Genomic DNA, 101392 nt, shown 5'->3' with positions numbered 1-101392 from the left:
ATAATACTATCTGAATACATAAATGATCTGAAAACAGCTCTATTCTTTTACTTACATTACCTTTACGTGTTATAATAATCATTATGGATTATTTAAAATGTGTTTATGAAAAACAGTGATACATATTTTATTGATAAATCAGATAACAATGATTTTATACATCATAATGATCATGAAAGTTCTAGATAAATTAAAAAAACCGGCTTAAGCAAATACAAACATGTTAGAATGTTTTAAAAATGAGTAATTCCCTTAAAAAATGTGTATATAATGTTTATATGAATTTTAATTGAATTTAGGGTAGACCAGGTGGTAAATTGCATGGCTTAAAACTTGCTGGTTTTTCAAACACCAGGCTGTTTCATAGTGACATACTGAAAATAGAAGGATGTAAAAACAGATTAATATATTAATAATTAAAAACTATAATTTCTAAAATTAAATGATGCTGGGCGCAACTGCCTTTTAAATGGGTAACTCCATAATTTAGCATTTAGTAGTGGCTAATGATTAAAAGTCAATGTTATTAAAAATGCTGTATCAAAAAAAAGTTCAGTACTTAAGACTTACTTTTGTGCATTATGATTCTGTAACTGAAGAGCTAATAAAATATAGCATGACTAATTTAAAAAGGCTTTGATATGAAATAAATATGATAGCTGAATCTGAAAGACACTAGGACAAAACAAAAAAGGTTACCTTTTAAAATATATTACAGACAGAACATTAATAAACAATCTAGACAAACACATACATACAAAAAATTTCTGAATAAAAGTACTAATGATATTAGTCTTCTGAAATTATTATCTTTAGATCAATGGTAGACAAAAAAAAAAAAATGCAATAATTTTTCAAATATATTAAATAGATGTAGTTTTTATCTTTTCCAAAGTTTTATGAAAAATATAAATAAATAAAAAACTCAGCATTATTTTATAATAAAAATCTTGACTTTTTTTTAATAGTTATTTATAATTTTATATACACTCTTAAGAGTTTTCCCATAACCTTTAAAAATAATAAAAAGTACTACTATTACGATGATGAAGTAAATGTTAAAACCATAAAAAGTATGGCATTTTATTGATATGATGTTATAATTTTTATGCTTGATGTACATGCAATAATTATTCTTTATTAATGTTAAACAAATACAATTCTATCTTTCTTTCTTATATCTGAAGTGCAATCTGTAAATATTTTTTCAATTTTTTTGAACACGACTGCAGCTGGTAATGCAGCATTAACAGGATAATGTATCCCTGGAAAAAAAAACACATAATTACATTAAGTAAAAATAAAACATTTAACATCAATAGATTACAAAAAGTTTTGATTATTAATGGCTGCTAAAGCATGTAGGTGAAGTATTGATAATATTTTGGCAATTACATTGTTAAGCGGGTTACTCTTTTTATATGATCATATATGTACAGCATATTTAAAGTATGAACATTTTATTTTTGTAAATTATTTTGGGTGTTAAATGGATCAAAAATATCAAATATTTTAGTTTTAAAATTATCCAACTAATAATGATAAATATTAAAGGTATTTATTAGCAATATAAACATTTTTAAATGAAAAATCAATGCAAGTTTAATAAGTATAGCATCTTCAAAAATTTCTGATCATTGTTTAGAATGTTATTAATTTTAAATCAATTTCTTCAGACAGTCATTGATGAAATAATAGCAAATAAATAATTACTTTATTTCTACTTGAAGTAAATATATATGGGATTTTTCTTTAAAAAAACCCTACTGTAGTGTGCTACAACTTCTAATTTATTGATTTAAGGATATTAAAATCTCTCAAACTCGATTATAATTATCCATGATGACCACATGGCAGATGATGATAGTATGAAATATGCCAAGTTTAACTGGAATTTGAACCCATAATATGTGAAATGAATTAAAGATAAAACAATCTAATTAATAATTAGAAAGTAGTTCTTTTTTACACAGGTTATGTAAAAAGTGACTGCATTATTTTTTTTATTAGAATAAAAATGCAAAATTAATTTCATATATTAATAAATCAAACTGATAAATAAACTGGAACCATTAAATGGGGAAATTAATTAATATGAAAATTATTCCTTTTTTTTTTTGTTATTAATTACAAAGATTATAAATATTAATACTACTAAGAAAAAAAAGAAAATACAGCATTGACAAATAAGTTAAATGCATGATTGTTTCCCTGCTTCTACTGTTGCAAACTTAACTATTAGGCTTTAGTACTATTAAAAATATTTTAAGTAAACGTGAAAAAGGCCATAAAAACAGTAGTATCCATTTAAATGTCCAACCATGGTGACTTCTATATACGGCATGAAAAAGCATGTTAAAAATTAACTAATATTCCAACATGGAGACAAAAGAAAAAATTACAATTTCATTCGGCATTTTTCTCATTTTAATAGTTTAAAATTTGAAACTTAACTGCTTTATGATATGCTAATACAATACAATTCTTTCCTGACATTTTTCAATGATATATTTTCTTTAATTTAAAAGATTCTATTCTGTAAAAATTGAACAAAGCAAAGTAAAATTAATGGATTCATTAAATATTATACGCTAATCATGTTTTCCCCCAAATGATAAGTATCTAGTAAACTCTAACTGTTTAAAAACTTGTAATTTTCAATAGAAAACTTGTTAAAATAATAAAGTTGGAAATGGCTAATATCCAATAGATTCAAAAAGTCACAAAAAAAAAAAAAATAGGACTATAATACAAGCACAGGACTGGATAACATTTTTATTTTCCATAGGCATGTTTTGTATGTTCTTGTTTGTTACATTGTTAATAAAAATCTAAATTTATAAAAATTATTTACGTTGAAAATTATCTGTTTTTCCTTTCTACAGTTTAATTATAAAACACTAAATGATAATTTTTCCACTAGGTAACAAAAAGAAATGAAAATTAAAAAAGTCGCTTATTAAAATTATCCACTGCATTCTTCATTTACATATAAAAGAATATGTAAAGAATTTATATGTGAATTAAAAAATGCAAGCTTTAATTTAATCAATATTATTAATTTTTTAACTTAAATTAAATTAAAAGAAATAAGTTTGAAGGAAAGATATTTAGTTTATTGATGATTTATAAAAAAAACTTTGTTTCATGGATTAACTATTGTAGTATACGAATGCTGTATTTTGAATATTTAAATGTGAATTAAGAATTGGAAGCTTTTAATAAATTTTATTTATGTTTTATATTACATTAAATTAAAACAAATAGGTTTGAAGGAAAAATATTTAGTTTATCAATGGTTGTAAAAAACTTTGTTTCATAGATTAACTATCAATACAATGCTGTATTTTGAATTAAAAAATGCAAGCTTTCATTTAATCAATTTTATTTATTTTTTTATTTTAAATTAAATTAACCGTAATAATTTCAGAGTGACTGAAATTAATACTCACATATTACAATTTGTAAAGGAATTTGAGAGGTAACAAAATGACAAAGAAAATAATTTTTAACAATTAACAAAAACAGTTGTTATTAGGTCAGTTAGAAGAAATTACTTAATTTTATTAGTAAATAGAGTTATCAGTATGAAAGCAGTAGTGAGAAACCTTTAATTGAAATGTATTAACTTGAAGATGGAATGAGTGGAAAAACTACTGAAAAATTTAATTCTAAATTAAACAAATAATTTTATACTTATAACTATGCTTTTTCCTCCTAATAAAATAAGTGTAACATTTCTTCAATGTAAGATCAACATTTCCTCTATCACTACGGGGACCATCATCTTAATGCACTCTTAATATACTTTGCTGTTTTATTTAAATAACTAAATCTATATATCTATAGACATCAGCTTCATAATTTCTTATGTATTTAAGTAGTAAATTAAACTACCATGTATCATGTTAAGCCTAAAATAAACAAAATAATGGCAGCACTGAAGATGCAACTAAAAGAATTATTTCATTTTGTACAAATGGTAGAATAGTAAAATTATAAGCAAACAAAAAAATTCTGTAAAGAACGGAATAAAGAGATCATTTTAAAGGATTGTAAGAAAATTTCATCAAATAGAAAAAACCAACGAAAATCTTTTTTTGTAAAAAAAATACATCACACAATAAAATAAAATTATCAAAAGAAACATTAAAAAAAATATATATATAAATAAAACATAAACATAAATAAGTGATGGTACATGTGTATATAAACTGAAAGGAGACAAGTAAGATTGTAAAGGGCTCCAGCTCAAATTGTTAAAAAAACTACTACTACTACTACTACTACAACGACGAAAAATGGTTAATAAGAGATGTATAAAATGAAGGAACTTAAGAATTATAAGTTTTATCAGACTATTGTACTTCAAAATATAATGATTCACTGTTTAATTAACCACACAATAAATATTTAAATAGAATATAAAATTGTTTACTATAAATTTAGTTTTAAGGAAAATAAATAATAATTTTAACATAAAGGAATATGTTACTGAAGACTTGAACCAAGACCAGAGAGATATAATACATTGTTGTTATCAATCAATCAGGTATAAGTGTAAAGAGATATATTTTGTATACAAGCTAGGGTTCTTCACCCCCTTAACTGCTAGCAGCAAACTTAAACTAAAACCCTTGCTCCATTGGCAGTAATAATAATTTAACCTTCAACTGTAAGCATTATAATTAGTGACACATCAAATGCTTTCTAAAGCGCTATAGTTTACAATACATAAACAGTTGTTACAGATAAATCAACTACACAATGTGTTGGTCTAGATAGATTGCTTTCTAAATCGTTATAATTTACAACATATTAACAGCTGTTACATATAAATCAACTACACAACATGTTGATCTACTATATGGATTGTTGTATATAAATGGATTGCTGTCATTTAAAACTCTATTTAAATCATAACATAACTGTCTATCAGTAACTTGTGTAAAATGTATAAACGTAAGTTTTTTTTACTGCCATACTGCCATCAGCTGTATGTTGTAGTCATATCTTATTTTTCTTGTTTGACAATGTTTTTTTTTTTTTTGCATAACCTATAAAATAGATGAATTGTATATGTCTACTAAAATTGTGAATTGTTATACAAAAGTAGGGTGTATAATTTGGACAATATCAGGAGTAAATTTTTCTGATGATGTTTAGCTGCATTACATATTACTGTTGGCACTGGCACTGATGACACTAAATTTATAGTTCCCTGATGCTAAAGAAGTAAAAGGTATAAGTAACAATGATTATGAAAATTATAATTGCAGCTGAAAAACCCTCAACTGGTCCAACCTTAATGAATTTGAGTACTCCTGACAGGACCCAAGTTGGATGTAGTGTAAAATGTTTAAATTAGAGATCCAAGAATAAAAAATTCCTTTTGATGAATAATAAACGTACTGAATCCTTTATCTATTTCTTAATAATTTTATTTGGAAATTGCATATTTAGTATCAGGTGGAATGAAAAGATTTTCCTGGTAAAAAAAATTACAAAGATGTTACAATTGCAGACATGAGAATAAGTATTGCGCTAGTAATTATTATGGACCTTATTAGACTATATCAGTAATTAATATTAGACCTTATTAGGAGAAATATTGTAGACTGGGAATCAAAGTACATCACATTATTTCTTTTCATCAACAGATTTCACTTCATCACGATAATGTTTCATGTAGGCTCTACATCATTGATTTCCAAAGTGCTCCAGGTAAACCCCCAGGGGTCCACGGGAGACTTGACGGGGGTCTACATTGGCATGACAAAAAAATGGGGGTTCACGAAAATTCATCTGGTTTCGATAGTGAAGAACTAAAATGTTGGCTTGACTTTGCGTATCAATCTAGGCAGATAATGTTTTGAGAAGCTCAGCGACTGTTACTTGTAAAAACTTGCATATTCCATATTCAGTACAACGAACGTGTCGAGATTTGCAAAGAGCCGCCGCCGCCGTCCACAACGCTTGTTCAGACCAAAGGGATGAAATACGACTTGTGGTGTGTGTGCTAGCAATCTTGCATGAACTTGTTTGATTCTTCACTAATATAAATACGATTGCCAAACGTTACTCATTTGTTTCCGGAATTTTGAAAAGAGAAGTAAAGTGAATAGATGTTAGCGTTTGCCAGTGTCGGAAAAAGTAGTAAGTACTTACCTGCTTTTTTGTTACACTTAATTTTATTTAATTTACTTATTTGACAATTTATTGTACTACACGTCAGTAAATAAAAAATGCACAAATTACAAAAAATAGGTAGGTACAAAAGGCGAGGCTTATTCCTAAAAGAAATCTCTTCCATCCCACCTGCGATAAAGATATATTTATGTTGTAATAAGTATATTTGTAATGTTTGCATGTAGTACGTACATACTAAAAATTACTGAACTGCACAGAGTCATTATTAGAGACTTCCCTAAAAGAACAGAGAGCTGAGAAAGGTTGAACTTTTTGTCCCTACTTTATTAGTAATATTTTTTTACCGACTGTGAGGTGGTTCAATAATAATTATATACATTTATACAACGTGTTACAGAATAAGGGTTACAACCGGGAAATGTTGCAACAAACATTTTTTTTTATAAATTAATAAAAAATCAGTAAAAAGTGGTCAAATCACAATATTGAAACGTTGCGCGCAGCGCGGTCATAGCAGCAGGGGCTACGCTACCTACGCGACATCACAATATTGTAATGTGACCACTTTTTACTGTCTCCATTTAAGGATTTATTAATTTTTGGTATAAAATTTTTTTCAGATATATAAAAAAAAACTATTGGAATCGACTTAAAAACTGATCCTGAACATACCATTTCCCGGTTGTAACCCTTATTCTGTAACACGTTGTATATTTTCATAAATTGTACCTGTCTCTACATATAAATGATTAAAATCGCAGAGTTGCGATATCAAAATATTGATTATTTAAAAGTATTTTCTATAGAATTTACAGAAATATATCAAAATATAATTAATGAAAAAATGTTTTACATCACATTAAAATCGGTTCAGCCATTTTCATAAAACTTTATTATGAATCTTACCGATTTATTGCTTTTAATAATTGGAATCAGTTTGCCGCTGGTACTTTATTTCATTGCAATAATTAATTAATCCTATTCTGTTAAAATAGTCATATCTTGTTAAGTAAGACCGCCTTGAGATTACTAAAACAAAGTTTTTTTTTTATTTACCGGTAGGTAACTGATACGAAACATGGCTGAATCTAAGAAGAAATGTCGACTGTACAGTGTTGATTATTTAAAATTTGGATTTCTTCAAAGGCAGACAAGTGATTGCCTATATGCCTTTTGTGCAGCAAAATTTTGAGCAATGACTCTATGAGACCATCGAAGCTCGAAGATCATCTAAGAAGGTGTCATCCTGATAAAATAGGTAAAGATTTGAAATATTTTCAAACATTGAAGGAAAAATATGAAAAGAGACCTACCATGCACAGTATGTTTGCTTCAACATCTAAAAGTAACGATGATGGCTTGCGGAAATCGTACAATATTTCATTACTTATAGCGAAATCTGGAAAACCGCACCACACCATTGGAGAACAGTTAATTTTACCCACTGTTGAAGAGGTTTTAAAAACTGTTCTGCACAAATCTCCATTTGACATACTCAAAAGAATTCCTTTGAGTAACAACACTGTACAAAGACGTATTGATGAAATGAGCTCTGATATTGAAAGTTTCTTGTGTAATTATCTGCAAACAACTCATTTTTCTATTCAACTGGTCGAGTCAACTTTACCTGGTAATGAAGCATTATTATTGGCATATGTTCGATTTGTTATGGACGAAAAAATTCATGAAGAGCTACTATTCGTGAAAACTTTGGAGACAGACACTAAAGGTGAATCAATATTTAATGTCCTGAGTGATTTTTTTAAAGAAAAATCAATTCCATTCACAAACGTCATTTCGGTGGCAACAGATGGAGCCCCTGCCATGGTCAGGCGATATTGTGGGTTTATAATTCATCTTAAAAGAATTATACCAGAGGTAACTGCAATTCACTGTGTCATCCACTGACAACACCTAGTAACGAAAAATCTGAGTGATAGATTGCACCAATCGCTTCAACTTGTAATTAATGCTGTTAACAAGATAAGAAGCAATGCATTGAATACACATTTATTTGCCCAATTGTGCGATGAAAATGATGAAGACTTCCAACGATTGCTCTTACATACTGAAGTACGCTAGTTGTCGAAAAGTGCATGTTTAACAAGATTTTACTCACTTTTTGAATCAGTTTTAGAGTTTCTGGAAGATAAAGATTCAGATTTAAAAGAAAACCTGATCACTTTGAAAGCTGACATCGCGTATTTGACAGATTTGTTCAAAAAATTTAATGACATTAACTAACAATTACAAGGGGACAGTCTCAATTTAATAAAAACAAAGGGTGTAATTTCAGCTTTTCTTGGAAAATTGAAATTTATGAAGCAAAATATTAGTCGGCGCGTATTTTCCCAGTTTTCAAACTTGTCACAGGTAGAATGCGATGATGAGGGTATTCAGACATACGTTCAACATTTAATTGCCCTGCATGAAGACTTCAAAATCAGATTTGAAGATATTCTGACGATGGAAATACCACCATGGATCATAAATCCATTTGATGAAACGGAAGTGGAGAATGTGACATTACAAGAGGAGCTACTCGAGCTTAGCACTAATGAGGAGCTGAAGGTGAAATTTAAAAGAGGGTATTATCAAACATTTTGGCTGCAGGCAGAAATACCAGAAAAATATCCTGGACTGTGGGGAATTGCGAGAAAGCTTTTGATAGCATTTTCCTCGTCATATCTTGTCAAAAAAAGTTTTAGTGCCGTTACAAACCTTTTATCAAAAAAAAGGAGCAGATTCAATATCACAGAATGAGGAGATTTTCGCTTATTCCTAACAAAACTGAAGCCAAATATTGATAATTTGCTGTCAATCCATTAAGTACATCCCTCCCATTAAAATTGTAACTATTTTGTGATTGTCATTGTAAAAGTTACATTACGATATTAATGTTTAATTTTAATTATATTACGACAATTTTATTATATTACATTGCAAAATGATAACAATAATAATTAATAGTGTAATGATTACATATTTGAATAAATGCAACACAAAAAAATATACTATTTTCCTTTTGCTTTTTACCACTCTGAATGGGAAGTTTTCTAAATAAAATAAGTGAGAATTGATTGCTTTCTTGTGCTGTGAGTAGATGTCAAAAATCTAAAGTTGGATGGAAGCATTTCTTTTGATTGGCCAACTTTACTTTTTTGACATCCACTCACAGCACAGTCAATCAAAAATTAACCAATCAATTCTCACTTTTTTTTCGGAAGCTGTTAGTTTGTGGAACTCAGCCGTAACGCAAATTTTCATAGTTAGATCTAATCTTCACATTTTCCGTCGACTGGAAATGTGGTAGAAATGTAGCTGCAGGGGGTCCACCGTAACCAGCAAAATTTTGAAAGTGGTCTATGAGAAAAATAAGTTTGGGAACCTCTGCTCTACATGATCAATTTTTAGAGGGCAGACATGCTAAGATCCCTAGTACAATATTAAGAGATTATGGTTAACATGTTCAAACAGTGTAATATACTTAAAAAAAAAAACTTATCAATTAATGAATGTATCATTTGGCATGAAAATGAATGTTGATTTATACAATGCCCAATGTAAAGCATGGAAAGTTTGCAATAAAAGTATTTGATGGTGTGACAGCAACAGCAGCTACATAGTGAATTGTTTTACATAATGCAGAATATGAAAAAAATGTAGATTACAGATAAGAAATATTATTGATGGATGATTTTTATATGACTTTGCCAACTGACACAATTACGAGGGTTATTTTTTTCAAGGTCTGATCGGTCACGAAATTAAAACCACAGTGAAAATAAAAAAATTTTAATTTGTAACAAGTACTTACATAGTTGCACTATTTCTCTATATAGTGACCACTCCAATTTAGACATTTGTCATAGCCTTTCCAATACTTTCCAATACCCTCGTCATAGAACAGAGCCGCCTGTGTTTTCAGCCATGTTTCTACGCTGGTCTGCAGCTCGATGTCTGTGCCAAAATGTTGTCTTCCTAGCCAGCATGTGAGCAAAGAGGTGAAAATCAGATGGAGCCAAGTCCGGGCTGTATGGTGGGTGATCAAACACTTCCCAACGAAAACGCTGCAGGAGCTTCTTTGTTACAGCTGCAGTGTGCGACCACGCATTGTCATGGAGAAAGACAATGCCTGATGACAACATTCCTCTCTGCTTATTCTGAATTGCCCTTCATAGACATTGAAGAGTGACGCAGTATGGGGCTGGGCTGCAGTGATGGTCGTGCCACGTTCCATGAATTCCACCAAGAGAACTCCATTCCGGTCCCAGAACACAGTAGCCATACACTTTCTGTTGGAGAAAGTTTGCTTGAACTTCTTTGGTTTACTGGGAGATGAGAATGCATCCACTGTTTGGATTGTTCTTTTGTTTCTTCACTTTCGAAATGGACCCATGTCTCGTCCCCTGTGATAATTTTGTTCAAAAAATCTTCTCCTTCATTGTGGTAGCGCTGGAGAAACGTTAGCGAGGCGTCCATTCTCATTTTTTTGTGATGATCGGACAGCATCTTGGGAACCCATCTCGCACACAGTTTGCGGTACTGAAGTCTCTCACTCACAATGGTGTAGACAGCTGACCTTGAAATTTCAGGAAATGAAACGGAAATGGTGAACCGACGATTTTCTCGAATTGCCTCAACTACTCGCTCAACGAGATCATCAGTTGATACTCGCTTCCTTCCCTGACCACCTGCATCATGCAATCTGCACGTCCTGCTTTAAAGTTCCTGCACCATTGTCGTACTTTGCTGTCACTCACTGAAGTTTCACTATACACATTACTTATTCGTCTATGAATTTCATCTGCATTACACCCCTCAGCCTGAAGAAATCGAATTACCGCATGCACTTCACACACTTGTCGAGAGATGCTGTTGTAGACATGTTTACATGCTAGCTGCGTGTTCAGAACTAAACGAAGTGACGCGGCGTGATTGAAGGCTATACCAGAGACGCTGCGCAACACATATGTGCAAAGGTTCATCCAATTTTTGTGTTGGTTTTATTTCACTACCGATCAGACCTTGAAAAAAATAACCCTCGTATATAAAAAACACGCTTTTATTTTGACACTGGTCACTATAGGACCATATAGCTTCTGGCTAATTTATTAGCTCTCCACTACTCCATTCTTTCACTATGTTGCTTCCTTCTTTCTTCCAAACTCTTTAGATTAGCGCATTCTTTCTTCTCCTTTTGGGTCCCTATGAATTGTAAGATATATTTCTAAGCAACCTTCTGTCTTTTAAATCCTTAATATTTATGTTTGATACCCTTAGGTCCTCTTTAACTTGTTTGCATCATTTAACCACTTGTCAAAATCTCTTTGTAATCTCGGTTAGCGCATGGCATTTTCACATGCTACAAAATTGTAATTTCATCTCATCCTCTGAAGTAATAGCTAACAATGGTCCTGGAGACTAAAAAAAAAAATATAACTCCTGGTAAAGTTCATTTTTCCTTAATTTCCAACCATCGTCAGTTTTTCTGGGATCTAGGATTTTCCTTACTATGTCTTTTATCAAGTTCCAGTTTATCTATGTCCCCTTGGTTCAGAGTTACACATTCTGCTGGGTGTAAAACTCCTGGTCGAATTATTGTTGTGTAGTACCTGATCTTGCTCATCCTTGAGATCTGTTTCTTATTATACATGTCCTTCGTTAGGCCATAGCTTTTTAGAATCCTATTAATCCTGACAATTTTTGCTTCCTTGTCAATTCCATTTGGTTGGATAACTTCACCCAAGTACTTTGTCTTGTCTTCTTAATTCTTCCGAGCGCTGTCTATAACAGTTTTGATGAGTTCTTAATATTTGTCATATACGCTGTTTTTGTATAGAAATTTGTAAGCTTGCCATTTTAACCATTTCGCATGGAACATTCAGTATTTCTTCTGTTGTTTCTATATCTTTTGCCAAGAGGGTGAGATCATGTGCAAAGACTAGACAATCAATATTTAGATTCTCCATCACATATCCCACTTTGACTTACTTCAAGCTTTTATCTTGCCAAGATGTCCTCCATTCTCTTATGACTTTTTCTATGACTACACTAAAGAAAAGAGACAGTCCGCCACTTCTGCTTGACTCAAAAAGGATGAGCTATTTCCCTTTTAAATTTAATCTTGGACTTTGTATCTGTGAGAGTCTGCTTGATGAGGTTTATTAGTTTTGGGTCTGTCCCAAATTCTTTAAGAATGTTAAACAATGTTTTCCCATCAACTGAATCATAGGCCTTTTTAAAGCCTATGAAAGTGATCATTATTCTCCTGCTTGTCAAATTGTATTTCCTCATGACAGTTTTCAGTCTAAAAATTCTGCTCTAGAAAGGGAAATCTGCTCTAGATTTCCCTTTCCTTTTTTTTTTTGGTTTGTTTTACCTCTGGGTCCGCAGTCAAGCAATTCAATCCGCAGAGAATGAGATGAATGTTTTGTAGCATGTGTGAAAAATGCCATGCCTGACTGGGATTCGAATCCAGGACCTCTGGGTGAAAGACCGGGACGCTAACACTCGTGCCACAGATTTCCCTTTTCTGAATTCACCTTGATACTCTGCAATTTGTGGATCAATTTATTCTTTTAATTTGTCAAGGATAACTTTAGAAAAAAATTTTGTACATTAAGTAACAGAAGAGATATTATTCCTCAATAATTGTTGATCCCTGTTTTGTACCCTTTTTTGTGAAGTGGATGAGTTAGAGCTGCTTTTCACTCATCTGCGAGTTCTTTTTCTGAAATCTCTGTAAGCACTTATGTAGTGAACAGATTGTATTCTCATTTGCATATTTCCACTATGATGGAGTCTTTACCGCATGGTTTGTTATTTTTGAGGCTTTGTATTACGCTTTTAATTTCTTCCAGAACTGGTGGTACTGACTCTGGAAACCATTGTTCTGGTTCTACTTCTAGGAATCTTTTCTCTGGTTCTTCGCAATTGAATAGTTCCCAAAAATATTCTGCCAGGATTTCACAGTTCTCTTTGTTGTTAGTTGCCCTCTCTTTCTCTGGCCTTTTTAAAGCAGAGACTTGGAGGAGTGTTTGGTTACTTGTGCTTAAAGATTCTAAACAGCACATATTATATTATGCATTAAAAGAAACTTCTAGTAGTGTTTGCGCTCATACGTCACTCTAGTAGTGGGGGTATGCACGCTAGACTGCTGTGTCTTCAGTTCTCGCGCAATATCAGCCGTGTAAGCAACTCGCCCGTCTAGCGGCATTATTAACAATCTTATATCTTATTTGTTTTATTCTATGTAACTTATTCTCATTCACTCAAGTCTTATATGACATGTATAAATTCGTATTCTAATCTATTTACAGTCCACCTATTGTTTTATTAAATATCATTCTTGACTGAATTATGAGCATTGTTTCTTTATTTCACGCTATTCAAATTGTGAAACATCCATATTTAGTCAAACAAGTAGCACTATCAAACAAAAAACAAAAGTTTAGAGTTGAACGAAGCATCTGCTACTGTCAGAATAAAATTCTTTTGGTTGGAAAATAACATCACTAAACCTGTACACACTTATGACAACTGGGTGCAGCGCTGAAGGTAAAACCATTCAAAACATGAGTCAAACTAGTCCTGATCAAAAAAAAAAAAAAAAAAAAAATGGGCAGAGACAAATATCTATACCATACATTACTTAACGGAACAATTTATAAGTTCTGGAAAGAGATTTTCAGATTTGTTGATGCATGCAAACCATTGCTAACATCAAATCTTTTAACTAGCATTGTTGAGGACCAGGTCCAATGCAATCATGAAAAACAGTTACTCAAATTTGCTCAGACAAAAAGAAAAATGTTGTGTGTGGTTTATGTGAATGATCCCATCATAAAAAAGGAGACTATTATAGTTTACCACAGTATAAATATGGGATTTATCCTTTTGGTATATATTTATCCAAATATTTATAGTAAAATTTATTTTTCAAAAAAATTGAGCAATAAAGATACCCACAAATATAAGTATAAGAAACAAGTATATTAACAAATTTTGTATGTATTAGTTTTTCTTTAATATAATTATTTTTACTGTTACTAACATACTGTGTATATTAGACAAAAACTGTAAAGAGATATTTTGCGCAATCTATTACGTTGGAATAGCTGGTATAAACAGATAAATACTGTACGTTCTTTATCAGAATAAAATATAGACGTAGCTGAATAAACTGATATAAGATAAAATATCTTTGCTGTTTTAATTAGCTCTTTTGTGATTTTTAAAAAGCAATTGTGTTGATATTATGATAAAATACTGCATTTTTATGATAAAAGTTCCTAGCACTTACACAAAGATACATAACAATACTAGGGCTAAAGAAAATAACTTTGCTTACATAGAATTTCTTTCCAAATAAAATTTTTAAGTACATTTCAATGGTTTTTAAATTTGATTCCCCATCTTGTTACCTTATGCTGCTGATGGTGGGCCAGCCCCCAGGAAAATCAAAGTGGCAAAAACAACAGTTTTACTCTGTCTGTGAACAGATAGATTACTGATTTATTAATGGATTATTTTGCCATTAGGGGTACTATAATGCAACATAGTATTAGCAGTCTATGGTGTACAGTTTCTGATAATGAGACATAATTTTTATTTACAGTTGTAATGATTGGTACAATAGTGAACTGTACTGTAATTGGTAAGCTAACTTTCAGTAAAATGTTGAATGTGAATAAGAAATAACTTAAAAAAAAAAAACATATATTGGTGATTTTTTTATTAAGTAGTTGCATCTTTCATAAAAGAGTTGACAATAGTAGGTTCAGTATTATAAAATAATAATGTCATATCATTTCACTACTGAGGAATACACACATATTCAATTCATTGGTGGTTATGGGTAATGAACATAAGCTGTCAAGGAATATTGTAGCAATTTCCTAACTGAAGGATTCTAATAGATAGATCATAGATAAATACTCATATACAACTATGGGAAGAGATCACTTACAATAACATCAGTATGGGAAAGAAGTGATCATAAAAAGGTTTTATCATTGATGTAGAGAATTCCAACTACTAATACTCAAAGTTTATCTATGAAATTCTAAATTCCACATATTGGTATAAGACAAACACGCACAATGAAGGTGCGTATATATTTGTTAACCTTAACACCTTGAAGAAGGTCATTATAATTAGTAACTGAATTATCGTCAATGAACGGAAATATGTTATCCTCAAACCTTAACAAACAAGGCAGTGTACATATGTGATAACATAATTGATAAAAGCAACACAAATTTTCATAATATAGTTCAATGGAATTAATTTCTGATATTCTTTAAATAACCGTTTGGTGTAGTAAAATAACGGGCATTGTTCTTATGTATTATGTTATTATCAGTTAAAGATTCACAGGGAATGAATGGTTACCTAAATTTTCCTCAAAGTGAGTTACTACAACTTAAAGAGGTTCTCTCAAATAACACAAACATGAATATTTCCAACTTGATAGAGCATCAGCTCGTTCTTATTGCTCTGCTGTTCATCTGAACAGAACATTTCCCAAATGGTAGACTGGCAAACACAACCAGTCAAATCACCAAATAGGAATACTCTAGATTTCTTTCTGTGGTGACATGAGAAAACATTTGTACACGCTTTGTAGTCAGCAATGTTTCTAAATCACCCAAATGTGTTTTTGTTTTTTCTATATTTTCATTTTTAAGTGATCATGCCTAAAATCCAGAACAATCAGCTGCCATTCTATGAATTTAACTGCTACTTCAAAAGTTGAAATTGGATAATTTCAAAAATGAAATTCTTTACTGACATTTTTGGCACTTAATAACTCACAAATTAATGAAAAATAAAAATTATTTATACTTCTTAAAATGATGAATTAAAACAAAATCAGGTGATCATAAAACTTGTAAAAGTTATGAATAAAAAGTGTCTGAATTATAGGGTATCATTTCAGAAATCGGACTTCACATTACTGGAATCTTTTCCTATAAAAGATTAAAAAAAATTTTGTTTCTAAAGCTTAATTAATATAAATAGCAATATGAATGAATTCCACACACACACACACACACACACACACACACACACACACACACACACACACACACACACACACACACACACACACACACACACACACACACACACACACACACACACACTTTTAGAGTATTTTCAGGATTTGAGTCAAACAAACTGTAACTTAGGTATGCCATATTTATCAATTAGATTTACATTTTAAAGTCAGATAGTGTTAAAAATCTCTTATACACACATTTATGGTTATCTTTTCAATATATATAATCACAATAAAGTGCAATTTCTGATCAAATAAAGAATACAGCCTCAAAACAGTATTATTAGCTATACTACCAAGAAAAGCCATTGGGTGTACCAAGATATCCTTTCTACAAACTACTTGAACATACAGAAATGTTAACTGTTCTTAAATATAATTAACACTAATTATTTTAATATATTTTTTCTTACTAAACAACATTAATATTGCACAATTAGAAAAACAAGGTAATATATAATTACCATAATTTCTGTAGTTATCATCAAAAAGATTTAATTCTCAAGAATAAAGAAAACAAGTTAATATAACTCAATTTTTTCACTGGGTGGATGATAGCTTTAAAAGACAAGGTTACTGTTTCTTGATGGATATTATAATAGTTTTATTTGAGTAGATTACAGAATTAATTCTATGAATCCATCTAGTCGTTTCGATTCACACATGGCTGTTTGTTAATTAATAATGATGCAGTGAAAGTTGAATATTCAAGCATAAATATTTAGTTCTTAGGCATATTGTCTGGAGACTGATATCTCATTAGGATTATGTTGGTCACAAAATTATTCACTTATCATCAGTAGGAACAAGTACTTGCATACAAAGTGTGGAAATTAAATAATGAGACTAATGCTGCTGTAAAAGAACTGAGCATGTGTGAAATTTGTATGACTGACAGCTGTGTAGCGTGAAGCCTTCTCTTTCGATTGCTGCCACTTGTTTCTGTAGACATATTAGTCTGTCCGTGGTCTTTGTTTGGATAACATCTGTTTTTTTTGTTTTGCTGAAAAAATGATAAGTGTTTTATTAGAGCAAAGAATTGTCATGAAATTACATATGAAACTTGGAAAAACCGCTACTGAAAAAAATACTTTATTAAAAAAGTATATGGCAATGAATGTTTATCACATGCGGGGGTTTATGAGTGGTTTAAGCATTTCCAAGATGGCCGAAAAGATGTTGAAAATGATGTACGCCTGGGTCACCCTTCCACGTCAAAAACAGATAAAAATATTGAAAAAATTGGTAATCTGATCTGATATGACTGTCGGTGAACTATTCATGTGATTGCTGAAACTGTAGGAATCGACAAAAAGTACTTAAGGCAAATTTTACATAACAACTTTAACATGCAAAAAGTGGGTTCTTCATCAGCAAAATGCACCGGCTCATACTGCATTGGCTGTCAAGACGTTTCTGGCCAAGTATAACATCTTAGTGTTAGACCATCCACTTTATTCACTTGATCTGGCACCATGTGACTTTTTATCTGTTCCCCAAGGTCAAATCTACATTAAAAGGAACAAGATTTCAGACCACTGAAGTTATGAAAGAAAAAGTGGCACATGCTATGAAAGAGCTCACAGAAGAAGACTTCCAACAATGTTTCAAACAATGGAAAATTCGCATGAAGTGTTGTAGGGATAGAGGAGGGGTGTATACTAAAAGGGATAATAACTAAATATGTGTACATTTAGAATAAAATATTTTACAGCATTAGTCTTGTTTTTTAATAGCCACACCTCATATACAAAGTTTTATTTAAAATAAGACTATACAGTCCCTTTTTTGGACTACCTGCAAAATGAACATAAAAACTTTCCTAACCTAAAACAGCCTTTCTCAGTGTTATTTTGATTGTTTTTATGTGCTTGATGTTCCAGAAACATTCATGAAAGGAAAATAAAATCAATAATGAGCTACATAATGAACAATCAAACTGTAACCACTTACCTCGTTTACTATAATAATCAACAAGTGGTTTTGTATATTTATGATATGACTGTAATCTATTTTTTAATATACTTTCATTATCATCACTTCTACGTACCAATGGTTCACCAGTAAACTAAAACAAAAATAAACCAGGAATTAATATTTTATTTTCAAGTGATTTTAAAAATCATCTTTCAGTTAATTATCTAAAACCAACTCAGGCCAGTTAAAATTTATAACCTAACAGAAGAATCCCAACTGACCTAGCTCTAATGAGTACCAAATATTTATTGATGAGGAAAGCAATTGGGTATTGTGCTATCCTAACACTCCTTCATGAAACATTTGCTGTAAAAAAGAATCGCATACCTTTCACTAGGAAAGTTATAGAAATCTCTGATTTCCCTGTGGCTGCTCCACAGGGTTATTCAACTTTGATTCAGTAAACAATTTTAACATAATTATTAATATAACAAATAAGTATAAAAAAATATCTTTAGATCTGAAAAGTTACAAAAGGCATTCAAATTGCTTATTCTGTAATTTGTGATTAATGAAAAAACAACTGAATGAACAGTAAATTTTTCTGTTTTTTCCTGGAAAAATAACATTAAAAGATACTAAAACATACTAAATAAATAATAATGTGAACATGGTTGGTAAAGGGCTTTGATTTACAGTAAAATGTGCAATTAAATTAGAAATCATCTGTTTTTAAGAGAAAGGGTGATAAAGAACTCCACCAGCAAAATTAAAGCTTATCAATCAAAAATTAAATAACAGTATTAGTAGGAGTACCAAACTTTCACTAGCATAAAAGAACAATAAAGGAAAATGAACAAATGGTTGATGAAGATTTAAGACCTCTCACTGGGTATTGTTATAGAAAACACTAAAAAACAAAACAAAAATAAATTTCTTAATAATGATTTATTGAACAATATTAACATTATTTTTTTATGGTAGAAGCACCTTCCTGTGCATATTTTTTGCTTCAGGGCTGTAAATTAGGCACATTCAACTAAAATATGATGAAATGATAGAATTTCATAATAAAAATTGCATACTGTTGCTTTCTCATCCCTGCATTTTTAGGCTGTGTTGCTTGTAATACATAAGGCTTTAATATCACACAAATATAATATCAAAAGAAGGTAGGTGTCTTGAGTTAATATTGATAACACTGAAAAACAATAATAAGAGATGGATATAACACACTACTAGTATGTGATGACAGGCTGGGCAGAGCCTTGTTAAAATAGCCTCCACAAATAGTTCTGGTGTATACATACTACTGTGCCAAACAAATAAGTGTGTTTACTAATAATACATGAAAAACCATCAGAATTTAACAGCTTGGATCAATTTATGTTTAAATTTCAGGAATGAGTTTATTAGTTATATAAATTTTGGCTGGAACATAAAGGATTAGTTATGGCATTAATGTGTAATAATTAAAGTTTATTAACAATTTCCCCAATGGGAAATGTGGACAGGAAAGTAAGATAATTCTTGATATTTGGGAGATTATATAGCTAATATTTGGAAAGCTCTTTTTCCAAAAGTAGATTCCTGGAGTTCCTGTCTAGCATCAAAAGGACAATTTAATGTATTTGGTTGTGTTTTCTTTTTATGTGGCCCTATTCCTATTGTACGTATTATAAAATCTTGTAAGTTTTATCTTTTGAAATTAATGTATGAATAATGTTCTTATCTCTATTTTTTTAAAATAATTTATGTTCATATAAAAACAAACATTTACATATGTGTTTATGAAAGTATGTATAGAGATGCAAACATAATCATTTGCTTACCATATTTTTCAAAGTTATAGAAGTTTTTAAAATGTTTTAGTTGAAACAGAAACTGAAAAAAAGGACATCAATAAAAAATAGAGTGTAGCAGTAGTATGAAGTACTTCCATATTATAAATTAAATTACTTTTATTGAATTACACATAACACATACAATCTTTTGTAGAACATTCCTACTTATAAATACATACATATGGCAAAAATAAACATTATGTATTCTAAAACTTAATTTATAAACACTTCTTTAATTTTCTTAGTAACTAACAACCTACTGTATTATACGTCCAAATTAGAAACTAATTTAATGAATTTAGTTCTAAAAGGAAGTGCAGAGGGTAATAAATGGAAAAGGAAGAAAGTTAAACGATATAACTGAAAATACAAAAAAAAGGAAGTATTTTGAGACTAAATGTACAGAACAGCCAGAAAAAATTCATAGAGATATCCATCAAAGCAAAAATTTTTTATTTAATTTTTTGAAGGGTGAACAACTGGGTGGTTCATTACTTTTAAGCATTTCAACTGCACTATTGATTAACTACAATGGAATTTTCATCTAACATTTTTTAAAAAAGGATAACGGAACAAATATTTCATTACTTATTTTAAGCCACTAAACATATTTGGTATAGTACATTTGGTTACAGAGTCCCTCTCAATTTTATTATTCATATAGTTAATGCATTTAGTACAAAACTTTCCCGATCAGTATGAATGATAATGAGGAATTTTTTTTTGATGCTATTTAATAAATGTAATGTTGAATACCTTCATCTCTTGTTCACCATTGCATACTTTAAAAATAATGTATCTATTGCTTTTTCACATCAACACATCTTACCAACTTTTGCAGTTTATCATAGTTCCTTCCATTTAAAAAACGACATTTTTTTTTAGTGTAACATGCACATTTTTCTTTCTAACTACAACCCAATTTTTCCATTTAATGAATGGCTATAAGATCTTTCTTTACATACAATTAACTGTTCATCAATGAACAAACTTCAAAACTATCAAAGTTTGTGATCGGTTTTTTATTTTTCCAGTATTTATTCAGAATTAGAAGTGATGATTCTATTTAGCTGAAAGTTACGCAATTGTTTGCTTTGTTTTAGGATGAACAGATACACATAGTGTTGCAGCAGTATAAATGTATTTTTTTAATCCTCTTCTTGCATGAGTTTGAATAAATTGTAAATTCACTGATGGAAATGTTCACTTAAAATTTTACTAGTTGCATCTTTTCAGACATTAATTCAGTCATGTTGGTAACATTTTAATTACTTTAAAGTAATGCTAAAAAATAAAGTAACTAATATTATATGCAATAAATACAATTTGCAACCTCACATGTTAAACACAGATATGTTAATAATTAATTATTCTTTAATAATCATATATGTGTAAGATGCTAAGATACACTAATTATTTGAAATTACAAAACTGTAGCTTATATACTATTAAAACTAGGAGACATGAATCTGCAGGGAATGAGTGTTGTTTCAGCTAATTTATAATAGTATACACACATGGTCTAAATTGAATCCTATTGAAACAGGTCAAAATTTAAACACTATTCAACAATAAACAAGCATGAAAATTCAAAAGAATATTAGAAAAACTAACAAAATGAGGCAAGATTAACTTAAAAGATTATTCTTACATCTTAATGTTTCAATTACAATAATTTTAGAAAACATTAACGGAATCAAGTTTTTATAACAAAATTACTCAGCACAATATGATTGGAAAATTATTTCTCTAGACTGTTTAGTTTGCTCTTCAGTCAAAGGCACCCATAAAAATTGTGAGACCCTCCAACCTTATCCTTCTTAAGGTTTATGGTTGTCTAAGACTCCTGTAAATTGTTTATCTAATAAATTTAAAAAAAACGTTTAAGAGTTAAAATTGGATGAGTTATTTGGTTTCCAGATAATAAAACTGATTATCCAGGTTCATTTTTAAAAAGTGATTTAAAGTTTAAAATTAAAATATTTTTTGATTTTGGTTTCAAATATGCTTTAAGCAATCCCACTTATTTTTCTACAGGGCTGGACAGACCACACTTCTAGTGTAAATAGCTTTTAATTCTTTTGCAGATAATCCCTGGGGTTCTGACACAAATTATCAGTCTTTCCTTGATGTTGTTTCAACAGATATATTTCTTACAGTGGTAAAAAATATTGCATTTAGGTTTTAATAGTGTGCTTTAAGTAATAAGCTGAAAATATATAACATCTTGTTGGCAAAATGTTACTTGCAGTTAAAGTTGTACTTACTGGATAATCTTCATTTTTGAAAGAATTAGTCAACTTTGCAATGACTTTTTATGATTATGTACAAACCAACCTCACACTCTAGAAAACTTCAACACTAAATAAATAATCCCCAGTATGTTAATTATATAAGTTACATCACAAAAAATGTGTATACATTTCAAACAAATGATAATAATGGTTTCTGTAATGATAAATCTCAGATATAGTCTTCACAGGACAAAAAAAAGAACTAAATTAATTTTTTATCCAAATTACATGCTTAATTAATTACATTTTCTTACAAGTAAATATTGAAAGAAAATAGTCTAGAATTAATGAAGGCGGTTGGGAGATCTTAAGGTTTTATGTAAAAGTAAAATGACTGAGACAGTTGATTTAAAAAATGATAGGCTGAAATATTAATAAAAATTGAAATTAATATCTATCAAATAAAAATTGTTAGTGTAGTGTACTGTTAGTGTTAATCAATTTTAAAATGATGAATTTAGAAATCACATTAAACTTCAAGTTTAACTCTCTTAAAAACAAAAAGAATCATTATGGGTTCCAGAGATACAGCTGGAAAGAGCTGTCCTTGACAGAATTTCTCAAATTATTAGAAGTAAATTTTTAATTGATTAATTATGGAAGTGGCTAAATTTGACAAAGTATTTTTTTCCATGTTTTACCAGGATGTAAGTTTAAGCATAGTTGAAAATGTACTGAAAAAATATTACCTTTTAGTTGAAAACAGATTTCAGAAATGAAATCAAATTACAATGATTAAAAAAAGCGACTGTGTAACAAAAATAAAACCACTTAAGATTTTATCATTATTATGAAGCAACCTGTTAAGTTTTTAAACTTATCAATTAAAAAATAGAATCATGCTAAGATTAAACTTGATGTGCTATGTTCATTATTTAACATAGTGAATTATTAAAACTTAATACTCACTTTTTTGATAATTGAATGAATGACATGTTTTGTTTATAGATCTCAGTATTTTTACTTTATTCTTTATAATGATAACAGCTACATATAAGCAACAAAAATATGAACAGTGCTTTAGGAGAAGCAGTTAAATAGAAGTAAATCCACTTTATTATCGAGACCAGAACCAATATTAAAACTTGTAATATACAAAGTACGACACATATATTACATACAATATGTTTTTAATTTGAAGTGTTCGTTCAATATATTAGTTAAAAATCACTGGAGCTTATTTCTTTTATACATAAGAGTTTTTCTTTTACAAAGTAATCATATAAACTAATACATCTTAGTATGAATAATATTAAGTTTACATTTTTAGGATAGCTCAGAACAAAACTATTCTGTATTAATATATTTACAGCTGAATCTTGGCAAGTTTTGCATCTTAAATAACAGTATAATGTATAACCAACATAAAAGAAGATGTGAGGTAAATAATCATAATAATAATGTCTTAGAAAATAAATATTTTGATACAGATGAAATGCATACACATGCTCTTATAATATTATAAGGAATAACTAAAAGCCCCATTAGTGTTTAAAGTGTTAGCAGTCTCAGAATAATAAAAAAAATCAAAATTAAATTATTATAGACACAATGATAAAAAAAAATTACAGATTTAAAGTCAGCTTCCATCTTTCTCAAAAATAACTGAAAATGTATTAAGTCAGAATCTCATCTAAATTAATGCACTAAATCCTAAAATAATAAGTTCGAAAGGGATATCTACAAAAAGTGAATAGTTATTTAAAAAAAAAAAATTGAATAATTTCACTTTTTTATGATCAAAATTCATAAATTATCTTTTGTTGCATTTTATTCTGTTATTTACAGTTTTTACTCTTAGTTTATTTTTTAACTACTGTATATAAAATTAAGTCTGATTCCTAATTTATGGAATATCCACTTTCTTCACAATCTATACAGATACTGTACGGTCACAGATTATCAAAATTAGACATCTTGTATTTGAATAAACTTCTCAACTTTAGCCATTTTTCATTTACGAGGTATATTTCCTTGAATGTGCAGTAAGTTGAATTGTGAACAATATTTGTAACCCTCCTTCTTGGAAGTTTGGTAAGCAAGTATGGCAGATGCAGTCTTTGCAATTCAGTGAATAATAAATATCAGTAGAAGCATTCAATTTAGTTCTGAAAAACAATCAAGAAAAAAGGTAACTCAATAGTTTTAATGAAATTTCCTCTTAAAGTTATAAAAAAATATATCAAACTACACAAAATAGCATTGATTTGAATCACAGAATTTTAACAAAGAATAGAACTTATCAGTACAAGATAACTACAGTTAAGTGATATTTACAAAAAAATGTAAATGAACTACATATTTTTATAGCTTTTATCAACATTTTATGGGTTACATGGATGGTATATTTTATCTATAATTTTTTTTTTACTCAAAATTTAAACTGATAGTTTTAAAATTTTTTAAAGTTACGATCACTTTTTTCAGACTCTGAAATGTGTCAAACAATGCATGTTCATAATAACATATTGTAAAAGAATAACAGCAGGAGCTAATTATAACATCATGAAAATCAAGTAATAAATCCAAAATCTATTAAAATAAATTTCAGGCTGTTATAATGTAAAGATAAAACTGACAATTTTTATTAAGAATATAATGTCCTCCTTTATATAGAAAAAGGGGCACTAAGAAAGGATTTTAACACTGTAATACGTTATATTTATAGTAGAATAAATACAGTCCATAAGTAGAAGTTCAAATTTTACTATTATATCACTGTGATTAATTTAAATAATATTTTCCTCAACCTTTTTTTTTATATTCTCCACTATTCTTCTGTTATTTATTGACTAAATATGAAAAAAATGTAAAAAAATATAATAGATTATCATATGCAAGTAAAAAACAATAAAATTTAGTAAAATTAAAACAAAAAAGGAAATGAAAATGTCCAAGATACTGGAAATAATCTGATACATAGAAATCTGCATTACATACATAGTTGAGAATAATTTTTTATGACTTAACCAAAAAGTTAAGTCATAAAAATATAATTTAAGTCATAAGTTACATAATGACATGAAATTTTGCTAATATGATAAAGAAGAAAAGAAAAAATCTGAGAATAATCTTCTGAAATTTTATTTACTGTAAACTGTGTAAACAACATAGAAGTCTAAAAGGCATATATGAAAAATGTAATAAAAATTAGGTACTTTTTTCACAGACATGGTGTGATTCAGTAATTTGTAACATGTTACTTGGCAAAAATGTTGCTGGCAAAAAATATAATACACAAATCATTCATTTCTTTTTTTATAAGAACTGAAACAGCCTATCCTTCAATGACCTATTAGGTTAAGATTGTGTGGTGTATATTTTTATATGATAAAAAACCTCATGTAGTGTAATTTATTAGTTTATTCAAGACAAAAAAAGTTTTGCATTGCAATGAAATAATGGTAATAAATAGTTAATTATTTAGACTACAAATGCTGCAAAATGAACTTCTTTAGTACTTGAAGGAGAATCTGAATTGCTTGTATACATTCATGTTAAATAAATATGAAAAAAAAAGTTGTGCAATTGTTTTATTAGGAGTTTCATCAAAGGTAAATACTTACCTAAATAGAGTATTTGTTTTGTATTTTATGCTGAATATCACTTGTCATGGTTTAATTCATAATTTTTATTTTAATATCATAAGATAAAACATACATGCAAGGCTACAAAATATGTTGTACCTTATTATTACAGAAATAGTATTCTAAGACTTACATTGCCTAAAATTCTTTCTGGAGGATCTATCATACCTGTAAGAGATAAGATGAAAGTCGAATTATATATCTAATACTATTATATATCAAAGTTAGTTCAATTTATATGAAATTTTATTTAAGAATACAAATTAAACTATTCTGAGAAAGGGCTATTTTAAAGAAGATTTGGCTCTTTATAATTGGATTTGTATTCTATTTAAAAGGGTAAAATTCTGTTTTTAAAATTTAAAATTATTAAAATAGAATTTTGTACAATTTTAACTACTTCTTCACACTATTCACCATTGCAAAAAAAGCTTCCCACCTTTAACTGAATTGCAGGAGAATTTTCAAAAGTAATTATGTTTTGAAAAATAAAAAGATAAAATTGAGATGCTTTAACATTTCAAGATCAAGATACTAAATCAAAAGCAGCAAACATAATAAAATATGTAAAATATTATTTATAAATTCTAGTTAGTTTAAATTATTATTTTTGCTCTTGGAAAAGACCAATATTTTTTTAACTTAAAATATGTTAAAATCACTTACAATATTTCTATAATTACTTGTTTAAAGAAAACTTTAGACAATGTACTTAACTCACCTTTTACTCCTTACATACAGGAAGCTTTATCATTCTTCAATTTGCTGGAAGAATTAGTCTTCTTTACTTTAGTTGTCAAAACACTTCACTTGTACCAATGGTTCAGCTGATATTGTCAGAAATATACAATAATCTACTGATAATTAAAATTTGTTAATTAAATAGTAAGAAAATTTCACACTGTAAAGTACAAAATTAAAATACTGCACGATAATAATAAAATTTAAATAAAGGAGTTTTAACATTCAAGCAGGCTATTAAATAGCAAAAATTCAATGATTTAAATTAGCATGAAGATATGTTAAAGATGTTTAATATATTGATAATCATAAAGTAAATTTAATGAGAAATATTATAAAAATGATACTGAGAAAAAATAAAAACTCATTTAAAGAAAATTCATTAGTATACTGCTGCTGATACAAGACAGAACTAAATTTTATTCAACATTAGTGATCTACACTATCTTGCCAATGCTCTTAATAACTGTCATTAACTCTTTTTTTAAAAAAAAAAACTTAAATAATTTTTAATTAAAAATGTTTTGCAGCACTGAAGAATTTCCTTCTGATGTCAAGAAGTAGTTTAGTTAACTGTATGGAGTTCAACTTCTGAATTGCCTTATACTCAGCACTGAATAATCAGAGGTGGTATATAAAAAGTGATTAATGCACATAAATTATTTTGATAGACCAATTTTCATGTACCTCATTTATGAGTAAAGTAAAATGTTAATTACTTCAACGTAAAGCTATATATACAAGCAATATATTACAAACAGCAATTATAAAAAGCAATATATTACAAACAGAAAACAAAATAAACTGGGGTGTATGAACTAGTTTTTATGGAATAGTGGACAGTTATTCAAAAGTGTGTTTATTATAAACATGATGATTGAACCATTGTCCTTCACTATATAACTAAAGATAAGATATATACCTTAAAATATTCACTGAAAAATTCAACTCTCAATCATGAGATACTGGTGTGGAAGTTTCCAAGCATTCAGAAACACAGATCCATAATGTAACATACAAGCATGTCAAAATAAAGCAAATGTATGGGTAGCCCATTCCAGCACATACAACTGTTAAAATGCGGCAGCAGCACTTTCAACAGTTGAAAAAAAAAAATTGGTTTTGTCTAGAAAAAAAACGTTTTCAGTATTATGCAGCTGTAAGCAGTTGCACACTACATCCCTATTTTCCACTGAGGCCAGGATATTTTTTTTTTTTTACAAGAAAGAATGAGATAGACTACAAAACCAAAAGAAACTTAATAACTGGGATCAAGAAGTTGGGATATACCTAATTAAGGGAAAAATTAGAAGGCAAATTTATCAATAAATAAATAACCAACCCATAACAAAAAAAGAAATAAAAGAATTTAAAAAAATAAAAATGAAGCTTAAAGAGTAGATATTAGAAAGTGCTTGTGGGTAAAAAACTACTCATTATCATAAGATTAACTGTTAATAATTGATTCTAGAATCAATGGATAATGTAGAATGTATAAAAAATAATGAAGATGAAAACTGTATAGGGTCTAAACAAAAACTTTTATTCCTCTTTCATGACTTTATTGATTTAGATAAACATTCTTAAAGTGCATTTTGAACTCTACTGTCAGCCAGTTTTGGATTGTTTTTGTTTGTTCTAAATTTATAAAGGTAATTTAAGATAATCCTTCTTTTATGTAAAAATATATCAGATTGTGTTTTATTTTAATTACATACTTATACATTTAAAAACTATCCAAAGTTATTCAAATGTGGACAGATCCTATAAATCATTGACATAATATTTAAAAGTAATAATAGAGGCAAAATGAATATAAACACTGTGTATGTAATATTATTTTGCACAAGAGAATAAATCATCCCATTATTGATAATTAAGTTTGTGATTTCTTACATCATCAGTCATTGGTTTTTTTGGTGGATGAAATTCTTCATGATATGAGCGACCACTCGCTGGATGTATTAGACGACCTGTTATTCGTTTAATCAACAAACTGTCTTCTATACAGAATTCAACAACTGCATCAAGACTCTGCTTCCTCTTCTCTAATAGATTGTCAAGCTGCAAGAAAATAAAATTAAAATTATTTTATAACAAACCAGCAATAATGGTGTGCACAAATGATCATAGAGATTGGATGTTGAAAACTAGATTATGTTTACGTTACATAATCCTTAATCACTTAATAAAAAAAAAAAAACCATTTAAACTATATAATTCTGAGATATTAAAGAGCAATGATATAAAAAAAAATATTTAAAAAATCTCAAACAAGTTTCCAGAAAATTATTAATTAATTTTCAAATCCTGGTTTTCCTAGTCATACCAGGATAACCTTTTGATTTTAGTTATGCTGTAAATAATGTAACATTTTTTTCTTGGATTTTTTTGAGTGAGCAGCCCTGAGTTTATTATTACACTATATGATATTTAATGTCTTCATGTACCTCAACACTACACAACAATTACAAAAAAATGTATAAGTTATTGTACCTATAACTTATTAACTTGTTTTATAAGTTAATAAGTTATAGGTACATATTACATTTAAAAAAAACACTTTTAAATGTTGAAGTCAAAAATTACCAAAGATTATCTGATCAAATTTACATAATATTAAAACAGTGCAGAACAATGAATAAATATTACCTGGGCTTCAAACAAATTAATACAGTTAGACAAAAACATGATCTAGACAGCATGATTAGATGTGCGATACATCTGCCTCACTGGAATTCTTATTACTCTAGCAGTTTTTCTCAAGATGGATAATGGATGGTTCCCCATAATCTCCATTAACTACACAAAACAATCAATAATATGAGGTAATAACAGGGGAGAACTTCTAATTGTTTACTAATGGCTTTTATTTATTGGCTTTAGTAACTGTTCTGTAATAATTCTACATTTTGGTAAAAATATATACATATGTAATTTTATAGGAACGCTAAGGATATTTAATGGAAATCCTTTAAAGAAAGATTAAAAAAATCTTTCTTAAACAATTCATTATTTAATTTCTACTCCTAAAATTTTTTAACTATCTTAAGTGAGAATATGAGCTAAAAAATGGTCAAGATTAATACGTGAGAATGAATGTGAGATCAAAAACAATCATTGGATGTGATTAGTGACTGTGACAATGCTAAAATAGTAACTGATAGCATTAAGTGAATACAGTTGTTTTCCATAAATTTTAAGTGATGTTAATTGCTAAGTTCATTTACCGTCAATAAATTCCCACAATATGCTATGGAAATGTTTAACTTTGATGATCTATGGAAACCAGATTTTATCTTCTGGGCTGAACTCCCACTGGCTTTAATCTATCAGTTGGAAGTGGTTGGCATAGTAACAACTGAACTAGTCTCAGGTTTGATCCTTGACAAGGGTTTGGCATTCTTTCATCCATCAATTCAGCTATTTCATCTTTCTCTTAAGAATAACATGTTCCACAAAAGCATAAATTAAAAAAAATCTTTCTTTGTACTCTTCAATTTTCAGGATAATATTCTGAGGTGCTCTAGATGTTGTAGAAACTTTATAAGGGCACCACCTTACCTGGGACCCACCAAACCATATAGACTTCATTCCTCTATATAAGGTACATGCCTAAATGTTAGCACAATAATAGTGAATAATTCAAGTTAAATATAATTTCTAATTAAGTAATGTTTATTATCAAATGAAAATGGTGTCTTGAATGGTAATAGTTAGGTAATATTTAAAAGATACAATTTTTTCAAACAATTTTCAAGCTATTTCTTATTTTCCATAATGGCCAGTTGTCAAAGTACTACAAGGGGTTGAATATTTTTCTTTTTAATGAATATTGCCTAAATAATATTATTTTTGTGCACTGGTGAACGACTGTTATAAGTTACGATGTCAAGATCAAGCCTAAACTTTTAGTACACTGGTATAAACAGTGACATAAGAAAATGACAGATGCTATTTTGGTATACTGAATTAACAAGATAAAAATAATTTAACTTATACCGCCAAGCTAACTGCAAGTGTGATTTAAGAATGTCAAGATTATGCAGGTTTTGTTATGTCATTCTTAATTCTATCAACCTAAACCTAACAACAGTTCAAAGCAAACATATATAATTCCATATTAAGATTTAGAAGTGTATACCTTTCCAACACAATTTAATAAATTTTATTTAGCAACAAAAGAGAAACCGTAATTCAGGCAATGCAAATTAAAATTACTGTATTCATACGAAGGTGTACTAGTGATTTTCAGTTTTTTATTATCTTACCAGTGTAACAAGTATAACCAATACTAGTACTAATTTTTCTAATATTATTTTCAGTATTTTATGCTAAACATTAAAATACCTACTTAAAATGCACAAGACAAGATTACAAGTCACTGCCTATTGAAACATGGAACCTGGAGTAATGCATTAAAATTCTTTATTTAAAGCAGACTCACTATAGTTTACCTGTCCATCAACTCCATTTCTTTAACCGAAAAAATATGAGTGTATTGTACTTAATAAAATAGCTAGCTGGCCTATCGAAGCTATTCCACAGCTGAAAATCAATTTCACTTCCAGCATGATGGCAGTTTAGAACAGTATGGCACAGTAGTAAGTGATAAAATCTTTAGAGAGAAAATGATTGAACAATTGGTCTACAGAATAGAAATCACCTGGGTCACATCACAGTATGATGAACCTTTTTCTTTTGGGATGTTGCAAAAAATAAAACACTAGAAGAGTTAAAAAAGGCAATTTGAATAAATACAGATCTTACATCTTTTGTCAAAATCTGTCTTATTATTTTACAATACATTCAGTAATATTTTAATCCAAAAAGGAACAACTTGAAAAGAAATGTTAATTCAGGCAACCCAAATGTAACTTTCATTTAATGGGAAAGTGGTATATTAAAATAAATAGTATTCTGACTTCTCAGATGAGGAGAGTTAAAAGAAAAAGTATTAACATTTTTTAAATACATAAAAACTCTGGTTTTCATGAGCATGTGTAGTTTAACCTTTTTGAGAGTAACATAAATATGTAAATCCTAATTCATGCTCAGACTAGACTTATTAAAGTTACTCTTCTTTATGTAGTCATTCTCTATATGATTTATCACATCAAAATCACTAGGAATGAATATTATTTTAATTCAAATAAAATTTAAAACTATTTATTTTAAATAAATTTTAAAACATAATTTTTATTATAAACAAAATTAGGCTTTTCTTTAAACAAAACTAAGGAGTTGTCAATTATTATACTTTGAAAGGGCAAACAACATTTGAGACTTTTTTTTCAATTTATCTAATAATTCTTGAATTTTGAAAAGATGGAAGCCGGGTGGGTTGATCCAGCATATTAAGAATGTTCAAATATCAATCTCTAACCATCATTTCAGAAAATACTGGGGAATGCAACAGCCTGTCTGTTGACCAGCACTCTTTTATAGAATTTTTCTTATTTCTTGGCATAAGCATGATCAAACTCAAAACTCAAAAATGTATAAAGTTAATCTATGTTGGCTGGTGTCCATCACTGTAAATTTGAATAAGCAAGATCAGTTGGTTCAGAGGCTTGGGTATAATATGTGTTTGTATCATTCAGTATATGTTCAATAATTTCAGATGTTATTAGAACTTAAACGAGTAAAAATAAATCCTGGACATGAATCGACCATGTTTACTAACAGAGTTCAACAAAACTTACAAAACCTTGTTTTAGAACGTTGGTAACATGATTTTATTCTTCCTATTTCCTGCTGTTAGCTACAATTTGTCGATAATGTAAATATTTCATTTTAAAGCCATTTAAGTGCAGCAAATGTTGGTGAAAGACCTATATTAGTCGCGCTAACATAATGATAGTACTCAAATGATAAAGTTCTAAAACGAGTTTATGTGACTAGTTTGTGCGAACAGTTTACTACAGTTGCCTAAGTGGGATGCCAGTCCTGAAAAGGTTAAGTAGCAAGATTTCAATGTTAAAAAATATACAAAATAATAATAAATGAAAATAATAGAAACCACCAAAACACAGTAAATAGTAAGGTATTAATTCCAAGAATTGATTTTTGCAGGAGTCCGAATCCTCAATTGTTATTAAATTCTATAATTACATTAAAACATATTTAATTATAATTTGCTAATTTGTCAAAAATACTTTTTTGAAAATCTTTAAGTTTATTATGGATGAATACGCAAATTCTGCTGACCAGTACTGGAATGATGGAATATTTAAAATGTTGTGTCTATTGTCATTACTGCAACTGTTACATTATACTTTTATTATGTTTTTAAACCTCTGTTGGTCAAGGAGCGAGTGCAGCACTCACTTTAATTATTGATTTGTTGTAAAAACCTGACTTTTTGTTTCTATTTGTCCCATCTCCTCAGTAGCTGTCAGTTAGGATGTAAGGAGGGGGATGATAATGTACGCATTAATCCACATCAATCTTCAGTCGATTCAGTACCTCTGAGTTGAACATTAGAGCATGTCAGTGAGCGCAGCACTCACCCATTGACCACCAATGTTACTCTTTTTCAGTCTTTAGTTACTTTTGTTCTTTGAGTAAATTAAGTGTTGTCATATTTTACTTTTTCTGGTGGGATAACATGTACCAAAATTGGCAAATAGTGAAGTGGTTAGAAGAAGAGATGTCCAGTGATGGTAATAAAGGTATTGACTCTTGATTCTGAAAATGATTATGTGACTATCAAAATGAAATGATGACAATAAAAGTGAACAATCTGCAGAGGAAGATAATGATTTAGCCAATCATGAACAAGATTATAATAGGTTGTGACAAAGTAACTGTTTGGAAAATCCATGCACCAGCCATAAATCAATGTAGATTGCTAAGAAATATTGTTATTCACCCACTGGGAGGACTGCCTGCCCTCGCGGAGCAGTACATCCCGATGCCTGAAGTAACTTTGGGGTTACTCGCAGTTTACTATCAGTGCATTGTCTTTTTTGTAAAATAATCATAAATGACAGAAGGCCATCACAGGTTATTAAATGCACTGGAGATGTCCAGGAAATATTCCTTCTTACTAGCTCTTATCACACTCATCATGCAGAGTATGGCGTCCTTGATACTCTTTCTGGGATGAAACCCATACTGATTTTCCATCAATAAGCTTTGTGAGATCAGCCTCTCATTTATACGCAGGTACAGAACCTTTTCAAAGACCTTACCAGTAACCAGCAATGTCACGGGCCTATACAACAAAGTAACAATGGGATCCTTGTCGCCTCCTTTAAACAATAATTTAAAAATACCCTTCTTCCAGCATACTGGGCAGTCCTTGTGCTCCACCTGCAGACGGTATGTAGTTTTTCCAGCTTCACTCTCAGGCAGTAAATCATCAATTTGCATAAGATGTCATATACGTCTAAAATTACGCAAAACCAGGTTGAGAGGGCAGACAGAAGAACGTCCTTATGTCATTAGTGTCCCAGTACCCTATAGATGACTTCCTAGGGACCCTTGTTCCCCTGCTCATGCACAAAGAATACCGGGAATCCCTCTTTGCTGTCCGAACTTTGTGAAAATATCAAGATCTATGATCTCTGTATTCAGACACAAGAACTGCCTGCCATTCTGGATCACCCTCATGTTGAGAAGCTCTCTGCAAATGACTGACAGCCTGTTTCAAAGCTGACAATTCCCTGCTTCACCATGGAGCAAGTCTCTCTTGACCAGAATTGCAGGGAATTGAATTTTTGGTGGAGTCAATAAAGACCGCTGACAGACTTACTGCCAGGTCCTCCAGACTTTGATCCAAAACTCGAAGCCTGGCTGAAAGAAAATCAAAAAAAGTTTTTCCAGTCTGCATGCCTGTGCAGAAAACAAAACTCCTGAACCAGAACATTACATTGGTAGCGCTCACTCAAACCATCAGCAATCTCATAAAGAATCAATAGATGAACGCTTGAACAATCAATTACCTTCCAGTTACAAGCATTGGCAGGGAAATACCTACCAACGGTAACATCGATGTTCACTCCTCCAAACAACTGTTGCCCATCTACATTACCTGTGTAGGTGGGCAACTCCCCAGGTACTTTAAATACCTGATGATTAGGCTGGGCTAAGAAGCCCTCTACTAATTCACTGCCATCATCGATGAAACCACTATGCCACAAACGTGACTTTGCATTCACATATGCACCAACAAGGATTGGACTAGTACCAGGGAATCAAAGGATCCCCGACCTCAAGATGACGATCAGCAGGATCTCTATACTGAAAATATGAACTTGCAACACACAGATGCAAGTTCAGAATATCCACATGGACCACAACATGATGATTATTTGAGAGCTGTCAAATGAAGACACAATCAACCTCTTTTCTGCACAAACAGTAGCCATAATATCTGAAGAAAAATAAAACTCTTCCAACGAGAAAAACCTGGTAGTTCACCAGATACAATGCATGTATGATGATAGATTTGTGTATGTATGAATTTAAAGGAACTGGTGACCTCATGAAACCTGCGGTGGTGATGTTTTATAATTGCACAAAAGGGGGGGGGGGGAGAGAGGTTGATGTAGTTGACGGCATGAAACAAGAATATTCGACAGCAAGAGTAAGTTTCCGATGGCTTCTTCATATCCTTTTTTCACTGCTCAACATTGATGGGATTAACACCCAAATTATTCTAAATTGTAACAATGGAGAAAAGTTGTCATGAAGAAAGTTTCTGAAGATTCTTACTCTTGATAAGCCCACTAGAGCTAATCTAACGGTCTTCAGAACTATTTAAGATTGAACATTAAAAGATTCCTTGGTATGGAACCTTGGAAGATCAGAGACCACAGCCTGTTTTGAATAGAGATGGAGTCAAATGTGAATTTTGCCCTAAAAAGAAAAACAGGTTCACCACAGCTTAATGTGCAAAATATGTAGTACTATGGTGTGCACACAAAAATAAAGTGTGTATATTGCAGTGGAAACACTGAAATGGAACAAGAGTGAGAAATAATTAAAGTAGTATGCATTTTTAATATATCATGTTTCTTTATGAAATTCCTAACAGTATAAGCTAACCTAAAAAAAATTAATTTTTATGTTTAAAAATATAGCTATGCAAATATTTTACTGATATATTTTTTTATTTTTGTCAAAACAATAAAATATCGTGGGTGCTCCCCCATGTGACTATGGAGAGGATCGACCAACGGCGGGTTAAATCATCATGTTCGAATGTGATTTGGTGGTTTAGGTTTATCATTTTATATTTTTGTTTATATTTATAAATGTAATATTTCTTGAGTATATTAATTTTTTTTATCATTATTACAAACTTCCAAAATCTCTACATTATTTTTGCTATCAGTAAGTAATAGCACCTATTTTTTTGTATGCTATGTAATATTCAGTAAATTTTTAAAAAATAATCTGTTGGTTTTACTAATATAAATATTATTATTACATTTGTTGCATTTAATTTTGTATATTCCTCTTAAATACTCTTTATCATTTTTATTGTTATTTTTTTAAATATTTTATAATGTGATTATTTGGTTTATATGATTTTTTATATTTATTTTTATAATATATGTTAGTAATTTTTTCTATTATTTCATTTGTGCAATTGTATTTTTGGTAAACGCTATTATTAATCTTAGTTTTATTTTCCTGGTGCTGTATTTTTGTATAATAATCACAGTATTTTTTATTCTGCTTTTTTTTATGAATTTTTACTGTAATTTTATCATCAACACCATTAAACATTGCTACTTGTTTTATTTAATCTATTTGTTTTTGAGTTAATTTTTACTGTTTTTTTAATGAATAGCTCTCTAAATATCATGTTTTTGACACTGTGCCAAATTTTTAATTTTTTTGTGCCCAAGGTGATTAGAATGTAAATCTCCTAAAATATTTTTTATATATCTTTAAATTAATTTGTTTAAATATATTTAGAATATATCTTCAAAATATGTTTTGTTGTGAGTTTTCTATAAACTGATGTTTCTACTATATTGTTTATTTTGATTTCAGTAACTAAAAACTGTATTTTTCTGGTTATTTTCTATTTTGTATGTAAATTTTAAATTGTTATTCTAATTGTTAAGTTTATTTAAAATGTTCATTATTCAGAGTTGGATTTATATGACTAAAATATCATCTACAAATGTTATCCACGATAATATCTGGTGTATATTTAATATAACATGAACGATTTTAATTTTCAAAATTTTGTGTAAATATTTCAGATGTAATGGTACATATAGGTGATCCTATTGGTAAGTCTTCTGTGTGAATAACAATTTTTCTCATACTCAAAGTAATTTTGAAGACAAATTACTTTTGTATTGCAATTTTGTAAACATGAAATATAAAAGCGTATAAATCAAATATCACATTATAAAATATTTAAAAAATAAAAATAATAGAGGATTTAAGTGGAATATACACAATTAAATGCAATGAATGAAATATTTATATTTGTAAAACCAACAATCATTTTAAAAAAAAATTACAAAACATTTCATAACTTAAAAAAACAGAAAAAATAGATATATCTAATATAACTGACCATTCTTTAGAATGCAAACATGGAAAACTGTAAAAATAATTTAGAGATTTTTAAAATTAGTAATAATGATAAAAAACTGAATACCCTTGAGAAATATTGCATTTATAGATATAAACAAAAATATAAAATAAAAAAAAAAAATTAAATAGACTTTTATTGAATGAATGAAGAATTACAAAAACGCACCAAAATATTTCATGATTTGGAAATTATTAAATTAAAATATAAATTGTTTGGAAAGATTCTGAAATATAAATATATTTAAAGATGTGCTGAAAAAAAAGAAAAATAATTTCCCTTGCATATTAAATCAACAATATATATTTATTTAAAAAAAAAATAATCTCTGATTAAATTCAAATAACATTCTATATTGATAATGATGCTTTATAAATCTGTTTTATATTCACATTAGAGAATGTACTTTTATGTGAATATTTATTTATAAGATCTCTCAGCTATATTTAATCATAATAATGCATTTGAATGAATTTATTAATTAACAAAAATTCCTTTAAATTATATATCACCAATAATAAAAGTGTGGGCCTTCATTGTATTACATAGTAAATTATTAATTAAATGACTATAAAATATAATGTAATACAATGAAGGCCCACACTTTTATTATTGGTGATATATAATTTAAAGGAATTTTTGTTAATTAATAAATTCATTCAAATGCATTATTATGATTGAGAGATGTAGCTGAGAGATCTTATAAATAAATATTCACATAAAAGTACATTCTCTAATGTGAATAGAAAACAGATTTATAAATCTTTTTCAATATTAAATGTTATTTGAATTTAATCAAACAGTTTATTATAAACAATTCTTCTTGATTTAATATGAAAGTGAAATTATTTTTCTTTTCTTGGTGCATCTTTAAATATATTTGAATTGGAAAATTTTTCCAAATAATTTATACATCAATTCAATAATTTGCAAAAAGTGACATTTTGATACTCTTTTTGTAAATTTTTCATTAGTTAAATAAAAGCATATTAAAATGTTTTTTTTTTTTTTTTTTATTTTATACTTTTTAGTGTAAATTAGACTAAGAAACACTACTGTCACAATTAGACAATGTATTATTATGAAACTTCTCGGACACAATCTTAGGGAAATGTATTAATTGATTAATACATTTTAAATGTATTAATTTATTGATACATTAATTAAATGTAACAATTTTAAATGATTATGTAACTCTACAAAATTGTATACAATCGTAGATGGATTTCTTCTGAAATATAATGTTGTAGTAAAATGAATAACCAACTCAAACACATTTGTGCATAAATCTAAGAGCAGTGATTCACTGATTTTAATTGACAGTGGTCCTTATATAACCCACCTTCACCATTATAGGTTGTTCATTTTTTTGTGTAGCAGAAAGCACGTATGACTGGCACTCTGTGTTGAAATCTTTTGTACACATGTGCAGTTGTTTGAATTTCTGTTATTTGCAAACAACGTATTTTCTATGAAAATATATTCTTTAGTTTTGAATTATTTTTTTATCACAATGCAATGTCATTTGCAATAAGCATGGGTGCAAAATTTTAACCTTCTATCTCATTTGGAAGTAGTCTGACAAAATTCTGACCGTTCTGCCATGCGACAGTGCACAGAGCAAGTTAAATAAAAGTGTATTATGATGAACCGCCAAACATTTGAAGATGATTTAATTAAAAACATAATAAAAATACAGTCTAACAGTTGGCAATAATTCTTTGTTCTATTGATAGGATAAAGGAACAGCAGGATGATAGACAAATAGAACAAAGGAAAATACATTTTAAATATTACATCATTCTAGCATTGGACAGCAAAATTTGCATATTCGTCATAATAAATTTCAAAATTCTTAAAAAGAAAGCAATTTTGACAAATTATAATTAAATATGTTTTAATGTAATTAGAATTTAATATGGTAGTTTAAGTTATGAATTATTTGCATAATATATGTATAAATAGATTCATTATGAAAGAGTTAAAAAATTATAACATTTTTTTAAATTAAGATCAGACTGTTTCATTTTATTAATTGATAAAATTGAGAAATAACATAATTATTAAAAAACAAAAAACCCGATTATTAATTATTCACATCTACCTAGAATAATTATCAGAAACAAACAAAAAATTAGTTAAACAAGTTTTTCTTTCTTCTCTTACAGGCATTTTTTCAGGGTATAGTTAGTCAGTGATGTGAAATTTAATATTACTTCTATGGGATGGGCAGGAAGTAACTTTACACTGTAATAAAACTTACTTTATCAAGCTCTACTGCTGCCAATTCTCACTGCAACTGGAAAAGATAGGGAGGATAAGCTGTGGTGAGGATCGTCTGGTGTGTTCATTCATGGTGGGATGATCTTAGTCAAAGTAGACTACGGAACGATCAAGGCAGATACGAGTGCTGCATTCACTATTGAAGAACATTTGTTGACTTGTGTGTGGGCCCAAAAATGTTCATACACTGGTAAAATATTGGAGAACATTGACAATGAAAGACCATATGTGGAAGGACTTGAAAGTTAAATGTTTTCGTCCAGCATCAGTTAATTAGGTAAGTAACAATGATCAAAATGTTTATGCATGTCAGTTATTGCTTTAACACTATCAGAGAACAAATGATAAAACAACATCATGTTCTCAGACAATCGTGCGATTTATCAAAGCTCTTGTAAGTGAAATGGTTTTTTTCTGGATGAAAGACAATCCTCACTTTTTTGAGGAAATCGAACATCTGCCTCATGTTATGATTTGAGTTGGGATGACTATTGAACATTTCCTCGATCCTTATTTTTTTGATGACGCAGTAAATCAAGACAGTTATTTGAGAATGACTGAGAAGTGGTTGCGTTCAGAATTAACAGCAAAAGGGATCGCTGACATACATTTCAGCAAGATAGTGCTTCAGTGCTTTTTGCTTTGAATGTTCACAGATGTCTCAATGAAATTTTTCTGAATCACTGGTTCTCATTTGTGGATCAGAAGAGTTACCAGCTCCATTGTCTTGGGAGAAAGAAGCCTTGACCTCACTGCACTTGACAATGCACTCTGGGGTTTTGTAAAAGAATAGATCCGAAAATGCAGATAAGTTAACAATGAGCAGCTCCAAGATGCTGCTTGGTTACCATTTGAAATGATTACCTTGAACATGCTGTTGCGGATGAAGAACTGGACATGAAGGGGCATACGGCTGTGCTTTGAATACGGTGGAACCCACATAAACATTTTAGATTCATAGAAGGTAAGCTACATCTATCCCAATAATTTCATATCTAGTGTAAAGGAACTTTCCTCCCATCCTGTACCTTTTATGTTGTATTAAGGTGCCTTTTAGTCTTAACAAGGTGGAGGACATTAAAGTCAGCATTTCATATAGCCTACACAGGTACTGGACTACAACATAAAATGTAGAAGTAATATTTCATTTTACATCACTTATTGTATCCTGAAAAATGCCTATAAGAAAAGAAAGAAAAGCTTGTTTAATTATTTTTTGTTTGTTTTTCAAAATTATTCTAGGTAGATGTGTACAATTAGGAGTCATGGATTTTTTTTAATGCTTATTTTATTTGATGCTTTTTTGTTGTTCCATAACATTACCATTCAAGATACTAATCATTTATATACGATACTGGTATTATTTTTATTTTTGAAACAGGCTACTTAAATAGAAATTTGAATGTTAGTGTACATGCATGTGCTAGCTGCAATGCATTCCTGCTTCCTTTTGCTAAGCACTTTTTCATTTACATCTAGAGAAAGATAAATTTTTCAAAAAAAAATATCACAAGATGTAAAAAATGTTCCTTTTTTATTGTATAATGGAATACCTCCATTAAAATTTGGAAATAATGCAATTTTTTAATTTTATTCCCCAATGTAACCTCCCTCCCCTCCGTTTTTGATAAGACAATTTAAGATAACCTATGTTATTTCCAGATCAAAAACCTGTTACAACCCAAAAGTTGGTTATATCTGTGAAACTATAGAAGGGTACAAACATATATAACAATTAACCTTTGTGGTCAGATGGCCAGTATCGCTGGCCACAGCCCGCTCTGTCAGTTCAGAATATTTATGGTACTATTAGCAGTGCTCACAGCTCAAACGGCCAGCAGGACTGGCTGCTAACCTGTCATTGTTGGCGTGGCTGCCATCTTGACTGCTCTGCCACACCAGCTTGGAATTGTTTTTCATTCATTCCTAAATATTTAAATAGGGCATTTAATTTTTAAAAAAACAACGCCAATATTTTATTTTTTATTGACACACAAAAAACAGCTTAACATAATTTTGATTAATTTTTACTTTACTGAATATAACATAATAAAATAATAAAAAATTGTCCAACACATTTGTTTAACTTGCTACCTAGATCATGGTTTATTTTTCAAAGCATTTGCCAATGTGTAGTCAAGGATGTTTCTGACAGGTCTTGCAAAAAAATTTGCTTAGTTTTCTTTCTACTCCAGGTTTTCTGTCATTGCAAACAGTGCAGAAAAGACTGCGCTGGGAAACTTAAAAAAAAGATCGGGAAATGTAATACATAATTAGTTAAAAGGCTGTCCAATAGGTTACAGTACTAACCACAGAAAGAGAAATATACTGTTTCTATAGCAATATGTTTTGAGTGGCCAGTACTACTGGCCATTTGGATGTACAAGGGATTATTTTAACCTGGCCATCCGAGCTGTGAGGAATGAGACTGTGCAAACGATTCTGACTTGACAGGTAAAATGGCTACGGCCAGTACTACAGGCTACCTGACCCCAGTGGACAATTTTAAATACATCATTCAACTGCAAAGAGTTAAATACATTATCACTTACCTATGTATATAGTTGAGTAAAAACAATTTTTAAACAATTAGAATATATTTATAATTTAATAATAAAATAAAAAAATAAATAAAAATATACATACAAAGATGAAGTACCTACAAATTATTTCCTTTTGATTCAAATTCTATTGACAAAAAGTGAATAATGTATTCAAGTTTTACTAATGCTCTTATGTACAATGTACAAGACAGAAAAAGTAAAAACCAAATTGCTGTCTGAATTTTTAAAATTAAAAAAGAAATTTTATGAGTATAAACCAGAAATTATGAACACCTTTTTTAAAAATCTTAACAGTAGAAGGAACACATGGTCCAAATCAATGACATCATATAAATTATATAATGGTTAAGCAGAGCTTTTGAAAATAACCTAGAAGGCTAAAATAGAATGATGTGATATTCAATTTTAATAAATATGGATACTTCAAAAGCCAGGAAATTACTTTAAAAAAAATTCAAATGAAAAAATGGATATGAATTAAAAAAAGTTAATAATTAAGTAGAGATATTATAAAGTAAGAAGGAGAAGGTAGAAAACTAACATACCTAGAAATATATTAAAACTTATAAATAAACACAATACATAAAAATTAAAAAGATGAAGTCAACAAATCTAAATGATATACAAGTAATTGAATTAATAAGATGTGCAAAGTAATAAAAGAAGACTGGTTGAAGAAGAGATGTAACGAGGTAGAAAAAAATATGATTACTGGAAAGGTAGATGTAATACACAGAAAAAAAATTTGAGAAAATTAACCAAAGTGACGTGAATGAAAAAAACTGTTACAGATATAAGAAAGAGTTAATAGATGGCAGGAATATATAGGACTACATAGAAGAGGAAACTATAACTCCAACTACTAGAGCAGGAAAAAGGATTTGATATGAAGATTTTGGAAGGCATGTTAGAATATAACCAACTTGGAGACATACTATTTGCACGAGTAGAACTTTAAATGAAACCAAAAGATCTCCAATTAATATACTGGCTACAATGTAAACTACTAATCAAATCTATATTGCAAACCAGAACATCTTTTTCTTTGCAAAGTTATTTTTAAGAATTCATTCAATTAAAAAGAGTAAAAACATGATATAAGAATTTATGAAGGCAACTTTATTGTGTATTTTCTACAAGGATTAGGCCAAACTGGCCTGTTACGGTGTCCACCTTTTCTTTGATCAATTTATATCTCTTCTTCCTCTTGGTGCATAATACCAAGTCTCCAAAGGCAGCAGAGACATTAAAATAATACGTTAAGTCCACTCTACTTACGTCATTTAATAATTATATCACTTCATTTCACTTGTCATTTCATAATAGAACACATGAAAAGTTCTTCCAAGATAACTTCACTTCTTGTATGGTTTATTGTTTTTCTATTATATTCTCCTCCAAATGTTGCATTTCATTACTTAGTTTAGCTCTTGCTTATTTTGAAATTGATTCTCCCTTAAGCAAAGAATATATCAGCAAATTGTAAATTTTATGGCCTTGCACTGACTCCACTTTTAGAATTTTCTTCTAGTTCTTTTTACTGGTTCTTCCAAAAACAAACTAAAAAGTACGAGGCAGGCTAATTATTATTATCTCAATCCTTTTCGTATTAAACATTTTGAAAACACTGCCTAACTATTATGAAGTCCTACCAAACATCAGCACAAAAAATACATATAAATTGTTGTACTGAAACAATATCATTCTATTCTATGACAAAATAATTTTTTTTTCAAAACTACTTTAACATTTTTTTTTTATCAAATAGAAATGATCTTCTTAATAATAATGGAAATAGGGTAGCATGTGAAAGTAATCTGTTAACATAATTATTATTTGTACAAAATTAATTTGACACAACAAAAATAGATGAAAAAGGTGTCACTTAACCTTCTCTGCTTGGGTTACAGTTCTAGGGAATCCATCAAGAAGAAATCCATTCTCACACTCAGGATTATCAAGATTTTTATTTACTAAATCAACAACTACATCATCGCTAACCAACTGACCTGTAACACAAACAAACTTAATGAACATCACTTCAAAAGTTGAATAAAAAATGGATTAGTATTTGAAACTGTTACACAAAGTAGGGCCACAGTTGTAGATATTGCATGTACACAGTTCTGGACATGACTGCAAGAGCTTAGTAAAGAAAAAAGAAAATAAAACTAATAATTAGACGTTTTTGTTTAAGATAGACTGTCCTTTGAATGATGCTTTAAGAGGAAATAAAAACAGATAGATGACTAACCATTTAATATTTCTTTAAGGTGCAAATGATAGCAAGGATAAACACATTCATGCCTGCTGTAAAGCTGTTTCAAAACTATGCAGTTAAATTCTAGACGTGATAGTTATTTTTTCACTTCTTGAAAAAAATAACGGAAAAGGGTTTCTGCTAATTCTTTGTGTTCACAGTTTGTCTATAATTTTAGGTGGAAATTCATAACATAAATAAATATGATTAGAATTATTCTAATGAAACTTAATAGACATTTATATACTTTCATTTTTTAAAAAAAATATGCTTATGCTTTCAAATATTGTCAGTGGGCTGTCATTTTTTAAATCAACAAATTTCTTAATTTTTAATTTGTCTTATTATGTTTTTGAACATACAGTTATAGAAACTTTTTTCTTTACTTTTGCAATTGGCAATCACTTCCTGTAATTTGACTATGTAATTTATTTATACTACATATAAATAAAACTCACAATGTTCAAGTTATAGTGCTTTTGTAACTTTTTTAGCATAAAATTACTTAAATGATTCAATAATTCTGACAACCTCCAACTTGAATCAGTTCTAATCTAATTAATTATTACCATCATGTGTAACACAGTTTAAGAATTATTTGTTTAATAAATATAACAACATAACGGAGATATTAAAATAATAAATTGATGCATTTCTTAAATTAGATTAAGCGATTAAAAAAAAATTTAAGTTTGAGAAAAATTACTCTCTGTGAGATTTCAATGAATCTTCAATAAAATTAAAAGTTCTGAATTTAATGAAAATGATCTAAATTATATGTGTAGCACTGAAAAAATTATATGGTGTCAATGGTGAATATGACCAATGCATAAATGAAGTTATAAAAAGGAAACAATATGATTTTTCACACATCCTAAAAAATGAATGCAGGATTAAGAATTGATATAAATTAAATAAAATCTGTCAGCAATACTAGTAAATTATGTGAAGTATGAATTAGCTTGAATCACTCAACACTTCTGTAGAAAAGACAAAATTAGTGTTACAAATGAAAACAATTGAAAAGAGTAACTGTATTCTTTTTGGAAAAAAAGGTCTAAATTTTTTAAGAATCTCACAGTACAATGCGCATATTAATGATAAATAGGGAATTTATTTGAAATAAAGAAAAGACATAAACAAATCATTCAAAGTAAATAGCTTTAAAGATGAGAAATAGATGACATCTTTGACATTTTTAAGTACAGCAGATGGGTTACTGCTGTTGCAATTCCATATTAGTAATATTAACTGACTGCTCTGTTCTGGATGGAATTTGTATAACAAGCTTTGTGTGTGATTAATGAACTATACCTCAAAATCAGTATTTGAAAGCAGAACCATTTTATGCATGTCTAACATTATCCACCACATCCTCCACAGAACCCACTATCATCAAATTAATTGAACCTTGATGACTTATGTGGCCTACAAAATGACTTTAATCTCATAAGATTCTATAAAAAATATTTCTCTTTTTTCTAATCAATAATGAAGACCTCAAGTAGAACATTATCAAACTACTTTTCGTTTTGAAATCTTTGCTTAACCATCTGTTTAAACCATCAGTTTCTGTTATCTTCCTGTATTTATTGTCCACACTAGTATATTTATTTTTATAATTTTTGAAAAAAGGTGTTCACAATTACCAGGATATACTGTGAGTTCATTATTCAGGATATACTAAAGAAAAAGAGGAGGAAATATCAATCAACTAATAAAACTGTAATTTCTAATCAAAGATAGACTAACTGCGGGCATCCGCAGTTAGAAAATCTGAGAAACAGGTCAGCCCCTGACCTGTTTCTTGGATTTTGCACTGATATGAATTAGCTTTAAATTAATAGAATAAGTAATTAAAATTAGGTGCTTGTGAAAACCAAGTTTAACCAAAAATGTAAAATCAAGAGAAAAAAATCAGAATTTTCATTGTGGCTTAGAAATCTTTATTGGCAGAGATTTAAATTATTGTAGTAACATTGATAATGTTGGCAACTTATATACAGAATGATTCAAGAGGAAAGAGAAATAATTTGACAACTGATTTTACAGCTTCAAATAAGGAAAAAAGTTCATACAAACATTATGTCCAAAAAGGAAATAATTATTGAGCTACTGCTAGAGATATCTTGCCTTAATTTTCGTTATCCTGGTGAGTACAGGTCATACTTAAACTTTTAAGGCATTGTAAAAGGGGTAAACTTTGATGGTTTCCTATGCTTTCTTATCTGAAAATCAAATAAAACAGATTCCAGAACTGTACCTTCCTTAGTTTTCATGATATCTCACATAAAACAGAAAAATTTGGTGATGAAAAACATATTTTTTTTTTTAGGTTTGAAGTACAATAACTTTTTAATGATAATAAATACATTTTATTATCAAAATTTGTAGAGAATTTAATTCTAAGAAAATTTATATAATTAAATCTACAAAAAAAGAACCAAAAGAACAAAACTTAACTGAAAAATGTTATGAATTTGTAAAAATTAAAAACAGTGTTTTTAGTACAATAAATTTACTTTTGAAAAATTAGGTTGGCAACACTAAATGCCAATGATGGACTGGTTCAAAATGATTGATGTTCAATGATTGGATGTTACTTCAAAATGTCAATGATGGATTTTTAAATATTTATTATAAAGTAAATTCAAAATATTTTAATTTTTCAAAGGTCTAAATTTATTGTATTAAAAACACCTGTTTTTAATTTTTATAAATTCATAACATTTTTCTGTTGTTTTGTTTTTAATAATAAAAGTTGATTTTTTTTTTGTCTTTTATTGGCTTTACTACATCAATTTTCACGGAATTTATTTATTTATGAATTTATTAGTCAATAACAAAGTTATTGTACCTCAAATCTAAAAGAACATGTTTTTTCTGTTTTTCATCACTGAATTTTTCTGTTTTACACTGGATATTATGAAAACCATGGGAACAATTTTGGAATCTGTTTTACTTGATCAAGTCAAAAATCAAAAGAAACCATCAAGTTCATCCCTTATATAATGCCTTAAAAATTTCAGTGTGACCTCATTTCACCAGGAGGGTGGAACTGAAATCCAAACCAACATTTGCTAGCTGTAACTTGATAACAAAGTGTTTTCGGACATATGGTTATATGAATTTTTTCCCTTAAAAGTTCTAGAATCAGTTTTTAAATTATTTCTCTTTCCTTCTGAATCACCTGTATATAAATAAATAAATATATACACACACAACACACATATACAACACTTTAGAATGCGGGATAATTTTCTTTTTCTGTATATGAATTGTATTTTATTAACCTTTTTTTAAATCTAATTAACAAGTATCAAGGTAAGTATACAACAAACATAATATAAATTTTTTATTAATCATATTAAATAGTAATTAAATTATACTCTGTTCAAAAGCCCATCAACAATCTCATTTTTTTAATTCTAGCCCACACTTCCCAACTGGTTTCCCTTCCTGTCCTAGTATGGTATTACAGCTTTCCTTATAATCAAATTCTCATCTCCTTTAACATTATCTTCTTCTTCATATACCTTTTCTATCTGTAAGTCTTCTACTTAAGAGACATATATGTCTGCATTACACTTATAAGCTTGAACTTTCAATTTAAATTGAATAAATTAATTATCTTATAGTACTGCTTGTTATACACAACTCTGTGCATTATATATTTATTTATTATTAGGCCTAATTTAATATTTTCATAATTTAATATTAAATTTAAAAAATGTAAAATAAAAATGTTTTTTAATGTGAAAGTGTAAATTATTCCATACTTCCTAGAATAGAAATCCTGCTTACCTTTCTGTCATATGTTGTTAATTCCTATTACATCTAACTTTTACATATTGATTTATTGCTTTAAATAGTATACAATAACAGTTTCATAACTACGGTTCAATGGTAGAGGTCAAAATCTGGTGATGGGCGGTCGCCAGTGCCAATACTCACAGTTTATAGCTCTAGAAGCTGTTATCCTGAGCTAATTGTAGTGAATTGTAGGTTAAATTATGTAAAGATGTCTAATAAACGATCGTGCAAGTGCAGAATTCGAGACTATTAATAGTTATGTTTTTAGTAAACGAGGTGGACCGACATGTTAATGCATTAAACTAGTTTAATTCGGTTAATAAATTTTAAAGTAGTAGTATTTTAGTATAGAATACATATAAGAAGTGTTTTTTTTTTTTTTGTGAAAATGTACATAGAGATAAGTTTAAACTTAAATAAGTGGAAAAAGAAAGTTGGTAGGTTAAGTAATATAGTAGTACTGACAGTTTTGGTGCACTTTAGTTAGTAACATAGTAGCTCGGTCCACTTGTGATATACGAGGTGCGACAATAAAGTAATGAGACTGATTTTTCCTTGCAAGATGTGGCAATCCTGCAGCTTGCGTAGGCACACCATCTTTGACCTTGGTCTATAAGCTACTTCTAGTCCAAGCGGCACATTGATACAACTGTTCAGTCGTGAATTGTGCTGTAATAAGTGAACACGTGTTTGTGTCTCTCATCACAGAAATGAAACCGCAAAATATTGCGCAACGTTATGCCGTTTCTTTTTGCGTTAAATTGGGTGAAAACGCGACGACAACTTATGGTAAGCTTCAGAAGGCTTTTGGAGAGGAGTTTATGTCAAGAGCTCAAGTTTTTTGGTGGCATAAAACTTTTAGTGAAGGCAGAACGAATGTTGAAGATGAAGACCGCAGTGGACGACCATCAACCTCATGGACAGATGTCAACTTGACCAGGGTGTGTGAAATCGAACGATCTGATCGAAGATTATCCGTGAAAATGATTGCAGAAGAACTCAACATCAATCGAGAAACGGTTCGTCTAATATTAACTGAAGATCTTGGTATGAGAAAGATTTGTGCAAAAATGGCCCCCAAAAATCTCACACAACAACAGTGAGAAACACGGAAAAATGTGGCAGCCGATCTGTTAGAGCAAACGGAAATCAATCCAGATTTGTTGAGCCGTGTTATCACTGGTGATGAAGGTTGGTTTTTTCAATACGATCCAGAGACAAAACGCCAAAGTTCGCAATGGTGCTCAAAGGGATCACCCAGACCAAAAAAAGCTCGCATGTCAAAGTCAAAAGTGAAATGCATGCTTGTGTGCTTCTTTGATTCCAAGGGAATTGTTCATAAAGGGTGGGTGCCTCCTGGACAAACAGTTAACCAATATTTCTACAAAGAAATTTTAGAAAGACTTCGTTGGGAAAAATTATATACTGTAAAAATAACCACAGCAAAAATAGCAAAGTTTGCAGCTCTTTCGTGGTATGTTCACGAACAGTTTATTTTAATTTGATGTAATTAAATTTAACATCCTCCTTAAAGTCCCACTGTATTCCTCAACATTGTGAGGGGGTGAATTATGGAGGTCATAGCTCACAGGCCAATTACAGGGGCACGGGGAAAGATCTGGCAACCCACTCTGCTATTCTTTCCAAGAAAATTCTATGGAAGCTACTTCAACAATTTCATATATGGTATGGATTAGTAGGACTCCCAGGCCACGAAGTTCTGAACAAGCAACTTGGTAAGGGCATCAGTTTTCCACCAGTACCCATTTGGGTTTGATGTCACTAGAATTTGCCAACATATGCCAACACATAGAGGTGAAGAACAAGTTCGAGCTGCTTAATACTGATGAGAAGCTACCTGAGCAGTAATGACAAGAATTCCAATCTGTCATAGAAGCTGCTCTAGAACACATACCATACAAAAAGTGGGAAAAAAGATCCAAATGGTTGACACCCGACACCATTAAAATTGCTAAAAAATGAAAAGCAACAAAAGCTGTTGGCAATAGAGATGAATTCAAAATGCTGATTTTCAATGTTCTACTAGACAAGACAAGGAAGCATATTGGGAACAAAGTTGTAAGTAATAATACATCTCAGTCACCAGCTATAAATGCCCCACATGAATTGGAACCATCAATATTAGAAGAAGTGATCTGGGCTCTGAAACAGCTTCCAAATAACAAGGCTCCTGGCAAGACACTATTCCGGTAGAACTGCTCAGACCTATTCCACCAGCAGTAATCACAGCATTATGTCACAAGATCTGGGAAACTGGCACATGGACAACTGATTGGAAAAGGTCTGTTTACATCCCATTACTAAAGAAAGGTGACAGGTATCTGCTCAAACTACCAGACTATAGCCTTGATCTCTCATGCAAATAAGGTCTTACTGAAGGCCATCCAGAATCGTTTCAAATCGACCATTGATGCTTAGCTATCGAATGTACAAGCTAGCTGGTTTTTGACGTGGTCGTGGCACCCATGACCACATTGTGAATTTGTGTTGGATTTTGGGCAAGACCCATGAATATCAAACGGCCATCTATCTATGCTTTGTTGACAATTCCAATGCATTTGATTGTGTTGATCACAAGAAGCTGTGGGATGCCTTGCATGAACTGGGAGTGCCATCACACATAACTCACCTCATCAGATCATTATATACCAACCAGGAGACCACAGTTCGAACAGTATAAGAAGACACTGATTGGTTCAAAGGTAGCCAAGGAGTCAGACAGGACTGCACCTCATCGCCCTTTTTCTTCAATATTTATGCAGAGATAATTATGCAGAAGTTAAACTTGGAAGAATCTAAGATCGAAGTCAAAACTGGAGGTTGCAACATCAATAATCTCAGTTACGCAAATGACACAATGCTTCCAGCTGAATCAAGAGCATGATAAAGAACATGAACATGAAAAATGAGATAAATAGCCATTTATACAAATTCTTCATATTTAGATTTATCTCTTTTTTCTTTTTAAACAATTTCTTCCATGTATAACTGTGGAGTTTAGCAGCAATAGTGTGCTGTAGTAGTAAAACACTATGTGACAGTATAACTTAAGTATTAAATCAGAATGAGGTGTACGTTGGTACTGCACTTCTTTCTTTACTATGCAGAATAAAGAGGAAATATTAACCAAAAAAGTGCTCCCTTCACTATGTTAAGACAGGGTCTGGCTATTTAATAAACACCAATACTGTCAGAAATTGACCAGTGCTAATTATAAACTGACCAGTCCTAACTGTATCTCAGTTGTTTTATGTCCATCATAGCCTTAAAATAAAGACTGGGACTGATAATAGTGTAAAGAAAAAAGTATCAGGATTCCAAATCAATAATAAAAAAAAAGAAGAACTACGGGTAATTAAATGTAAAATAAAACTTCAACAATTATCAGATGGTCAAAATCTGGCCATCATTCCACTGATGTCCAGTGACATCCACTGATGTTTAAAATATATATTCTTTAAATTTTATTATCTAATCAAATTTAAAGAATATATATTCTGACACTAAAATATTCAACTAACAGCAAGAAACAGAAGATATTCAACTAGGTGAGTAAATATTTCCATTCCAAAACCTAAAGTCATTTCCCAGAAGGAAAACATTTTAATGACTTTTGAGAGCAATTAATAGATAAAATTTATATCTGTATTGCTCTAGTAAAATTGGAGAGTGTTTCCCAAGACAGTTCACTGGTTTGTGATTCACTGTTCTCAAACTCAGCTAACACAGAATGTTTTACAGTGAAATCAAGAATTAGCCAAGAAAGAAAGATTTGGTTTTGGTAGGCTTTTTATGTGGTCGGTCGGATATCTACAGAGATTTAAAATGGAAATTTTTATAATTATATGACTGACTGAAGTAAAATCTCAAAAATCAAAAAATTATGATCATACTAGTCTTTCATTCCCATTTCATAGAAACTATGCATTTCCAGCATATTTTATAAAATAAATATGATATATATTAAAATCAGGAGTTGAGTATATGAAGTAACCATAAACTATATATTTTCACAGCCTGAAATATTTATAGAGTATTAGGTGAAGAGTCACTAGAATACTTAATTGGTATATTTTACGTCAAAAAGAATAAATGGAACACTGTTATGATTTTTGTACTGAAAAGTGAAACAACTGATTTATTGTTTACATCTTTACAATTCTGGACTATAACAAACCATGTAAATAACAGATAAATATTAGCAATCTTATCATGAAGTATGATTTGAATGTTGGGTTCTTACATTTCTAAACTAGGCATGGTCTACTGAGGTGAACATACTGATGTTTATTCTATGAAATGGATAATAGATTTGTCATAAACAGACAGATAATAGATAAAAAACACGATATTAAACACTTCACTGGATATGAAGAATTTCAATAATTTATAACTGCAAGTAGTAACTCATTTTTTATTTTTTTATTTATTAAAACTGTGAGTAAAGGATAATGTCTGCATAAATGAAAATATTAGTTTCCAATACTTTCCCAACTATTCTCTAACTGAGGGGCCACCCACACAATACTTTTCCAAGGATTAAAATGCGAGGATGATTGATAATATCAGTATATTTATTACATATCAAACTCACAAGAAATTTTATCTTCATACAATATTTAAAATAATGATAAAAAAGCTATTTCAGAACTGTAGTTTTTACCGACAACATACATAATAAAGCATGATTACATACATAAAAAGCATGAAATTAGATAAAAAACTATCTATTTTTTAGATGTAATACAAAACTTATTAACAAATAATTGTCTGGTACACTAAAATTCAGATACATCAAATTATAATATTAAAGAAAAAAAAAACAGAGAAATTATAACTGTAAACGTAATTTACCATACCAGATTCCATAAATTTTTTTAACTTGACTCCAAGCTCTGAACCAGAACTTACTTCGGCTCTGAGCATATCACCAGTTGAAAGATGGCAAACACAAAACCTATCCTTCAGCAATGGAGCCTGAAAAAAATAAACATAAATATAAGAACAGGTAGTAACATATATGAGGTCTGTATATAGAGTAATGAGACTAGTTTTTTTTGGTAGCCAAAGTGGCAACACTGTAAATTTACTAGTAATCATAGGGTTATATCAACAGCTGATTTATATTAGGTATTAATATTTTTAGTCTATTGTTGCCACGTGAGACGTAAACAAACTTTTTGGTGAAACAAGTTTCTGTTGTGCGTTATAAAAATGAGTGATACTAATTATGAGCAACGTAGTGCAATCAAGTTTTGTGTTAAACTGTGAGAATACTACTGAAACTTTTTCAAAATTGAAAAGGGTAATGGAGATGACGCTCTATCACAAGCCCAAATTTTCAGATGGTTTAAAACATTTTCAGATGGCTGGGAATCAGTTGCAGACGATCCATGCGCTGGAAGACTGTTAACGTCAAATTGACGACAATGTTGAGCAAATCAGAAACTTGATATGGTATGACCGGCGATTAACTATCAGAACAATTAAATTTGAACTATACCACAGTACACTAAATTTTAACAAATAAATTAGACATGAAGAATGTTGGTACAAAATTGGTCTCAAAAAACCACACTGTTAAACAGAAAAACAACAGGGTGGCGGCAGTGTGCTGCGATCTTCTAGGGCGAATTGAAACTGATCTTGATTTTCTAAAAAAATGTTATTACTGGTGATGAATCTTGGATATTTGAGTACAACCCAGAAACAAAATGCCAGAGCAAGGAATGGCACACTTCAAACTCACCACATCCCAAAAAAGCAAAAATGAGCAAATCAAAAATCAAAACCATGCTAATTTGTTTCTTTGATAGTAATGGCATTGTCCATGTTGTTTTTGCCTACGTGACAGACTGTAAATCAATATGTTTACCAAGAAATTTTTGAGAGACTGCAGAAAAGAGTTGCTCGCATGAGACCAGCCATCAAAGACAACTAGATGCTGCATCATGACAATGCACCTTGTCACACTGCACTCTCGATTAATGAGTTTTTGGCAAAGAAAAACATTCCTGTAGTTTCTCAACTACCTTATTTACCTGACTTGAATCCCTGCGACGTTTTCCTGTTGTCGACTTTAAAAAAGCACCTCACAGGCAACATTTTGGAACAGTAGAAAAAATTAAAAAAAAATGTAACTGACCAACAGAAGGATATTCCGATTTCTGAGTTACAACACTACTATGAAGAGTGGGAAAACCATTTGAAGCATTGTGTGGCTTCCCAAGGGAAATATTTCAAAGGTGATAAGGAGTCGATGTATAATTGAATTGTAAATAAAAAATTTTTCTGAACCAGTCTCATTATTTTATTTAAAGACCTTGTATCTTATCTTCAACATGTTCAGTATTGTTTCAATTAAGAATAAATCCAATATTAGCACTGATGATCATCACAGGCGCAACATAGACTGTAAGTTTTCATAACATTTACTCTTGCAAGAATACATAATTAAGGAACATTTAATGTTTTTTTTTTTTATTCGAGCTAAGAACATTAAAATTTATGGTAAGATGGCTGAAATACTGATGATAATGATTCTGATTTACCATAATACAGCATTACCTTAAATGCACATTTAAGATAATTTAAGATGTGGTTATATGCAGATGTTTGTAAATGATATGACTCTAAAAACGCTTTTATATTATCATCCCCTTGATGCTAATGCCTCTTCCATTAGCATCAGAGGTAGGTATCAATATGACTTTTTTCCCCTGTTTAGCCTCCGGTAACTACCGTTTAGATAATTCTTCAGGATGAATGAGGATGATATGTATGAGTGTAAATGAAGTGTAGTCTTGTACATTCTCAGTTAGACCATTCCTGAGATGTGTAGTTAATTGAAACCCAACCCCCAACGAACACCGATATGCACGATCTAGTATTCAAATCCATGTAAACATAACTGGCTTGAACGCTGGAACTCTCTACTTCCAAATCAGCTGATTTGGGAAGAGGCGTTCACCACTAGACCAACCCGGTGGGTTAGGTATCAATATGACTGGTAAATTCTTCATGAACTTGATCCAATATATTGTTTATTCAAAATACAGCTGTAATACCTGGGTTTTATTTGTTGAGATGCAATATGAAGGATTAAATTTACACTTCATAAAAATTGTATTTTTGAATTCATAAATGATATTAATTAATTTATAAATAACAAACAACAAAATTAGTTATTTGACAATTGAATGTACTTTCAGGAGTGGAAATGTAGGAACTGTATTTTTTTAAATAGTAATAGTAAATATTTAGGTGCAATGTTGACAAAAGGGTCATTTCAAGTTAATCAAAAAGGCCCACAACCTGACCAACTGGGATGATTTTCATGAAATTTGGAATTTGAATATCTATCTATCTGTTGATAAAGTTATGAGCAAATATTGAATTTCAGATCTATATCACAAACTGTTTTGTTTTTAGAGCCCTTCAATTTTGCTGGAAAATGATAAATTTTGACTTGTGGCAGTAGTGTTAGGTCTACATAATGTTCTTATTTATTAAGGTAGAATGATAAACTTGGTACCATTTTAAAGCTTATTTGATGGTCTTTCATATGGTATAAAACAAACCTATATTTACATAAATTCTGATTTCAAGATAATCTTTGACCTTGAATTTCAAAAAAAACAAGTCTTCATAAAAATATATGTTATTCATCATTATACTATGAAGCAGTTGAGAAAATTTGAAACTTGGACTACTTTGGGATCAGGAGATAAAAAATAAAATATGTATCAATGTTTTTAGCAAAATTTACTTTTTTAAAAATTTCTAATTAGTTTTATAACAAGACTGCAATGAATAAGTCAAAATGAGGTTGAAAATCATTACACTTTCTGCTTAAAAGTGAAATTAAGTTAATAATTTTTAGTAAAACAATAAATCTCACATATTTTTAAAGATCTAAACTCAAGTGTAAAACATAATTATGTATAAAATATAATTCTTAAGACTCAATTCTCCTAATATAAATACAGCTACAATAATATAAATAATAATTATATGACTAATAATTAAAATATAATATTGACATCCTTTAATTATTTAGTTATGATTTGGACATTTTGACTGTCTTAAAATCTTACACAATATAAAATAAAAAGTAAGGAAAAATCAATAAAAATTTCAAATTAATGTTTTATACATTCTTAAATTAGCTGTTATTTTAAATAAATATTTTAATTTATATTAATTTTAACAATAGTCTGATAAAATACATCAACAGCACTTATGAACTGAATAATACTAATGTAGTGATTAATTTTTCAAAGTAATGTTTCTTAATAAATAATTTTTTATAATAATGACTTTATAAATTAATCTGATATTTTCATTGGCATTCAATTATTGCTACTTAAAAATTATGCCAATCACATTACTATTAAGTTAAATTTTAAAAGTGTGTATGTGCTTATTTGAAATACCTGATTATTTCACTGTTACTTTTTCAATTGCCTGAGCAGTTTCCTTTTCATACAATGTTTATGTACAACTAATAGCAGTTTTCGGATAAACTTTCGTTAGTACTTCCTGTCAAGGAAATATCAGAATACAGTGGTACCTTGAGATACGAATGTTTTGAGATACAACATGAAATATTCTAAAATTTATACCTCGACATACAACGAAAAATTTGAGATACGAATTTGCTATGTGCGATAATTGCATAGGTGATCCCTAGATGGCAGAGGGTTCGCTCAGCTTTCCTCCTGCCACTTCTGCCTGCTATGTTGAGACCAGAGTCCTCTGTATGGGCGCCACGACGTGTTATTCGCTTTGTTTGTGCCTGTTTTTCGTGTCATTTTGGATAGTATATATACTGTACTCTGCACATTTTGTTATTTTAACCATGGATCCCAAAGTTAAAGACAAAACTGGTGAAAAGAAAAAGCCTAAGAAAATGATCTCAATGGAAGCGAAACATGAAATTATTGCAAAGCATGAGCGTGGTGTTCGTATAATCGACTTGGCAAATGAGTATGGCCGCAATCCTTCTACAATATCCACGATCATCAAGCAGAAGGAAGCGATAAAGAAGCTGCAACCTTCCAAAGGCGTCACCATTATTTCAAAGCTACAAACTAATATACATGATGAGATGGAACAGCTACTTTTATTATGGATTAAGGAGAAGCAATTGGCAGGTGACTCTGTTTCTGAAGCGATTATTTGTGAGAAGGCTGGCGCCATCTTCCAAGACCTCAAGCGTGATGTAACCGAGATGGAGGAAGAATCATCGCAAGGCGGTGAGGGGTTCAAAGCTAGTCGTGGCTGGTTTGACAATTTTAAGAAACGAAGTGACATTCTTTCAGTTATTCGTCATGGAGAAGCATCTAGTGCAGATATTAAGGCGGCTGAAAATTTCATTACGGTTTTTGAAAAACTCATTAGTGAAGAAGGATACCTACCGCAACAAGTGTTCAATTGTGACAAAACAGGGTTATTTTGGAAAAAAATGCCTAGGCGCACGTTTATCAAGGCTGAAGAAAAGTCTACCCGGCTACAAGGCTATAAAAGATAGGCAAACGCTATTGGGGACTTCAAAATAAAACCGTTGTTAGTCTACCACTCGGAAAACCCAAGGGCCTTCAAAGCTTATAAAGTTATGAAAGAAAAATTATAAGTTCTGTGATGTGCAAACAGTAAAGCATGGGTGACCCGTCAGTTTTTTGAGTGGATGAACATAGTTTTTGGGCCTTCAGTGAAAAAATACTTAATCGATAATGGTCTACCGCTTAAGTGTGTCCTTCTGTTGGATAATGCTCCCGCTCACCCTCCTGGCCTTGAGGATGACCTTTTAGATGAATTTAAATTTATTAAAATTGTCTATCTGCCACCCAATACAACGTCTACCCTTCAGCCCATGGATCAACAAGTTATCTCCAATTTTAAGAAACTTTTCACGAAGCATCTTTTCAAGCGTTGCTTCGAAGTTACCGAAAATACGAACCTAACATTGAGGGAGTTTTGGAAGAATCATTACAACATTGTGATCTGTGTTAAGCTTATAGATATTGCCTGGCAAGATGTTACCAAAAGAACATTGAACTCAGCTTGGAGAAAATTATGGCCAGATGTTGTTTTAAAACGAGAGGGATTTGAACCTATTGAGGAGGAGATCGTATCCATTGGTCGCTCCATGGGCCTAGAGGTAGACGAGGCAGATGTTGCTGATCTCATTGAGGAGTATGCTGAAGAACTCACGATGGAGGAGCTGAAGGAGTTACAGAAGATTTCCCACTAGGGTGTAATGATGGAACTCAGCAGTGAGGAGGAGGTCGAGCCGGAGGAGAAACTTATTTCACGTGAAATTAGTGATATCCTTGGCAAGTGGCAGGAAGTGTCTGATTTTGTGGAAAAAAGACACCCAGAGAAATTGTCTACAGGGAGAGCGAGTGCCTTATTTGATGATAGGTGTCTCACATTCTTTCGTAACATTTTAAAAAGAAGGCAGAAACAGACCTCTCTTGATCGTTGCCTTGTGAAGGTCTCACGCAGTGAAAGTCAGGAAAGTGAGGCCAAAAAGGCCCTGACGTTAAAGTGATGATTAATAAACATTATGTGTGTTATTACTCGTTTATTTATATACAAATTGTGTATATTATATGTAATTTAACTGTATTTTGGGTTAGTTTCATATCGCTAGAACGCATTAATATATATTACATTATTTTAAATGGGACAAATTGCTATGAGATAAGATTTTTTTGCCATACGACGATGATCACACAACGAATTAAATTCGTATCTCAAGATACCACTGTACTGTACTAGAAAAACATAAGGAGATGGACGAGGGTGAAGAAAACTTATTTCTACTTCTGTCAATTCACTTGTAGATAATACACAAGCCAACCACCAAGCACGATAATAAGTGTTACAAAACCTTTTATATCAGAAATTTCAGGAAACCAACTTTTGTTTCACGCAAAACCTTGTTCATATTCTTCATTTTCAGAAATAATTTTTGTTTTAAGAGATCCTTTCCTGACAAAAGCATGTGTAACTTTTGAGTATCTGGGATCACCACCACTTTTACTAAACAAGGTGTTAAATACTTTTCTTTCTGATATTCTTCTTTAAAACAAATATGAAATTCATATTTTTAATATTTGACCGAGCCCAATAACAAAGCTGAGTGACTGTTTTTATTTGATTTTGGTATGGGCATTGTAAACTTGCTTTTGATGCTAGTTTTTTAAGAGTACTACCAAGACCATCATATCACGCACTCTTGCCATGTGATGTGGCAAAGGAGTGTCATTCTGCCTCAGCACCAAAGTCATCCTTACGATATGTTAAATTCACAGAAGTTTTAAGATTTTTATATTGTGTAGCTGAGCCATCTGAGAACTAAATTACTTTACTCACAATATTAAACTTTTCTTTGAAAAATTGTATTATTATCTTTTAAAAATATCAGGTTCAACTTGAAATGAAGTCTCAAGAGTTTTTACTAGCTATATTGAATACTTTTTCCTTCATTGATGACTCAATTTTTGCAATCTTTTTGACAGAATATGTTTTCTTTGTTATTTTTTTAGATTTTACAGGCGATTCCCCAATACTCATTAGACTCTCATTGAGCCTGTCTAATGCATAATTTGTTTCATCATAAAGGGCTTCTTCACCATCAGCTGCTTCTTCTGAAGCTTTATTGTTATAAACATATTAGCTCATAACTTTTAGTTTCTTTTGCAAGACATTTTATTTGATTTTGAAAGTTCAGCTAAAAAAAATTAAGTATTCACCACCTCAAAACCCCACAAAAAAGATTTTTTTTTTGTTAAAACATTGATACATTTTTTTATTTCCTTGTACGAAGTAAAGGAAGTATTGTGATCGCAAAAAATTTCAGTTTTCAGATTTCAACAGAAATATCCATTTCGACTAGTTTCAGCATGACGTCTGTATGTATGTATTTATCTTGAATAACTCAAATACAATTAGCCGTAGGATGTTGAAATTTTGGATTTAGGACTGTTGTAACATCTAGTTGTGCACCTCCCTTTTTGATTGCAATCAACTTAAGGAACAGTGTCCAAAAAAGACCAAAATCCAAAAAATGAGGATTTTTCTTAACTGCAGTAATAAACTGTCATTGACATTTTTTCAATGATGTATCATAAGTGGTACTTATTTTCACTGGTTCCAGAATTATAGCCAAATAAAATGTTAATTAATGAAATATTTGGATCTTAGAAGGGGAAGCCACATTGGTTTGAATCAGACTTCATCTCCTTTTTTTTTTAATTTAAATATATTGATTTATTAATAGTTATTACATCTGATTGTAAAATGATTTTTATAATAATAATTCAATAATAAAAATTAAAAAAAAAAATATGAGAAGTTATTAATGAAATAAAATTTTATGTACTTTTCATTTAAAAAAAAATGTGTATATGTAATTTAATAGGCGTACAAGGAAGTTATGTGGTGGCCACAACATTTTTTTAATAGTTGTATAAAGGCTTTAAATCATGTTTTTTTTATGTGCACGAGCTTGTTTCATTTTACTTTAAATTTACTTTAACTTAAGACTTGATGATTTTCATTTGCTGCAAAATTTTTATTTTATATCATATTGCACAAGATAAAAATATAAGACTCTTAAATATTTTGATTTGAATTTTCTTTTTCTTAGGTAACATTCAATGTACGTAAATAAATTTACTTATTCTATAGTTACAGTGTACAGTTACTTATGTAATTATTGATATATTACTCGATGCAATAAAATGATTAAAGCTCCACCAGAGATTTTTTTCTGTAACAGTAAACTTTTTTTGGTGATCTCGATTTCCAAGATTTCAAAATAATATTTGTAATTTTTTTTTTTTTTTTTGTCTTCAGTCATTTGACTGGTTTGATGCAGCTCTCCAAGATTCCCTCTAGTGCTAGTTGTTTCATTTCAGTATACCCTCTACATCCTACATCCCCAACAATTTGTTTTACATACTCCAAACGTGGCCTGCCTACACAATTTTTTCCTTCTACCTGTCCTTCCAATATTAAAGCGACTATTCCAGAATGCCTTAGTATGTGGCCTATAAGTCTGTCTCTTCTTTAAACTATATTTTTCCAAATGCTTCTTTCTTCATCTATTTGCCGCAATACCTCTTCATTTGTCACTTTATCCACCCATCTGATTTTTAACATTCTCCTATAGCACCACATTTCAAAAGCTTCTAATCTTTTCTTCTCAGATACTCCGATTGTCCAAGTTTACTTCCATATAAAGCGACACTCCAAACATACACTTTCAAAAATCTTTTCCTGAGATTTAAATTAATTTTTGATGTAAACAAATTATATTTCTTACTGAAGGCTCGTTTAGCTTGTGCTATTCGGCATTTTATATCGCTCCTGCTTCGTCCATCTTTAGTAATTTTACTTCCCAAATAACAAAATTCTTCTACCTCCATAATCTTTTCTCCTCCTATTTTCACATTCAGTGGTCCATCTTTGTTATTTCTACTACATTTCATTACTTTTGTTTTGTTCTTGTTTATTTTCATGAGATAGTTCTTGCGTAGGACTTCATCTATGCCGTTCATTGTTTCTTCTAAATCCTTTTTACTCTCGGCTAGAATTACTATATCATCAGCAAATCGTAGCATCTTTATCTTTTCACCTTGTACTGTTACTCCGAATCTAAATTGTTCTTTAACATCATTAACTGCTAGTTCCATGTAAAGATTAAAAAGTAACGGAGATAGGGAACATCCTTGTCGGACTCCCTTTCTTATTAGGGCTTCTTTCTTATGTTCTTCAATTGTTATTGTTGCTGTTTGGTTCCTGTACATGTTAGCAATTGTTCTTCTATCTCTGTATTTGAACCCTAATTTTTTTAAAATGCTGAACAACATTAATATTTGTAATAAAAATTAAATATGTTTTGTAGAATTTTTTTTTTTGTATAAACCCATTCAAACAGATATATACCATCTAAATAATTGGCTTATATATATGATAATGAGCACAAATTGATGTGGGAATTGACTGAAAAGGAAATTTAAACTGCTTAAACTGCATCAATTTTATACAAAATGCAAAGAAAATTTAAAAATTACAAGTATTCCCAGAAATTTACAAACAAAAATAATGTGATTAAAGTTATAAGTATACCTACAAAGTAGAGGTCACTATGAAAAATTATGTCACTCGTCCACCATTGAAAAACATGAAATAGCACAATTTCATTTAAATGTCTAATATCTAAAGAACAATTCATCAGATTTTGAGTCTGAAATCATCATTTCAGTGAATTTACACAAGATTATATACAAAATAATATACTCTTTTACATATATATATGTAAAAGAGTATATATATATTATGTAATATATATATATATATATATATATATATATATATATATATATATACACAAAATTAATTAATTATATTTGGCACTATATTGGCTTCATAATAACAACAAAGTTGTGCTTATTTTATTTGCCAATATGATTTCTGTTACCTGTGTAATTTCAGCCTATTATAAGAATTTTCCTAAAAAAACTAAAGAAAAAAATAAAGTAAAATATTCTTATTAATTTTTAAATAAAAGAAATACATTTGAGAAACAGAGAAAAATCTTTGAATATAACCATGTAACTGATTAATAACTCAACAAACTTGGAAGTTATTAATAAACTGTTTTCCAATTACCTATAGTTCATTTTTCAAGTAATAGATATTTCAGTCAGAAGTGATTCTTGTTAAAATTTTTTTAAATTCTAAGTTTGTTTCGAGAAGCTAAATAAGAAAATGTATACAATAATTAAAAGCAACCTTGTTAAATTATATCATGGAGAGCTGGAATATAAGACAATGTACCATTTTCTTTCTTGATTTACAGTATACGAGTCAACCCACTCTAAGGTGAGATAATCACACTTTTATTTACAAATAACAATTAATCCAAGAGTCTATAGTGTTTATTTACCATTATTCTACATTTTTTTATAAACATTTTCCCAAAGAACATAATAGTTGTTTTAATTTTTGAAAATAACCTGAGTGTAATATTTATTTCTTTAAAAAATACCTGATTCTTGGAAAACAATTGACTTCCAAAGGCCTATGGAAAACAATGAAAGTTAATGTAAGACAATGACAATAGAAAATATTTTTGGAGGTTTCATAAGGTTTAAAGATGAGTTATATTAAAAAATTATCAGAAAAAGCTCTCTTAAGTTTTTTGTTGTAAAAAATTTCAGGAAAGAAATATAATTTCATTATTTAACAATAAAGTGATTGGGGAATGAAGTAATGCTTCCCTCGAGTTTTAACCATTATTATTAAGCAAGTCATTAAGGTACTTTTCATTCAACGTCATATGTATAATGTTCCAAGTAAAATTATGCCGAGTAGTGTTTGCTGATTTGTTAAATAAAATGATGCTTACATGGTAGGCAAGCCTTGTAGCCAACATAAGAATAATACAATATGACTGCAATTAAACAGTAAAAAAAAGATTAATTACTTGAACAATACTTCACAATGAGCTTTTTCTTTGTCACATAGTTGAACAGTTTTTTTAAAATATGACAAGCAAATTTATACAATATGTAAAATAGAAAATACTAGTACTTTAAAAACTGAATCATAACCATATCAATAACAGTACTAAAATATAGAAAACTAAGAAAATGCTCAAAAATAGTTTAAAAAAAAATTACTTAAACTCTAAAACTAAACAGCAATTTTATTTGTTAAAGTGGTTATTAATAGCTACGGAGGAAATAATGTTAAGAAATAATTAATAAATAAAATTATTAATAAAATATTGTAAAAATATTTCTAATTGGTTCAATTACTAAACCAAGGGCCTAATATTTCTCTACTGATCATTTCATCCCTCTCATCTCTCATTAAAATGTGTATACAAAAATGTTCAAGGTTATAGTAATAAAAAAGGCTAATAATAGCGGACAAAGCCAATAAATCACATTATAACAAACCGTTTAGTAAATTTTTCATTGTAATTAAAAAAAAAAAAAAAAAAATATGATTGTCTCGTATTTTTGAAGACGTTAAGTGATCTTTTAAAATTTATTCTGCTTATTTTATTTTCGTGCAAATTACAATACAGATGTATATTATATAAAACAAATTTAAGTTAATTTTTTAAATTTATTTTTGTTTTAAAAATCATTTCTTACACATTAAACGTTTGACTGTGATCTTATTACCTGAAAATATCGTAAGAATGTATCCTCATTAAACAGTAACAGAATTGAATGCTTTACTCCGTGGCAAGACTCGTGAAAACACATGTAAATTCTATCCAGTTAGCCAGATTACAACTTTCTAAGTATTAAATATGGATAAAACCATTGCATTGTGATTTCAGGTAGATACAGCATCTCTACCCGAGTAAATTTAATTCCCATTATTGATAACAATAGTATTTCTGGGGCTCATAGTGCAAACGATGGAATGATTGCAACAAAATCAAACTGTAATGTTTTTTTGAAACAGCTTAATAAAACGCTATGTTTCTCATTATTAAATATTTATTAAGCCTACATACATTCCAGACTGAAGCAAAATATATTCTTTGCAATTCCTCGTAAAATCAAAATGAGTTTTCAAGATACAAATTAGACTAGATCGTCTCACAAAATATGAATCAGATAGACCGATATTATGTGAATAAAAATGTTGCACTTATATGTTTATAAGTTTACAAGAAGAAACATATACCACATGTTTTCAGATATGAATATGCAAACATTCCGTGGCAAAGTGGTAGGCCATCTCCCTTATTTCTGGAGGTTCTGGATACAAGTATCAGTTACGGATGGACTCTTTTCATGCGCTAAAAAAAAAAAAATTTCATATTATCCATCGGTAGCGGTAACAGTGGACAATCTGTTCCTTCAGGATAGATTTTAGATAGTTATTATGTCCAAATAAAAAGGATCTCCACCTCTAATCAAACCAGCCAAGAGAACTGTTTTCATAGAACTCAACATAATAGTTCGGCTTATGAAAAACAGCCTTATTGTTCTCCTGTTGCCATTTTTGCCGAAATATTCCAATTTAAACGATATCAATTTGTTTAAAATAAAATCAAATGAAACACATTTTCTTTTACAGAAAGAATATTATTCTGCTGTTGGGTTTTTAAATTAAATTAAAAAGAATAATAATAAAAAATCTTTGTTTTGTATCTCCATTTAATCGCTTAAGAATATGCTACGAATAATTTTCATTAACGCCTTCTGAACTGTCATTTATTTTATATAATACTAGAATCCCATCCCGGCTTCGCCCACGCTAAATGTCTTTTGCATCTCCCATCATGGTCAAGAAATATTTAGCAGATCAGGGTTTGCTTTGATCCCCCTTCCCTGTCTAGCCACCAGTCTAATAACGAGGGAGGGTGTGTGTGGCGACTGAAAGCGTCACAAGGCGGGTGTCTTCCCTTATGGGGTTGTGATGTCTAGCCACCTGTCTTCATTATAATCAAGCTTATGAGAATAATAATGATAAATAAAAATTAAAGCTTGTTCAATTTATAAAGAGTATCAGTGTATTGTAATTTCTTCAGAGTAACAGTATGGTGGTGAGTACAGCACCCGAAACCTTTTCTTCATTTTAATTTTTTTTAGTTTATTTAAAATTTTTTTTGATAATAAATTTTTAAGTGATGTGAAAAATGCGGGTTTCAAAATAGTCAGCCTCAACCATAAAAATATTGGTTATAGCTGGTTATTCGTTCTTGGAAAGAATATATCGTTTATTATAGTCGGAAATGGGCAAAATTTGCAATCGTAGTTAAATTTTTTTTTAGTTTTCTTTAACCTTGATACCTTAAGAAGAACGTGTATATAAATTTCATCAATTTATCTTTGGTAGTATTTGCTGGGCGTAGATTATGAATCCACTCACATGTATATACGAGTATATATATTATATATGAATGAAATGAATATATTCCTCATCTTCACATATGTATTTACTTTAATATGTAACATTTTAAATTAGTAATATGGACTTTTAACACATCTATTTTTACTTTCTTGCACGAAGTAAAAGAGGTATTGTGATAGTGAAAAATCTAGGTTTTCAGATTTCAACGTAACTATCCATTTTGACTCATTTCGGCGTGGCATCTGTACGTACGTATCTCGCATAACTAAATAACGATTAGCCGTAGGATGTTAAAATTTTGAATTTAGGACTGTTGTAACACCTAGTTGCGCACCTCACATTTTGAATGCAACCGACTGGACCAAATAAGTCCAAATAACCCCAACCAAGTGTCCAAATAAGCCCAAAATCCAATTTTTTTTTTATTTTGGACTTTTTCTTAACTGTAGTAATAAGCTCTCATTGAGAGATTTTCTACGATGTATCATAAGTGGTACTTATTTTCATCGGTTCCAGAGTATAGCCAAATAAAATATTTGGATCTTACAAGGGGAAGGCACATCGTACATAGAGGTATCTGATCCAAAAACTTGGCCAAAGTCGATTTCATAGAATTAACCGTATCATAAAATAACCTTATACCTGAAGTACTTGAATAAATGGTAAACAAAGAACCGACCCTTTTTCGTCCCGCCGCCACCGCACTTCGTAACGATCTCAATCGGAATTCGATCGGTACTCATCGCATACGTGTCTGTTCTCGGCGGTTGTTGCAATAGCAAAATATATCAAAGTGATTTTTGAAGTTTTAACGAAGTGTTAAACAGTTATTGACTACGGATGTATCAGAGGCAGGTATGTACAACACATTTTACTAATTTTGTAGTAATACATCATAATGTATTATGAAAGATATAATTTTTAAAAAAACTAGTTTTTAATGTTTTTGCCTGACCTTTTCTTTTTAAACTTTAAAGGTTTTATTATACTTCAGGATGTGTCCCGGTCATGATTTATATCTCATAATGTAGAAACAGATATCCTCAAATCATTCTACTTAAAAATGTTTCCAACTTCCAAAGTAATCGCTCTAACTAGTACATATTCAGCAAAATTAAAAAAAAATATATATATATATAAATATATAGCACATAACCTTTTTCTTTGTAGGTCCCTCCGGAGTCAAAATTATGACTCTGAAACACGTTTCTATGACAAAATGAGAAAGCACCACATGTTTTCAGATATGAATTTGCAAACATTCCGTGGCAAAGTGGCAGGCCATCTCCCTTATTTCTGGAGGTTCTGGATACAAGTACCAGTTACGGATGGACTCTTTTCATGCGCTAAAAAAAAAAAATAATTTCGTTATTATCCATCGGTAGCGGTAACAGTGGACTCTGAAACACGTTTCTATGACAAAGTGAGAAAGCACCCGAGTGAATATATAAACAAAAAAATTGGAGCACACTGAATCTTCTTTGTTGGATTCCCAGGATTACACAAAGGACCAACTAACAGAAATGAAGCGCAAATTATTATACACAAAGTCAGAAATAAAACGTAGATGGATCGCTTTACATTATACAGAAGATCTTTTCTTAAAAGAAATGATAGTTGGCTTCATGGGACATTTGAAATACCACAAACGACTCGACCGGGGCGTCTACAGAAGTCTTTTAGTGAAGCCAGTGAACGAAGAAAAATAAAAGCTCTTCGAAATGAAGTGTGCTCTGTAGAGTTAACTGTGGCCACTTTTATGAAGCTACGCTATGAGGGCTAGACGGATGCTTCGAATGTGATAAAAGATTTAACATAATCTCCAACGAGCGCAAAAAACAAAGAAAATCGTTCATTGAAACTTCAAAAATGAGGTAACAAAACCAGCTATTAACATCGTTAGAAGCATTGTTCATGTTCGTTGAAGCTGGGCTATCAAGGAAACGGTATGAAATTATAAGGAACGCCAATTAAAAAATTCTATCCGTGCTCTACAACTTTAGAACAGGCCAAAAAATACTGTTATTCTGTGCAAGAATCATTTAGAATTACAGATTGTGATGAAGTCAATCTTCAAGATCTTTTAAATTACACTGCTTCGAGGCTTTTGCAAATAATATTGAAGAAAGGACCACATTATCTAGTGCACAAGTGAGGATGTGACGAGTGCTAGCAAGCAACATTTTGGCAAAAATTTGAAAACAGATTCAGATGCTAACATTTTTCAAAGTTCATTTGTCCCATTACAAATGTCTTGTAGCGAAGAAAATAAGATAATACGGTGCAATCCATTGCCTTCGTCTCCAAGATTTTGCAGATCCATTCGAATAAGATTTGTAAAAGAAACAGCAGATATCACGAAAGAAGAAAGTAGTTATATAGAAAATAAAATAAGTTCAATGGAAGCAATTTGAATTACACTAACAATACATTTTTGGTAAAACATGTATGATCCTGACAATGGTTGACGTTGAAGTACGCAATGTCGAGACGAACACTAAATCAACGATGAAATGCTACATCTGTAGAGTTTTGTCCAAACGATTTAACAATGACGAAGCAGATAAATGAAGATTCTTTGAAATTCGGGTTATCGAGACTGCATACCAGAATAAGACTATTTGAAGGATTGCTTCATCTTGCGTATAAATTACCGGTAAAAAATTGACAAATAAGAAGTCTAAGTGACAATAAAATCGTTCCACAAAGAAAAATGGAGATACAAGAGGAATTTAAAACAGAATTGGGTTTAACAGTAGATGTTCCTAAAGCAGGATTTGGAAATATCAATTACGAAAACACAAGTAAAAGATTTTTTATGGATTGTGAACTATCAACAGCAATAACTGACATAATTACAGACTAATATATCGTCCAAAAGTAATTTTTGAGGCTGTAAAATAGACACTGATAAATTCAGTCTTTTGTTTGGACATGACGAAATTGTACGTGGAATTATATTCATGGCATCCAATGATACCTACTCTTCATAAAATATTAATCCATGGATCTATCATCATTGAAAATATTTTATATATTTAAAATATTTATATCACACCCATACGAATGATGTCGAAAGAGGCTGCTGAGTCTCGAAACAAACACTTTTGCTCCTACCATCAAGATTTTGCTCGAAAGTTCAGCAGAGAGTTCTGCAAGCTAGACGTTATAAATAGATTGTTGTTTAGCTCAAATTCCGTAATAACAGGCATGCGACCTACTCAGAAAAAAATGAGAAAACCGTTCTTCAAAGAAACTATCCAAATGCTTCTTTCCGCTGAAACAGGGGGGGGGGGGGTCAATTAGATTCATCTGATGATGACGACATTGCAGAAGGGGGACAAGAATCTTCCGATGAATCATGGATGTGATCATAGGATTAATCATTTTTTGTTTGTTATTATTTAATATGTGATAAATTTCATTAATAATTAAAGTACCTATTTGATATTATTTTTAAACCAGTGTGTTTTGCAATACTTTTTAACTAAGAAATAGTTAATTAGCCTGTCCTATGATGTTTTGTATCAACAAATAACATTGGCCAGGCTTTTAATCAAATATCCCTACTATGTTCATCGGTTCCAATCACACTTCACCTCTTTTTTTAAAAATTTAAATATATTGATTTATTAATAATTATTAACCTCCGATTGTAAAATTATTTTTACGATAAATAATAATTCAATAATAACAATAAAAAAAATAATAATAAAAAAATATCATAAATTATTAATGAAATAAAATTTTATGATTTTCATTTAAAAAAATGTATATATGTAATTTAATAGGTGTACAAGGAAATCATGTAGTGTCCACATCAGATTTTTTCTCTTGATCCCAATGTAGTCCCAGTTTCAAATTTGCACAGCTATTTTATAATATAATGATGAAAAAAAAAATATTTTTCATAAAAAAATTGAAGACCTATTTTTTCTGAAATTCAAGGTAATAAAATCAAAAGCTTGAAATAAGGATTTATGTAAAAATCAAACCTTGAAATAAAGATACATGTAAATAAAAGCTTGTTGTGTATCATGTGAAAGAGAAGCATTAAAATAAGTTTAATATTCTGCTTTAATAAATAACAAAGATATGTCGACCTAACATTACTCCTGAATTCAAAATTTGCCATTTTCCAGCAAATTTGAAGGGCTCTAAAACAAAACTGTTAATGATAGAGATCTGAAATTCAGTATTTTCTCATTACTCTATTAACAGTTAATTCATACTTAATTACATGAAAATCCCAGTTGGTTGGGTTAGGAATGGCTATCCGCCTTGATTTGACACGGAACGACCCAAAGGTTTTAACTGAATTGATAAAATATTGATTACAGTATATTAAAATATCTTACATAAAATCTATTAATATATACTAGTGAATGCAACAGTGTTCAATGTAAAAAACTAAGGTTTTCTAGTGGTGAATGCATCTACTCAAATCAGCTGATTTGGAAGTCAAAGTTCCAGCGCTGAAGTCCTAGTAAAGTCAGTTATGTTTACACGGTTTTGAATACTAGATCGTGGATACTGGTGTTCTTTGGTGGTTGGGTTTCAATTAACCAAACATCTTATGAATGGTTGAACTAACACTGTACAAGATTACACTTCATTTACACTCATACATATCATCCTCATTCATCCTATGAAGTATTACCGAAAAGGTAATTACCGGAGGTTAAACAGAAAAGAGAAAGGTACCATAAAAAAAACGTTGAAGGCAACCTGCTGTGAAGCGCAAGTTACTTCTGAAACTGGCATAACCATTTTCAAAAATAAAAAGTATCCCATGCAAAAAAAAGTGAGGAGAGAAATGATTTCTAACTGCATTTTTTAGCAATCCAAGGTAAGCATTTTGGTGGGCATGCCATGCCTAACAAAAAGCAATTGATAAATCCTATAAAAATTGAAAATGTGGTACAAGTAGTAAATTTCTGAACAAAAAATTAAACTCAAGTTTTTTTAAATTAATGAATCACTTACTTAAATTAATAAAAAGTAAATTAAACTGTACATTTTAAATTCTAAACAGAAAGTAATCAAAATAGAAGAGGAGAAATTATGAATTCATTCATTGTGGGGAAAAAACACCATCTTGCAAGGGTAGCATCAAGCTTAAAAAAGGCTCTTAGGAAGTAGAAATAGTATTAAAAATGGTGTCTTAGTTTTATAGAAAAGTAATTTTTTAATCGATAATTAAATATGTATACTCATAATTTCAGTTACCACAAGAAATGTTAATTCTAATCAAATTTCATTTGTAGCACTCCATCAAATCAAAAAATCAAATTTATTCAGTAGCCAAATTCTAGGTTTTTTTTTCAGATAACTCCACAGTTACAATTGAAAGAATCCAGCACTCAATCTAAAAACTGCCTCTTACTACACAAGTAAAAATATACGATTTATAACTAGCAAAATTTGAACTTTCAAATTCATGATGTGTTAAAATCTTTGCACATTAAATGTAAACATGTATATTCTGCATTCAGAGTAATATCTACCCTGTTATAAACAAACTGGTATCATACTGTATAAACAAACTGAAATCATACTATAACTATTACAATTTACATTCAGAGCAACTTTTTCTGAGGCTATCTCAGATATTGAGGTGATTATCTGATACTGATATGCAATAATTAAGGTAATAATAACAGAAACCAAAAGATTGATCACTACTACAATGACAAAGCTTATAATAATTTCCAACTATAAGAGTATTCAGAATAAGTGATGCTAATGCAATATAAGACAAAAATATTGCATGAAAGTTTGTAAGAAAATTTGTAATTTATATTAAATTTAATAAAAAGGAGTTGATGCTACCACTATGGTTTTTCTAAGTTGTAACGTCCTTTGAGAAGTATAAGCTACATCTACTACTTATAATTATAACTTTGTTTTTTCATAAAGGTAGTTCACTTTTGATGTGAATAAAGTGAAAATATAACTAGTTAAGTATAGTTTCAACTTCATTATTTCGGAGTCTGAGGTAGGGCAAACACCACTTTGTCAGTAACATCAGTCAGTTGTCTTTGACATGGCGATGATCATGCATGTATGGGAGAGAAACATATAGAGAAAGAAGAGTTATGAGTAGAGGCAAGGAACTGATGCAATTCAAAACTAAAAGTACTAATTTTCTAACTTCAGCATTTATGCAAAATAGTGATGAAACTTGGGGAAATGCACTAATCCCAAGAAATCATACAGAAATATTTTACATTATACTGTTGATCCTGGATTTCTGAAGGGAGTGGCAGACGATTTTTGACCAGACCCCAATCATCAGTGTAAAAGTATTAACAATGTTACAGATCACTCTTGAAAAAGCTCACAAATGGATTAACATTTTCAGTACAGCACAACAGATGAATAATGCAAAGTTACTGTGGCAAATACACTATCATTTACAAACTGTTGGTGCATTAGATTGCATCCACATAAAAGTATAAAAACCATCAATGTTTGAGGACAAACATATTAATCACATTTTATGGTTGTGCCAGTGTAAATTTTCAGGTGACATGTGATGCAGAGGAAAGATTTATGAGCATTAGCGCTGAGTGACCGGACTCTGTGCATGATTCAAGAATATGGAGAAGATGTGATATTCAGGAAATAATCTCCTGATATTATGGGAGTGCTGTTTGCTAGGCAACTCTGGTTATGGTGTATCTCCATGGCTGATCAAGCCATCAAGACACCTGAAAGCAACATTCAACATTGATTTAACAGCGAACATACTGAAGAAAGTCATAATATAAAAAATGTTTAAGTCAGCTCAAGCAAAGGTTCCCAATCCTTGGTAATTGCGTACATCACTAGAAAGGGTACCAAAACTAACAGTGAGCTATGCTGTGCTTTACAAACAAACATGAAAGTATTTATAACTACCAATAGTCTTCAATAGTGATCAATAATCTTCAGTTTTTCCAGACACCATTCCTGTCTGGGCAGATAAAACTACATCTAGTGTTTGTTTATTTACTTTGATTTGACTTACAGCTATCACTACTATGTAGGTTCTACTATGAAGTTGCTGTGTTTTATTCACTTCAACCAATAATTACAACAGTTATTAAGGGTAAAGAAAAAGAGTTCATTCTGAATTCACATAATTAAATTTGTTGAATTGAAGTATCTACCTGAATCAGGTAGACAGTGGTTTAATATTGCTTTTTAGTGTCAAAATAAAATCATGAAACTGAAACTACGAAGGAATACAGTTTCTTATTTCATCAATAAGAAATTAATTATTTTTACAATTGCAGTTAACATAATAAAATAAATTGTGATAGCTATATATTTTGGCTGTGCTGGGGAAAAACTGGTATATTTATTTATGTTAAGTTTCTAATAATATTCAAAGTAAGATAATTAAAAATTGTGTTTTTTTAATGATTAACTCATCGTAAGCTCAAAGCTTGTGCTGTGAGAATATGAAATGGGATTTCTGTAACATATGAAAATCACTTTGCTCTACTGGGAATCAAACCTGGGACTTCCAGATGAAAGACCAAAATGCTACCACTTTGCCATAGAGAACATATTCCTGATATAGTAATACAACTAAAAAAAAAGAAAAAAGTTAAGGTGTCAAAAATATTTAATAGTCAAACCTTAAGTTCCAGGTATAAATAAATAAATTTTAAACCTTTTCAACTGATAAATAATACTTTTTAACCCAAACAAAACAAATGAAAAAGAAAAGAGAAATAAATGAAATTGTTATGTTTTAATTACTACTACTAACAAATGATCAATTCTGTAGACTTCAACATACCTTTTTTTTACTCTGTTTACCCAACCCCCTGAGCCGAAACCTGCAATTAAGCATAAATACAAGTCTAGGGGGGGTGCCATCACCTCAAACTACCTCAGCAGAACTCTAGTTCCCACCTAGGTAGCCAGGACCCGGTCTTTTGATTAGTCGCCATGCCTCAAATGTACAAGACTAGTAATGAGAGACCTTCAACATACCTTGTATCACTGTTTGGAATAGAATAATTAACGCCATTTATAACATGATAAGATGTATTAACTGTTTACCCAGACAAAGCTATAGCATGTGCTGTATTTTTGTTGTCCTAGAGACAGATAGTCTTAAGGAGTGGTACTTCTACTGCACATATGTTAGCTTGTATTTCAATTATTATTATTAGTATACCAGGTGATTTAAAATGAACTTCACAACTTTAAAAGCATATAAAAATTTATTTAGATAACTTACAGATTCAGTTAAGGTCTCATTTCATAGAAAAACACACATAGTTTGTTACCCAACAATCAGTTTTGGTTTGACATGGCTTCCATTTGTAATGGATCCCACCAGAAGTCAATTTCATAATAATACATCCACCAGAATAATAATACATCCATAATAATACATCCCACCAGAAGTCAATTTCATTTCAGACTCTAACCAGCAAGTTGGGTGTTACCTCTGCAGCCGCAATGTTCATTCAAAATCTTAGCTCAACAAGATCAGCAGACAAAGTTCGTACATAAACCTGATCTTTAATGAAATTTCATAAGTAAAAATCTAGCAGGTTCAAATCTGGGGAGTGAGGTGGTTATGCAATTGGACCTTCACGACCAATCCACTGACCTAGAAATTGAGTATCAAGAAAATCTTGGACTTTTAGGCAGTAGTAACATGGTGTCTTGCCTTGCTGATAGTGATGGCATCCACCTTGGTCATTGTAGTCTAACTGAGGAATTAGACAATTTTTAACCATGTCCACATAAATGATACTATTTATGGCTGCCTCCTGGAAGAAGAATGGGCAGTACAGTCTTTGTTTGCTTAAGTCACAAAAAACACTGACCTTAGGGCTATCAAGAATGTGCTGCAAAGTTTCATGAGGGTTTTTGCTATCCGACATATGGCAGTTATGGGTGTTCACTTTGCCATTAATATAAAATGTTGACTCATAACTAAGAATTACATTGTTTGCAATTCCATCCATCATTTCCACACAAAATTGCAGCCACACAACTTTGGTGTCTTCTGTAACCTGCTGAACCATGGTTAGTTTGTATGGCTTCAATGACAATCATTTACATAATATGTGCCAAACAGTTCTTTGTGGAATGCCAGTCTCACATGATGCATATCAGGTTGATTTGTTCGGACTATGTGCAAATTTTTCTCTGAATTATTCTACAGCAGTTTCAAGGACACTTCGGCATCCTGGTGATTTTGTATGTTCAACAGAACACTCTGTCTCAATTTGCTAAGAGTGAATTGTATGCATACTAGGAGGCTCCCTATCATATGCTCTATGAAAATTATATTGAACTGCAGTTGCTTACAGCAAATCATGATACCAAAAACACACAGCAAGCATGTTGTGCTATGGACCTCAATCGAATCTGTAACTTATCTAAATAAATTTATATATGCTTTTAAAGTTTTTTAGTCCTTTTTGAATCACCTGGTACACCATAGATTACCAAAATTATTGCAATAAATGAAATCTATACTTGTCATTTAAAATTAATTTGTTATACTAACTTATTTTCTAATTTAGATTAAATGACCAGTATTCACAAAATCATTCGAAATTCAGAATTACAATAACATATTCTTTTCATAGTAACAGAACTACAAAATACACTAATGTACTGTATATACATTATACACTATTAATGTTTTTATAATAAATATGGTAATAAAGGTTTCATATAAAAAAGTAGAGTAAAACAAATTTCATTTATATAATACAATTTAACATGTTGTAATAAAAAGATAATAAATACATTTATTACCATATTTATTTGGTGTAATTCATGCCATTTTTTTATCAACTTTTTTATCTAAAATTAGGTGTGTGATTTATGCGAGGAAACCATTTTACATAGGTTTATAATGAAACTAAAATGTAATAATCAGTGAGCAAATGATACTTCATTTGAGGGAATATTCTACTTCTGAATATTTAAAAAATTCAGATGTGTGATTTACATGATTAAATACGGTATACGTTACAATCCATTATTAAAAATTCAAACTTGCTATAGCAAGTTTAAAATTAAATTAAAAATTTTATTTTATTTTTTTATAGATAAATTAAATTAAATTTTTCTACAAAATACAAATTTAGATAAAAAATTTAAAAGTATTTATGAAAGAACTACTTCATAAAACTAAAAATTCTGTTACACTCCTCAATTATGCATGGAAATGTTTAAAACTATCTAAATCTGATTGATGCATCTCTCAAGTATCATTAATGTTCATAGTCTGTTGTTTAGGCTTACCTTCAACTAAGCTAGTAATCACTGATCTGATAAATCAATGATCACTGATAAATCTGGTGTGTCAACTATTTTATCACATTTAAAGTGATAACAACTATGTTGGGAAAGTTGGTGGGACATTTTCTATCATTTATAAACTGCTTCCTTTTAGTTTTGCAACTACTATACACACCAAAATCCTTTTGTAACATTATCAATATGCTAGAGCTTTTAATATTTTTGTATAAAGCAAAACAAAAATGTGACAGACATACATAATAAAACACAATTTACTTAGTTGGCAGGCAGATTTGCATTAAACAAGATAGTACATGTTGACAGTTATCAAATATAATTATACCAATGTAATAATAACATATTTATATTTATGATTTCTAGCACGGGAAAATGAATAATTGCATAAATTTTTGATCACATGATCATTTAATATGTTTTGGGAAAATGGTCCTTAAAAAGTAAATAAACCTGCAAATTTCTTTAATTACCCATTCATAAAATAATTTGAAAAAAATTCTGCACTGTAGTTATGGGTCAAACCATATGGATAATGACATCTGTAACCACAGTTCAGATCTTTTACTATAAACGTTTTTATAAATAATTCAATTACCCTATTACCAATCATTTTCAAATCTCAAAATTCTGTTTGTTGACAAACTCACTTTAGTGCAAATTGGATTCAACACAAAAAATATGTTTGCTAATGATAGAACAGTAAATATCTAAGATATAAAACTGGTTAATGAAAGTTGGTATTGGGGTATTATTATATTAAATAGAAGAAAAATTCACTTTTCAAATCCATTAGAAATTTATGGGCCACTTCGTTTTATACAAGATTATCAAACTCTTAACCACAACTGGAAATTTATTATCATTTTTTGAGTTTTATTGAATCAGAAATGGATTTTATTATTCTATATAAATTAGTTTACTGCTTTTGTTGCAAGTATGTATGGATGCATGTGTATATGATAGCAGGGAGAGGATATAACAATGAGGTCAATGACCAGATACGCTTACCAGTACTGTCCCTCTAATATTCAAAGTACAATTTATATCATGAACTATTGAGAATTTATATACAATTAAATATGATAAATATTCCATAAAATTAAAAAGAATTCTATTATATATGCTTATAAAAAGATTAAATTCAGGATTGTTTAAATAATCCAACTGTTATCAAATCTATTAAAAAATGCAAAATATACTAAAGGCGACTGAGTGATTCAATGGTTAGATTGTCAGCCTGTTGTTTAAGAGGTTCTGAGTTAGATTTCTTGGCTAATGGTGTAGTATATTATCACACAGTTTAATCTTCATTTTATAGCTCAAGTGGAAGCTTCACAACTTTTCTTATAAGGCTATTGTGTAATGTATTTTTTAAAATTTTTGTCTAAAAATAGTATTTGACCAAGGGGATTTGTAAATTTTAGTAAGTATATAGTAATAATAATGATCTTCACTGATGGATTTACTCTGCTTTTATTTTAGTCGGAGAACGGTGCACAAAAAATATATATTTCATCATAACTAACAATTTTACGCAAGTTCTAAATAATTTTGAAAGTAACCTATAAAAAACTGGTAGGCAAAATAATCAATGTGAGATCTTATTTAATTTGTGGCATTCTTCCTTTCAAAATACTTTTTCTCACATTAATCAATCTTAAAAAACTTCCAATATTAACAATTGATGTTGAGGGAAGCCAAAGAGAGGATGTACAACAGGAGACTAAAGACCAGGTAATTATATGATGATGGATATAAATTTGTGAATCTGTTTACTAGTTTTCATAAATTAGGATAAGAAAATAAATCAAGCAAAAACTTTAACATGAAGGTCAACCAACAACAGACTGACAATAAACCTTGTCCAATTTAGTAACCATTCTAACAGTCACAATTGTCATATTTACAGCATCATTAAAAACATGGTATAAATCTTCTTTTCTTATAAGCATAGAATATTTTTTCTCAATTTGTTATGTTATTATGAATTACCTTCCAGCTTTTGTAGTTCCTAAAGAACTTATCAGCTTAAAAGATGTGGAAGCAGATATAAAAATGAGTATATTTTGAAAATGGTTTTCAAGGGCAAACTTGGTTTAGGCTACAGATTATTAAGAAATTAATAATGAAAAATTAAGAGGATTATTTTTTTTTCAAGATCCGATCGATCACGAAATTAAAACCACAGTGAAAAAAAAAAATTTTTATTTGTAACAAGTACTTACATAGTTGCACTATTTCTCTACATAGTCGCCACTATGATTTAGAAATTTGTTGTAGCATGGTACCAACCAACTTTCCAATACCCTCGTCATAGAACGGAGAGTCGCCTGTGTTTTCAGTCATGTTTCTACGCTGGTCTGCAGCTCGATGTCTGTGCCAAAATGTTGTCCTCCTAGCCAGCGTTTCATGAGAGCAAAGAGGTGAAAATCGGATGGAGCCAAGTTCAGGCTGTATGGTGGGTGATCAAACACTTCCCAACGAAAACGCTGCAGGAGTTTTTTTGTTACATCTGCAGTGTGCAGCCAGGAATTGTCATGGAGAAAGACAATGCCTGATGACAACATTCCTCTCCGCTTATTCTGAATTACCCTTTGTAGACGTTGAAGAGTCACGCTTTATGAGGCTGCAGTCTTGCCACGTTCCATGAATTCCACCAAGAGAACTCCATTCCGGTCCCAGAACACAGTAACCATACACTTTCTGTTGGAGAAGGTTTGCTTGAACTTCTTTGGTTTACTGGGAGAATGAGAATGCATCCACTGTTTGGACTGTTCTTTTGTTTCTTCAGTTTCGAAATGGAGCAATGTCTCGTCCCCTGTGACAAATTTATTAAAAAAATCTTCTTCTTCATTGTGGTAGCGCTGGAGAGACGTTAGCGAGGCATCCATTCTCATTGTTTCGTGATGGTCGGACAGCATCTTGGGAACCCATCTCGCATACAGTTTGCGGTACTGAAGTCTTTCACTCACAATGGTGTAGAGAGGTGACCTTGAAGAATCACTCAATACAGAAGTTGTGAACCGACGATTTTTTCGAATTGCTTCATCCACTCGCTCAACGAGATCATCGGTTGACACTCGCTTCCTTCCCTGACCGCCTGCATTACGAACATCTGTACGTCCTGCTTTAAGTTGCTTTTACTGTAAGCTCCTGCACCATTGTCGCACTTTGCTGTCACTCATTGAAGTTTCACCGTACACATTAACTTATTCGTCGGTGAATTTCAGCTGCATTACACCCCTAAGCCTGAAGAAATCGAATTACCGCACGCAATTCACACTTGGCGGGAGATCTATTGTTGTAGACATGTTTACGTGCTAGCTTAGTGTTCAGAACTAAACAAAGTGACGCGGCGTGATTGCAGGCCATACTAGAGACGCTGAGCAACACATATGCGCAAAGGTTCATCCGATTTTTGTGCGGGTTTTTATTTCGCGACCGATCAGACCTTGAAAAAAAAACAACCCTAGTATCTTTAACAATTTACTTTGTCGCCAAATCAAGAAAACAACAAATTGTTATAGTAATGATCTGAATCTCTTAACTATTTTTGAGGGCATTTCTTATCAGATAATCATTCAACTATCCCTACCAATCTATTCATGCTCTGATTTATCATGATTGTTGCATAAAATTACTACTTAGCTGAACATTCTTTTTAATTCAAACACAAGTGAGAAAAAGTATTTGTTTTTGAACTGAGCACTTCAGTAACAGGGTCATTTGAAATGTCCCAAAAACATATAAGCTGGTTGCTTGACAAATTAAAAAAAAACTGAAACTTAACCATTTGTTTCCTACATGTTTCAGGACCTTAAATCTATTTTTTTAAATTTCTTATTTAAGCAGTTTACCTGTGGTGGCCATTTTTGTTACGGTCACACACCTATTTTTGTGATTGTAAGGGTTTACAAAAAAAAACCATAACTATAAAACTATTGGTCCTGGAAGGATGAAACAAAAAGCAATTTAATATTATTCTCTCAAGGTAAAAGAATGGTCCAGTGGTTTATTTACCTATCTCTCATCTTTCTATGAGAAAATTACCAATAAAGATGAACATGAAAAACTGTGAAATTTCACTTTTGGTGCTTTTTTTCACGAGGCAGGGATGGCATACACAGTTTGAATTATTTTTTTATACGTAGCTATATGTTAGCAGTTTTACCATAAATAATAATAATGGTAATATACTTGTCCCTAAATTTTTATGAAATTTTGAAAACTAATTTTTTTTTAAGAATTCAAATTTTTGTTTCAAATAACTCTGATGGGGCTGATGATATAAATCTCAAATTTGTACAACTTGCAGTGTTTTTGCAGATGGTTATGGTAAATAAAAATGTTTCTTGTGTATTGCACTAATAAAAAAGTTATAACCTCTCAAAAATCATGAAAAACTTGTTAAAAGTGATACCATTTTGACTAGCTAAATAAGTGCTCCAAGGAGGTTTCTTGTCTTCTTTGCACTTTACATTTTTTATATTTAGCCCCTTTGTTGAATTTGACATTTTCAACATTTTTAAAACAGTTTTTTTTTAAATTATTAGCATAATTGAATGATAACTTAACCAATACCAGTAACCTAATATAATTTTGATTCAAAAATGCTTGTAAAAAATTACCCAAACTGAAATTTCAATGAGTAGCCTACATCTTTTTTCATGAATTAATTTTTATTTTTATACGGATTAGTTTTGTAAACACTATCGAAGTAAAAATAAACTGTAGCAAAATTTAAATTAATTTTTCAATAAAATAGCCTGTTTTTGTAGCAATGAAATTTTATTATTTCGTAAGTTTAACCAACAGCTTTGATACCTCTTCTAATAATTCTCTTGAAATTGTGTGAGAATGACCCGTCACTGTAAATAATTCAAGTGATGTCAACTTTCTCGGGATTTTGCAGATCGGTACCCACAATTGCCTTGTTGAGAGTTTTGAAATGATGAGGTCCAGCTGGGTGAAAAAATGAACCTGCACAATGTCATTTTTGAGGCTAACCCACTTCTCCTATCAACCATTGATCGTCAAACACACATGCAATAGTCTTTTTCCTTAAGTGAAAGTGGTACAATACTTGATACTTGAAACAGGATGGTCTTCATAGTCCTTGGAGTCTGAAGTAAAGTAACATCTTACAATGCCTTCTGAACATACTTGTGGTAGCTTCTAGTACCAACAACTCTTTCACAGCAGTCAAAATGGTTTTTTAGAGTTTCTGAAATCTTAGCTATCTCATCTGATTTAATCAAAAAATACTTGATGTCTTTCAGCTTGTGATAACAAAATGAATACATTTCATCAATGTTTAGTATCTGACTGTTTAATGGCCTTTGCAGGCTTGCCTTTACCACCTCTCGTTTTGTTGTTCTTCCCACACCATCACAGGTGTTTTTCCCATGGGATTATCCAAAGAAGTGCCATTCGGCTTCAAGGTCAAAGTCTTTTTTGCAACTGCTCAAATTAAGAAAATTCTTTTTAGTTTTATACTGACATGAAGCACCATCAGTAAAAATAGATGATTTTTTTTAATGTTCTGTTTAATTCCTTGATATGGTCTGTTAAAAGTTTCTGAAAGCAATAAAATGTTGCTGTATTGTGCTTCCAAGTGATCACTTAAAATACAAACACTTTTATGTTGTAATACATCATTTTCCTTGAAATAGAACACAAAAGGGTGAACTGTGGCTTGGCTGTTGACCCAATGGAAGTTTTGTTCTCATCTTGAACAAGAAATGAAATGTTTTCTGCAAAGTCTGCCAACACCAAAACATTCTTCTTCACCTAATTCTGATTTTTTCTTCTCGAAAAACTGAGCTTGAGATTTTTACACGAAATGGTGAGTATTCAGCTTTTCCAATTTTTTCACAGATTTGAAAAACTCATCTTTGATCTGAAGAACAGTAATCATCTGTGCCCTAACAGCTGTTAGGGATATTCCATTTTAATTCAACAAATTTTCAAACATTTTATTGTATCATTATTTTTTATTTTTGTGATATTTGGTATATAACTACCCACCTTGTAGAAGCCAAAAAATATTTTTTTATATTTAAAAAAAAATCTTTTCTTGAATAATAAGACTACTTTCTAACTTGCCAACAGGTAAAAACAGCCACTATTATCACTTTTTCCATGAGCTGTAGCATTCTTATTTTACATCATAAAGAGGGTCAAAAAGGAGTTTTTGGAAAGATAAAGATGGAACTTCATCTTAGTGTACTCAAAATCTATTTTGCTACTTAACCAAATCTTGTAATGCTTAATAAAGTTATGTTACAAATTGTTGGTTTTTCAAATTTTGGTCCCAAAATAAATAATGAAGGCCTTAGAGTAACAGCTTTTGCTCTTAGGTACTAGTAACACTTATAAAAAAAAATGGACTGTTACAAAGTTTCCTTCATTAAAAAAATTGGCTGCCAAATCGTAACATTTTGAAAAAGTCTAATTTTTGAGGCCCAAAAACCACATATGGGACAGGTAGCAAAACTCTTTAATTTTTACAGCAGTAAGTACTTTTTATGTACTTTAGGACCATATAAAATTTATTTTGTTACTCGTTGATGAGTAACGAAGCCATAAAAACCGCTAAAAACACCATTCCTTTTAACTGTGAATAATGTATCCAAAAAATTCACAGCATGTATTTTTTCAGATAATAATACAGGTCTACTATGCAAAATAGTTTGATATGTCTATAATGAGATAGCTTATATTCTAGATAGTTTGTTACTTAAAGTATGACTCATACACACAAACTCATGTTTAAACATAAAAGTGAATAGACATCCATGGACATGAATGTTTGTGTAATCCTGAATGTAAACATTGTAGAAGGCTCAGTTACTGTTTTGATTTCAATGTGATACATTGTTATTGTTTCTAGTGTTAATACTGTGGTTAGGTAATGTACACTTGTTTATAAAGTAATTTTATTAGCAGTGAACTTCTTTTTTATGAGATATCTTTTATTTTTAATTTTATTAATTAGAGAATTTTTATTTAATTTTAAAGAAACTGGGTTAAGACAAAGTGAGGTGCAATTGGTAATTTTATAATTTATACTAACTGTATTGTTATTGTAAGAACCCTTGCATTTTATAAAAATGGATTATGGAATGTTCAATTGGCATTCACACTGAAAAAGTATGTCACAAATTGACTTACAATAGATCTTCAGTATTGCATATTTTAGTTTATTGAAGAGCAAATAACACTGATATCTTTAAGAAGTGGATGTACTGAAACAAAAAATATTTGTAGTTTTCATAAAACCAAATGTTTAGATAAATATTTCCATATTAATGGGGAAAGTTGCTCTGACCCATTTAGTTGTCACATTAAACCTGTTAAGAAATCTCTTCGAGAAATACCTTTGACGCTTTCAACAGGCAATCCAAATTTAAAATTAATTCCAGGCAGAGCACTGTGCACAAGATGTTTAAACAAAATACAAAAACCACAAGATAATACAGAACGTGAACTGGAATGTCAAAATATATTTGAGCCTAAATGTTATAGTCGAGTCGGTGAATAAAGCTCGTTCAGCACTTTGCATTTTCCCTGTTAAGGTTAAAAAATTATCGAGCAGCACAAAGTAACCAATTTAAAAAAATAAAGTTACAAAAATGGCCAGGTCAGTTACCAAACGATTCCTTTAATTTAAATATTTCTACAGAAGAAACCAGTTTAGTATCACAAAATTACGCTAATTTGGGTAGGGAATTTGAAAAATTAATTATTAAAATAAAGGATAACATGAAAAGAATTACTTCAAACCAGGAAAAAATTAATATTTTAAGTTTATTACTAAGCAGCTGGAGCAATCAAAAAATCCAAAATGAGTTTAGTTTGAGTCTGTAAATCCAAACAATTAGTTAAAACAAGTGGAATTTTGCCAAAAATCAGCAAAAAGAAACCCAGTCATGTAATTTATGAAAATGTTATTAAATGTGTCCAAGATTTTTACCAAAATGATGAGCACAGCCAAATGATGCCAGGCAAGAAGGATTGTGTCTCTGTAAGACACAATGGTTGGTTTCAAAATTTGCTGATTTAAGACCTAAATTTTGTGTTCCGGCTGGTGAGTCAGATACTCACTCTGTTTATGTGTGTGTCACCCACAAAAATGTGAAACTCACGTTATCTGTTCTAAAAATGAAATTTAATGATAAAATTCTCCTTTCAACCGTGATATTCGATATAGAAAATGAAACAACATGCTGCGACAGTGTGGAAAATGTACAGGCACTAATGAAGTGCTTAGATTACTGCAAGAGAGCTGGAATGATTTTGATTCTGAAATAATGTTCAAACAGTAGGTTTCTGTTGATCATTGACAACTAACTAATCAAATTCTTCCATTTCTAGAGTACTTAGATAAACTTACTGAAAATTTAAATAATCTAAACAGGGATCATTTTGTTGCAAAGAAACAAGCTAATTTCCTCAACATTAAAAAGGAAAACTTGTTGGAGGGTAAATGTGTTGTAATGGAAGACTTCTCTCAAAATTTCCCTTTTGTGATACAGGATGAAGTCCAGTCATATCACTGGTCAAAAACTTAGGCCACAGTACATTCATTTCTCATATATTTTAAAAAAGAAGGAAACTTACAAAGCCAAAGCTACTGTGTGATTAGTGAGTACTTCTTTCTTTTTCCTGTTTAGCCTCCGGTAACTACCGTTTAGATAATTCTTCAGAGGATGAATGAGGATGATATGTATGAGTGTAAATGAAGTGTAGTCTTGTACATTCTCAGTTCGACCATTCCTGAGATGTGTGGTTAATTGAAACCCAACCACCAAAGAACACCGGTATCAACGATCTAGTATTCAAATCCGTGTAAAAATAACTGGCTTTACTAGGACTTGAACGCTGGAACTCTCGACTTCCAAATCAGCTGATTTGGGAAGACGCGTTCACCACTAGACCAACCCGGTGGGTGATTAGTGAGTACTTGGAAGCACAATACTTCACCGTTCTTCTGCTTCCAAAAGCAATATATAAATAAAGTAAAAACACTGTTAACACAAGTTTAAATAAATTAAACTAGGTTGTTGGTAATGAATTTTTGAGCATGCATGTTTGTTTATTTCACAAACATTTATAGCAGTGATTTAGTAAAAATAAGTTGAAAATAATATAAAGGAGAGGAATTACGGGGAGGAATATGTTTTGAGTCAGTAATTTCTTGGAAATGGACATTATGTGCAACATAAGTTGAAGTTGTAATTTATCCCATCCTGATCCATTTTTAGAATCACTATATGGGTTATTGATAGAGAAATACAGGTCCTGCCTTTAGGCCTAGGAGTAGGACAATCATTATCATCACTGTCTGATGAAGAAAAATTGTGGTTGTAAAGTAGGCCTACCCAATTTTCATGTTGAAGGACATTCATCTTTGGGTACATAATTTGATCATTATTAGTATTGTCAGTAAAACATTCACTACTGTTTGATGTTTCATAACCAGAACTCTTGATGTCATCTACATCACTTACAAAATGTCACTAACGTAATCTTCTAACACTCGATGAATTGTATTATCACTCAAAGGGGATCAAGCACACGTCATTTTAATAGAAAAAATTACAGATTACAATAAAATAACTAAATAACACAAAAAAAGCATAAAAAACAATCTAAACAAGCAATACCATACACACAATAAAATCAAGGGCTGAGGTTAACTACGCAACAGTGGATAAACAATGCCATCTGATGAAGAAGTGACAAAGAAAAATAATAATTGTCAAACATTTGATAAATTGAAAAGAATGATACTATTTTGTATTATTTTAGTTGAATATTCATAGGCAAAAATATTTCATGCTGCTATGTTAGCACTTTATCACATTAATTTTAAATTTTCTGATTATTTTTGCAGACGTACAAACAATCAGATGTTGACACTTCTTGCATAAGACAGTGGTGTCTGAAAAATCAGATGTTGGTTCTTTTCCCATAAAACAGTGATTCTGAAAAATCAGATATTGGCATGGAAGGCGTTAACAACAGAAAGGATCAACATAAATTACAAGATGGAAGTGTAAAATAAACCATAAACTAAACTTAATATTTGTCAGTCAGACTTCTCTCTCTCTTTTCTGGTTAGCCTCTGGAACCACTGTATGGTATTACTTCAGAGGATGAAATATGTGAATGAAGTGTAGTCTTGTACAGTCTCAGGTCAACCACTCCTGAAAAATGTGGTCAGTTGGACTTGGTGTCAGCTATTGAAAATGACTGACAGCACTCTTTGTAAAGTGACTGCACGTTGTACACATGACTAGTAGCATAGAACATGTGGTGTAGTCTCTCTCTATAGTGGCTATATTTCTATTTCAATATAAATTTAGTCAAGTGTCCTACAAGTGGTGTTTAGTATTGTCATACCTTGGTGCTTTATCCCTAATCTCTCTTCACAAAAATCTAATCATAAATAACTGTATCCTTAACACAAACCTTTCTCCAGAGAATGGATTAGCATCTTAACAGATCGCCATAACTCACAGAACTAATGGCTAATTAAGTAGAGTACTAATAATGAATTACTGACTTTGACCTTGTACAGGTTACCCACTGTCCAAACCTGCTTTCCAACATTTGGATCTTGTGTTCTTGTCCTAAGCATATCTAATCTGGTATATTAAAGCATGAAAAAAATTGAGCTGATCAAGTAACTGCTCAGAATTATCAAAGTACTATTTAATTATTATATTTTATTGTGATTAATATTTATTATTGAGTAATTGATAATTCTAATAAAAGTACCACCATCGTCATCACTGGATACACCAAGAAATGAGTTACTGTTTTAGTAATCTTAAAAAATACTATAAAACTTACATTGAAATATAAATTAAAACTCAACAAAGAAAAACCTGTGTTAAAGGTACAACTAAAATTTTACAAAGCTTTTAACTTTACTAACCTTATATCTGGAAAAAAAATTATGAACACTTAGAATACATAGAAAACCCACTATAACTAACACACTTTTTTCAAAAATGTTATACTGGATGATACACATACCTCTTTTGGCTAACAAGTATGATGAACTTAATAGAACATAAAACCTAGCACGGGCTAGTGATTTACATTCACAAACAGCATTTTTCATGAAGTACATACAAATAGTTTTAACAATCACAGAAGCTACTGTATTAAAGCCAATGTTCTTACAAAATTGTTAAATTTTCTACTAAGAATGTTTCAATATCATTTTGAAAACCACAAATAAAATAAATCATACAACACACTAAGAAGCACAGCAACCAAGGTGTAAATAAATTCAGCTGAAATGACTGGATAAATACTGCATCAGGTTAATGGAATACAATTCACTCAAACCCCAACAAATATACAGAACAGAATAAACCTTCGTTACTAATTACTTGGAATATCACATGAAAAAGATAATGATATAACTCTAAAGCAGCATATTAATGACATGATCCTAACATCACTAACACTTTGCACTTACAATCCACTTCTGAAAAGAGCTATGCATTAAACAAGAAATCTGAACACTGACAAAACATGCTATTCAACAAACTACAGAGGTTTCTATTGAAATTCAAACTATTAAATCTGAATGAAGGCATAAAAGAACAATTCACAAACGAAACTAAATAATAATAGGGTGAAAATACAAAAAAATTCCAGAATTAGAGATGTTGGAAATTAAGAGTGTTGTTAATAACTCAAATCACATACAATTCCTTTTTTCTTAATCACCATCCCATAAACGACCACTCAAAATAATTTCTCCATAAAACATTAAATGTCAGACAAATAAAATACTTTCGGGCAACTTACAATTAATTTATTAAGCCCACTTATTATTCCGTATTCAAACATTATTTACAAACACAATTTTTCCTATAAGTGTATGAGGGTCCATTCCGTTCAAACACAAAATGAAATTCTAAAAAATATTTATAATAATGATCAGCATAATAACTTCTTAAAAACAACTAAATTATATTGATAGTGATATATTATTGAGCAAGTTTTACGAAGATAATGAGAATAATATTACTGAGTATAATATTACTTTTAATATAAATACAAGGAAACATTTATTTGTAGTAGTCAATTTTATAGCTGCATTATAAAATTATTGGTCACTTTACTAAAATAAAACTCACCTGTGTACCTTTCCCAGAGCCTGGAGGTCCTAGTAAAACAGCATTGATGCCGAGGGGTACCTGTTTTTCTTTGTAAGCAGGTAGTAACGACGGCATGTTTAAAATTCAGGATGCAAAAATTAATAACTTTCCTAATAAATAAATATATTACAGTAAAACAACCAAAGGAAGTTTCTTCTATATGAAGTTTTAAAAAAATGTCTCCTCCAACACACGTAAAGGTTATACCGCCTCCTACTTTCACTCAACTAGATCATGCTCAGTTCAGGCGACGACCGAGTTGTCCGTGTATTCTCATCATAATATATGAATGACGTCAGCAAAACTAGTAAGTTTCCTGATCTCATGACGATTGTTTATATGGTTGGTATTAACTTGTTAAGTTCCTGTTATCATACACTAAGTAAATGAGTAGCAGTTTTGAATCTAAACTTTATTAGACACCAGCTGAAATATTGTTTCATTATTTTTTAACCTTTTGAAATATCAAGAAGATAATCGATATCGATGATAGCCGTACTATCGATAACTGGGAAGAGCCACCTTGGTTTAAATCACATGGATTAGCTAAGCAGGTGGTGGTTTTTGAATCGATTTGAATATACCAATATTGTTGATTAGGGAAATGTTTGATTAGTGGAAAGAAGCAGAAAAATTCAGCATAAGCGAAGGTATACAAATCTAAGAAAGGTAAATTTCAAAACATTAACAAATCAGAAAGCAGAGTAACAAATAAAATTAGAGATTCATTACTATTTATTATGACCTCAGGAATGCATTTACTCACATTTTTTAATGTTGAAATTGAAATGACTGATGAATAAATTAAATTAATGATGCGTTTGATATTTTATAAGATATATCATGAAGAAATACCCATATTTATTTAACACACTGAACAGTTAAAAAACATTTTAGCTAGAGTAATTAAGAATAACTGGAAGAAATAGTATGAACATACTGACAAGATTACTACAACAATATAGGTACAACAAATATGATTATGAGAACAATTTAACTTTATTTTAAATAAATACCATTATCAATTGTAATTTAGAATTTTGTAAGTGAAAATACTTCTTATAATGTTCTAGAATGAACAGTTTTGAATAATTAAAAAATTGTGACTGATCATGACTAAATCATGAATATATAAAAGAAGATTAGTGATTCTTCCTGCAGGTATTTTCAGTCAACAGAAATTTAAATTCGTATAACTCACTCTTCATATAACAATGACTTCAATTTTAATGATAGCCAAATTTCAATGCAATGGTCTTAAATAGTACATCTGTAAAATCAAATATAATATTATGTTGTAGATGAAACATGAGTGTACTGATTAGAAACAATTATTAACTATTGTTGCATTATGTATTGCATATACTATGTAGCAACAGATACAATTTTTCAGTTTCAAAAATTTAGGCCATGTATTCATAAATGTATTGGCATGTACTAGCATTTTGTATGCATTGGCCTCTGTTACAAGCAAACTAAAAGCGCCATTTTCTATGTTTTTGTGGTATGGTAATATATACAAAACAGGTTTCATAAACTTACCGTAGCATATGTAATTGAGTTTTATTGAAAATTATATATTGATGTTGTGATCTAGACCTAATTCCTATTGTACAGCAACTAATAATAGTAGAATCATTCATGAATCATACATGACTAATATGCTATTTATGAATAGTTGTAAACACAACACACAATTCTAAGAATTTAATTTACTTATTTTTAATCTACTCTAATCATTGTGCTGTAAAGAATCATATGGCACACATCACTTGTAATTATGTTATAGAATTGGTTATTATAGAAACATTTATTGTGGTATATATTTTAATTGATGAAGTAAATAGCTATTAGTGATTTATTTTTACCATTTGTTTTGTTGTTTTCATTTAAGGCTTTATCATAAATTCAGTTATTTAAATTTTTAACATTTCAATACAGTTATTTTCTTTGTTCATAGTCATAGTCAGGCAAGGTAAATTGTATTCAAAGTTTACAACTTCTTTTTCCAAAACAATGCTAGATCCAGAATAGTGAGGAAAACAGAAGTGTGAATACAGCTGTTCAAGCAACAAAAGTATCAAAACTAATGATCCAAAGAATTATAGCAGAAGGGAACTCAAATGAAACTGAGAAACAATCGTAATTCGTTTTGCCGAGAAAATGTGTAAATTGCCCCAGTACTTGTGCAATTTAAATTCATTTGATACATATGCTTTGAGGCATTTAATAAATGAATTTTATATAACCAAAAAATGCATTCCTACTGCAAAGAGAATTATGCAGAAAGCCTGCAAAAATGAAATTAATTTCAAAGGGAGTGAAAGATCTTTAAGGAGAATATTACGTAAAATGGGATTTTGATGGAAAAAACAGAAGACAATTGGAAAATATTAATAGAATGGCATGACATTAAAATGCAAAGAATGTAATTTCTGTGACAAATTTCCCTGTTTCGTGAAGAAGGAAGACAGACCGACTGTATACACAGAAGAAACCTACATTCACAATAATCATGTAATACCAAAATTGTGGGTAGACACAACAAACCTTCATGAGGGATTGAAAATACCAGTATCCAAGGTCTCACTATTAATAATTGTTCATGTTGGCTGTAATAAAGAATGCATTAACAATGCTTTACTTATGTTCGAGTCAAACAAGAAAGGAGATTATTACAAATCGATGGATTCCGAAAAGTACACAAAATTTTTACGAGAAGTGTATTCCCAACTTGCCATCTTGATCAGTCATTGTACTAGTTAATGCATCATATAACAACGTTCTGCTACAAAAGCAGCCAAATTCTAACTCTTTAAAGAGCAATATGATAATGTGGTTAGTCAAATAATGAATTATTTGTTCTTCTGCTATGACAAAGACTGAATTAAATGATATAAAATTAAACAAAGAAAATCAAAAGAAATTTCTAATAGACGACATTTTCCAAAAATTATGGGCACACAGTTCTGCGGTTACCACCTTATCATCCTGATTTAAATGCCATTAAAATGATGCAAATGATTGGAGTTAAGTGAAAGGGCAAGTAGCCAAAATAAATACAACTTTTAACATGTCGGACGTTCTTAAGTTAGCTGAAGAGGAATTTCATAAAGCTGAGGGGAACAATATCTGCGAATATGTTGTCTACATTAAAAAAAAGTACATTGAAGATGAACATTTGTATGATGTGCACATTGACAGTTTTGTGATAAATGTGAATTCAGAATCGGACGCGAGTTCTTTAGAATCTAGCGACGACAGCGACTTCGGAATTTGCGAGTTGCAGCAATAAAGTGAGTAAAAAAATAATTATCTAATGTACTTTAAAATAATAATATTAATTGGGATGCTAAACTAGTTTTAATTAAATAGCATTGTATTTATTTTTGGATATAAATGTCATCTACATTAAACTAACAATGTTTTCAGACGGTCTAGAACCGTGCTAAATGTTTGCTGAATGCTAGTAGTTTTTTGTGCCAACTTACATATTTTTTTTTAGAACAGTAGCAATAATTTTTTTTAAACTAGTTATTAGATTAATATTCTTGGCTTCTTTGTTCTACACTGTTCAGTATAAAAACATTCATTATACAGAGTGCATCACTAAGTTCTCCCGGGACCTTCATAAACTATTTGTGAAAATAACGGAAAATGTTCATATAAATATTTGTCCTAAAATGCTTCTTTTGCGAGTTATGGCTAGTGAAAAAATTCGCTCGGATTTCAGCTACCACAGCGAAATGAGGTCACACTGAAATTTTTAGCACGATAATTTAGGGCAAGAGTTAGGGATGTCTAATGGGTTTTAAGATGAAAATCGAATAAAGTAGTTCCTAGATCCAGTATCTGTAGTAGTTTTTGAGAAATCTGGGGTGAAAACCAATAAACTGGGGTAAAAACCTCTGTTTTGATGCTTGACGTGCAATAACTTTGTTAAATAGGTAATAAACACACAAAACTTTTAAACAAAACTTGTAGAGAATTTAATTCCGAACAAAATGGTGAAAGATAAGTTGAATAAAACAAAGAAAAGTCAGAAAAATTCGAATTTTATTTAGAAATAGTATACTAGACCAAAGTGCGTTTTACGTACCAGTTTACGTTCAAAAAGACGCCATTTTCAACACATTTCTTGACACGTTTCTGTACCTCTTTTTTACTGTATTCAGTTCTTCAGAGGGGCTGTCTTTAAGTTGCTCAGTTGCATCCATAATGAGGACAGTTAATTCCTGATGAAAATGTATTTTTGTTTTGTAAAAAACATTTTTCATCCATATCCAAATGCAAAAATCTAAAGATGTTAGCGAACTTGATGGCCAGGAATGTGGACGTCCACGTTAGATCAATTTCTCAGGGAACTGATGATGTACCTAACTGGAAACGGCACAAGAGAAGTGGGGAGGTGAGCCATTGTGCTGGAAGACTTTGCGTCTCAGAGCTAGAGGAACATCTTCAAGGAGCTGAAGCAATTCTTTTTGGAGAAAGTGTTTGTAGAACTCAGCATTTAAGAGGCTAGGTGATATGAGCGATCCAAACAGTTACTTGTGAAGGGGGCCGCACCATAAATTGACGCTAAATCGGTGTTGATAATTGCCTTCCACCGTTTCATAAAGATTTGCTTCTGCCCATGTATGCTTATTGTGCAAGTTGTTGACGCCATCTCGAGTGAAATTTGCCTCGTCGGTAAAAAAATCATACTTGCAGAGTTGCCGATTTTATAAAGTTGCAGAACTGCTAGCGAAGCGGACCAATCCACCGGGTTGGTCTAGTGGTGAACTCGTCTTCGCAAATCAGCTGATTTCGAAGTTCCAACGTTCAAATCCTAGTAAAGGCAGTTAATTTTATACTGATTTGAATATTAGATCGAGGTTTCCGGTGTTCTTTGGTGGTTGGATTTCAGTTAACCCCACATCTCAGAAATGGTTGACCTGAGACTGTACAAGACTTCACTTCACTTACACTCATTCATATCATCGTTAATCATCCTCTGACGTAATACCTAACGGTGATTCCCGGAGGCTAAACATGAGAGAAAAAAAGCGAAGCGGACCGTCTGCTGGGTGTAGATGTTGAACTGACTGTGTATAATAAGGATAAAACTTATTTTAAGTGTCCTTCGACATCGAATGCGAAACTGTTGTCCTCCAGACTCGTGTACTGACGCCTGGCCTGCATCGATAATAATTTCAACAATAACAGCGTCGTGCTGGACAGATTGTTCGTAGCTGGTACGAATACTAGATAGTGAACCTGTTTCCCGAAGACTGCGAAAAGTCACGCTAATTGTTTTGGGATCTGTAAAAGCGATTCGGAAACCGTATTTCATATTCTAGTGTAGCCGCTGCATCATTACTATTACACACACCCGAAATGAATACCATAATAGCGTATTCCTCTGTTGACGACAGCACAGTTCAAAATACCCGATCTACTTAGCCCTTTCTAGCCCAATGATTCCTGGACCACCGGGTTGGTCTAGTGGTGAACGCGTCTTCCCAAATCAGCTGATTTGGAAGTCGAGAGTTCCAGCGTTCAAGTCCTAGTAAAGCCAGTTATTTTTACACGGATTTGAATACTAGATCGTGGATACCGGTGTTCTTTGGTGGTTGGGTTTCAATTAACCACACATCTCAGGAATGGTCGAACTGAGAATGTACAAGACTACACTTCATTTACACTCATACATATCATCCTCATTCATCCTCTGAAGAATTATTTAAACGGTAGTTACCGGAGGCTAAACAGGAAAAAGAAAGAAGCCCAATGATTCCAGTTGCAATCATTCACTTCTGTTGAAGATATCATTACATGTACTAATAATAAATAGATGCTTTTTCTGTACAGGAAATGTTTTTTTACTATGTGCACACTGCTGTTCTTCCCGCCAGAAATATTAAAATGTTGTTGCTATAAACACATGTTACCTCAGCTGAGAGAACAAGGTTTTCGTCAACTTTATACAAGTTTTACAGTTAATTATGTTTAATTTTGATTTAAAAAAATTGTTATATTAGATTATTCCTTTTGCTAGTCATACATTCAATTTTTTTAGTATTTTGGAAAACGGTTTTTTGGAATCATTGGGCAAAAACAGTGTACTATGGAATATTTTACTTCGAATTTTTTTTTTTGTATTTATGCATTTGTAGGTGGTTTGGATAATCTTAGAATTCATTTTTTTTATAAACAAAGCAATTTTTTGACTTTTAGAAAAAAAAAAAATTCTTTCAGAATTTTTTTTTTTCAAAAATCTTTCTAAAACATGTAAAACATGTTTTACTTTACCTAAGAATTACAAAATCCAATTTCTGTGTCAGGTTTTGTGATTATTACAAAATCGTTTTCATAAAATATTAAATTTTTTCCATGAGTTTAAAAAAAATCAATGTTTTATTTGTTTTTCTGTAAAACTAATCATCCAGAATTTATGTAGGGCTAATATTTTTTTGAATATTTTATATTTTAGAATTGACTCTAAACCACTTCTGGATTTAGAGCTGCAATTGATTCTCATGGAAGGGGATGTATCTGATGTGGAAATAACAAATATTATTAAAGAAACCTGATGATGAAATCAATGAAGAACTAGAGAAAGCTGTATTACATGTCAAGTCTCAACCACAGGTCATATGTAACCTATATTTAGAAGATATATCATTTAATTTTACTGATACTAGTGATATTGAAAGGGCTGTTCATGTAGATAATTTAAATGCTCAGCCATGTACTTCTGCTGTGAAAGGGAAGATATTTCTTCTAAACCTTCAAGAGCAACTAAACTCTTATGAAGGTAAACTGAATTAATAAAATTTAATTCAGAATGGAAAGGTGAAACTCCCTCATCCTACCAGTGAAATACTAACTCCTATGCAATCATTCAAGCTATTCATTGATGATAGTATTTTAAATATATAGCTGAACAGATAAATCTATCCTCTGTTCAAAAATCAGGAATATTCATCAATACAACAAGAGTGGAGATGGAAATATTTTTTGGGATTCATTTTTTAAAGGCTATCATCAAAATGCCTTCATATAGGATGTATTGGAGTGAAAACTGCCATTTTGATAAAGTTGCTGGTGAGGTGGTACGAAATAGATTTGATAAACTGAAAATTATATTCATGTAGTAGATAATAGTAATTGCTTCCCTAGCAATGATCCCAAATAAGATAAATTGTTTAAAATGCGCCCTTTACATCTAATAATGACTTGGCCATTAGTGGTGATATAGTTATTAAATTAGCTGAAAATATTCCAAAGCATAAATTTACAAGCTGTTCTTTGATAACTGGTTTTGTTCCCACCCACTCCTAAATAAATTGAAAGAGATAGGTATTCTTTCAGCTTCTACAGTGCAAACAAATAGATTGCCTAACTGCAATTTTATGTCAGACAAAGAAACGAAAAAAGAAGGCCACAGTACCTTTTGATTTCTGGAATGAGATGTCTAGTAATATTTGTTCAGTAAAGTGGTTTGATAATAAATTTGTCCACAAAGCATCATCATATTTGGGAGTAGAACCTACTGAATTAGTATGTCGTTAAAGCCTAAAAGACTAAAAGAATGAACAAATATCATCAAAGTTTGCAATGCATATATGAGTGGTGTCATGTCTGCATGGCATATTGGTAAATATGTATTGCATTGACATCTGTGAGTGTCGATTCTACTTATTTGTAAAAATTATCTCTTTGACGTGTGAACAGTAAATGCATGGCAGTTGTACTGCAGGCAGTGCATACAAAATGGTTTAGTGTCTGTTGTTAGTCAATTTCAAATTAGATATGACTAATGCTTTGATCATGGCAGAGAAAACAAATGAAAGGAAAAGAGGGAGACCATCATTTGAAGAAAACAATAATGAAAATATTCCAAAAAAGAAACTAAGGGAACCTCTATCATTTCAAGATATGTGTTATGATGGAATAGGTCTCTGGCCTGAACATTCAACACAAAAATCAAGGTATAGGTTCGTGTCAACTCTTACTCAAGGTAAAATATTTTAAATACAGTCTAGCACTTTGTTTATCAGATACGAAAAACTGTTTTAAACAGAAAAGTAAAAATATATGACATAAAAGTAATGTTTTTCATCTAATAATGTTTTTTTTTAAACATTAAATTTCATAATTTTATTACTCATTACGTATTTCATTTATATTGTGACTAGATTTATTTCATTGTTATTTATAATATCTTTTATTAAAATTATTTTGTAATTTAGTAATTTATGTAACTATTAAAAAGTAACATTACTGTTATGTGTACAAGTCATTTCTTACATATCCGATTCATACTGTCCAATGATTCCAATTGGAATCAAATTTTTTTTCTTTGTTGTGATAGGGAAAAATAAATATTTTGTTACATGGTTGTGTTATTTTAGATCTATATTAATTAAAAAATTACAAGAAACATTTTTTTCTGGTTGGAACATAATGCGAGCTGGAAAGGGTTAATGTACCTTACAGAACAACTTAAACACTAATACAGTATTGCGCATTGTTGATCAGCTGTTATTTTATTTTAAACTTTGAAATAATAATTTTTAAATAATTTATTGTATTTTTGTTATTAATAAAAAAAAAATACTATCTAAGTAATTTTTATTTTATAATATTAATTGTTGTGTAATTTCCAGTTTTAAAAAATGTTCAACAGTAAATTTTGTTTTACAAATTTTTCACATCGCCAAAAAAGAATTTGGTTTTTGTTTACATTAAATAAGTACTTTTCTGACAAATGTAGTAGTAATGCACTGTTTCCAAATAAAATTTTAATTTTTCGAACTTTTCATGTTTTATTCAACTTATCTTACACCATTTTGTTCAGAATTAAATTCTCTAGAAGTTTTGTTTAAAATTTTTATGTGTTTATTACCCATCTAACAATGTTTTGCCAAACATAAAAAGAGGTTTATTACCCCAATTTATTGATTTTAACTCCCAGATTTGTCAAAAACTACTACAGATACGGTTCTGGGACCTTATTAGAAATCACTAATTTTTTCCCTTAATTAATGTCCTAAAAATTTCAGTACGACTTCATATCACCAGAGTACATTGCTGAAATCTGAGAAATTTATTTCTCCAGCCGTAACTCGCAAATGAAGAATTTTAGAAAATATGTTTATATGAACTTTTACCATTATTTTCATGCGTAGAATAGGTTATAAAATTCCAGGGAGAACTTCATGATACACTCTGTATATCATACTAGGCTAATTATTTTACTCATGAACTCTTAATTTTTTCCAGTGCTTTTGTTCACAATAGTCAATTTTGAATATTATACTAAACAATCTGTTAACTATTGTGACTCTACTGACTTAGTGACATAAGCAGTAATGTTCTTGGCACTAATCCAAAAATTGATCTACTAGTTACATTTTCAGCTGAGATTTTACAAATTTATGAACTAACCACAGTGTAATCATAAATGATCTTAGTGACTCATATGAGATAATAAAAACTTTACAGATAACCAAATTTACACTTGATCTTGTATTCTTTAGTTCAATCAGTGTTGCTAATGTTATTTTTCCACCACCAACTTGAGTAATTGCTTGCATTTTTTTTGGAGTCATGAAAACATTTATTTAGGATACAATAAAAAAATAAACTGGATTCGTTTGTAAGTCAATCCAGTTTATTGTATAGTGATGTTTCTATTGTGACCTCAGGCATTAACAGTGGTTTAGATAATTTTACTTTTTTTACTATTTTATTAGGGTTATTTGGTTTTATGGTTTTTTTTATGTATTTATGATTATTTAGTTGTGACTGAACATTGCTATAAGTTATGTATAAAAAAATAACTATTAGAAAGAAAGCTAATTTGATTGATAAATATTTGAAGGATACAGGAGATTGTAATTCAGAAAGATATTGCAGAAATAAAAAAAGTATTTTACTATTAAACAAAGAGAATATAACAGTAAGATCGAGAGAGTCATGTGATCAAAAAACAACTTTTCCTTCCCTGAGAATGAAAATTTGATAGGCATTATTTGTGAAAATTAAAATTTTAATATGTCCAATCAAGAGTGTTTTGGATTAAGCAGAGACATATGAATTTTTAAAGGATACAGAATTTTAATAAGTTTTCAGCAAGAAGGAATACAAGAGATTTTGTTTGCTGTAAAAAGTTAGTGAAAGATTTTATAACACTAATGGATGGGCCTCTGAAAAAATTATGACCCCAAGCAATGCCAGATTTATAAACTAGTAACTAATAAATATAATTATTATTAAGAAATAACCATTTATTCTTATTTGCTATAAATTGACAGTAAACCAGTTTATAGTCAGTAATCTACGGAGGAAATAAATCGATTTCATATTAAAAAAAAATAAATGGATACTTGAAAGAATCAAAATACATTTTAGATATTGAAGTTGAATGACACATTAACTAAAGAAAAAATACGAGAGGTTATCTCTAAAGACCTTTTCATTGTAAAAAAGTTTATTCTGAAAATTTTATAAATATTTTTTATTTCTCTTAAGACATTTATCGTAGCGGAACACCAGCTTTAATATACCCTCGTCGTATTCTTCTGCCGCCAGTCCATTTAGCCACTGATTAATAAATAGCATTTTTAAGATCATCGTCACCCGTGAATCGCTTACCATTCAAAAATTCTTTCAATTTCCCAAACAAATAGTAATCAGGAGCTAAGTCCGGGCTGCATGGTGGGTGATCGTAAATTTCCCATCCAAATGTTCTGAGTAAATCACGTGTCGGACCCGCAACATGTAGATGTGCATTATCGTGCAGCAGGACGACGCCATCGGTTATCCGCCCACGTCGCCGCAGTAGGCTTCTGCATTTATAGTCGTTCCACGTGGCATGAAATCAATCAGCAGTCTGCCAAACCGATCCCAAAAGACTATGGTCATCAGTTTGCGTTCAAATGGATGTGGCTTGACCTTTGTTGGTGTTTACGCCGTTTGCGTAAAGTCGTTCTATTCCAATGAATTCAAGGTTATGGTCGAGTCTTGTAGTTTACAGGCTCGGTAATTTATTTTGCATTTTTGTAAGGCTTATCTACGTATATTTTTAAATAGGTTGTTTGGGTTTGTTTTCGATATCATTTCTCTCAGTCTCCAGTTTGACTTGCTGATTGCATCATCATATTGGTGTTAGCTTATTTCTATCACGCATTATTTCATTGCTGTTTAGTGTTAATGTATATATTAGGCTTAGTGTTTTTTGTTCTCAACCAATTTCAATATTGTCATAGTTCCTAGAAGTCTATTTCTCTTTGTTTGCCCTGATGTCATTTCTTCAACTTGCGTATTCAGAAATTATTTTATTACTCTTACGTAATTCTTTAGTGGTCTGCTTGCTTGTAAATTATTTTTGTTATGACGTTCCCGAATTCCACACGTTTTCTCTAATCGTTTTCATACTAACACTAAGACACTACTCTTGTTGTCAACACACACACTCTTCTGTCCATTGCTTTGTTCGCTTCCCCTACCTCACGCCAGGTTTGTTCATTCTAGTCCTGACTTTCACGCTGTGCGGATGTTCTCTTTCGCTCGTATATTGTTAATACTTTCTTCGTCTTCATAAACGTTGCGGTATTTCTCTGTCAAAATATTCTCTAGTTCTACTCGGCAGTTTTTCGTGATTTCACAGTTTTCTATGTTCGTCCAGCCTCGTTTCTTTGTTAAGTTATTCTTCAAATTCACTATATTACGTCTCTGTCGAAAGTGCTTCAATTACTACAAACTGCCAATTCTATCGACGCCGAATCTTCTCGAGCTGCTGATAATATTTTCATCGATGCAGAATCTCCAAACTCGTTGCTACATATCTAAGATGCTACGTATTATTCTACCTCTAAACCACGTCTCACCCCTGCATTCCTGATACACCACTGCAGACTACGCCCAGGATTACTGTATGTATTCATTTACCTTCATTCACGAGTTCGTCTCTTGCTAATATTTGTGTGCTACCGGCAATTCAATTTTAATTATTTATTACGTTAAACAGTTATTTTATCATTAAAATTTGTGAAACATTCAGTTAATCGTACATTATCTCTTCTCTTAAATTAATCTAAAGAAAATTACTCCTGATGTGAAGTTATGTTTTAGGACTTCTTTGTAATTTTACATTTTCAAGAAACCTTACTACTAAAATGAACTCTATTTATATGTTTACTTATTTCAATTTGATTATTGTAATAAACTTTTTTTGTACTAGAATATTATTGTGACCTTTTTTCTACACTAAACTAGAATTACCTGTTTTAATTATTTAATGTTAAGTTTGATGATGTTAATAATTCAGAAAAGTCCAGTGCCAATAATAAGATTTACTGTATTTTATCTGTCTAAGTTAATGACATTTATTCACTGCTAATTTTTCAATATTGACAGCATATGTCAGTAATTTAATGGTTTTCCAGTCATACTATGTTCATTGATGTTATGTCTTTCTAAGTATATAATTGTAAATAAGTTGTTTTATGTTCTCTTGTTTTCAGGCTTTGTTAAATTGTAGATTTTCAAAACACGTATTTGAAAAATGTATATTCATGTATTTTCTTATTTAATATCATTATTCATATGTTGATTCAGCTGATATTTATTAAGTATCATTAAGTTTTGTTAATTTCATAATTTATTTTTATTTTTTAAGGTTATGATTTAACTTAAGTTCATTTGTTTTCTTTCCAATTAAAGTCCAATTTCTTTTGGCAAATACGAGCTGTGTTTTCTTTTATTTTTGTTAACTTTACCCAACAGTTTGGTGATTGAGGATGACGCCATTTTCTCTCTGGTGTGTAATAAGAAATCCGTGTTTCATCTCCGATAACAATTGAATTAAGGAACTCATCGCCTTTTTCTGTGTAGCGCATCAAAAATTCCAAAGCAGATCCCATTCGG

At 30.4% G+C, this 101392-nt stretch overlaps 1 protein-coding gene across 1 annotated transcript; it reads right to left on the bottom strand.

Moving 5' to 3' along the window:
• Positions 1-1038: 1038 nt before the first annotated feature.
• Ak2 (Adenylate kinase 2) lies at positions 1039-88913 on the bottom strand. The gene is made up of 6 exons (XM_075359583.1): positions 88457-88913; positions 52967-53084; positions 43904-44022; positions 28496-28663; positions 18170-18284; positions 1039-1265 (listed from the first exon to the last, which is right to left on the bottom strand). The coding sequence occupies exons 1-6, from the start codon at positions 88550-88552 to the stop codon at positions 1147-1149; spliced, it is 735 nt and encodes a 244-aa protein (XP_075215698.1). The 5' UTR covers positions 88553-88913; the 3' UTR covers positions 1039-1146.
• Positions 88914-101392: the final 12479 nt, after the last annotated feature.

Source organism: Lycorma delicatula, chromosome 1 (genome assembly GCF_047948215.1).
Source record: "Lycorma delicatula isolate Av1 chromosome 1, ASM4794821v1, whole genome shotgun sequence".
NCBI classification, from domain to species: domain Eukaryota; kingdom Metazoa; phylum Arthropoda; class Insecta; order Hemiptera; family Fulgoridae; genus Lycorma; species Lycorma delicatula.
The sequence above is the reverse complement of the archived record's forward strand: the minus strand, read 5'-3'. Positions and strand labels throughout refer to the sequence as shown.

Coding starts and splice junctions, on each gene's coding strand:
- Ak2 (XM_075359583.1), bottom strand. CDS start 88,552: ATGCCGTCGTTACTACCTGCTTACAAAGAAAAACAGGTACCCCTCGGC. Junction 53,085..88,456: donor GCTCTGGGAAAGGTACACAG/GTGAGTTTTATT, acceptor TATTTTTTTCAG/GCTCCATTGCTGAAGGATAG. Junction 18,285..28,495: donor AAAAACCAATGACTGATGAT/GTAAGAAATCAC, acceptor TTTTTGTTTTAG/TTTACTGGTGAACCATTGGT.